The 142502-nt window shown below is 40.4% G+C and overlaps 8 protein-coding genes across 11 annotated transcripts; 4 read left to right on the top strand and 4 right to left on the bottom strand.

Annotated features, from left to right (window-relative positions):
• The first annotated feature begins 1786 nt into the window (after positions 1–1786).
• LOC134643217 (tyrosine-protein phosphatase non-receptor type substrate 1-like) lies at positions 1787–4786 on the top strand. The gene is made up of 5 exons (XM_063495493.1): positions 1787–1895; positions 2835–2959; positions 3136–3197; positions 3635–3967; positions 4065–4786. The coding sequence occupies exons 2-5, from the start codon at positions 2901–2903 to the stop codon at positions 4238–4240; spliced, it is 630 nt and encodes a 209-aa protein (XP_063351563.1). The 5' UTR covers positions 1787–1895; positions 2835–2900; the 3' UTR covers positions 4241–4786.
• A 3773-nt stretch (positions 4787–8559) lies between these two features.
• On the bottom strand, positions 8560–16205 carry LOC134642639 (low affinity immunoglobulin gamma Fc region receptor III-like). Its single transcript, XM_063494513.1, has 6 exons — positions 16167–16205; positions 16061–16096; positions 12299–12562; positions 11974–12219; positions 9287–9571; positions 8560–8684 (listed from the first exon to the last, which is right to left on the bottom strand). Exons 1-6 carry the CDS (start codon positions 16195–16197, stop codon positions 8602–8604), a joined length of 945 nt encoding a protein of 314 aa, XP_063350583.1. The 5' UTR covers positions 16198–16205; the 3' UTR covers positions 8560–8601.
• A 3377-nt stretch (positions 16206–19582) lies between these two features.
• LOC134643852 (junctional adhesion molecule B-like) lies at positions 19583–28710 on the top strand. The gene is made up of 6 exons (XM_065472031.1): positions 19583–19651; positions 20793–20856; positions 23055–23477; positions 23589–25934; positions 26552–26628; positions 27751–28710. Exons 2-4 carry the CDS (start codon positions 20802–20804, stop codon positions 23729–23731), a joined length of 621 nt encoding a protein of 206 aa, XP_065328103.1. The 5' UTR covers positions 19583–19651; positions 20793–20801; the 3' UTR covers positions 23732–25934; positions 26552–26628; positions 27751–28710.
• Positions 28711–49295: 20585 nt separating this feature from the next.
• LOC134643414 (hepatocyte nuclear factor 3-beta-like) lies at positions 49296–52316 on the bottom strand. The gene is made up of 2 exons (XM_063495763.1): positions 52242–52316; positions 49296–50363 (listed from the first exon to the last, which is right to left on the bottom strand). The coding sequence occupies exons 1-2, from the start codon at positions 52314–52316 to the stop codon at positions 49296–49298; spliced, it is 1143 nt and encodes a 380-aa protein (XP_063351833.1).
• Positions 52317–58511: 6195 nt separating this feature from the next.
• On the top strand, positions 58512–60438 carry LOC134643525 (protein CEBPZOS-like). The gene is made up of 4 exons (XM_063495939.1): positions 58512–58653; positions 59274–59391; positions 59481–59525; positions 60149–60438. The coding sequence occupies exons 2-4, from the start codon at positions 59274–59276 to the stop codon at positions 60229–60231; spliced, it is 246 nt and encodes an 81-aa protein (XP_063352009.1). The 5' UTR covers positions 58512–58653; the 3' UTR covers positions 60232–60438.
• A 1939-nt stretch (positions 60439–62377) lies between these two features.
• On the bottom strand, positions 62378–71495 carry cebpz (CCAAT enhancer binding protein zeta). Its single transcript, XM_063496038.1, has 17 exons — positions 71281–71495; positions 69130–70622; positions 68812–69046; positions 68545–68704; positions 68045–68133; positions 67896–67949; positions 67703–67805; positions 67083–67142; positions 66911–66977; positions 66714–66820; positions 66028–66088; positions 65536–65738; positions 65251–65286; positions 64366–64464; positions 64175–64236; positions 63981–64062; positions 62378–63511 (listed from the first exon to the last, which is right to left on the bottom strand). The coding sequence occupies exons 1-17, from the start codon at positions 71473–71475 to the stop codon at positions 63348–63350; spliced, it is 3270 nt and encodes a 1089-aa protein (XP_063352108.1). The 5' UTR covers positions 71476–71495; the 3' UTR covers positions 62378–63347.
• Positions 71496–72729: 1234 nt separating this feature from the next.
• Positions 72730–85292, top strand: ndufaf7 (NADH:ubiquinone oxidoreductase complex assembly factor 7). 2 transcript variants are annotated; one of them, XM_063496286.1, is made up of 10 exons: positions 72730–73094; positions 73387–73547; positions 74773–74853; positions 76129–76239; positions 76339–76552; positions 77263–77321; positions 80339–80452; positions 82367–82510; positions 83958–84131; positions 84593–85292. In XM_063496286.1, exons 1-10 carry the CDS (start codon positions 73016–73018, stop codon positions 84815–84817), a joined length of 1362 nt encoding a protein of 453 aa, XP_063352356.1. In that variant the 5' UTR covers positions 72730–73015; the 3' UTR covers positions 84818–85292. The 2 variants fall into 2 exon arrangements, with proteins under 2 accessions (XP_063352356.1, XP_063352357.1); XM_063496287.1 differs by lacking the exon at positions 77263–77321 and having other exon boundaries at positions 82371–82510.
• A 1620-nt stretch (positions 85293–86912) lies between these two features.
• LOC134642907 (serine/threonine-protein kinase D3-like) lies at positions 86913–140817 on the bottom strand. Of its 3 annotated transcripts, XM_063494992.1 has the most exons (19): positions 140528–140816; positions 136970–137633; positions 108433–108571; positions 106137–106268; positions 103130–103287; positions 100718–100907; positions 100391–100468; positions 99093–99267; positions 98501–98624; positions 97410–97487; positions 94784–95060; positions 90793–90845; positions 90606–90678; positions 90409–90515; positions 89970–90131; positions 89758–89856; positions 89168–89435; positions 88992–89077; positions 86913–88337 (listed from the first exon to the last, which is right to left on the bottom strand). In XM_063494992.1, the coding sequence occupies exons 2-19, from the start codon at positions 137264–137266 to the stop codon at positions 88164–88166; spliced, it is 2670 nt and encodes an 889-aa protein (XP_063351062.1). In that variant the 5' UTR covers positions 137267–137633; positions 140528–140816; the 3' UTR covers positions 86913–88163. The 3 variants fall into 3 exon arrangements, with proteins under 3 accessions (XP_063351062.1, XP_063351059.1, XP_063351060.1); XM_063494989.1 differs by having other exon boundaries at positions 88992–89435; positions 140528–140817; XM_063494990.1 differs by having other exon boundaries at positions 88992–89435; positions 136970–137630; positions 140528–140817.
• Between the last annotated feature and the right edge of the window lie 1685 nt (positions 140818–142502).

The following is a 142502-nucleotide window of genomic DNA, read 5'->3' as shown; positions in this document are numbered from 1 at the left end:
AAACAATTAGCATTGTACAGTCAGAAATATCAAGTTATTCTTAATACTGCAGACTTGCAATGAATAAGTTGTCCTAACAGTCATCTTAAGTAAGCTTTACTTAGTTTTTTTGAGGCAAAGAGTTTCCTTATTTTTTTGAGTTCTAGGAACTAATGAGGTTGTACAGAGTACTCAAAATAAATAAGTTGTCCTAATTTAGTCATTTTTAACTAAGCTTTACTCAATTTTTTTGAGGCAACGAGTTTCCTTAATTTTTTTGAGTTCTGGGAACTAATTAGATTTTACAGTGTATAAAGAATATAAAGACAAGAGTGTAATGCTGCATGCAATCATTAATCATGGGAAATAAAGATCACCAAAGCACAAAAGAATATTATCCTGAGTTGTTTTTATTTCACAGCTGCTCGTTCGAGCTCTGAAGCCTTTGATACATTGGAACATTAAATGTTAGTCAAGGTTCAGGTCTGATTCTGTCCCGTAGCGTCATAAAGTAGACAAAGGAAATCACTGCAGTTTGTCAACAGATCAAAGTGAACTTTTATTTTTTTATTGAGTGATATGTATTGTTGCTGATAATTAGCCTACAGACTGATCTGCTTAGTGGCTGCAGCTCCAATAGAGTAAATGAATGTGAATACATGCAAATTCCATTCATTGCTGGGTGTTGTGTTTCATATATAAAGAGTGAACATCTAGGCTTATATAATACACAGTGTTGTCTGACAGTCCCTCCTTGGGTGTTTGCCATGCATTCTCTGGACACATACAAAAAGCAGCAGAAGTCATCTGATAGTTTATAAACACTGATGGGTTAGATCCGATAAATCACATAGATTAGATATTATATAGGAAATATATCAAAGTTTGCAAAGATTATGAAATGGGGATGTAAATGTTGGATTTTTGGGTTCCTGTATATGTGGAAGGAAATGAGGATTTGCACATATTGCCAAAACAGTCATTGAAATTACAATCATTTAATTTACAGATACCATTAGGCAAAGCTGAACTTAAACCTAAATAATATGGCAGGAGCACTGAGACATCAGTGATACAGGAAAGTATCTATACAACATTCCAAAGCATGTTGATTTTGGGCGGGCAGGAGTGGAAAAGAAGAAATCTCTCGTCTCGGGCTACGACACACAGGTGTTAATATCGCACTCCAGCTGATAGGTAAGCACCCAACTAGACCGTGTGTGCACTGCAGTAAACCTGAATTTGTTCATGTAGTGACTGCTCGCCAGAAAATGATCTCCAGTCTTTAAACTGTTGATCAACAGTTTAAAGACCGAAAGAACATTCCGGTAATAAGCTAGAAACTGCAACACGTGTTCTTATTTATCCAGGTAAAGAAAGAGTTTCCCCAGGGGGCAATTGCAACAAATATAACATCACAGTTTCTAAAAATATTTTAAGTGACTAAAAATGACTTGACTGATTATTTGGATGTAGAACACAGTGTCGGTACAATAATGATGAGTTATAAATATACTCGCAAAACAGGTGATTTCTGCCAACATAAGGGAAGATGTTGGAATTTAAGAAAAAAAGCAAAAAAAAAAAACCCAAACAAAAACAGAGAAACATCGAGAAACACCGCGAACGTTCCAGCAGGTGGGTTGACACCTCTCAGCTGCTTTGCTAATCACCAATCACTGTAGAAAACGTCACCAACACGAACGGTTGAGTACGAGCCAATGACGTACGAGCCCAAAGAGCGCGCGTACTCAACTGACCAATCATCATGCCACAATCTGAAGGGGACGAAGCCAACTCGGTGACTCAACCTGAGCCCGGAGTGTCTTTACTCGGGTTGGAGGTGGTGTGTGTGGCCGGTTTTTCTCCTGTATTTATTGAAGGACTCCGGGATCTTGGATCTGCGCTGAAGAGTAGTAAGTTCTAGCAGCCAGTTGCTTAGTCTGCTAGTTTTAGCTTAAACAGAGCCCGTATGAGAGCAGGAATCCTGCCTTTGGGTAGTATTTTTCTAACACCGGTGACAGCTGACCGTGCCAGCGACACTAAGACGCGTTAGCTCGCCTGACCTGACCGGCTGAAGCGAGCCAAGATGCTAACTTATATTAAGCGGTGTCGATTTCCGCAACTGTACAAAGAAAACGTGCACTCATTATGTGCTGTGTGAATCAAAGAGTACACGCCGCGTATTAATGTGGGGTGACAGTGGCTCTGTCCTCTCTGTGTGACGCAAATCGTAGCCTCGTTTAAAGTCAGACCGTGACAGGTTTGTAACTGACTGCACGGAGCAGTGTTTGTGTTGACGAGCCGGAGAGTTTGTAGCGCAGATCGCTTATCAAAGACTGGCAGTAATCACTGCTAAATCACTACGAGTGGCTTACTGTGACTCACCAGTGTCATTATATTAGGAACCGTGTACAGATGCTGAGCGTTTTCTTGAATGTCATTTTGTGATGTGTTGCCTACTGATTTTGGCATTATGGACATTCACTCGGCATCACAGCAGACTTTACTTGCCAAATCTATCAAATTTAATGAGTTTGGGATGAGCTGGCATAAAGCACAGAGTAATGTGAGCTCCATCATTTAAGCTTCCTACTTCCCTCCCTTCAGTGTTAATGAGTATAACATCTGAGGACAGGTCTGAGTCTTTAATTACAAACCAAACAAGTAGCCAAGAAGAAAGAGTTTAACATTTTACTACTGCAAAAAAAAAAAAGAAAAAAAGAAAAAGGACAAATCAGCTGTTTTAGTCATTTAGAAGACAACATTCTGATTTTTCATTGTTTCGTCTCCTGAAAACGCAGGTATTTGTATTATTTTACATGAAACTTTTTTTTCCCTCTTATTTCCTGCAGTCTGACACTTGTGCCCATGCTCCATTTCCACACCTCAGCTGCCAATAACCACTCAAGAGGAAGAAGATGATTTTCACAGGTGGTTCAATCCTGTCGCCACAAAGATCGTGCAAAAACCTCTCGAAGTAAGTTATTTATTGTGATAGACTTAGTATTAGAGTTGTCATATGCCTGAAAATTTTCCAAAGTGTTTCCAAGTTTTTTTGTGAGAGAATAAACCAGCGTTTCTAGCAAATAACTTTACCCAGGAAACACTTTGTGATTTAAATGAATTATCCCTTTGTCTTTATTGTTTCTTCAGGATGTGTCTTCAAATCTGCTTATGGCTTTTTTTGGCGCTCACTTCGATAGTTGACACTCTGGGTAAGTAGCTGTTGTTTAAAAAGCTTTTAAAGTACTGTTAAATGTTTGGTTACATTAGACTGCTGTAACTGAGAACAAGATCAGTTATTACTGACTTTATTAATAAGTTATAAAGTCATTTCTTCCTCCACCCTCATATTCCTCACACCTCTCTTCTTCTCTCACTCATTCCCTGCTATGGCTGTGCGATATTATATGTATTGATTGATAAAATCAACTTTTACTGCACTGCAAACTTCTTAAATTATGTTTAAAAAGAAGAAAACAACTTAAATATATGAAAAAATATCATACTATTCCCTTAAAATTAAATACTGGCTAGACAGTGAGCTGCCTTGGTGGAGGTTTGCGCTCTTGGAGTACTTCTTGTTTAGTACGTGCACATCTGATGTATATTTTTATTCTTAAACCTCTGTCTTGTTTCCTTTGTCCTTCAGACTACAAAAACATCATATCTCCCCTTGGCCAGCAGGTCATTCTGCCATGTAATGCTCCTGGAAATATGGTAGTCCTCGCCATGCAGTGGTCCAGACGTGGCCTGGAAGAATACGTGCTGAACTATCGTGATGACCAACTTGATCCAGAGGGCCAAGATCCGTCTTATACGGGCCGGGTAAACCTGACCAACACACAGAATGGAAATTTCTCAATGATACTGATGAACATGATGACTGCTGACATTGGAACATACGAGTGTGTAGCCTTCCAGAGAAGACCAGGGATGGACTATGAAATCCTCAGCATCATAAACCTGAATGTCAGTCAGTCAGGTGAGTTTGTGCTCATGTCAAATGATGACACATTAAAAGAGTTTTCACCTCCCTGACTGCTGACAATTCACACCAATGCATTTTTTTTTCTCGACAGATGAAGTCAGCAGTGGCGCAGCTACAGGAAGAAACCATCTCATTGTGTCACTGTCAGTTATTGCAGGGATCATTCTGGTGGCTGGTATTCTCTATATCTATATTAGGTACCAAACAAACATTGGATCCTCACCTTCCCCCCAATATGAAATGACATCAACATCTCAGCATGTCTAAATTAGAAAGACCCTCAAATTTATTCCAAACATCTAAAACTTAAAATGACAGTTAAAAGCTGGAGTCGGGCTTGTAGTAAAAAGCACAGAGAAGTTAATTAGAGTAGAATAATAGAAGCTCGGATCCATTTACCGTTTAACCTACATTAAGCAAATTCAGATTGTGGTTTGGCTCTGAACCACTTCGATTTGTGCCTTTGTCATATGTTTCCTAATGCTGGCTGTATATATATCACGTGATAGATTGGCTGGGATTTTTAAGAGATTTCTATGTACTATTTACCACTAAGAGCGCTGTGGAGCCCATCGAGAATGAAACTTTAACTTTGGTTAAAAAAAAATTACCGAAAGAATTTATATTTCATAACAAAGTCAACAGAGCAAACATTATGGCGCGCAACAAGTTCATGCACCAAATTTGGAACGAGTCCAAATTAAGTTTCTTTCAAAGCTTTACTTCACAATATGAACCTTAACAAGTCATACACTTAATGTGTAAACCTTATGCAAAAGTATTTATTATAATGCACTGAAACTTTTTATTTATTTGGTTTTTAGTATAAAGGCGCTTTTAAAACTCCTAAATGAAAAAAGGTCCTACATTTTCCCGACAGAATTTTGTGTGTTTTACATCCAAGCACAACTTTCCTGAAAAGAGAAACATGTTTTTATTCAAGTTACTTTCTGCCAGTATAATGTTTTCATGTTTGCAGATCCGTTTTGTCTTTAGGTTGTTCTAGCTGCCAAAAAACAACACTGTTGTGGTGCTAAGAGGGAAAAGTCCCGTAAATTGTTTAGTAAAATTTAAATTATGAGGGATTTTTACTGACACCGTCTTGGTGTTTTCAAACTGGACATGACAACGAGGGATGGATCTCTCTGAAAAACTGAGTTTACTTACAGGGTACTCACACGCTTAAGTATTACCCTGCTTCATCTCCCTTATGACTCTCATGGGGATCATGGTTTAGAAAGTGAGCATCATGTTTATCTCATAAGACTAGAAAAAGGTGACTGACAGCATGAACTCGTCTGGGAGATGTTTACAGAGTTCACAAAGTAAATCGCCAGTCGACCCCAAGCCGTTCAAGTATTTAAGCATTACTGTATTTTCACTAAAGCACTGCATTATACTGAATAATAGAAGCCTTTAACTTTGAGTAGCATTCCAGATGTGGTTATGTATTTTGTGATACATACTGTATGGTAGACAATGTGCCCATTAAGCATTAGGGCACTTTATTAGATACTTTATCAAATGTTGAAAGTTGAATGTGAAGGATCATAGTCAGAGGGCTGTGGGACATTGGCTACCAGCTGCTTATCACTAAAGGAAAGAAAGGTGATTCATGCCTTATGTTTTTATCTTCTGTCGTTTTCTGCTTCATGGCCTGATTACAGTGAATTTGCGGGACCATATTGTATGTTTTTTGTGACTCCACAAGAAATGCATTAGGTACATACAGAGTATACATTTTTGTAGCAATAACTGTTCTTTAACTGTTGAAATGGATGTTTTCAGGTACATGATCACATTTTTACCAGGTTAATGAAATGATTTTTTTTTTGTCTTGGTATCTCTAACAAAAAGGTAATGATAAGTGGCCCTATCATTATATTTATAGCGACAGTTTCATGTCTTTCAATGTGCTTTCCATATGTTACACTATTTAACTATGTTTTGTTTTTATTTCCTTGGTCCAAAAAAGTTTGGGGTTAGTATTTCACAAAGGACAAAGCATCCATACCTTTTACTGTGATGACCACTAAAGCCTTGAAACAAACTTTGAATATTTGTTCTTACTTTGTGAGTCTCTATATTGCTATGAACTGTGCTTTTTTTTTTTTTACAAAGGAACATTCCAAGTGCCATCATTTCTTTTGTATGTTCTGCACATGCTCTGTACAATCATGACCCTGAGACCAATAAAGATCTATTTATTCTTTCACTTGAGTGTGCCGCTCGTGTTGACTCTTTATGGTTCACGTAAAGATAATGTAGAGCAGAATTTGCATTTTATTTTTTTATTAGTTTGCATTTTTGTTTCCTCTTTAAATGTTTAGCTTTTGTTAGTTTCAGTGTCTGTTTTTGTTTTTAATTGAGTATAAGAGCACTGTCAAATGGAAGATCTAATTTCAGGATAGGTGTGACGATACACATATATACCAACCTCCTAATGATAAAATGGATCAAGTTGATTTAAAAAATGTTAAGGACATTGTGTATATATTTAGTTTTGCTAGCACACAATTAAAGGTTTGGTTAAAGCTTCATTGTGAAGCTGCTGCCATTCAGATATTTTCCAGATGATATTTCATGGTGAATGAAAAACTAATGAGACTTTTTTAGGTTCATAATTCCATCAGTTCTGACAAGACCTCCAGATGGCTGTATACCCTCAATGTTGTACCTCTACTGACCTCCCCTGTACATATTGACAATAATGCAAACTAAAAGTTTCAAGTTTTGATTTGTGTTACCATTTATTTGAAGTCCAGTTCTTGTGTAGTTTGGCATACCTCAGCCTGTGGCATCTATCGGACAATCTACACCACGCACACAATTATTATGCAAGTTATATTCTTGAGGATTAACTTTAATATGGAACAAAACCTGTGCTCTTACTCAATCCAAAATGTTAATAAACCTGAATGTTTGGCAAAGGAAATGTTAGTCTGGACATCCTCAGGGGGAAGCACATGTGTGCACAATTATTGGGAAATTAAAGTGAATAGCTAAGCTATTTCAAGAGTGCTGAAAAGTCCTTCTGAAAGATTTTTTGCAATTTTTTTTGGTGTTCAAGAGTGATGAACACCTCATATAGAGGAGTTCATCACTCCTGGTCACGCCTTTATTCCGTAAATACATATCATCTGAGAATGCTTAAAACCAACAACTATTACAGTTTATGTAGCTTGGAATTGGAAAATATGCATAGAAATACTGATGAGGTCAAAATACTCACTTGCCTAATAATGGGGCACATAGTGTTTTTCCCCAAGCTCACCGATGATCACGAGCTCGAGGTAGTGACCAAAGGAATGAGATTATTTCTGTTTACTGGCCTGGAAACGCCTCGGTGTTTCCCTGAATAAGCTAGAGGAGGTGGCTCGGGAGACGGAGGTCTGGGCTTCTCTGCTGTTGCTCCCGTGATAGATAATAAAGAACATAGGCAGTTGGCAAGGAAAAAAGATGACCACTTTCTGATGAATTATTGTATTTAAAATGGTCACATTTTTTTTCTTACCTGCTGTAAGGAAGCACAGGAGTGTGCTTTGAACAAGTTTTCTTCATGGCAGGTTCAACTCAGCCAATTTCAGAGTATTTTTTTGTTCATCGAAGGGCAAAAATTCAGTCCCCCAGCCAATTTTGAGCCACAAAAAAGCTAGTTTAATTCAACTGAAAAAAGATGACTTATTGTAATATATAAATTTGTAGCAGTTTGTAACAGAAGAAAAGTGCTTCATACATGTGAAACATTTTTCCCTGCAGCTTAATTTAGCCATTTTTTCATTAGGAAATCAAAACACAGCACAGAAGTTGGAAATGTTCAACAGGAACAGCTGTTTAAATACTCACTGAGCGGCATGACCCTGAACTATGTGACTGGCAGCAACAATAAGAGCTGTTCAGAGTGTCCGCTGACTGAGGAAAGGTGCTTCAGTAGTTCCTTTAGTGCTTCATGGCACTCATGGCATTTCCTGACGTAGTCATGATGTTTCAATCTGTTAAAAAATGTTTTCCTTAAACCTGCATTCTTTTTAAAGGCCACTAGGGGGAGACTGCATTGGCTGCAAAATGACTTTTGCTCCTATAGAAGTCTGTCACCTCTGACACAGGTTCTAAGTCTCTGATCATTTCTTTTATTATGTGTTTTGGTTTTTGTTTAACAGGAAAGAGCAAACGACAGGTGCATGTTCTTCATACACTGATGGAGACAAACGAGGATTTATTTATACCCTGAGCCCAGATGTTCAGGACATGAGGAAAAGGTTCGTGGTGCAGAGAAGAGGGACCAAGCAATCCACCCTTGTTTTCTAAAGTGGAATTCTCACCACAGATGGACAGATATTTCTCAAAAACTGGTGCACCCACCATCAGATATAAAAACACCAGTAAAAGTAATCTTTTATAGTCTCACATAGAGTGTTTTTAAATGTTTGTTTGTCTCATTTCTACAATCACTGAGAGCAGTCTTTGGTAATAAACTGTGCCGGTAGATATGAATATGCAGTCAAAAAACTGCACTTTGTTTACCTCCAACATTATACATGACTTTGTGCTGCCATAAAATATCAGATCTATTTAATTTAATATTTATTACTTTTACATGACAACAATATTTCTCTGTTCTGTGCAGTTTAGAAATGATGCTCGATGGTGACCTCCATGACGTCAAAGTCCTCAGTCAGTTTCTGCTCAGGGTGGGGGTGTGGCGCTGTTGCTATGGAGACAAAGAGTGAGAAAAAAGAAGTGAGAAAAAAACAATCAGAATTTAAGGGGACCTATTTCCACATCTGCATTGTTCTTCTAAGGCCCTTCTAAAGTTGCTTTGCATGATTTACACTTCAAAATAATCAACACAGCTTCACCTGTGCTCAATTTGTCTTACTTACACCTGAGAATTAGATTGATAGATCAGATTGTCTTTGTTCTTACAGTATCTCGGATTTCGAGGCTCTCCCAGCATTCCCAGTGTGTTAGCTAGTTTCAGTGTTTCCATGTATGATCCCATGCTTGTTTCTCAGTTTGTTTTCTTTTTACTATATACTATATACTATATACGGACTGCCTACCTGTGCCAAACTGCTTCCCATTTTTAAATAAAGATTAAGATTTTGGATTTTTTTTTAACAGGTCTTCTCTGTCCTGTGTTTGTGTCCCCTCTTCATTAATTGTTCTAACTTTGGCAGTTTCAGGCCTCTAATAGTCTTTATATATGGCAAAGTCCACCACTGTAGCTACATGCATACAGTTATGACAGAAAATAAACAAAAACACAACAGATCCCCTTTAATAGATTGATCATCTGACAGTGAAAGTTACCTGAGGGTCTTTGTCGATATAAAGACACCATTAGGACAGTTGTGATGACATATGGACAGAACACCACCAGGTGGCAGACCACTCTCAAGACAAGTGGTTGGTGAATGGACACAGCTGGTGGAGCTGAATCAGTAGGCAGAGCTGTGGCAGAAGGAGACGCCATGGCAGTGGATTGGATCGGTGTGGTCATTGGGGTTGAGACAGAAAGCAAAGTTGAGGCAGAAGACAGGGTTGATGTAGAGGGTGGGGATAATGTGGAAGGCGGGGCTGTAGTTGTAGGTTTACCTGTAAAGAGAATGGCACTGTTCAGGTGATTCATGGATGAAATCTTAGATGGTAATCTTAGATGGACGCAACTTTCAGATCTCGTCTGAAAAGTGACGCTAACAGAGAAGACTGTTAGCTAAACCAGATGCTAAACCAGAAAGACTATCATGAGAAGATTTTGTCACTACTCAGTGATGAAAATACTTATGAGCCCCTGAAACGAGACCCAGGAAGTGGCTACAGGAAGAGGGTGATAGACTGTCTGAATCAGTTAGAACAAGACAAGGCTATTGACTGGACCTCATACCACAGGCTATACCCAGGGGAGTCTACACCAAGTCTGTATGGTTTACCGAAAATACATAAACAGGGTGCACCTTTAAGACCGATTGTCTGCATGATCAACTCTGTCACCTATAACATCTCCAAGTTTCTGGCTTCGATCCTCAACCCGCTGGTGGGCAGCTCTGAACACCACATCCAGAACACCCTGGATTTTGTTGAGAAGGTGAGAGATGTCATTATGGAGGCAGATGAAACCATGGTCTCGTACGACGTTACATCTCTCTTCACTTGCATCCCAGTCACAGAAGCGTTGGAGATAGTCCGTAAGAGATTACAGGATGACACCAACCTCAGCAACAGGACCATTCTCAGCATCGACCAAGTGTGTTTGCTTTTGTAACCGTGTCTTCATTCCACCTACTTCAAATACAAGGGTCAGTTCTACAGGCAGAAACATGGGTGTGCCATGGGCTCCCCAGTTCCACCCATCGTGGCCAATTTGTACATGGAAGAAGTGGAAAAGAGGGCTTTGCTATCCTACCCTGGAACACCACCAAGCCATTGGTTCAGATATGTGGATGACACCTGGGTGAAAATCAAATCTCAGAATGTACTACATTTCACGGATCACATTAACTCGGTGGACCGACACATCAAATTCACCAGGGAGGTTATGAAAAGTGGCAGGTTAGCCTTCTTAGACTGTGAGATTTCCATCAGTAATGGGGGACATCTAAAAGCTGACGTGTACCGTAATCCTACGCATACGGATCAGTATCTAAGGTTTGACTCTCATCATCCACTGGAGCACAAATTGGGTGTCATCAGGACGCTACAACACAGAGCGAACACCATCCCCACTGACACAGCGGCCAGGGAGGCAGAAGAACAGCACATCAAGAAGGCCCTGAGTAAATGTGGTTATCCCAGCTGGACTTTTGTCAAAGCTGGAAAGGCACCTAAAGAAAGCTCCAGCCGATCCAGGAGAGAAGGACATCCGCAGCCCAAGCGAAAACCTGTAGTGATCCCATATGTGTCAGGAGTATCGGAACAGTTGAGACACATTTTTTCTAAACACCGGGTCCCTGTGGCTTTTAAACCCCAAAACACGCTGTGCCAAAAACTGGTCCACCCCAAGGATCGGGTCCCCCGACACAAACAGAGTAACATAGTGTACGCTGTTAAGTGCCAGGAGGATTGCCAGGATTTATACATCGGGGAAACCAAACAACCTCTGGCGAAGCGGATGGCACAACACAGAAGAGCTACCTCGTCAGGCCAGGACTCTGCAGTCTATTTACACCTACAGGCCAGTGGACACTCTTTCAATGATGAGGATGTACACATCCTGGACAGGGAAGAACGCTGGTTTGAGCATGGAGTCAAGGAGGCCATTTACGTGAAAAGGGAAAGACCATCTCTGAATCGAGGAGGGGGCCTAAGGGTTCATCTTTCGTCATCTTACAATGCTGTGATTGCAGCCATTCCCCAACTCTCTGTGAATGGTACTCATGGTTATTGATCAGTGGTCTTTGATCAGTGGGTTTTGGTCAGTGGTTGTTGATCAATGGTCATGAGAATTTGCATAATTATGATTAAGGACCTGACCTCCCAGCCCATTGTTCTTTCAGTGGGCTGGTTTCAGTCATTATGCAAATGTACTGTTTATAAGATTTGGGGAAACCTGCAGTCAGCTGAGACTGAAGAAGTCACTTGGATGAGTGACGAAACGTTTCTCCCACAAAACGCTACGTCCAGATGAACAGATTCAACTTTTGGAGGTGCCTTTAATCTGCATTCTTTCCAGTGGCCACCAGGGGGCAACTCCTGTGGTAGGAAAAAAAAACCTTTGGATGGTGTAGAGCGCTATGGGAAACTCAGCTTCCTCACTCTGCGACCTCACTAAGCACCTTCCTGATTACTTTATTGGATAGTTTCAGGTTAAACAGAACACATAAGAAGTCTTTAGCCAATTAAAGTCTTTGGTTGGATCCGACCTGCAGGTTTGAAAACACAGAAGTGGTGATAGCTAAAAAGCTTGAGGTCTCATATGGGACTTAACTGACTAATGGGTGACCTCATGCTATCTATGTCCATCTATGGATGAAATAAATGTTGATCATACTGAAAATTACCTGTGACAGTGATCCAGCTGGGTGGAGACTCCCCATGATGACTGATGTGACATTTGTAGAGGCCTTCATCAGACATGGAAACATCAGGAATGGTCATGTGACCTGTCGAATCAGTCCTGATGATGGAGCCATCTTTATAGAAAACAGCTGGGAGGTTTGAAGGTGTGGACTTTGATTTACAGAACAGCGTGATGCTGTCTCCCTCCATCACAGGAAGCACAGGACTCTGCAGGATCACTGGGCCACCTCAACACAGACACAAACTACAGCATTTCATCCACTGACACACAGCTTCACCAACACTAACTATACACAATGTTCTTACCAGTCACAGTGATGTTGACGGTGTTACTGGTTATTCCTTCTCCGCACTCACACCAGTAAACACCACTGTCCCTTCTGAAGATGTAGGTGATGGTACAAGAAGAACCGACTTGTTTTCCCCACCCATCTCCACACCGACTCCCCTGTCGTTTGGGCGTGTTCCTCCTCACAGTCCATCCAGCAGGGCTGTCCTCAGCCTCACAGCTCAGAGACAAACGGTCACCTTCAAACAACTGAGAGCTGCTTGGGCTCACAGTCAGACGAGCTGTGGGGAAGATATGGATTATGTACATTTACAAAACCCTGAGGCAGCCATCAGATTGTCTCTGAGAATTACAGTGAAACAATTAATGCACACAGAACCATCCGCAAACACCAACATTTAAGTATGGAAGGTGGTTTTTAAGGGCAGTAGTTGTTTGGGATCACTCCCATTTATCCAGGTTTATCTAGGGTATGGTTAAACTCCACCACATTTATTCAGGATTGGATTACATTAGTTTACATTAGGTTAGATTGGAATTTCTTATCTCCCCTGGGAAAAGTCTTGGAATCTCATCATATGAGATAACACACATACAAACGCTCATTCACAATTTCATCTGTTACTACTCAGTCATTTAATTGATAAAAGCACTTAAGATATTTTGTGCCTATTTAACTAATAATTTGGGTAACCTGTAGCTTTTCCTGAGGACATCAGTTTATAATCTTCATTAAGGATACCCCTCAGTCTCTTCAAATATCTCCTGGAGGAAGTATGCCAATTATCTTTGAATTTGAGATCTGAACTTGTCAGAATGATTACCAAAACATGTGTAAAGCTATAATGAATAATAGGTTTGTCATAGAGTAGTGCAGCCCTTAGTTTCACAGTTGAAACCTGAGGACACTGTGGGGCATTTTATAGTCTTTGTGGCTCGGGTGACTGCAGTTAATTGCAGCAGCTTCATAGTGCAGAGTGTTTGTTGCTAAAGGTTAAAAAAAAATCCACACCAAATGGAATGTCAGTGAAGTGGAATCCTTCAGAACGGAGAAATGAAACTGCCAAATGCTGCAGTTCCTTTAATGTTCACCTGAGACTGGCTCCAAAAGTGGGTCAGTCCCATGTTAAAATGTTCAACTTTAAAGCAGAAATAAACACGTTAACAGCCTGCTACAAAAAATGTCTGGGTTTTTTGGGTAGTTTCCCTTGTTCTCATAACTCTGTCTTTTATAAATTCTTTTATTTAACTAATCTGCTTGGATTTTGTTGAGGATTGGCCAGGTGTGGCACGTTAGACTGATAGTTGGATGGTGATATCGGCTGCTATAGATGCCAACGTCTGTACGGCTTTAATCAAAGTTAATCAAAGTCACTCAACTGAACCTCTGAAGCATGATTGAGCTGCTGGCTCTCATTGAAGCATTTAAATTATGTTATCGAGCCTCCTGTGTGGTGCAGAGCATTGTTTTTCAGTTTTAATAACTGAAGTTGTAGTATTTGTATTGGTATATTACTTAGTATTAATTAAAACATAAGTGTCTTTGCAGTGTATCCAGTTTGTGAATGCAGGTTTCTAACCAAGCATGCTAGCATTCATTTACCACTGAATTGTCAAGTCTAAATATGTTCACTTTTTATTTGGAATGGAAAATTTGATACATTTGAGGTTTCAAGAGTCAAGAAACCAATCAGAGACGTCACACTTTCTATACAGTTTGTGGTGATGGTGAGCAGCAGGTTAGGTCAAGATTCAAGGCACAGAGCACACCATACACAGGATGTTTTCTGAGATGAGAGATGCCCAGTTTACTTATCTAAATGCTTCAAAATCAGGAAACAGTGTCTGTCATCAAGCTGAACAGGATGTTGTGGGTAAGTGAGCAACAGCTGTTGCAGAAGGTGCAATCGTGGTCACCTTTCTTTCTGCAGGTCGAAAAAGGTTATGTGAATTCTCTTTTCTGGTGTTTGATGGTTTGTTGTTATGGAGTCAGTCTGCCAGTCCGTTTATGAAGACATTGTTAAGAAGGCTCTGAAATGCTGGAAAAAAATAAAATGAGGCAGAATTTCAGAGCCCTCTTAACTAGAAAATATTCATAGTATAAAAGGTAAAATGTTGCAGAGCTTTAGTTATTTTACTACTGAATGACCCACGTTCACATCTAATGTGGCCTTTTTTTGTCAAGGCTAATCACTGCTGATGAAAGCTGGGTCTCCAACCACAACCCACCGACCAAACAGTAGCTGTAAGGGATTCCCATATGCTTGTTTGCCATTCACCTAGGGACCATTTTTGATCCGAGGACACCACAAGGGTTATGTTTGCAGTCGAAGTCCGAAGCTGACAAGTGTGACTCTTTTGTTCAACATTCACAAGGTTGTGTATTATAAACTCGTATCCCAGGGTCATATCATCAGTGAGGAGCTAACCAAACTGAAATGTGGTGACTGTTATCTTGTGCATGCATTTAAGAGGGTTTCTTGGCCACAGCAAAGCATTCAATGCACACCACTGCCCCCCCAGCAGCTCAGCCTCAAAATGAAATTCAAATGAACGTGGAGACAGTACTTTTATGTGTAAATACAAAACTTCAGTATCAACACCACTGGATTTCACAGGAAACAATCATGAAGGGGCCAATTTTCCATTAGGTATTTTTATTATTACGTTGGACAAAATTGCTGAAGCTTTTTTAAATCCATCCTTTTAGCTGGATATCATCTAATGATTTGAGAAATCTGTCTCTAATTACATCTTTTCTTTGCTCAGCTCAACAACCCTTCATCAGACTCACTACAAAACTGTCGGGGTATTTTGTGGACGTGAGCAAGTTCCATTTTGAGTTTGAGGTTATTTGGACAAAAGGTTCCTCTGTTACCGCTGCTTCCTCCACGACAGCTGCTGCCTGCTGTGTATACATGAAGTGTTATACAAACACACACACAGGCATGTATGTTTGGCTACCTTTGTGAGGACATTTACTCTTATTAATGCTTTGCCAAACCTGTTACCCCTAAAACCAAGTCTTAACCCCTTAAATAGGCCTTTGAAAGGGTGTGAGGAGAAAAAATCCTTCGTCACTTTGAATTCCTAAAATGTAAACTAGTTTGTACAAAGACAACTGGACATGACTGCATTTAGGCTTCTTTGTCTTTGGTTTCCTGTGAATCAGTCACTTCACCATATAGTATGGATGAGCAGTAAACCATGATTTAAAAAAAGACATAATCATGCATGCACATTCAGCGAGCATATATCCTTCTAGCCTTACGCTTTTTAACCATTAATTAATGATTGGTTGTATCTGTGAATTTTAGTTATCAAAACAAGAGTCATACTCACAGAGAGCATATAAACCAAGAGTACCTTGTCAAAGCAAATTTTATGCATTTGATTACATCTTTGTTATGAAGCCTTCATTTTTAAAAAATCCAGATTTAGATGCATATCTATATTTATGTCTCTAGATCACTTTCCACTGAAACTGCCACCAGAAATTAGCTTTTATTTATTTATTTTTATTGTATTAACCTTAATACTTAAACTTTTAGCTTATCTCTGTACCTTTTTCTGTCTCAGCTCAGTTAGTTATGAGCTACATGGAAATAATTCACGGGAAAACTACGGAGGCCTGTGAAATTATGTGTTCTGGTAAGTGAAAGCACATCTTAAAACATTAAGAGGAATGCCACTGTTTGTTTTTTGTACACCATGTTGTATTTAAACATGTAATTGTACAAAGTGTGGTTTCCTGGTAGAATAAAACAAAGTGAACTAACCTTGGTTTGTTGAGCCACACAGCAGGGAGATCAACCCTAAATAGAATAACACTCGGTTTGTTTAAGTTTCACATTAATCTGACGAAAAAATATGTGGTGTACTTACACAGCAGCCACAGGACAGATGTACCCTTCATTCTTTCACTTGGTCATATTTGACTGAGACTTAATAACGACACTTCACTCAGTTTACAGTAAAATGAAACTCGCGTCCCCTCCCTTTGTGGTTTTCTTTTGTCTGAATACAACGAAAGACCCTTTTCCATTCCATAGAAGCAGAGAAATTACGTATTAAGAGATTGGATTGGACCACAACCTTAAGTTAACCATCAGCTCTCTCATGGTTTGTGTGTTTTGCTGTTTTCAGTCACTGATTTATATTTTTCAGTATTGGCCTCTGTTTGGGGTTTTTTGAATGGCAGTCAGTAATAAAGACAAGGTGGGAGATTTGGCTCAGACAATAGTAAAGATCCAAAGCACAGAAAGTATGACAGCTGTAACTGTAAAACAGTGTCTCATGGGCCCCGGCTGGTTAAGGATGTTTTCTGTTTTTGTATTCTCTTCACTTGCTGTTTCTGAAAGTGTTGGGCAGGTCCTATCCAGCCCCACCCTCTGGATGCTCGATGTTACTCATCGAGCATCCAGTATTTAAGGAACAGCTCGAGCAAGTGACAGCTAAATGAAGCTTCATAAAGTCTTTCACCCAATTTGTTTGCAAAAGAGTTTATTCCTCAGGCTTCATGTGCACACAGACCTCCCTAGCCACCTGCTGGTCAAAAACTGCCAAACACACAGACTTATCACTGTTCATTTTAAGTGCAGTCTTACATGTTGTGTTGTTTTTTTGTTTTGTTTTGGGGTTGTTGTTGTTTTGTTTTTTTAACTATGGACGTAAAGTTTGTCAATAAAGATTGACTGATTTATTGATCAGTAAAATTACAGATATTTGATTTTCAGATATCATTAAATAAAGCTGTTGTAAAACGAATCATAAATGATCAGACAAAAAAAAAATAGGGCAGAAGCACTGGGACATCAATGACACAAAAGGTAGTATATACTATATTCAAAAGGAAAGCAAGACAACCAATGGAACACCAACAGAAAATGTTAACAGAGAATAGAACAAAAAGCAGCCAATATCCAAAGAGGATCAAAAGTACTGGCAGCAATATCTAGGGACCTGTAGCCCCTAAAGCACCAACACCTATAGCTATATAATAATGATAATAATAATAATAATAATAATAATAATAATAATAATAATAATAATGTATTTTCAGTAATAGGATCAAATTTGGAGACTGTATTCTAAAGACTCCAGTCGTTTGTTTTTATTGTTGTGCTTTTTGTTAAGGACAATTAAAGACACTAAAATGTCATTTAGTCCATAGTGCTTTTATTATTATTTTATTATGATCATATTAGTTGACATTATCCCAAAAATCAGCTAACATGAGAAAAGTATAACAACACATTGTTGAAAAACATGACACTCAAAATTCCTTTTTTTAATTAGTATTCGTGTGAGCCTTTTAGTGATATCAGCAGTGATGCTGACACATTTGGGGAGAACTGTCTTTTCCTGAATCTGGACACAGACACACACAGCAGGGAAAAGCAGAGAGAGGGGGAGGTAGACGTCTGACCTTTTAACTTGTCAAATGTTTTAAATACTGAGTTTCAGCAAACACTGAAGGTGCAATTATTTCTATTTCATATCACTTTATATCTTTTTTTTATCTCAAAAACAAATGTCTCTTACACTGTATATAATGATGCATTATCTATTAAAGAGATAAATATTGTTCTTTTAATATATTGGCACAACTACATTTGTCTGAAAATGAAAGCTTACTTATATGATATGGGTAAAAAGAAAAATGCCAAGATGTAAAAAATGTAATAAAATAAGTAGAGTAATATATTAAATATTATTTTATTGGGGGAGAAAATCTGGCCTGTCAGTCATAACTGTCTTAATTCATATAGAATATATATCAGAGCAAAAAACAGGCTGACGTTTGCTAAAAGGGTCAAACTGGGCAGAAATGATACAAACACATAAAATCCTTATAAAATATGATGTAACACTATAGACCAGGGGTGAGCAACTCCAAGCCTTGAGGGCCAGTGTCCTGAACTACAAGACATGTTGTGGAGGTAATTTAGCCATTTGAAACGGCTGTGTTGGATCAAGGACACGTCTAAAACCTGCAGGACTGAAAATTCCTGCAGTTGCCCACCCCTGCTATAGACCAACTTACCTCATAATATATAATGCATGATGCAACAAACACAGCAGTATTATTAATCCAAAATACTAACATTTATTTTCATTCTGCTGCTGATACTTACATACTTTAAGTTTCTGAATATATAACTTTTTACTACCTTATATAGTTTTTACTTGAAGAACTTGAGTAGTTTCTCCCACACTGAAAACACTTTAATGATAACATTATTTTAACATTAGCTAAAAAGATTGATTCCTTTTCTTCACACACACTGCTGAGTTTGTCCTGTCTGATCATCACAGGTGGAAGGCCTTTGTCTCATCAGCTCTCCCACAGAAATTATCACAGATGATCTGCAGCAGTGAGTTTCTCAGTCTGTCCTGACTCTGGACACTTGCATTTCTCAAGCATGTAAATCAAATGTGTGATAAGCTGCAGGATTAAAACACAAGTTATTTTATAAATACATGTTATACTTTTATTTTACAATCACAGACAAAGAAAACAAGAGAAGGGAAATGTGCAGCACAGACAGAAAGGTGACAGGCTCAGAGGGCATACACTACTACAAAAAGAGCACAAAGAGTATTTCCTGTTTGTGCAAGTATTTGTGTTATTAGGGGTACTAAATGAAATGAGGGCTAAGTTTAAAGTGGTTAAGTTACTATACTGGCCAAACGCCCCTGTGAATAAATTACCATTCTTTTAACTTAACGAGTGAACTGTCTGCTCGTTTCTCCTTAAAACAAACGTACGTTTGACTTGACACCACCAAACAAAACCTGCTTAGGCAGCACAATAAACAAACTCACATTAACATTAGTGTAATCGATCCTGATGTTTGTATGGGACTGTAAAAGTGATATTCAGTTGAGTGTCATGGTCCTCCTGTCCTCCACGGCTTTCTGTCAAGGTTTAGGCAGCATTCACAACCTGTCTACATTTTTCAGATTAAAGCAAAGGACCTTGTATGACAAGCGGTTCATTACTCGAAGCTTTTCAACACAGTCATCTTTGGTGACATCTGGCAAAAAAATATGAAGAGCAGCTTGAATCTACAACTTGTAATATATTGCTACATTATGACTGTACAGAAGAGGATTGGGGGCACTGGAAAAAAAAAGTGGGCAAGTCTTTTTTTTTTTTTTTCTTTTCCAGAATTGTGAGCTTTTTTCCTCACTGACTTTAATCTCAGCGTTCTGAAAAAAAGAAAAACCATAAGACGCGCCCACTTTTTTTTTCTTTCTAGTGGCACTAATCCTCTTCCGTAGTTAGCCCCTGCGATCGCACATTTCCTTTTGGATGTCCCGGTACCGGTGCTTATTTCAGCTTCAAACGGGCACTTGTAGACAAGGTAATTTGGAAGGCTGGATGATTTTATTCATTTACATACAAGTTGAACGCTACAAAAACAGGTCTGTACCCCAAAACAAGTTTTCAAGTTTAAGGCGTTAGATAAACTTTTAAGTTAACTTTTTCATTACAGTGTGGTCGCTGAATGACGCGGCACTTTTTAGTTTAATGCTACATTTTCACATTTAAACAGCATAAAACACATAAATGGACCCATGGCGGGCATTGTCTGTCCCGCAGAATATTTTTTGCTAATAAGTGTCTGTTCGCCTTTCTTATCGAACTGTCAATTCTGGGTTTTAACCAAACCGCTAGCTAGTACCGCTGTTGTGCCAAAAAGCGATCGCCTGCTAAGAACCGATTTCCAATGTTTCCGTGTGTTTTTCCGTGTGTTTGTAATATCTTTACGTATGTTGGTAAATAGAGTTCGGTGAACAGGGTTTACAAAGAGGTTAAATATAAAATTTTAAAATTACAATTTTTTCAAGTATCTTTATAACTCTGTGTTATTGTACTTACATTATAACCGATCCGGTCCTTTTTGTCCACTTAAAATATGTTTAAAGAACTATTGTAAAATTTGTTGCAATTTCTGCTGTCCTCTTGGCCAGCTTAGTCTTACAAAAGACATTTTTAATGTCAACGGGATTTTTTTAACTGCATAAATAAAGGATATATAAAAGTCACTGCCAAAAACTGATTGCAGCTTCTACCTTGTTAGAGGAATGTTGTTGCGGGCTCAAGATGACTTGATATCATTCATGAGGGATATATTTGACATATGTTTCACATATTATAAACCAACAAGTTATCTTTTTGGCAAATCCGGTAAATCAGTACTTAAGCTTAGTAACTTAATTACTTCTGCTTGCAATACATATTATTATTTTTGTGATATTTACGTTTAAGCACTTGGTAAAATATTGCAAAACCTTCCACGTGTGGAACATTATTTTTTTATAGCTTTATTTGCAACTTTCTGACATGAAAAAGCATGGTGGAATATCTTGCTGAACAAAATATGTAATTTTAACAAACTTATATTTCTCATAGAGAATTATATTTTATACAGTGATGCAAAAAACCAAAAATGCCCATTGGCTGAACAACGGGAGTGTTAATCTTTGTTCTTGTCATTTCAGTTTGTGAAAATGGCTGTTAAGCACAATCTGATAATCCCGATTCTGGTGGTGTCTGTGTTGGCAGGTGAGCATCATGGTGAGTTTGTTCTGTAAATCATTGTAAAACCGCTCACACCCTGTCAGATCTGGACCCAGTTATTTAATAAATACTACAGACACATATCAATGTGTCTCCAGGAGTTTAAATTAGTGCAGGACAGTATTAAAATCCTCTACATTCAATCTTTTAGCCAATCTTCTGATGAATTAACACTCAAATATAGAGGCAATAAGTGTCATCTGGAAAACGGATTGCTTGTTAAATCAGTTTCTGCTTCAGCTCACTCTTTACCAGAACATTCTGCTATATCACAGCTGATGCTGCACCAATCTACCTATCTGTCCCACACTTCACTTTTCCATTATTCTTAATAACATGCGGATATACCCGATGCAGCTCTCACATCCTGCTTGCTGCTAGATATCTCAATTTCCTTCACAGGTATATCTGGACTGACATTGGTAGGTCTCTGATTCATACAATCTCAGCTGGTGAACACATACTCTTTTAACACTAGAACACCAGGACCCCTCCTGCAATAACAACAGTAATGGTAACAGTGTCATTTCTTGAAGCAGTAAAGTTGTTAATTTTCAACCAAAAAAGTAAGATTTGACAGATCAAGTATTTAAGAGTAATTTAATTAAGATTATTTTTGAAGGGTTGTATTATTATTTTAAATAATAACTTAGGTAATGTCAGCACAGATTCTGAAGTTAAAGTACACATTAGAATAAACTAACAGACAGGGTAAAACGGGTAAAGGGTAAAACAAATAACACAAAATCTAAGACATTAGAATTACACATTTGTATTAGTTTCCCTAAAAAAAGACGCTGTGAAGCAGATTGCCTACAATTTAAAATTGACCTCACAGCCGGCTACAAAAATGTAAGAATATTTTAAATCATTATTATGAAATTAGAACGTTCAAAGTTTTTCATCTTTCCCCAGTCACAAAATCTGCTGCCTGTCATCCAACATCAACACTGCTCTGCCTCTGCAACGTCACCTCCTAAACTGTCTTGCTGAGGCCTGAAACATGTTTTGCTGTTCAGTTGTGGATTTGCCCCCTTTATTTTCTCAGATTAGTTCTCCCCACTCTACTCTCTGCTCAGTTCAGCTACATTTCCCCTGCTACTCAGAAAAGCCAAAAACTTTTCTGTTTGCTTCTCCACACGCTTGGTAATGTAATCCCCCGATTTGCTCGGGCTCAAAATCCTATCATCAGCCTGGCAGTACTGTAATTCCCGGACTACAGAGCGCACCTGATTAAAAGCCGCATGCTCTAATTTTAGAAAGAAAATCTATTTTGTACTTGTACAGGCCGCACCGGATTTTAAGCCGTATGCGTTTCAATCGTAATATGAGATATTTACACAGAAATATTACACGTGAGGATTTTTAACGTTTAATTTAATCCATAAGGTAACATATACTTAATGGTAAAATACAAAAATACGCCTGTAACACAGCTACCTTTAAGTATACGTACGTATGGGTAACACACAAATTACGTTGCTTATGGTTTTTTTACGGAACAGTGCACAAACAACATTACAACGTCTCTTAACAACCGGTAAAAATATATACAGTATATATACTACTTATCAATTTTATTGGTCTACTGTTACCAGGCAAAATGTTTTTGGCCGCATGAAAAAAAAAATGCATTAGCTGCACGTCAGTATAAGCCACAGTGTGGGGAAAAAAGTAGCGGCTTATGACCCGAAAACTACGGTAGTTACTAATTTTTTTTATCTACCTATAGTCCCATTTATTTTATTTTTTCAATCATATTTAGCTAGCTTTGGCTCATGCTATAGCAGCCTGCATGTAAAATGTGTGTAAACAATCATGTTGCTGGCCTATCGAGTGTCACACAATAGTGGTTTTAAATTCATTTCTATAGGGTCAAAATGACGTCCTCGCTGGTTCTAGGTAAAAGTGGTCATAATATTTTTTTTTCCCTTTCGATCCTACACACCCCAAAATTCAGTATTTGATGAATGACCCCATTTTAGGAAAAATTGTGCAATATAAGATCATGGGGTTTTAATTTAAAAAGTTACATGATTTTTAAAAAGCCAATGGGTCAAAGTGACCCAGTTGGCATTTCTAGTGTTAAAAGGATATGCTTTTATCTCTCTTTGCTATTTATCAAGTGTGTTTGTTGTACGTTTGGCATTATTCAAAGTATTGAAACCGTTGTCCTTTGAAAGCTGTGACAGGTTCCAGCACAACCAACGACCCTGAAATGGATAAGCTGAAGGTGGGGGATGATTCTGCTCCTTCAGTACAGGAAAATGTCGCAGCTAAACCTGGAGAGACTGTTATTCTCCCTTGCAGAAATCCTAAAAATATTCCAGTCAAGGTTTTAGAGTGGCACAGAGCTAACAGTAGTCAATATGTGCTCAGCTATCGCGATGAACAACTTGATCCAGAGGACCAAGATCCATCTTTTATCAACCGGGTGGATGTGAAGGACAGAAATATGACGCATGGAGATTTGTCTTTGATTATGAAGAATGTAACGACTAATGACACAGGAATATACGAGTGCAGAGCCGTTCAGAGTGGAGCAAGCCGCATGAAGAGAGAAATTCTTGTCGTCAGCATTGTCAACCTGAAAGTCGCTCACTCTGGTGAGTTTATAAAGATAAATAAGATAAATTTTTGTTATAAAGATGTTGCAGATGGCACTTTTCTATAAGATGATGTCTAACAAAAGTCCAATCATACACCTATGTCTGCAGGCCAAAAACCTGGCGAGAGGATCGATGGACTGAAAGTGGCCCTGTATGTTGGAGGAGGGGTGATTATTGCTATTGCAGTTGCAGTAACGGCTGGAATTTGTATCTATAAAAGACATTCTTGTAATTCTCAAGGGGTAATATAGAAAAGTACACAATTTTTTAACAAAGGAAATGAATTCTGCTCTTCAGTCATGACCTATCTGAACCTGGGATGGGAGGAAACGAGGATGGATGTGTTGGACTGAAGACCGAATACTGGCACCGTGTGTCTGTTTGCATTGCTCTCAGCCTTCAAAGAAAGGATGACTTGATAAAAATCTACCAGTGCTGAGGTTACAGGACTCGTTTGTGTGCAGCTTCAAAAGATTAGAATTTCTAACACATAACTAAATTCAAATTTAAGAAACAAAAGTGACAGTGCCCGTTTTTTAACTAATTTTCCCCAGAGGTCTGATGGTCCCTCTCTGAAGCCAGACTATTTACAACAGTTCCCAGAAAACAGAGTAATGAGTTAAACTCAGTTATCCAGATTTATTTGGTGGGAATTGTGCTCACTATCTTGATCTTTAAGAGCACAGGTAACGGACTCCAGTCCTCGAGGGTCGGTGTCCAGAAACTTTTCCATGTGTCCCTGCTGCAGCACAAGAGGCTCAAGAGTTGGCAGTTCGTCTTGTAATCGGAAGGTTGCCGGTTCGAGCCCCAGCTCTGACAGTCTCGATCGTTGTGTCCTTGGGCAAGGCACTTCACCGTTGCCTAATGGTGGTGGTCAGAGGGCCCGGTGGCAACAGTGTCCAGCAGCCTCGCCTCTGTCAGCGCGCCCCAGGGCAGCTGTGGCTACAATGTAGCTTGCCATCACCAGTGTGTGAATGTGTGTGTGAATGGGTGGATGACTGAATGTAGTGTAAAGCGCTTTGGGGTCCATAGGGACTAAGTAAAGCGCTATACATTAGCAAGACTCTATAGAACCTGACTGCATGCTGAGGTGGCATTTCAGCCATTTGATTCATGTTACAGGAGCTCAAGAGTGAACGAACATGGTGCCGTAAATGTAAAAATAAATGCAGTCAAGTCTTGCTAATGACCTACAAAATTTATTCAGGTGTTTTGCAGCAGGGACACATGGAAAAGTTTCAGGACACCGACCCTTGAGGACTGGAGTTTGGCACCCCTGTTTTAGAAGCAGATGGAGGAGACAAGAAGGCACATTCTGAAGTGATGAGAAAAGAAACTGTGGATGAGATGCAGTGACAAAGACAGCAGTGAGTGGTTTCACTTCACTAAGAATAATTTCTTCAACTTCCCTCAACATCCTTTGATAATCAAAATATAATTAAAATGTTGTCACTGTTTCACTTTGTACTGTGCATAATGGCAATTGGTCCCTTTCCCACCTATGTCTTCAACCAATCAGCACACAAGCTTGTTCCTTCTGAGTCGGTTAAATTGTGACGGTGCTCAGCTGAGAGTTATGTAAACAGACACCAAAGCAAGAGCAAAAATCCCAAAAAAGGAAGTAAAATGAAATGTTTTTTGTGACTTTAAAAGCTGACTTTTGAAAGAAAAACTGTCCCTTCCAATAACGCTAATTGATATCAAGTTGAATTACCTGCTTTTCCATGTTGACATCTTTCTTTCCTTCGTGGAGCTTTGTCACTTTTTGCTCTTCTGAAGTTTTTCAAGAAATTGCTTTCTAATGAAGAAAGTCATTAGTGTTTGAACCTTCCATAAGGTACTCTGTGGAATTCAATACGCCAATGGCAGAGTCCTACTAGAGGATATTGCAGACATTTTTACTCTCATTTTTATTTTTATTTTTTTATGAAAATGAAGTTGTTAATTTTGTCATTTTGTTCATTGTCACACATATGGGCAGCAATGGAAAACATTTTACTCAGAAGAGATGGCTGTTGAAAACGGCACGCGCTTTTTATTTTTCTCTTTTTTTTGTAAACCTGGCTGTAATATGACAAACACTAGCAGGAAAAAGTACAAAATCAACAAAAGCAAGAAAAGGATTCATTAAGAGAGATGAAGGCTTTGCTGGCTGATGACACTCCAGAAGAAATTTAGCTGGATTGCAGACAAAAAAATCATCAAGTAGATGTAAAAATGCCACGTCGACTCAACTTCATGGTCATTTTGGAGAAAAGTTTGGAGATGCAACAGGACTACACATGTTTGAAGCTCCTCATCAAAAATTACCTGACGTCCTGAAGTGTGACTGAATGGATCTTGTCCTTGACTACAGACCAGCGTACTCAATCAGTGTGAGGCTAGAAGTGTCACTAGCAGCCTCACAACTGAAGACACCGTCATAAATAGCAGTCTGGAGTGATCTACTGAAAGGTAAATACTGTTTAACTGAAAAGTCACACTGGCACGCTAATCTGAAGACAGTTAAGCAGTTAACATTAGTTTCTCTTAAAGCAGAGGTTTCAAATTTAAACTCCTTAAGAAGAAAACCACCTCAAGACACGTGTGTAGTTCATTGACAGGCTTTAATCTAACAGTTTTCTCTTGTACATGTACAGATCACAAACTGTCAACAAAAAGGTGCTTATTCAGCAAACAGCTTAATCAGTAATGCTTCCTGATTACACAAAGGCAGCCATACAGCCAACCCACAACAGTATGTTTCACAAGCCTGAAAATGAGTCTTTTAGTTCTTGCACAGATTTCCACGCATCTCAAAGTGAAAGCTTCACAGGCCTGAACCATCAATTCAATGACTTAATTCGTTTAGCTGTACCACGCATTCCTCCTGCTGCTAAAACCATCTGGAAAACATACAACTTCAAATAAACTTTGCTATGATGAAAGCTGACTTCACAGCCATATTTTGCTGCAGTTCCATTCATCTTCATTACTTCAGTGATGTTCTTTATATCTCCATCACTCACTGCTGCAGGTAGCCAGGCCAAAACTGTTTCTCAAAGTTTTCTGTTTGTGATTTTGTGTTTTAGATCGTCATATGGAGTTTTGGAATGAGCCATCAATATGGAGCTTCCCTGTCTTTCCCAGCCTTATAGATACATCCAAGGTGAGTGACCTGTTGGCAGCATGCTGCTTAGTTTGTTTGCCTTGAGTTTTTTTTTTTTTTAGGGAACTAGACAACCAGACAGCCAGCCCAGAAACACTACTTACTTGAACAAATTATTACTATTTTATTAATGTACAAGGCCAGTAAATTGTGGTTTCTCAGATTTATGATGTAACCCGTCACTAGTTGGGGCTTTGACAGGAAATTCTGGACAAATGTAAAACCGATGACAGCCGTGCCAACCAGTGAAATTTTGAAGGACTGTGACAGTAACAAATAATAAGAAAATAAGTGGTTGTAAACTCACATTAAGCCACCTGATATCTCACAGGTGTGAAATGTGAGGGGGGGGGAAGAAAACAATCCAACCATACATTTCAGGAATATTTAAAATTAAATTTTACCATTGAAGAAATTCACTACACCTTTTGGACACAGATTACTTTAAGAATAGTATTTAACCTCCTCCGTTACACAGACTGATTATATTTTAATGTTTTCAGTGTTTTTGTACTTTTTTTCCTCTCCTGCTTAAACAGCTAGAAAATTATTCACCAGCAATATTCCTTACATGAGTACATTAACTGTCTCTCCTTGTTAAAGACGTTGATGAAAAATCCTGTCACCAAGGGGTGACTGCTCAGACCGCAACAAATGATTTTTGGTCTTCTAGAAGTCTATGACCTCCGACCTTTGTAAATATTTTCTAATGAGTTCATGAGCTCAGTCATTCGCTTTGTGTTATACTTAATACTAAAAGGAGGATTATCCAGGAAATACCTGCATATATGTTTTATGTGACAAAAAGCACAAAAATAAAGCACCGAAATGTGCGCTGCTTTTCGGTCTGGTTACTACCGTTTATGTCAGAACCGATACCGGTACCCATCCCTAGTAATGATCCTGTGTGATGTTGGAAAATACAGATTTGTTCAGTTTGGTCAGTCCTTAAAAAGCTGAAAGTCACAAACTGTAATCATCTTGGAGCTCTGATGAGGCAGGAATGGATCTCCATGAATCAGGATTTGGCCCAGACACTGATGTCCATCATGCCACATAATTGATAATAATCCATTTTATCATGTTTTGGGGGGGTTTTTTTGTTTGTTTGTTTTCCCACAGGAAAGAGGAAATGAGGGGTGCATGTCCTTCATGCACTGATGGAAATATATACGAGGCTAAGGAGAAACCTGAACATCTCCAAAAGTTGAATCTGTTCATCTGGACGTAGCGTTTTGTGGGAGAAACGTTTCGTCACTCATCCAAGTGACTTCTTCAGTCTCAGCTGACTGCAGGTTTCCCCAAACCTTATAAACAGTACATTTGCATAATGACTGAAACCAGCCCACTGAAGGAACAATGGGCTGTGAGGTCAGTTCCTTAATCATAATTATGCAAATTCCCATGACCATTGATCAACAATCACTGATCAAAGCCCACTGATCAATGGCCATGAGTACCATTCACAGAGATTTGGGGAATGGCTGCAATCACAGCATTGTAGGATGGCAAAAGATGTACCCTTAGGCCCCCTCCTCGATTCAGAGATGGTCTTTCCCTTTTCACGTAAATGGCCTCCTTGACTCCGCGCTCAAACCAGCGTTCCTCCCTGTCCAGGATTTGTACATCCTCATCATTGAAAGAGTGTCCACTGGCCTGTAGGTGTAAATAGACTGCAGAGTCCTGGCCTGACGAGGTAGCTCTTCTGTGTTGTGCCATCCGCTTCGCTAGAGGTTGTTTGGTTTCCCCGATGTATAAATCCTGGCAATCCTCCTGGCACTTAACAGCGTACACTATGTTACTCTGTTTGTGTCGGGGGACCCGATCCTTGGGGTGGACCAGTTTTTGGCGCAGCGTATTTTGGGGTTTAAAAGCCACAGAGACCCGGTGTTTAGAAAAAATGCGTCTCAAAATGCGTCTCAACTGCTCCGATATTATTTGCATAATTATGATTAAGGAACTGACCTCACAGCCCATTGTTCCTTCAGTGGGCTGGTTTCAGTCATTATGCAAATGTACTGTTTATAAGATTGGGGAAACCTGCAGTCAGCTGAGACTGAAGAAGTCACTTGGATGAGTGACGAAACGTTTCTCCCACAAAACGCTACGTCCAGATGAACAGATTCAACTTTTGGAGATTTACTTTCCTGGATGATTGAGAATGCATCAAGACGAAGAAACCTGAACACTTTCACCAGATGTTCAGGACATGAAGAAAGGGTGGCTGCTGCACAGAACCAGGATCGGGCAACCCACGCTTGTTTTCTGAAGAGGATTTCTACCCAAAGTTGGACAGATTTTCTCAAAGAAAATGCTCCTGTGTCTCCACCAATGGATAAAAATATTTTATTTTAAGTCTGTAAAATATTCTGTTTACCATTATAATGATGTGTATGTGTAGTCTTAAATCTTCTTTGATAATAGGCTTTCTAACAAAACTGGCTGATTTTAATGCTGTTAACTGTGTAGTTAAGTGATCATGCTCATTTAATCAAATTAAAACCTACTGATTTACTGATTTTTCATAGTCAAACTAGTATCTAGTTGTAGTAGTATGTTATAAGCAAAATGTATTTTAAGTATCACCATTACTCTTATAATCTCATACAATGTTGTGAATCAATGTTTGTTTCATTTGTACAGTCACTAGCAGCAGTCTTTAAGCAATTAGTTAGCAACTTGCAGTTATCTATAGCAAGAGCTGGCAAGAGATATTATGTAAAAATGCATATTAACAGGGAGAAACAAAAAAAATCTGAGCTGTTAGACTCAACATTTAATATGGCGTCATGCACGCACTCATACATTACTTTTATTTCTGTAGAAATAAATAATAAATTAACCTTAAAAAAATAATTCTTTGTTTACCTCAAACATTCGGGCGATCATACTTTATGATCGCCGAGATTTTGATGAAGTGATAAATGGATAACACTCTGATGTTCTGAACCGAGACTAACAAGGTCCAATCAAGCCCACTAGACTGCTTTTCAAATTCTGAAGACTGCAGAGAATTGATTGTTCTCTATAAATTGTGAACCCATGTGACCACAGACTTACTCGTTTCAGTTTTTCTGTAATTTAACCTTTTTTTCTTGAGACCTCACAGGCTTTTTAAGGCATGCTTATTAAATATAAATCAACAGTATTTAATTATTATGGAATAATTTAATGGCCTGGCTCACTTGAGATCAAACTGAATTGTATATGGTTCATGGACTTGAACATCTCTGGAGTGAAATAGTACCTATGCAAACCACAGCTTATGATACAAATTCAGGTCAGTTTATGTATGTAGTGTACTTTCATGGTAATGAAATGGGGGGGAAAATGTGGGTGAACATCCCGGAACAACAAACTATAGAAGAGAAAAGGCAGACGTTGATGGGATACTGACGTGCTTTATCAGAAAAAGTCCATCTATTTTCCTTCAACGTTTTAAATTCAGGGTTGCTGCAGTGTTGGGGGTGTTGGAGCCTATCCTACGTGTTACAGAGTCCACCCTGGACTTTCACACTTACACCCAGATCACTCAAGCATGTCTGGACTGGAACTGGAAGCTCATACACAGGGAGAACATACAAGCTCCACACAGAAAGACCTCAGCCAACTGGAGGTTCAAGCTCAAGAGCTTGAAAAGATAAAAAAGATGCTAGCAATATCCCGTTAGCACTGCCTGAGTTTTTAATTCAACTAACCACTCTATCACTGGGCTGACCATGGTGGTAGGTCCTAGATTTCAATCTCCCTGCTGGCTGGCGTCTTTCTAGAAACTTATGTTCTCCTTGTGCTTGTATGTACTTCAGCTTCTTCCCACAGTCCAAAGACATGCATAGGTTAGGTTAATTGGCTGTACGTGTGAATGGTTTTCTGTCTACAGACTGATCAGAGTGTACCCTGCCATTTTCCCTATGACTGCAGGGATACGGTGTGTTTTTCTGTTGTGTTTTATTTTTTTGGCTGGGCCACTGTATTACACTGAGGTCTTTAAAACATAATGAGTCCTGATCATGCTGGACTTATGTGTATGTGAGGAGAGGCATATTCATTCACATCCTTTCATCCAAACCAAGAAAACAAATTACCACAGTTAAAATGAGACACACCAATACTGACTCATTTAAACTGACTTTAAGTAGAAATATGTTTTAATTAAAGACATCTGATGTCTTTAATTCCTGATATAATGTAACTGTGTGCAGGAAAATATCAGTATTAGCACACAAGTGTTCGGGTGAAAAAGGAGACATAGGCAGAGTTGTGAATAAATCAAAGTTGTAATTGTAACTACTTAAAAAGGCAGCAAACCTGGTTAAGAAAAAAAGGAGTAAAATAATGAATCAACAAACATCCATAAAACACTAAGGGGTTAGCTACAGTGCTAACCATTGCACAGCCCTACTGTAGCATTTTAGGTGGAAATGAAAACAAAAAACGAAGAGTTTCTTTTTCTTATTTCATTTCTCATTGTATTTGTTCAAAAGTAAATGTTAAGCTTTCTAAACCTTTGATGACTTCACATGCTCCTGATCAAAAGCAAACCATCACCGCTCGTTGACGTGTTCATCAAAATCTTTGACCTCTTGCTTGAATGTCGCTCACAAAAGAACAAATGTTTTCCAGACACGTATAAAACTGTTAATTATACAAAATTGTCTTTTTAATGATCTTTGTGAAGTTATCTTCTCTTAGCGATAGCTTTGATAGTTTGTTTTTCCTGTCTGAAGAACCTAATCTAAACTTTACAGGTGACTCAGGTAAAAAACGTGCCAGTGCTGCTGATGTCAGCCTCCATCTTTCCATCTTTAGTATGTCGGCGCTGCACATATGGTCACGGCAGCTTATTGTGGCGAGCAGAGCCGAGGCTGACGGCTTTACAGAAGCTTTGCGCTCCCTGGCAGGAAATGACTCTCAGGCTTTTGAACATTAAGACTCGATTTGGAAGTCTGACACAGCAGCTGGTCGCCGTAACGAGCCATCTCACCCACGATCACTTCTCAGGGTTTCTGACTTAAAGGGATTTCTCCCCCAGATTCCCATTTGGAAGGCAGACAGCTGCATCGTGCTGCTGAATGCAGAATGAGACGACAGGAAACCTCAGAATGATGACAAGATCTTTTTTTCCTTTCAAATGAAAAAGGATTCATTTTAAAACTGCAAGAGAGGAACTAAAGGGTAGTTGTGGTGTGTTTGGACCACTTTTCTATTCAATTTGAGCATTCAAAGTCCTTTTTTACTGCTAGCCTCATTTACTCATACATGTACTTTTAACTAAACACGCTTGTTATGTTTCATGGATGCACTGATGGATACATCACGGGCAACTTGAGATTCAGTATCTTGCCCAAGGATACTTTGACCTGCAGATTGGAGGAGCTGGGGATCAAATCACCAACCTTCCAATCAGTAGACAACCCAATCTACTTCTTCAGCCACATGTCATCCATTGGAGTCCTCCAAGTTTCCCTGAAGTTCCCCCACCAAGGCCAGTGTCCTGGCATATAATTCCCTAGTGACCTCATTTTGCACTACAACTTCAGATTATCTTCCAATTTCTCTGAAATTTAGCCTGGATGTTCACTGTTTTAAAGGGAAAACCTTAAAATGTTGACAGTCACACCGTCTCCCAGCTGTGGAAACACACCACAGTCATCCCCATGCCCAAAAGAAACAACCCAAAGTCTCTGAATGATCTTCGTCCTGTGGCCCTCACCTCCCTGGTGATGAAGGCCTTCGAGAAGATCATAAAACAGCACATCGTAAGAGCAACTGACCCCCTGATGGGGGATGGGGGTGTGAGCAAAACCAAAGAGATGATGGTGACCTTCTCCTGTAGGCAGAGGGATCTGGCTGCTTCCACCATCAGTCACTACCAACATCCATGGGAAGCCAGTGGAGGTAGTAGAGTACAAATACCTGGGAACCATCTTTGACTACCTCCTGAAATTCTCTGCCAACACAGAGGAGATTCTCAGGAGGTGCCACTAATGGCTATACCTCCTTAGGAAACTCAACTCCTTTGGAGTCAGCACACCCATCATGATGACTTTTTACTATGCCTTCCTGGAAAGCATCATGACCTTCTCCATCACCTGCTGGTTCCACTCGCTCAGCCTTCAGAACAGGAACAGACTGCAGCACACTGCATCAGTGTGCTCTAAAATCATTGGCCTGCCTGTCAGAACTCTGGCACAGGTTTTCAGCCAACAGGCCCTTAGACAGGCAGCCAAAATCATCAACGACCCCTCTCACATTCTTCACCCCGCATTTCAATGGCTGCATTTCCTGCAGGACTGAGAGGAGTTGAGCCACCTTTGTCCCCAAAGCCACTCTGCTTTTTAACTCCAGCTGATAAGACCATTTCCCACACCAGAAACATAAACTAGTCTACACTCTTTTTATACTGCCGACACTTTACTCACTTTTAGTCACTTACAGTTATTTATTCACCTATTCAGTCACTTTAATTTGAAAGCTGTGTAATTTTAAAAACTGTGTATATACTGTATATTCTATGTATTTATTATCTCCCTTTTATTGCCTGTTTATGCCCTGTCCTTATCTTCAATGTCATGCTGCTCTGTTGTATCGTAATTGCCCCTTGGGGATAAATAAAGTCTTTCTAATTCTGAATCTGATTCTGATGTGTCATCTCATTAAAGCTTACAGAGGTTCCTTCATTAAGCTGAAGGAGTATGAATTATGTATGGATAAATTTGTACTATGAGATGCTTAAACAGCGAGCTGGGCTGATTGTAAAGCCTGAAGCTCGTCCACATATGGACCTCTTGTCACACATCATTTTGTATCTCATGATTGGTAGCTAGAGGATGCTCCAACCCCCAACAAGTGCTCCATTTCTGTCTATTCATTCTTTTTGTCACATCCATTCTCTTTATCCAAAGATGTCAAAACACGAAACTGTTTCTGCTCAACAGTTCTTATTAATGTCTAATTTAAAAAAAGCAACTAAAGCAGCATGTCAGGGTAAAAACAAAAACAACTGAACAGAACTTCAGTGGTGATTTCTGCAGAAACACAGCTGTCCACTGGTGCATCTGCACTTTGACCTGAAGATGGTGCCACTGCACTGCTCCTCATTCCACTGCAGCTTTAAAAAAAAAATCCCATTAGCTCACATCTGTTAAATTTATTACATTAATTATATCTATAAGAATGTTACACAGTAGCACCTCTACCAAAAATAAGAAAAGAAATAAAATGAAAAATTTCAAGAAGTGAAAAAAAACATCCTGAGTCTTAAATATTCATAAAAGAAGCTGACAGCATAACAGGAAACTATAATAAAGAGAATAAATAATTAATGCACCTGAATATGTCTCAGTTTAGAAATAGAGAGCAGGAAATTAAAACAAGTATTTCTTTATTTCTGTGTCATCCTGTCCTTTTTAAATTACATGTATATTATATAATATTTAATGTTATTCAAGCAATTTGATGACAATAACCATAAAAACAAGAATTCTTGTAAACGCTACAGAAATATAAGTTAAGACTCCTCTGTCCCCACAATTTAAATAAAACTATAACCAGCTGAGACTCCCTGATGACTGATTTTTAATATGCTCAACAACACCAGCTAAATCTAAGTTATTAATATGTTACGATGCCGGTCTGTAAACACAGAAACAACAACAAAAACTCTTTTTTTCCAGATCTCCATGACGTCTGCTCATGAACTCAGGGTTATTTAGTAAAACCATATGCATGCTGATGTAAAATTCAAGTAAAGAATTAGTTCTACTCCTTAACCACGTGTCTCTGTGTCAGTCTTACTCAACCTGTTTTTACAGGCCTGAGCATAATAAATCAGATAAATCATCGTTTGTGTAGACAGTTTACCTCTAACACACAATCTGACCTTTTGCAGTCAAACTGGCTCTACATAAAAATAAAAGCTGCCTTTACAGCTGCGTCATGTTGAGATTTGTATTACAGAAGCATATTTTACTGCAGTTACATGCCTCTTTATAGTGTACTCTGTTCATGTGAATGTGTGTGTGTGAGAATGCAAACGTGATCATCATTATGACACAGAATATCTTATTTAAAAGCTGAAATCACACATGGACTGCTCATTCTGTCACCTGAGATGCCTTCAGCACCAGCTTACACCTGTCTGTTCAGTATGGCTTTACATGCCGTGCACTGCTTTACAGACCACAGCTTAAACTGAGTTGACCACAATTTATCATCAGACCAACCAAGCTGGATTTGGCCTGCCTTACTTCGGATAAATGGGGTTTGCACCGTCACGAAAACAAATCTCTATCATTTAAATCATTAAACCTTTGGGCAAAGACTTGGTCTAAGATTCAGGGAGCTTTAGACTGGAAGGGTTAGGTGGCAGTGTTTCTCAAACTTTACCCAACATGCTCCACATCACACTATGAACACTGCAATTTCTATCAATCACAACTGAAAGGATCCAAGTTGATATAACAGAAACTCCAAATGTCCCTGAAATGAAATAAAGTGAACGTATCTGAGTCACATTTGAGCTCTGTTAGCTCTGAATGAGTTCCAGCAGCAGCAGATAAACAGACTGTTTGTTGTGGCTCAACGAGCCGCCGCTCATCTGGACATTCACTCCTCTTCCTCTTCTTCGTTTTCTCTCAAATTGAACTTGAACTAACTGCAGGAGAGTTTGATATATTTATTTTGTTTGCTGCATTGCAAAGATAACCAAAACAGGCTGATAATAATAGCCCCTGCTCTCCCACAACCAACCTTATAGTTAGCAAAGCATCATCTGGAGTCTTATACATGTGTAATCTGCTTGAATTATTGACATCTTTTGGGATATTCTGCAGCCACAGCTGGCTTCCTGTCATTTAAAGCCACAGCTGGAAGGAATCTTCCCCCCATGATCCACAGAAGATTTTAAGATTTTCCAGGTTAAATCTGAGAAGATGCAGAACAAGCTTTTTATTTCCGTGATCATCCTGTGAGCTTAAACGCAAAGACGTCATTTTTCTCTTTAGGTTTTGCCTTGAAGAACCCACATGCAAAATCGCCAACAGAGTCCATTTAAAAAACGGTCGTTTTTGGTTTATCTTAGCAAAAGTAGCTCATTTATAGAAACAGTGCAACAGAGTCCGTCAGATTTATCAGCTACACAAAACTTATATTCTTGAATGTCAATCAAATATTATTTTTCCTGTTCTTTAAGGACACAAACAAATGGGTTTCTTTAATATTTAACCCCAGAGGACGCAGCTTTATCCTCTGTGCTCTGGCATTCTTTGTTCAAGGCTTTTCATAGCTTGCTCAGCGTTTGCGGCCTCCTTAACAAAGAGCCACTAATGTGCTGATAGCACAGAGCACCAGATGTGTTTATCACTCCACTGTGTACTTTACTTTGAATGACCTGCTCGTGGGTTTTAAGTGGAGGTCAGGAACAAGGCAGCAGGGAGTTTAGAGCAAGATAGATCTTTGTATGCAAAACGAGCTCTTTATTTGTGGCTGTTGGAAACTTGAGCTCTTTTTTTGTTCCGAGTCCCGTTTAGGGGAAAAAAGTCGACTTTATTAGTTTTGTTCTCCAAATTAAAATGCATTGAAGCATTTTTTGATCTGATAGCTCTGTGTAGATAAATCTACAGCGGTAACCTAAAACTTTGTGGTTCTTGACCTTTAGAGGACTTTCGTCTTCACTGGAAGAACGAGCTGTCTAATGTCAAAGGTTCAATGAACTTAAAGAAAAAGCTGCATAAAATATATAAATGTGTGGTCTCTGTCTGGTCTCTGACAGGCAACCTAGTCTCCACGAAAATACAACGAACCTGCCTGATTCACTTTTTATTTGATATGCAAGACTTAATCTATGTATTTTTCATCAGTCTGATATAAAATAATGATCATCTACTGACTGATAGCCATGTACACAAAGTGAAGGGAGAGTAGTCCCAATTTAGAGGTGGGATGTGTCCACCAATCACACCTGAGATTCATTTCATTTTTACTTCATTTTTACTTCATTTCATTTTTACATTTTTACTTGTTTGTTTTGAAAAACATGATGTTGTAGGGTGAAATGATAGACTGTATTTAAAAGATGGACATAGCCACCGTACCATGCTCCTTTTGGTTAGTGAAGTTAGCATAGCCTCAAACTGAGCACCTTTACAACCATCTTGGTGTTTGAAATAAGACATGATGACTGGCGAGGGGTGGACTGTGACCACACAGATCAGTTTACTCCAGGTAATCCATCTTTCTGGTTTTTGTCATGATCATAATCTACAAAATTAACTTGTATCCAATAAGGCCCAAAAGTAGAGGCCACAGAGCAAAGCAGCAAAGGCCTTTTTTCCTATAGGCTTGTCAACAACTCACCCCCTGCTGTCCAATGCAAAGAATGCAGGTATAAGACATGTTAATATGGATTTTACTATATACCGAAATAAAGTGGTGCTGATTTGAGGTCCTTAACAATATACTTTCTATGTAACCCTGAATTATTAGATAAATTAAAGTAATACAAATAGGCTAAGTATGATTTAAATTGGTGGCTCTGGTGTTAAAATGTGTTTGTGGGAGCAAGAGCTGTGGAGAAAAGATCTGCCAGAAAAATAGTTACTGGTTAGTAGTACAGGTCTTTGTTTGTATGGATTACCTTTGACTCCACCCTGTGTGTAATTTCTTTTACCAAGTTATTAAACTTTTCTTTTAGTGATTTTCTGTAAAATCAGGTTCCTGAAAAAGAGATTTTCAAACTTTAGAAGTTGTGGTTAAATAAAAGCTAGCTAGTAAAAGTTCTGAAATGCTGTGAAACTTAAATCTGGGAGCCTTCGCCACTGATTTGTTGCTCCTCCATGCTCAGACTTCGGTATGATCCTTTGCCAGCTATGTTCAGCTCCTCGTGTACCTGGCGGTCTCTGGAGGAAAAGGCACAGCTAAAATAATCTTTAGACATAATCCTTAAAAACTGTTGACTGTGAGCGAGCAAAGCATTCACATTTTTACTTTGAAATGATTCAAAACTAGAAACAAAGGGCTGAAAACAGAGTTGGACTCTCCCTGCTGCCCAATATTTGTGCACCTTGTGTATCGAGAAAGCTTTAATAATCTCCAATAAAACATTTCAGGGAGCGTTTGGTGATGGGTGGCCCGCCCCTTTGGCTTAAAGCAATTAATTCAGCTTTCTGACATCAAACTCCGGGCTCAGCGTGACAGCTTGGAGCTCAAATAAAAAAATAAAAAAGCCAAGTTCTCCTGGGAACAGAGTAAAGATGGCAGGCTCTTTTCTCCACTGTTTGCTCAGTGGCTCTGAGAGCAATCTTCCCCCCAGCCTGAATGAAATGCGAGGGCACAAACAATGTGCCGGAGTAGAGAAAGGGCCGGCGGGGAATGAACAGTTTGGAGTATTTGCTTAGTGGAGGAGCCGCCACAAAGGCAGAGCCACAGCGTTCCCATGAATCAAGGCGCCGTCTCAGGCGCCTTTTTGTTGCAGCGGGTCTCCGTCGCCAGCTATTAAACAGCACTACATATAACTGGTTTCATGTCACTTAAAGCCTTTTCTCAGTGAAACTGTACCATCAGGTGACCTGCTCTTGCTTACTTTATCAGGCTGGTCGGCATCCAGGCGGTTGGCCGAGCTCTGCGCTGCGCGTGGCACTGCAGTTCAGCTCTAAATATTCGTCTCTCATCGAGTGTTTTCGCACTTCAAAGTTGTGAGAATGAAGATGACGTTTAGACCAATAACTCTGACGTTTAGCCATAGTTGACCGTTGCCCTGCCAATTTCCATCCCCAACCCAAACGCCCAGACTCGGAGCTCTCTGGGTGGCCGTGCTGGAGGTCTGAAAGGCACCCAGATTGACGCTTAAGCTCTTTTTCGCCTTAAGAAAGCGTCATTGTAGATCTCCATGAATGGCAAACTGCTGTTTATCTAAGATGGACCCTTTTTTTCAAAGACGTTCCACCAACGCAAGACCACAAATTCACAGTTCTCATCAGAGCAGGCGACTATTTTCATACTGAGATCAAAGATGAGAAATGGCCCTTTAAAGCAGCACTTGGCAAAACTTTACGGACAGCATCCAGCAGTCTGACCTGAGTGTCTGGCTTCAGGAGAGCTTGGGCAGCTGAAACTACTTCAAGGCCAGTTCATATGTGAACATATCCCCCGAGTTTATTTAAATCTGATCAATAAATCTGATTTCTCCTTCCCCTTTGAGTCATTCTGCAGAGCTGAAACAAACAAAATGTCATAAAGACAAATTAAAAAAAAATCTGATTTCAATTGTTCCTAACATTGGAACCAAGCTTAACAAATCGATGCAAATAAACTACAGTCCATCTCAGCAACTCTGCCATATATACTTCTCAAAGAGGGAAGAATGCCTTCATGAACCTCATGGCTAACATTAAAAAATAATTTTTTATATTTTAGTATATTTCAGTTTTTAAATATACTCTCTTAGCCATCAATAGCTGGTGACTAACTACAGGAGACAGTGGGTGTCTCTTATCCCTGTTATCATCTCGTACTCTGACTGTCATGGGAGGCTTGGTAGTTAAAGCAGATCACCTGAACATTTAAGCCTTTAAAGACTGGCCTACATGTTCACACACCTTCCACCTTCTTCAGACTTTTTTGCTATTGTTTACGACATTTGGATGGTGGCGGGTGGACTCCTAAGTTTGCACCCACAGACACAGATTCCTGCTAATTAGTCCAAAGTAACAGTCTAATAAAACATCAAAGCTGAACCAAAAACTTTTTGATATTCATTACTGCACCACACGCACATTATCTGTCAGATAATTATGTTAAAATGTTCCAATAGGCACTCGAAGAAATATACTCCAGTGTTGATGTCTGTTAATCCAAGCAGCCATGATCCCAAAATTTTTAAGCCTTAACAAAATCCTGTTGGGCTGAAAAAGAAGCTGCCCACGGAGACCCAGAAATATGCTACATTTTGTTTTTGTTTCGTTTTTATAGCAGGCTGTAAACCTGTTTATTTGACATTTTGACACGGGCGTCTGTGGGGAATGACTCGCAAGTCACTGTTGGAGCCAGCGTAAAGTGGACATTGGAGGAACTGCACTACACCCCTGATTCTAGTACTGAACTGAAGTCATTTGCACATTTAGAAACAGATGTTGTCCGAAGTTCTGTAAGGCGGAAACAATAGATGATAATTAAAAATAAAGCATATAAAATAAATAAGCCATGTAAAAAAATATCCAAAAATAAAATAAAGTCTGTTTTAAACTGCAAAGAAGAAAAGTGGGTTTTCTGTTGTTGAAGCATGTGCAGGAAGCATAAATTGGCCTGCAGCTCTCTGTGTTTTCAAGCAGCATTTGGAGCATTTCCTGTAACGTCTTTCACTCTTGTATGTGCTTTGTCCTGGAAGGCCACCGCATACATCGCATCAGATCACAGTCAACATGACAGCTTTGGGCTTTTGACCCCTGAAGCCAACATGAGACCCTGCAGATCCTCGTCGCCTATGTTGAGCCGCTGAGCAAAGCAGAGCAAAGATCACGATTAACCGTCTTAAAAACCTGCTGCCTTTTGTAGACGGACGCAGCTTCGGGTGATCCGGCTGTTGCCGTGCTCTCTGCTGAGGCGAGAGGAACCCGCCGAGCAAATACAGGTGGCTGGAAGTCAGGGACGGTAGACAAAACTGAGATCTGTCTTTTCTTGTTGAAAAGTTTCCTTTGTTTCTTCAAGTCCTTTATTTGACACTTCACTCCTGCACTCCTGGTTTTATTCGCACATTTGGTGTGTGGCACCCATTTAAAGTATGTTTTTCAAAAACTCAGCTTCCACGCTGTGCTCCCTTTTCAAACCTGAAAGCTTGGTCCACCTTTTATATACAGTCTTTTTGCGCTCTCGTTCACTTTTGGTCCGACAAGTAATGTGATATCGCCATCTTAGTGTTGTTCCATCAGAGCAACTAACTGTGATGTGATGTCACAGACTCATGCTCTGCAGCAGGACTTTCTGTTTAGTTTTACACCTTTAGCTTTCGTTGTTTTTCTTTCCATTTACCAGTTAAATCTCTCTCACTTCTGGTCTGCACCACCACTTGTGACAGGTTGTCAGAAGAGTTTGGCTTTTAGACTTTCTGGCAGAAACATTTTCAATCAGAAAAGCTTTCAGAAGTCAGGTGTGCTGAAATAATCAGTACAAGGAGCAGATTATGGTGGATAAATAGCTCCATTTCACATGGAAGACTGAGGTTTGTGTCCTGTGTAAAGCCAGAAGTCAGTGCTTATTATTTCTAGACTTGGTTTGCTTATATAATTATTTTAATATGTAATATTTTCAGTTGCAGTTTGGTTTGATTTTTTATGGATGTTACACAAAAATATTGTAAAGGTTAAAGTCTCAAATGCTTGGTGAAGATTATGCCAAACACAGTACATCTGCTGCATTGCCTATTTTGCCTCAATCCCCACATTTTACCGGTTTTCAAAGTTTCAGACACAGAGATATCAGATTGTGCATTAAGTCACGCATTTTTACTGTTTTTAATTGATATCTAACAACAACTGACACCACACAACCTCACACTGACCGCCAGCAGCACAGCATCATGTCCATCCACCTCACATGCTCAGACACCCTTAATAAACCAAATAAATCTGTCCCTGAACTTTTAGAAGAGACGTGTCTGCTGGTCTTCACCCCGTCTGTAGTGTTTTTCTCCTGAGTGTGTTTTGGAAGCCGGTCGCAGGCCCGATAAAGCTGAGCGCAAATATGAGGAAGATGTGGAGGTTTGCTCAGTGTACACATGCTCAGACAACAGCAGAAGAGGCTCGGCCGAGAAGCAGCGGTCCGAGGAGGCAAAGGAGACAAAGAGATGAAACCAGGCTCTGAATTTGGGCAAATGAACCCAAACTCAGAAACAAAGAAGCAGCACACGAGTCTTTAAATTTCCCTCCAGATCGCCATCAACGCTGAAAACTGTCAGGATGTAGAGGAATGACTTCTGTAGGAGTGCTTAGTAGGACTGTAAAAAGAAGATAAATGGATTTAAAGGGACCAAAAAAAACCAAATATTAAACAATTTTGTTCTGAAACAAGGTGTTCCACTTTAAATGAAGTTAAGGGGTTATTCACAAGAGCTAATCCCTTTAGTGGATTAACAGCCTTAAAGTGCTGCAAACGGACTCCACACACTCTAAGAAATCAGATACTGCATATAAAAGATGCACATAGCCACTGTGACCACTGATTTGTGGATGTTTTGGTCATTACCCTTTTTTTTCTTTTTCCTGAGCCAGAGGGAGAGTGCTAAATACTTAAAAGGTCTGTACCTCACAGAAAGCCATAAATTAAAACAGTACTGTGCAAAAGTGCTGAGCCACCCTTCACATCTTTACATTTTAGAGGGAAAATGGGAAATATGGGCAGTGATTCATTGAAACATTGTGTTTTTCTATCTAGGTATGCTTTTACTGCATCGGCAGTGTGTTTGGGATGGTTGTCATGCTGACAAATTAAACTGTTGCCAATCACATGTTTTCCAGATAGTATTGCACATAACGGCACATTTCTGTGTTCATAATTCCATAAATTTTGACTAGATCTTCCACACTGCCGACTGAAATACAGCTCAAACCGTCGCAGAGCCTCTACTGTGTTAAGACTCTCACTGTTGGACCTCTTTCCTGGCCTTCTCCTTTTCCTGTGGGTACAAAAATATATTTTTTATTCTGTCAAATTGAGTCAGCTTTGAGATTTCTCATTATGTTATCTCAGTTATGTGTCTAAAGATGCATTTTAAATGATTTAATATTCTTTGTTAAGTTTTCTGCTATGTGTTGACACAAGACTGGTTGGTCCAGTGAGTTTGGTGCCTTTACTATGCTTGAATGATTCACAGGTCAGTGTTAAGTGGCTTAACAAGCAAAAAAAAAAAAAAAAGCATTGATCTGAAAGGTACGAGGACTAGAATGAAAATGAGTGAAGAAGCAGCCTGACAGAGAAAATCTTTCACTGACCTTCAGAAAACCTGAAGAACTCCTCCTCCAAACCGCTTTTACAAAATTACAAGAAAGATTGGCTCCTCGGAAACTAAATATAAAGAAATAAGGGCTGGCTCAAGACATTGCTGTTATTTCATTAATTCATGGAGGTAAGGTCTAGCAGATACTGACAGGTGACAGGCAGCTGTCACCTGTCCGTCAATGTGAACACAATCCCTCCCAGCAAATGCCGTCCCACAGATTTGTTTGTCAAAAGCAGAAGCTTAAAATATTTTAAAATAAAGGTCAAATGAGCTAAGTAGTGCAATGCCACTAAACTTTCATATTTTATTCATTAAATATTTGCTATTTTTTGTAAATGAGTGTAATATTTGGTAACAAAAAAGCCCCGGCGTTTATGTCTTGGAGCGTTTGCTCAGGACTGTAGGAATAATTGTGCATACAGAGCTTACGTTAGGACATCCCTTATATGTATGCATGTGTGTGTATGGGTGGTAAACGCTCCTTGTCCAAACACAGCATCGCTGGCTAAGCTCTGACCTCGAGGCGCTCGGCATGCAGCCTTCCCATTATTCCTGGTCAGAAAGAGGTCATTATTATTCATAACGCGCTGATTGCTTTTCTTAAGCAAACAGAGATGCTCAGCAAGGCGGCGAGTCTGATGAAGCCCCTCATCACATCCCATAACACCTCATCACACCTCAGCAGCAGTCTTTGTTTATGAGAAGTGACCATCGTTTTCCCTTTAAATTTCCAGTAACGCTGAATTTCCATGTGGAGCTGCATGTTTTTCCTTTACCTTTTCTGCCATCAGGGAAAAAACAACCTTTGACATCTGCAGATTAAATCTGATCCTGAGCTTTCGATACAACTTTTTATTGAGGAATTATTGTGATTAGCTGTCAAGAAAAGACTTCCAGTCAACAGTTTATTCAGCATCCAGTTGTTTTCTGGGTTGTTATTTGGTGAGTTTGAGAATAAGATTGTGGTTTTGGTTTCAAGAACATCAAAGTGGACATATTCTGCTCATTTGCACCTTTAAAACCTGGACTCTGAATCATGCAAAGCTGCCCCTGTAAAGCTCAAAATAATCCTTTGTATCTTATACTTGGCCTTGGTGCTGCCCCTTAGTTGATCCTGTCTCTTTTAGCTCCTCCCCTTTTGAACTAATTTTGATCTGATTGGCTGCCCCTCACTAGCAGCGCTGTTAAAAATCAGGTGGGCGGGACTTTTGTGCTCACAGTTGTGTATCTGAGCTGATCATAGGCTGATATCGTTCAAGCCAAGAATAGTAAACAGATATTGATTACTGCAGTTATTCATAGATTATTGATTAATTTATGGATTAATAAACAGCATCCCAGTCTGGATGCATGTTTACATGTTTACTGGATTAATTCATCTCCCTCATCCATAGTCTTAATTAAAGAGTTTGTGTTCTTCATGTTATTTTATTGGGGGGGGTATTTTTTATGGCGTAGCTTTGCACACACCTTAAAAATTTTACACCTAAACACTGTTTTTCTCTCCTTTGTGCTTCACTGATGGTGCTTTAAAGATTGATATTAAAGTTTTACGACCAGATACTGAAGCTGAAACTGTGTCACCAGAAATGTAAAGAGCTTTGTCTTAAAAATGAAACTTCACACAGGATCAGCAGGCACCAATCCTGTGTGAAGTTAATAAGCAACCTGCAGTGTCTGTAGACGGCTTTTCTCCTAAACCTTTGCAGACAGCTCATGAAAACCTCGCCGGTGTCGTTTCACTCTTTTCTTCTGACACCTCCACCTTCAGAAACAGCCTGTTGTGTCCCTCTTCCAGCACACAACCTGTGTTTTACAATCAGAGTCAGTATGATTGGCTCAGAGGTGCGGCAAGCTATTTTTTTTAAAGACTAACCTATATTGCTCAGGTCAGCTTTGTTTGATTTCGCAACAACTAAACTCTTACAGCAGGTAGAGGCAGGCACCAGTCACGCCGGCGCACAATTAAACAAACACACTGATTTCCGTGTCAAATATTCAATGCACACGGATGGAGTCTTGACCTTGTTTGAAGCTGTAAGTCATGCAAAATGGCCCGCTTTAGTCTTTGAAGATATTGTTTACTCATGGCTTTGTGCACAGAGTGAAGCTGCAGGATTTTAAACTGTAAATGAACCACATTCATACGGAGCTTTTAAAGAGCTTTCAGTCACAGATTCAATCAGTTCTTTAAAAATACTTGGAGCTGTTTTCAGACTTCTTCTTTTTTTGCCACAGCCCATTTCTAATCATTGCCAATAAGAAAAGGATCCAAATTAAATTTTTTAATAAAATAAAAAAAATGCATTACACAAAAAGCAAAGTTTGTTATATTTCTGTTCATTAATTACATTTATTAGCCCCAGCTTCACTCCACGTTTCCCCTGGATGTCTGCAGTGGCTCGATGCCCACCAGAGAGGCAGCTCTCGGAAACAGATAGCCTACAATTTGAAAAGACTATAGGTGACTACAAAAGGAAGCTTTGGTACAGAAGGACAAGTGGTACAAATGTGCTTTGGGGGTTTTGTCCAAAATGAAAGCGACAACAGTTCTAGTTAATCTATTAGCCAGAAGACTGAGTTCCTCTTGTGTACATTCTTATTTTTGAAGTATTCAGTTGGTAAAATAAACTTCGGAGGACACCGTCATGGGCTCTTTTTCAAAACTATCTATAAAAACAATTGAAAAAACCACTAAAACTGATGAACTGACTCATCCTGATGCTTGTAGTAACTCATAAATGATATAAAGCATACATCACACCCCGCACACCACAGCGTCTTTATTTGGATATGGTGAAGCATCGTTCTGCATATATTTTCATATTAATGAGGGAAAACTGATCTCCTTCCCTTTGCAAGCTAAGTTCAAATTGATATGAGTATAAAGTACACAGAGACAAAATGCTGACATTAAAAAAATAAAAAGGATAATTAATGTGCTGACTGGAAGAAAATTGATTTTTTTTTTTCTAAAAGGAACTCGATAGCTAAAGAAGAAAATGTACACACTCTACAGGGTTGGGTTTGTTTGTTTGTTTGTTTTGTTGTTTGTTTGTGGAGATGATCCATTTACACTGTGGAGCATCTTTCTGCATCAGCTGAAATATTACTGAAGCTCTGTTACTGTCAGCAAACTCGTCCTTTTGTGGCTTTTGGAGTGTTTGGACAGTAAAATCAGACCATCGAGACATTGTAGAATATTTTCCTTATTTTTATAACATTTAATAAACTGATTAAAATGATTGATCAAGAAAATAATCAGCACTTTTTTCTTGTTTAAGTTCTATTTTTTGGCTGGAGTTCTGGAACCTGGCACCTTTAAATTTCATAAACTCGGGTGACTTATTAAACATCAAAACAGCTGCAGCCTGGTTTCCAGTGAGTCTGTACAATATATGTGACCAATGATACCGCAATAATATTCATTTTTAATGGATTTTATTATGTTGTTTGTGCTATGTACAGAAGATAAACAATTAAAAACGAAAAGAAAATGTCAAATAGAAGATGTAGATCTCAGTGGAGATGCAGGGAACACCTAGAAAATTAAAAAAAAAAAAAAAAAGAAGAAGAAGAAGCTGAGTTTTTATAAGCACAACAACAGTAAACAATAACAACAACAACATCTCCAATATGTGAAGGTCTTTTTTTTTCCTTATACAGGATTTTCCCCCAAAAACATCTCAAACCAGGTTTATTATTAGTACATTTTTTTAAGTAAGTAAAAATGATTTATTTTTCTAATCTTGTTAGTTTGCTTACTAATTTTAGGAAGAAGTCACCTGACCTTTTTTGTTGTCAGTCTGCCTCAATTTGCATTACACCCCCAAACCCTAATCCTAAACCTCGGGGTTAGGGTATCGTTTTTTATTAGAGTCAGTTAGATCTTTTTTTCCTTGATTGCCAAAACCTTGTGGAATAATTTTAAACATTAAACACTCTGGTGTGTAATTTAGGGTTAGGATAATTGAGACATCACAGGGTTAAATTCCAGGAGTTTATGCATGAAAACAAATGACTTCATCATCAGGGTGAGCGGGTGTGATGTGCACATTAAAACAGATTATTACCCAAACAAAAGATGCAACATCATCCTGATATTAAACAGAGCTGAACTGGCTCTTTACACTCAGCCTCTCACATCAGGAGCGAAGCAAACATGACAGAGGACCGCAGAGTGAAGCGTGAATATGTGTGTTGGCTCAGCAGGAACAATAGGAAACAAGATTATTTAAAGACAGTAGAGGAGCCTCCCACCATAAGCACACCATACAAACAAGCTGAAAATGTGCAAAGTGATGCATAAAAATTCACCAGAATGCAGAAAATGAAAAACCCTCACTGAATGTCGTCATTCCTACTCTGCCATATGTTTTTCACATCAGTGCTTAACCTGTTGTAGTTTTTTAAATTTCATGTATAAATATGTGAGTTCAATTTATTTAAAGCATTCGGCTTATTTGAGCCAGAACGTCTTTGTGCTGAATAACTGTTTTCTTGACTGTGACCATGTGACCCGTGAAGCCTGTTATCTGCAGTTCAACATCACTTCTGTGTGACATTAATGTGCTTTAGGAGGAGAGCTTGTCACCTTTTCATGGGCTATTGTTCCAGTTGTTATCTGCTTTTATGTTATCTGTGACCCTGCGGGTGATAATCAAGCCATTTAGTGCTAATGCTGCCTCAGAGTTTACTCACAGTCTTTATCTCAGTAACATGTTTTGCACCTTTAAGGATACTGCAGCTCAGCTCACCCTCTGTGGTATTCCTGTTAGGCAGAAGATATTTGTATCCTTTATAATTTAGTATCTTAATATACAAAAACTGACATAAAAAAAGTTGCATTAATTTAATAAACACCCCAAAAGTATTTATTGATTTACTTCTAAAAGCAGACTTTAATAGACTTACTTTTATGCAATGTTATTTTTTAATGTTTCTTTGATCACTTTAACTTTTTAAAAATTATTTATGCATCAGTGTTTAAATCTACTGTACTTTTTTGCATTAAATTAAACATTTTATCTTATTCTGTTTCATTTTTAGGCAAATGTGTAGTTTTTTGTTTGAGTTTAATATTCTGCTTGTGCTTGTCTGTAAAGCGTGTTTAATTATATATAGGTTATTTGGAGATGGGCTGGCATTTGTGCAGATTTTTTTCTAGTATTATTGACTCCTTAATGCTTTATATGCCTCACATCTGAACCTGAAGCTTCCTTAGAGAAACCAAACATAACCTCAGACGCATGTGTTTGTATTGTAGGAAGAAGCCGAAGAACACAGAGAAGAAGAAAAAAGGGAGAACAAAGACCCGAGGAAGATTTGACGGTGTAGAATTGATATTTCACCTAATTTCGCTTTGTATTTGGCCAAACACGGGACATTCCACCTTAAAAAATAAGAAAAAATGAACAAATATGCATATTTTACTGCTTGGGAAAGTTTGTGCATCATTTTAGCCCTCAAAAAGGTGCACATAATCACCTTGAGGTCCAATAATCTAACCGAAAACAATTATTAAAATCATTTCGGTCACACTCCAGTTTTATATCAGTAAATACATAATAATTTTCTTTTACCGTAAAAAAGCACAACAACCTGAAATCTTTCTCTTCTTTAACTCTGGAGCTACAAAAGGACAAAACATTCCGACTCATACTTTTTGGAATTAAAAGAAGCTCCACTGTGAATCTTTACTTTTAATTTTCACACCTGTGCAGCCATGCTGGCATCACCACTCCTGAAACAGCAGCACATTTTAGAAAAAACCTAAGATGTTACACACCCCTGAGGAGTACATTTGTGTATGTTATATCTGTTGGTATGCTGGGATCATCTGTTACAGACTTCTGAGCACAAATGTTTGATGAGCCAACATCTTCAGGAAGACACTCATGTGAAACAAGAATCTCAAGAATCTTTTTTTACCTTTCAAAACGACTTTGTCTGCCAAAGCAGGAACACTGAGATCCTGCTTTGTCTTCCAGAACCTGTAGAACATTTATTTATTCTCAATTTTATGTAAATACTGAGATTTTTAAATAATGTTTTGGACTAATGATGAAGAATTATGCAATTGTTAGTCATAAATGGAAAAGTGTGAAAAACATACATTAAAAAAATATACAACCTCATTGCAGGAAAATATAAATGCATGTGTGCAGGCCTCCACTAGCATTTACAAAGGATCTTCCAGGATGTTGTGAGCTCCTAGTAATCTTCTCCACATAAAATGGTCTTTAAATGTTCCTTAAAGATCCCTCAAAGTGAGAAAGATGGATCCATTGAGTTCTTGAATCTTTATGGAGAGGTTTTCCTAAAGTCATCCTCAGAATAGCTTGAAAGTATCTGACGTTGGGTGGAAGGTTTTTAAAAATTCTGTTTAATAGACAATTGTCAATTGTGTTATTCTGTTGTGCTTAGATATATGTATACACACAAAGAGGTCAAATTTAAGGGAAAACAAACCTTATAAGTAATTTTTTTGCTGCTTGAGTGGGCCCCGTTATCCTGTCCGGTTTAACCTTTGAGAACCTTCAGCTGAATAAAAACGACACAACAAAGATTTCATATGAAGCTTTTTATCAGATGGATGAAAAACAGGGGAATGGCCCTTTATCACATATACATATGTACAGATCAGAGTTTTTGCAGTGAGGAGTCCGGCGTGGCCTCAGGAGGAGTTCATTATGGGCCTGCCGTACACGCCGTGATAGTACCCGCTGTCGCTGTGCGCGGGCTCCAGGCCGGGTTTAGCCGCCATCAGAGCCCCGGACACCGGGCAGCCGTAACCTCCGTACTGCACCACCGGCTCCAGCTTGTGGTGCTGCGGCTCCGACATGAGGTTGTTGATGGAGAATGGGTGGTTGAAGGAGTAGTGGGTGTGGTAGGGATCCGTTTTCAGGTGCGCGGCCTCGTGCAGCAGCAGCGGGTGCGGGTGGTGCGAGAGCAGGTGCTGTGTGTGCGTGAGCGGGGAGGGCACGCGCACTGGGCTTAAGGCTGGCGGTTCTCCCCGATGGGGTTTGAGGTCGGCGCCCTTTCCGTCAGATGACGGAGGTGACGATGAGGAGGAGGAGGAGGAGGGCGGGGAGTCCGAACCTCTGCCCGGCGCACCGGCCTCACAGCCCGGCTCGCTGTCCGCCTTCTTCCCGCACTTAAAGCGCTTCTGCCGCCGCAGGTAGCAGCCGTTCTCGAACATGTTCCCGGAGTCCGGGTGCAGCGTCCAGAACGAGCCCTTCCCCGGCTTGTCAGGCGCGCGCGGCACCTTGATGAAGCAGTCGTTGAAGGAGAGCGAGTGGCGGATGGAGTTCTGCCAGCGCTGCTGGTTCTGCCGGTAGAACGGGAACAGGTCCATGATCCACTGGTAGATCTCGTTGAGCGTCAGCATCTTGCTGCCGGACTGCTGGATCGCCATGGTGATCAGGGAGATGTACGAGTACGGCGGCTTGGCGTGCGTGTAGCTGCGCCGGTAGGCCTTGGACTCCCGTGGTCTGATGGCGCAGGCCTGCCCGTACACCGGGCTCATCACCGGCACGTTCCCGTACGGCGGCGGGCTCATGGGGCTCATGCTGGGCGGCAGCGCGGCGGCCCCGGCGCTCTGCGTCATTCCGGAGGCCACCGAAGAGCCGCTCACCCCGACCGGGTGGCTCACGTAATGCGCGTTCATGTGGCCGGTGCCCGTCATGCCAGGCGTGCCCATGTAGGTGCTCATGGAGTTCATGTTGGCCGCTGGGGGGTAACACTGCGACACAGAGAAAGCCAATTAACATTAATTAATGCACGAGGACACACACACTGAGTTTAATCCCTAAATAATTCAATTTAATTTAAAGTTAACAGCCTGATAATGTCGCATAAACACACAATAGTAAACCCAGCGGATTTATTTCAGCCTGACACAAAGATCAGAGTCAGAAAAGACCAAAACAGGCCAAAAAAGAGCGGAATCAGTGTTACGATCAGTGTTCTATCACTGATCGTAAAGTCTAAAAATAGTGAAATGAGTGAAAAAAGGAGGCTGGAAACTTGAAAAATACACATAAAAACTCCAATAAAGCGTCACAGCAGGCGCAGAGATAAAAATACACCAAAGCTTCTGATTAGTTTCAAATAACTGATCGGAAGTTATTTAAAACAGTCAAAACTGCTCACGAGATTCTGATTATTATAATAAAGACTAAGACTGACTTTCTGTTTGATTTTCCAATCACCCAGTTTAACAGTAGCCATGTTTTTAGGGTTTCTAATACACCTGCATTCCTCTGTCTAATTCATCCATAACTCCTGTTATTAAAGATATTAATTGAGCTGTATTTGCTATAATCCGAGTCCGTCCATATCTTTAAATCTATAAGCACGCACATCCTTGTAAAGGCTGCTTTCACTCCGTGGTTTTCTTGTTCAAGGTGAAGTCCAAACCTTCCACTTTACCTCTCTGTGACGTGTTTATACTTTATTTTTATTTTTTTTTAAATAGACCCGAGCTCACGCGCAGGGTGTGGGGACCACTGGTGATGTTAAATAAATCACTAATGCAACTTTTAGAGGGGACAATTTTATTTGAATAGAACAAAATTATCACGAGAATTACAATTTTAAAAAAGGTTTTTCACTTTAGATGTATAAAAATTTTATTCAGCAAAAACGTCCAAGGAAATTATTTTTCTAACTAAAATAAAATCTTTTTTTGTCTTTTTTTTTTAAAAAAAATACATTTTTAGATAAATATTCCACATTTATTTTTCTTATTTTATTCTCTTGTTAACTGATTTTAACGCTTTTGTTTTATTAACCCAGAAAATTCTTTGTGAATTAAAATCAGTTACACAGAGTTTTAACAGGAAGTCAAGGCGCTTGTTAAAATCTGTCCCTCAAGAATGAAAAGCTTGTATGAAATTTCGTAAATCCTGCAGAAAAATAAAGGTGACGTTTAATCGCGTAAAAACGTACATTTTGTTGCCCGTGTGTGTCCTCGCTGGCAGCTGCAGCCATTTTTCTATTGCTCGGTGTTTGTTTTGCAGTTATGATCGAATTTAAAGCAGGTATCGTTTTTAAGTGTTAGTTACAGTTTAGATTATTTGACACAGCCGAGTATTGAAGGTCAAACAGCCTCCCGATTTTCGCTTTAATTACCTGGATTTCTAAGAACAAACTAGATCCCAGTTTAACAAATTCTACTGCAAATATTTAGTTAGTTTACTTAAAATGAAAAACATGGCTCCTTGTTTTTACTTGAAATCCAGCCGAAGAGTGGCTCCTTTGACAAACTCAACATGCTCTAAAACGACTTTAAAAACTCTTTAATCTCTAATTTTATTAAACTAAACTTTTGCCTACACTCAATAATACTAATAACTGGTTATACTTTTATATGAAACATTCAAACTGTGCGTAACGTCTGGGGTAAATTGTGTAGGCTCGGTACAGCTGAGCCTCTCAGATTCCAGCTCAGATCCTGTAAGTGACCCTCAGTTATCGTTTTTCCATCACTGAGATTTTCCGGCCCGTGATCGGGTTTTATCTGCCTCCTCTGCGGGGAAACCTCTGCCTCTGATCGATATTTAACCAATAAGCCAACGTCCCCACTGACTGATAACACCCACGGGTGAAATTCACGGACCTCGGGCTCTGCGTAGTAGTAGCTGCTGCTCCAGTCCGGATGCTCGTGTCCCTCCATTTTAACGGCGCTCAGCATCGTGCACGCTCCAGCTCCAGATTCATCCAAACAGCTCCACGCAAGGCTGGAAAACAACCACGTGAACCCCACCTGTCCTCAGCTGGCAGCCGGTACCGGGCCGCTGGATCCCGCCTGTCTGTTTATCACCGGAGCTGCTGCCTCTCACCTGCGCGCGCACTGTGGCCGGCGGACGGTTTGTGCGCACTGAGCGTCTGCGACACCTGCTGCTCGCTGCTGCGCAGCCGCTGTCCAATCAGCCGCCTGCATCCCAGGGCCGGGTAATAAACTCCCCGAGGGGGGTGGGTACGTATGCTCAGCTGGGCCCCTGTAGGAGGCTCACAGCAGATTCAGGTTTAATTTTGACTCTCAAAAAATAATTAAAAGTGAAAAGAATTAAAGAAAAATGGCACCAAATCTGCCGCACAGTCCACTAGCAACGAAAATGGACAGAATCAGATCCACAGATTCGTGCTCTGGATTTTTTTAGTTCAAATCAGCAGGATTTTCTATCAACATTTCTACTGATTCATGTCCATTTAAACAGGTGGATTTTCTCCCAAATTAAAGAACAAAAAAAGTCCACATTTGGTAGTTTTAAAGATTTCTCTTATTTTCTGTAACTCATTTCATGCATCAAAATGATCACTATTACACGTTTTTTCTGTTTTACACCTAAGGTGTGTTTTCTTTTGTTTTTCAGTCTCATCTTCAACTTTTGTTTGGTTACATTTTGCCATAAAATTGGTTTGTGTTACGTTCTGTATTTTTATTTTTTATGTAAACATTTAAAACTTCATTTAAAACATTTAAAACGTCTCTTTCAACAGAGTGATAAGCTAGCATAAAGTTAGCAGCATCTAAGCACAGAGTATTAACACTGGTGAAGTATTAAGATATAAGAGTTACATTACAGATGCATATAACAAATCAAAAGGGCAAAAAATGAGAGCAGGGATATCGGGTGCAGGGCAGTAAAGTATGAGGCCATCTCTGGGTATACATGCAGAGGAAAACCAGGGGTCACTGTATTGTATAGGCACTGGATGGAAGCTTTTCTTGTGAAGGTGGTCTGACCAAAAGACATTTTTCTGTCTTTATGATATAAAGGATGTGCTAGTTTGTTTAGTATGTATAATTTCAACCAAGAATCCTCAAGAATTTAGATTTACATACAGTGGTTTTAAATACCAAAACGATGCCAGTTAATATCATAATCCTCATGTTTACAATTCAAGGCCAAGGGACCAGATCAGGCCTCTATTAATCCAGAATCATGAAGCTTGAGGTTCTCACAAAATTTTGGCCCACCTATACGCTTGAGTTAATGAATGCACAGAGTGGAAATACACATTTTTCTTTCATTTTAAGAATAACGCGTGTCTCAAATGTAGTTTATGAAGCTCAAAAAGCTGTAGGAGTGAAAAAACACAAAACATGCTGGTTCCAGAGAGGCTGATCTTTAATGTCTTTATATAACCGTGAAATATGAACCTTTCCCTTTGTGTGAAAGTGTTTAGTTCCCGGCAGAGTGGAGACTGCCCAGGATCTCCTCCTTCCTTTTCAGCTGCAGGGTTCACTGTTTGTGCCCTGACAGTGTGTGTTTACCTGCCGGTGAATCTGAAAGGATAGCCGGCACACACAGCCGAGGTGAAGGAACAAGAGGAGCTGGACCACCATGCTCTCTGCACACAGCCGCTGTTTTATCTTCTGTGGCCATCAAACATGACCACAAATATTTCCCTTCATTTGTTGGTTGCACATGAAGACCGAGAGGGGGTCGAAGTGTTTATCAAAGCTGTGACACAACGAAGGGCTTCCCTCACCTGCACAGGATCACTAAAAGTATTTACAAGTCATAAGTTATGGATTAAACATTGACAGAAGACTTTAAAGAGGCTTCAGATACAACAGAGGAAGACTTAACGAAGAATCAGTGGGCATGAAGGATCTGTGGCCAGGAAGGAGATCTTCCTCACACGTGACGTACCTGTAAAAATTTGCAAATCTTTATTATTAGCTTTAAATCTTTTATTTAAACAGGTAGTCTCATTGAAACTGAAACCTCTTTTTTTTAAAAACATACAAAAATCGAGAGTTACCTTACTAAAAGTCACTTTATACATTATCATAAAATAAGAAAAACACACACAAGATTCTTTACAGGTACGAACCTTTAAAATGTCCCAGTGAAATGAGTTTTTTTTATTTTTCTCTCACTGAAAACTTCACCTCCACATGAACAGAGTCAACGTTTTGGGATTTCCTTACCTGGTAGATTGAGCGTGCACCAAGATATTTTTTTATTTTGCATCCTGAGATAAGATGGGCAAGTATGAGGAGAACATGGAACTGCCAGCTGTCTAGAGATCATCATGGGGAATAAATGATGAAAAATAGCTGTGATTTATTGATTTGTTATAAATATTTTATTTTCATCAGCTAAAAATGATAATGCTCCTTACTTTGCATCCACAGCCTCCAAATTCTTGACACAGGAAACAAACAGAGATGTTGTGTGCTTGATCGGCTCTTCATTACCCACCATACATATAACAATAATCTGAATGTTGTGATTTTTTTAAAATTGGCATCACCTCCTAACCCTGCTATAAATTCAGCGACAAAGCAGATAGAAACAGATTATTCTTTACTTCTTCTGACTACACCCAGCTCCCAAACATTATCCATGAACACTCTGTGTTTATTTGTGTGCATGAGTTCAGTGGGTCTCTGTCCTCCTGCCAGTCTGTGCTCTGTGTTGAAGGACACATCAGCTCCTAAAATGCATCACGAGGGCAGCAAAGAGAGAAGACTCCAGGAGGAGCTATAACTGGGGAAAGTGTGTCCTTTCCAAAAGTGTTTTTACCTTTAAGTATCACTAAATCATAACCACAACTGAGATATACAAACCACGGAGAGAGGAGGAGTCTTTAAACAACTTGTCCTTCATATTCATACATTTCTGCCTTCCAGCATTTGTCTGTGTGTCTGTGATTGCAAAAGTTTTTTTAATCTTCTCACATTGTGCCATGTAGTGAATTTAAATAACAGAAGTCCTATGGAAAAAAAATGTTATGATCACATCTGTATAATGAAAAAATTTCACATCATATTTAACTGACACGACTTTAAAATGAGGCTCCAACATGGAAACGTTTCATTTCTACAGAACAAAGACACTCTGTGGAAGAGAGCCAGAGATTAATAGTAACTAAGGAGGATTCAGGGTGACCTGGTCCAGCCCTAACTATATGCTTTATCAAAAAGGAAAGTTTTAAGCCTAATCTTAAAAGTAGAGACAGTGTCTGTGTCCTGAATCCAAACTGGGAGCTGGTTCCACAGAAGAGGGGCCTGAAAACTGAAGGCTCTCCCTCCCATTCTACTTTTAAATACTCTAGGAACAACAAGTAAGCCTGCAGTGTGAGTGTGAAGTGGTCTAATGGGGTGATATGGTACTATAAGGTCATTAAGATAAAATGGGGGCTGATTATTTAAGACCTTGTATGAGAGGAGCAGGACTTTAAATTAAATTCTGGATTTAACAGGGAGCCAATGAAGGAAAGCCAATACAGGAGAAATCTGCTCTCTCTTTCTAGTTTCTGTCAGTACTCTTGCTGCAGTGTTTTGGATCAACTCAAGGCTTTTCGGGGAGTTTTTAGGACATCCTGATAATAATGAAATACAGTAGTCCAGCCAAGAAGTGATAAATGCATGAACTAGTTTGAAGAGATGCTCAGAAAGGAGTTAAAGAAAGGAATCGAGGATGTGCAGTTGGCAGAGGAGGTGCTGTGGTGATTGTTCTTCCTGTTGTGCTTCATGGGCCATCGTGTTTGCAAGAAATCAACTGTTTGATTAGCCATTCTTTGTAAGTGTGGACATACAATTTATATAAACTGTATGAATCCCACATTATGGAAATTCCCTTGTTACAGCAGCAGAGGAAGAAGCGATAGGAAGAGAAAGTGAATTAGAGATATAATAGAAAAAATGGAAAAATGAACAAGTACTATTACCTGTATAGTATCGTATACACTGTGATTGTTTATATGTATAGAAAGTGCAGTGGAAGTAATAATGTACTATACACGTATTTTTTTAGACTGTATAAATGATGTGTGCTGTACATACAATACACATATCATAGATGGCAGTATTTCAGATGGATGTCAGCAGCTGTAAGGCTGTAATTTTTATTTATTTTATTTATTTTGTTGATCACATAAATTGCCTAAAGGTTTTTATTGTTTTTTTTTAAAACTTTTTGTTTTATTCAAAATTTAAAAAATAAATAAATAAAAACTCACAACTTTATTAACAGCAACCCACTACACATATTTACAGTAAATTGCAGTATTTGCATTGTACATTCAAAAATCACAAATTATTAAGTGTTGCCATGGTTATTTCAGTTGTGTTGCATGCTGAGGATATATTTTGCTGTTTCCGTTGTTTGAATGTTTGTGTGAGATGGTCAGGGTGAGGACATGTATTTATATTTAACAATAACAAGCTGTTTGTGGAGATTAATTAGAAACACTAAAATTAAAGCAAAAATGGTGGTAGATACTGTAATTACTGTAAAATCCTCTGTGGTTATGTGTTTAGCAACATTTGTGCTGTTTCACCAGCTGAAATTTGACTTTTAAAGTATTTTCACAGAATATATTCCACCATCATGCCTGATTATAGATGTGTTATGTGACAAATGTGACTTAAGAATGGACAAAAGGAAACTGTATGTGGAAGAAAGTAGTAAATAATTTTAGAAATTAAACACCTTTGTTGAAGACCTCTGATGCCCTCTGAGTGCAGTGGCTTTTAATGAGTTTCCAGCCCTGCAGAGGACTCTTTTCCAGCTCCTATTTCTGCACCTAATCATGCTGTAAAGTGAGGTTTTGTGACCCAGGTGAGCAAATATTGTCTCTTAGTCTAAACCCGTTTGGCTGCTGCTCTGCTGAGATTCCTGCAGGAATAGCAGCTGTAAAACCGAGGCAGCCTCTGGGAAAACTGGGAATCTAACCTGCAGCTGGTGCTCATTCAGCTAAGTCTATATCAACGAAATGACATTAGATTTTAATTTCCTCAAAAAAAAAAAAAAAAGAAAAAAGAAAAAAACAAAACAGAAATTGCAGGTGTCTTCAGTGGAATCTGCTCATGAAAGTGAATCCTTTCCTTTCGACTGCTTCTCAACTAAAAATTTAAAACAATTATTCAGACTTTCATCAGGTGCATCAGGTGTTTTATTAGACGTACCCCTTGTTTTTATGACAGGAGCTGTCATCTTGTTTTGTTCATCTTGCCACAACGCTGACACCTCCTGGTAACATCCCATAACTACAATGATTAAATCACAATTCAACGTCAGAATTTCAACTGGCCGAAATTCTGTTGTTATGATAATAAAAAGAAAATATATATAGCAAAAACAGTAATAAAAGAAGCTTTTAGAGCAGTAAGAGTTGATTCTATCTTGGGTTTGTTTTTGTTTTTTTATTATCACAGGGAGGGAGAGGGAGGGAGAAAAGGTGACATTATCTAAGACAGTTTTTGTATTTCTAAAAACAAGGCACTCGTGCTTTGTCCTTTTCATCAGTTATTTTTTTATTCATACAATTAACCCCTTAGGTGACCGGACAACCGATAAGATGGGTGAGGCCAACATTCAGCTTTTCTTGTAAGGTCTTTTTTTTCTTTTTTAGTGAGTATATAAAATTTAAAATTTCAGATTATTCATCTTTTCACAGAGAATTCAGCTAAATAGTTTTTATTCAAACTGTGCATTCATTTTTATTTTTTATTTTCTGTGTTGCTTTGCTTTCGATTAATTTTCATTTATGTATTGTGATATCTAGTTTGTCAATAAATAAATAAATACAATAACATAGTCAAGAATAAATTATTATTAATTATTATAGCAAGGAGCTGTTACGTGTTTGTTCTTTACTAGTGATTATATTGATTTGATGAAAAAAATTAATAGAAAATAATTTAATAATTATTTAAAGTCTTAGTTAATTTATCAAATTACTATTTTATTGAATAAAAGATAGAATTATCAAATGTAAAGGAGCCTCTTTTAGCCGTGTTATCACTAAAAGCTGCTGCCTTTATACTTACGGTAGTGTAAACAGCAGTTTTAATGGTTTTATGAGGTAAGGACGCCAAAAAAAAGTCGATATGTCCCTACCGAGCTTCCGTACACCGGAAGCAGTGTGTTAGTAGTTTGCTGTGGTTGTTACAAGGGCAGAAGATTTGTTTCTGCGAGCATTTTACTCTACTAATACAATTTATAGTGCTCTGATTTAGATTTAAAGCAGTTATTCATTTATCTCAAGTACCACAGATCTAATATAAGGTAAGTTCAGACGTAACAAAGGCGTTAAATAAAACGCCTTCAGTTCAAAACGAAGAAATAAGCGACCGTTTGCTAACATATTGATGTTTCCTGAGTGCCCAGCATGTTGTGTCATGCTGTCATTAAACAAACGCGTTAAGGTTGCGATGTTCTTGAGCTCAATCATGTGTCAGCTTCAGGTTGAAAATCCAACTCGGAATTTTATTTTGGAAGAGTGGCAAACTATTTTCAAAATAAAGTTACAGCCTTTTTCTTCTGTCTGAATTTAATATAAAATATTGACGATCTGTTGTTTTTGTTATAGGTTTTAAATGTACAAAATTACATATAATCACAATGAAATAAGGTATTCTCATTCTAATCTGTTCTAATATATGTGCAGACATTATTTTAACTTTCACTGAAAAGCGAGGTCTGCTGTCTGTTATCTGTACTAGAGGGCAGAGCTGAGTACCTCTGTGTAGCAGTGAAATAAAATAAAAATATTCTATCAGGAAAGTTAGATGCAGTGTAATGAATTAATGTGACCTTCATAATGGAGGCAAAATGAAAGAAGTGAACACGCTGTCTATCCCTGTTTTTGTAAATAAAGTTGTTTGTATCTGTTGGTCTCCCCTCAGATGTCTCCTAAACCTCTGGAGCCACTGGCTAAGAAGCTAATGAAGGGCGTGATTGCTCTGGAGCTGCTGGGCGTCCTCGGGGCTTACGGTCTGTTTCACACGATGGACACCAGTCGAGGTATGAAATTATGACGTTAAATGGATCTGAAATAGGTCTGGCTTTATATCGTCCTAAATTTCCTGTTTTATATCCTGCACCACCTGCAGATTTCAGGAACACCATGAACAGGACGTTCCCATCCATCCTAGAAGGTAAGAAGAATCTCCAGGTTCAAACTGGGGCTTAGCAGAAGGCGTTTTTCAACTCTAATATGGACACTGGCTTCTTTCATAATAATAATTACTGTTTATATAGTACAAAGTGTGGTCCAGATTTAAAATCATTACTAAATGAGAAAATCAGAAACACACACACCACAGCCTGCACGACGTATGAAAATAAAAATGTCAGAGCAGAGATAACGTTGAAATGTACATACAACAGATGAAAATGAGGTCATATTTAAATCAATTAAAACCCAAGTTGGTGAAATAAATCAATTCATATGAAAATAAAAATGATTAGTGCAATTTCAGCAGAACAACAAAGTTTTATTGAAGTTCATCTGAAGATACCAACATGGCACCAAATAAAAGACAATATACATTAAATCAAGTAATGTGTTAAAGTATATTAGGTACACATTTACTGCAGAACAACCTGATTTTTTGAGCCATAAATTAAACAACATGTTTATAAACCTTCCTTCTGCTTTATGTGAACATCATATCATAATTTCTGTAAATTAATCAGCTGTACAGCTCTGCTGCCAGTCTCTCAACCCACAAATTTCCAACACAACAAAATTAATTTTGTGACATCCGCTTCCTCCCAGTTTACTACAAGTCCAACGAGTGGGCGGGGATCTACGGCATCCGAGAGAAAGACCAGGAGGCCTGGTCAGCCAAACAGGATTGAAGGTGTCCATCGACGTCATCGTCATTATCGCGTGCAGTGCCTTGGCGTCTGGAGCCTCCCACTTCGGCTGCTTCAGCACTGCACATCAGGAAAAAAGACGTCACTTCCTGTAAAGACTCATCCGATCTCATTCATTTATACAGGAATTGTCTTTCTCTCTGTGGAGAAGTTATTAAATGTGGCTGGTATCCAGCCCAGTCAAGGAAATCCTGCCTTTGTTGTTATTTTTTAAACACACATACTTTGTATATATTTGCTGCTGTATGAAGCAGCCAAACCCAAAAACCTCTTTTTGGGGGTTTTTGTCTCACACTTGGTACCCAAGTACAATCTCAAGTGGGGGTGATGATATGGTAAATGGACTGGTTCTTATGTAGCGCTTTTCTACTCTATATGAGCAGTCAAAGCACTTTATACAACTTATTCATTCACCCAATCACACAACCACTTTTTCTAACTGTCTAACATTCATACACATTCACACTCCGATGGATGCATTGGAGAGCAACATGGGGTTAGTATCTTGCCTAAGGATATTTGGCATGCAGCCTGGGATCGAACCACCAACCTTCCAGTAGCTGACCTGCTCTACCACCTGAGCTATAGCCACCGCCTTCCCCCTGACCTGACATCCTGGTTCCCTCTTGCCAGAGCATTTGTGGACTCACTGGTTGTAGACACCCTGGTCGGGAGTCAAACTGCTCACCTGAACTTCCAAAGGCGAGTGGTGTTACCACTATGCTATCGATCGATCAATCGATATACATATATATGTAGAGGTGTGTGTGTATATGTATTTGTGGACTTTCTTGATGTCCCTGTTACTCCCGCTTTTTCTTTGCTGACCTTTAGCGTTACATTCTTGTACTTCCTCTTACTTTAGTTTGATATAACAGCTGTAAACTAACAATAGCCACAAGAGGTGTTATAGCTGTTGTACAAAATCAGTGTTAGTTTTTCTTTTTGTCTGTTGTTAAATTAATTATATCATTACTGCTGTAAACTAATTTACAGCAATTTGTAAACTAATTTACAACTAATTTAAAATGACTACATTTATTGAGCAAGTGTACCTAATAATCTCCCATCAGTTCAGGTACAAAATACTTTCTAGATTAATCATTCGGTCTATTAAAAAGTTAGAAATTTGTGAAACAGCGACAGAGAAAATCAGAAAAATAGTATTGCTTGATATTAAATTACATTTAAAATAGTTTAAATCTGTTAATTGCTATATTTGATCATTTTATCCATTCATCCATCTTCTTTTGCTTATCCAATTCAGGTTGCGGGCAGGAGCTGGAGCCTATCCCAGTTGATACTTAATAAGTTTTAATAGTTAATACCACACCAACAAAAAACCTGAACCAATTTTAATTTGTAAATGTAAAACAACAAAACCTTGAAACGGTGCAGACCGTTCTAAAAATGCCACATTCTGCTCAGTATGGTCAACTTGATCCGAACGACAGAAACAATCATTAAACCTGTAAACACACTGAACAGGATCATGAAACACTTAAATGTTTGTGTCTCACACAAACACACACACACAGGTTGTATGTGAATTGATTTGTTAGATACAAGGAAATCTGCTGCTTACGTGTCGAACAGGCTCATCCCATGTCAGCTCAGATTTGCCTGAAGGAAAATTCTGACTTCTTAAAAGGAACAAATCATGAGATTTCTCCAAAAATAAAAAATTGCTGATGTCAACCAGCCTCCTGGTAGACACACCTGCGGTCTCAATTTGAAGTTCTTGAGGTTGTGCTTGAATTATCGCACTCACAAACTTCAGCCTTTCACAGCTGAGGATGAAGGTCGGGATGTTTTTACACATCACTCTGAAATCCTTTTTTTGAGGGAGCACTTTAAAATCCCAATATCTAGAAAATTTCTAGAGCAGGGGTGGGCAATTCCAGGCCCCGAGAGCCTGTGTCCTACAGGTTTTAGATCTCACCTTGGGTCAACACACCTGAATCACATGATTAGTTCGTTACCAGGCCTCTGGAGAACTTCAGGACATGTTGAGGAGCTAATTTAGCCATTTAAATCAGCTGTGTTGGTTCAAGGACACATCTAAAACCTGCAGGACACTGGCCCTTGGGGCCTGGAATTGCCCACCCCTGTTCTAGAGCTTCAAATGTGTTAGAGTAAATATGAATGTGGAGCGTCAGCAGTGCAGCTCCAGTTAACGTAAAACGGTGGGCGTTTGAAGTCCCTAAAATATTTCAATGTGTGATCTCCGACAGCAGATTTGGAGACTTGTAGAAACCACAGTAGATTTTATTTAGAGCTTCTCACATACAAGACACGAGATATTCTTGAAAACAAACCAAGAAAACGGCACAGCAGCACACACCCTCTCATTGGCCAGAGAAATTTGAGCCATGAGGCTGGAACTAAAAACAAAGCAATATTTCCCTTCTCTACATAAATATGAGTTATATGAGAGAGAAGAGCGTAACAAATTTTGGATCTAATAAATTTACTTGGACTTTGTATATTGCGTCATACCTGGAAATATCACAGTGAACTTTTCCCCCAACATTTAAGCTTTAACAAGTGAAACGATTCACTTTTAGACTGTTTTTAAGACAATTCTGTGTAAACAACATTGTGTGAGAAGCAAAATGTTTCTACAGGCTGTAGCCATCTAAATATTTCAGCAACTTCAAGCATCCTTCATTCCTTCAGAGTCCATTTTCATAGAGGCACAGGACCAGATATTTACCCTAAAACACAAATGTTCCCTCAAAAACATCATGAAACAGCCCTGCTTTCATCCCGTGAAGTATTCATTTATGCATTTTAAAACCAAAGTTTCTTTTAAACTTGATGGACTGAGATGGAATGATCCAGATGAGATTTGCAGCAAAATGTTCAGCACAACAAAGTCTTTCATTTTACAAAAAAATAAAACAAGCTAAACGTGGCTCCTCTTCATCAGCCCCCAGATTGAATCTGTAATCACCGTTTTATGTCCGCCTCCTCCCGGTTTACGATCAGACCGCTGAGTGTCCGGGAATCTACAGCGTCCGGGAGACAGACGAGGAAGGCGTGGTCACCGAAGGTGTCCCTCAGCTTTAGGCCAACATCTTCAGCATCCTCGTCATCTACTTCCTCTTCTTCTTGCTCCCAAACGTCCCGCTTCCCGTCCTGGCTCGGCCGAACCCCATCTTCTTCTTGTTGAACGTGGTCTTCTTCCTGCGCAGCGTCTTGGCGTCACGGCCGTGGATCCAGTCGTCGCGCTGAGCTTCCCACTTCAGCTGCTTCAGACCTGCACACAGGAAGTGTTAGAAAAGACTACACATTTGGTTTATCTGTGCAGCGCAGCTGAATGGGACTGACAGGACTTTCTCTGTGTGGAGAAGTTATGAAACGTGAGACGAGAGACACCTGCCTTCGTCTCGTCTGTTTGTTTTTAACCCTGTTATAACCTGAAACAGCCTCAGCATCCTTCAGCCCTCACATGGCAGTCTGAATGTAATCATTCTTAGTTTCAAGGTCCATTAAATGACATTACTGTAATAATGGAGATGGCTGTTGGGTCAATATAAGGAATAAAACTCTAACTTACTAATGAACATTTCATGTGCTGTAATTATAATAGAAACCATAACGATGACCTAGAGGTCATATTTTTAAAAGGCATCCCAGCACAAAATCCTATCCTCAGCCTTCATGTGGCCACTGGGCTTGTTCCTGCAGTAGTATGAGCTGTTCAAGGTGAAGCTCTGTGATCTCACCTGCTTTGTCTCTATTGGCCATGGCGTTCAGCCCGATGTTGTCAAACTTGGAGCCGGCATTCTCGTCCAGCAGGCAGCCAAACTGACAAAAAAAAAAAAGAATAACAATAATGATGTTATAAGACCTTTGAAATATTTATGATTCCATAATCCTGTTGTGCTTGTTTCCACGAACTCTCTGAAGTCAAACTGACCTCTTCAGCAGAAGCAAACATGGCTGCATCTTTCTTTTCCTTCTTCTTCTTCTGTTTGGAACCTGAAACATTGAACAGTGATCAATAAAATAACCTCCGGAGTCGCTGACTGAGTTTTCTATACGCAGCCAAAACAAACTGACACATTAAATTATGTTAATAATTCTTTGAGCTACAGATCCAGCATTAACCTAAAGATCCGGAGAAGTCGAGGTCCTCGGAGGATTTTCTCTTTCCCTTCTTGGTCTGTGGGGTGATGTCTGGAGTTTCCATCTCATCATCTTCTGAATCTATACAGTGGAAAAAGTTTTTCCCATTTTCAATATTACACTTGAAAAGAATTATTTTCTCTCATATCTTCTGTTCCAGTGATGGATGTTCGTATTCAACACGGCCCAAGTTCAAATAAGGAGCTTGGCACGTGCACAGCTAGTCCTTTCAGCTTCAGACTGCTCTAAACACTCAGTTTCACACTGATTTTCCTCCTCTTGGATCTTTATGATGTCACAAAGAGCAAATATTCTGAATATGGCCATCACAGGAATAAAAGCCTCACCGACAAGTCTTCTGTGAGGGGCAGCCAATGGAGAGGAGCTAAAACTGCTCATTTCAGACAGAGCATGGACTCAGTATAAGATAGGGAAGGATTATTCTGAAATGTGAATCATGCAAAGCTGCTCTACAAGAGTCCAAGAATGAAAATAAGGAGCTGAAAATGAGCAGAATAATTCCACATTAGCAGAAGGATAAATTCCAGCCATCTTTCATAATTTAGCATAGAACCCCAAATTTTGCATTCATTTATTAAATGTTTTTAAATTAATTGTAAGTATTATATTTTTAATTAGGTGCTGCTTTAACAGATGAGTTGACTGAATTTATTAATCTGTATTTTTATAATGATTAAACTTCACTGGCTCCAGAACCTTAAATGTAAATGTTTAGTGGTTTTCTTTGAATTATGGGGTGCTCGTCTAAAATAGGCTTACAGATTATTGGCTCAGATATCCCATGATGCACTGTGTTCCCTCTTCAGTATGTAAAAAACAGTGGTTAGGATTTCTAAAGGTACTGACCACCAAATGCAGCATCTTCATCCTCCAGCTCAGGAACTGAAAGAAGAGGAGAAGGATCAGGTTTCTGTAAGATCACAGGTTGATTCTGTCCTTTAACTCATAACAGCGTGGATATATGAACATCAATATAATCTGAAGTCAAATAATGACAAAAAAAAGACATTTATACAGGCAGAAAAAAATAAAGGCATTGGTGTATTAATTTAAAAACAGAGAATATTGAACTGAAACTCAAAACAAAGCTGGATTAAAATAAGTTTTTGTACTTTGTCATATTTTTTTTACCTTCATCATCATCATCATCACCCTCTTCGTCTCCGTCAGGGTCCATGAACATCCCTCCTTCTTCCTCCAGTTCGTCTCCGAAGTCTTCCTCGTCCATGCTGCCCAGAGACACCTCCTCATCGTCCAGGTCGTCCATGTCCGAGTTGTCCACGTCCGACTCCGAGTCATCTCCTGATTTCTTATCTGTTTTACTCTTTACATTACTGACAGAAAAACAAAAAAGTCATGAGGAAGAGGAGGGTTAAGTCAGTGTGTAAAAGTCTTTAAAGTCTTTATTTGTTTTAGCCAATCAGATTATTCTGTTTTTAGACTAAATAAATACCAACATAATGCTCTTCCTAGTATTTCCTGTATTTGCCCATGTGTAGCTACAGTAATACAGAAATAAATAAAACAATAATACTGTAAACAGAAGGAAAATAAATTTAAGAATGACAAAGTAAATCAATAAATGAATGGAAATAAAACCCAAGAGTAAACCTGAAAACTCACCCTGCAAAGTCCAGATTATCACTGCCGAGGTCGGTGAAGTACGAGTCGCCTTCAAAGGTGTCTGCCAAAAAACAAACAAACAGTTACTCAGCCAGAGAACTTTAAGTTATACTACAAGCAAAGGAGGAAGAACAGGAGGAGCACAGCCAGAGATACAGAAGGGCCTCCGGTGGGCTCCTCGTCCTTTAGCGGGAACCCTGTCACAGCCCAGAGCCGAGCATTCCCCCGAGAACACCAGAACCGGCAGGTCGACCACTAACGGCCGGGTCTCTTCACGGATGAGAGCAGGTTGACATTGAGCACACGTGCCAAATGTTTAACTGTTGAAGGGTAGCAGGAAACAGCACCTCAGACTGGCCAGGAGTTCACCGATTCCCTGATCTGAGGGAAGATCCTCCCATCATCAGGATCACGCCCAGGTGTTATCAGGCACGTGTGGGCCAAACTCACAGTGAGCCAAACTACGACTCAGACTGGATCAGCCTGTGATTTTAATTTTTACCTTTTATTTGAAATATAAAAGATTTTAAATGCAGTTCTGTTTACTTCGAAATTTCAGTGTTTTATGTAATCTGTGTTTATAAATTTAACTGTACAAGTGTCTCGACTGAAGCCATTAACCAAGGATCTGTGATGTTTTCATGAGGAGATACTGAGTATTAAATTAGAGATGATGGTTTATTTACCAAGAAGTTTCTCAAACTCATCATCGTCCACATCCTCCAGGCTCTCGTCGTCATCGTCGCCTCGTGGCTGGCGTTGCTGCTTCTCCTGCTGACGTTTCTTGAAGAAGCTGACGAATGAAACAAAGAAACAAAGTTCATTAAACATAATACAGTCGAAAAACAGTGGAAATATGTCAGGTGACTTTACTGAGACGCACCGATGGAAGAAGATCTCATCAACAGGAACCTGACTTTCTTCTTTGGACAGAAACTCTGCGCTGTTCACTGACACACACAAATAATTTAAAGGCACCACACTTCATCTGACATCACAGAGCAGGTGAAGGAAAAACAAAAAACATAGAAAGTGTGAAATTTGTTTAAAGTTACCTGGTAGCAAGCTGACAGGTAATCTGTGTTTGGGCTTCATCACAGCGGCGTCGGTGTTTTCTAAAGAATAAAAAAATATTAAAAAACTGAAAGTTTACACTTAAAATTATTAATATTAGTTCATTAAAACCATCAATAAACTGTCACAATGTATGAAGACAGCATGATTAAATCTGTTTTGAGCCGAGACAGCAATGAAACCACAGACTAATAATAACGACTGTTCAGGATGTTTTTTATCGTTTTCTATCTTTCTGAGTCTGAATTTTTTATTTTTCTGTTGTTTTCAGCTTGTAAAGACTTTTATTTAGATTGTCTTTACTGTCCACTGTCTCTTGTTTCTCTGCAGGTTGCAGCTGTTTTGCAGCTTTGTGCATTTTTTGTATTTTATTTCATCTCTTTTTTAATTTTTTTGTTCCTCTTTTAAGTCAGTTTGTTTTAATCATCCTTTCTTTTCTGAATCTCTTTAAACTATTTCACAAATGTGAACATTTGACACCAGTTTTCGTCATTTTCCCATCTACATGTGATCATTTTGTATCCATCTGTGTTTATGTTGCATCATTTTTGATCATTTTTACAAAATGCATCCGATAGAATTCGGTGCTTGTTTGTCTTACGTTCTGCTTTGAGCTGTTTGGGGTTTCTGAAGACGAATCGATCGAGGAAGCGGATGAGGGTGAAGTCCTGCAGAGGGTCCCCAGAGTACTGGATGAAGTCTCCCTGTGGAAATAAAATCCTATCAAACATTAACAGCAAGAATCATGACGACTACAGAGCTCCTGAGTGTGTGGAAAGGGGCGGGGCTTTTACCTGCAGAATGGTTTTTGCAAACAGCGACACTGACGGATGGAAGTGCAGAGCGAGCTGGAGAGAACATTAGATATTAGGTTATACACAGCAGCTTGTGAACACAAGCTCTGGTTGAGAACTTTGTGTTTAATGGGACAGATTTTTTTTACCTTCTGCAGCTCCCATAAAGTCGAGCGATCTGCGCCGCAGAATAACGGGTTTCTGTGCAGCGGGTCGTAGGTCTGAACACTCTTCATTCCTGAAAGAAAACAGGACGGAGAAACAAACATGATGAAGCTCGTCTTCTTATTTACTATCATGCTTTATTTTAATCAGCCAGGTGCAACAAACACACATAACTATGTTGCATATTTAAATTACAGCCGGTAAGCTGGAATAGAGATTACAACATGATCTAAAAGTTTTTCCTGATTCAGGCAAATAAAAAAAAAATCTGTCATTAGTTTCATGAAGCTAAAACAAAACAACTAGCTATTAAACAATAGTCTCCCAAGAAGACAATGGGTGGAAATGGTGGAAAGTAAAAGGGGCACTGGCGGTTATATTAGATTAAACCCATCCTTCAACAACAGTTTTCAAACAAAGAAGGTTGACAGAAAGATAATTACGATTTTATGAACATCAGCACTAATCTTTGTGTTTCACAGACCTTCCAGGTTCTGGTGATGTACCCATGATGCTGCAGGTTTGACTTCCTCTGCCTCTGTGTTTGTTTGTTCCTCTAGTTTGTCAGCATCCACGAATCGCTCCTCTTCATCATCATCCTCCTCATCTGCAGCAAGGTCTTTGAACGCCTCCTCTTCCTCATCCTGAATGAAGCCATAATTCAAAAGTTTAAAGCAGTTCATCTTTGAGAGCATTTTTGTCCAAAAGGAAAATCTAAAGCATCAGTTTTCCACTCTCTGAGATTTCTTACCCCCTCCTCCTCCTGCAGCAGTATCTTCAGGCCCGGTTTGGCCCTCATGACCTCCGACACCAAGAAGAGCGCCCCACAGGCGAAGCTGGCACTCTGCTCGGCGCTGATCTGGAGCAGCCGTTTGACAAAGGCTTTGACCCGCCTCAGCGCCACGTCAGCCTTCATGGATTTGTACAGCAGGTTCAGGAACATGTTCGGGCGGGAGGACGACGTCAGCCCGGGGTCCAGCAGCTTCCTGCAACACAGGTGGAGAAAGTAAACACCTGAATGTTGTCTGTTTAGAGCCCACAAACAAGCTGCCAGGCAAGGTTTTCTTACCTGTACAGAGCCACATAGTACCGGTCCGAGATGCTCTGCTGGGAGTCCATCACCTGGAACAGCAGCATGAGCGCCTGCACGGCCGTGTTGAACTTCACCAGATGAACCACTTTGAAGAGTGTGTCCATCTGCTCTCTCACTTTGTCGTCCCCGGCGCTGGTGTAGGGATACGCCCTGTTCACGCCCGCCAACAGCGCACTCAGCATCTTCGACTCAATGTCCTTCTTTTTGACGCAGGCACGGAAGAAGGAGAAGTAGATGGTGATGAGCTTGGCGGCGAGCCCGTCCTCGTCGTGGCTCAGGATCACCTGGCTGAGGAAGCACACGGCATAGTACTGCGCCTTCGGGCTGATGTTGGGTCGGAACAGGAGCCGCTCCACCTCGCAGCACACCACCCCCTTCATGTTGGGGTGTTTATGCAGCAGCGTCTCCATCAGGTACGATGCCTTCGCCGCCGTCTTGTACTCGGGATCTCCAAGCTTGTTTACCACTTGGGTGAGCAGCGCCTTCTCCTGTTCCGGACGGCTGCACAGCAGCTCATGGGCAGTGGCTAACGCCTTTGCCTTGGTGGCAGGCACTGTGTCGTGAGCCACCGAGTCCAGCGCCACCACAAACTCAGCCACGTGGTGCTTCAGCTGGTGCTCAAAGTACCAGAGGATGAGGCGGCGGTCGCGGGCGTCGCGGTTGCCGCTGGCCTTCTCCTCAAGCTGGTCGAACGGGTGCTGGGCAAAGGTGCGGAGCTTCCTGTCCTCGGGCAGCAGGTTGGACAGCAGCAGCTCTCGCAGGGTGTCCATCGCCATCAGACCCATCCGCCGACTGCCCTTCTTCTTCACCATGGTGACTAGGCTCTCCACGTGCTCCAGCATGTGCACCGGAGCGTCCTGAATCAGAACCGTCATGGCTGCCATTCTGTCCGCCAGCACGCCGGAGGAGACGACTGTCTTCATCCAGGCCGAGTTGGCGCCTTTCTGCAAGCTCTTCTTGGTCTTGTAGAGGTTCACCTCAGCCTCGAACAGCTGCTGAGCGAGCGTCTTGTACTGCGAGACCAGAGCAGCATCCTGTGGCGCCGACGAGCCCTCTTCTGTGTAATCCAGCTCGAACCACTTACCACCAGGTTTGATCAGCAGCACCTGCCGCGGTTGGAACTCAAACACGGTCGGGCTCTGCTTCGCCTTTTTTGCCGCCGATACCGGCGCCTCTTTTGTCTTCTTCTGCTTCTGATCGACGACATTGGGCTGAGTGTCAGGTGCCGTCTCCTCTGGTTTCTCCACTTTGACCTTTTTAGCTTTCTTCTCGCCAGCAGCCGTGGCAGCGGTGGCAGCTTCGCCCTCAGGCTTGTCCGGAATGGTTTGCTGTGTCGCGTATGCCCGGATGCCCAGCTTGGTGATGAATGACTCCAGCTCGCCCTCCTCCAGGTCATCTATCGCTCCTTTCATGCCGCCATCAACGAGCTCGTTGGAGTCTTCGAGGCCGGCGAGGAGGACATAGTCGGCCTAAAGACGTAGAGAAGAACCACAAAGAAAAGATTAAAAATATGTGACAAAGAATTCTGATTAACATTTGTGTATAAATTGTATTTAAATGTTTACTTTATTTGATACGTTTTTATTTATTTATGTAAATAATATCATGGAAGCATGGATCCATCCTGAGTGTATAACAACTGTTCAGCCAGCGGTCTAATGGTGTGGGGATATTTACTTGGCACACTTTGTGTCCTTTAGTACCAACTGAGCATTGTTAAAACACCACAGTCTTCCTGGTTACTTGAACATGACACTGAGTTCATTGTACTCAAATGGCCTCCAAAAGCATCAGAGCTCAATACAGGAGAGCACCAACAGGAGATCTGCATCATGGATGAGCAGCAGCTGTCTGATACGATCACGTCATTAAGGACCAAAATCTCCTAGGAATGTTTCGAGCGCCTTGTTGAATCTATGCCACGAAGAATTAAGGCAGCTCTGAAAGCAAAAGGGGGCCCAACCCAGTAACAGCAAAGTGTACCTAATAAACTGTCCGGTGACTGTGCTTTTACGTCACATAAACTTTCGTGTCAGTTCACAAAACTATGAAAACAAACCGACCTCCACAAGTTAAAACGCTCTCTGACTCTGTGAGTGTTGGCCCTGTTTCACCAGGTAAATTCACCTTAGTTCCTCCGAGCCGTAAAACCTCCTCCAGACTGAGCTCCTCTTCCTCTCTCTCCTGCTCTTTCGTATTCTTCTCTTCACCTTCATCCTCCTTTCCGCCGCTGTTTTCCGCCTCCGGCTCGTTTTCTCCGGCCTCAAATGTCACTTTTTTCGTCGCCTTGGACTTTTTACGTTGCTTGTTTTTCGCTGCCATGCTGTTTGCAGCGTGAGGAAAACTGACCCGGATGTTGAATGAAACGTTTCCGGTGCACGGTTGCCAGATCTCATAGTGGGGTGCTTTCAGAATTAAACTCAGAATCCTTTTATTGTCATTAAACATCAAATGAGAACCAGCTCCCTGGTAGTAGAATTTAGAATAAATACAAATTTATAAAAATCTTAAAATCTAATTATACAAATGTACAAGGTCATTATGAGTTAGCCAATATTTTTCACATTTGTGAACAATAAGCAGCCCGAATTGACTATTGGGAGGTTGTAATTGACGTAATGTAGTTTTTACACTGGTAACCATCAATTAGTCACATTGTTACAGAAGAAACCTTTAAAATGTGACAATTCTCAGGCAAGGTCTGGTCTCCCAGAGAAGCATCCCTTCTAAGTGAGTTTACGGACCTTTATTTGAAATGAACCTCAGATAAAAGATATAAAACAGACAGCATAGGTTTTTATTTTTATATTTTTGTAGTCATATATGACTGAGGTGTGATGTCGATACTTGGTACAAATTAACAGAAGATTTTTGGCGGCATTTCCGGCCAATCTGGCAACACGCACGCTTTACTTTTTTTTTTTTTAGATTGATTCGTTACATAAAAACAAATAACTCTAAATGAGATATTTTACACAAATAACTACGGTAAATTATATTGATGAGCACGCTAAAAAAATATTAAATCAAATATTAAAAACGAGTTTACATTTTTTTATCCCCTACGTAACCGTCTGTCCTCCAATCACAGCGTTTGTTGTCCGTCTGAAGCGTCAAGGTGCTGTTTTAAAACACGATGTCAAAGGAAATGAAGAAAGATCTTTCAAAATAAAATGTCAATGACTATTAATGGGAAAGCTACTTTCCACAATGGACTTAAAAAATGTAACGGGACACTGAAGGACAGGTGTTGGCTTAATGTGCTCTGGAATAAATAGAGACAAATTCACAGAGACTGAAGATTAAGAAAGAAGAAAAATGTATCGCTGTGGTTTTCATGTCGTGTAGAATGTATCAAGTTTATAGGCATGAAACATAATTCAGATACATTAGAAAAATGTAGGCCTATTTATACTATTACTGTATCATTTTTTATTGTTTTTTTGCTGCTTTGGGTTTTTGTACAATAATTTATATTTATTGTATATCTTTAATCACTCTCGTTGAGATTCATTTTCTTTAAGTTTTATTTTGACGCTTAACCGGATGGTACCTCTATTACTGCGACGAGCTTAGCGTTAGCATGTGTAGCTTTAACGCTTTTGCACGGGGACGGTGCAGCTTTTGACCTGCTGTAACTTACAGACGGATATCAATAAACGCATTCAGACGTTTTCATCTTGTGTACCAGGAGATGAAACGTCACCTCCGACGGCAGGTTTCTGTTGTTTTTGTATCATTAATGGCCTCGTAGTTGAAGCTAACCGGCTAGCCGCTGTGCTGTCAAAGAGCAGAGAGTCCCTCCATGTGGTTAAAGTAAAATCCAGTAATGAGGCGGTTCTGTTCTTTCCTGTGAAGCAGAATGAGGGCTCTTCTCTGTGTTAAAGCACAGCAGCTGCTCAGCAGAGGTTTTATCCACCCTGTCAGGCCGTCAGCAGCAGGTGAGAGGTCAATTCAGATAATAAATTCAATTAATCGTTTATTAGTGTAGATAAACATGGGGACGGTATGAGATAGAGGCAGGTGATCTGCCGTGGCGACCCCTGAAGGGGATCTAAAGTATCTTTATGAAGTAAAACATGTCATTAAATGAAACAGGAAAATAAAGTAGAATAAAAATGGCTTACTGAATTTGATTTTATGTTTTGGGGTCAAATACTCCTTCCTCCCCCCCTTCAGAAAAATAATAAAAGCTTTTTTTTAATGTATGAATTGAATGTTTTTGTGTGACAGTGCGATGGCGAGCAGCCCCTTCCAAACTCTTCTGCAGCTCTCCACCTGATGGAAACAACAAACCACCCTCCATGCTGCGCCACCTGACCTCCAAAATAAAAGCCACGGGGCCAATCCCTGTGGCAGAGTACATGAGGGAGGTGCTCACCAACCCTGTGAAGGTACAGAATGATTAACTCCACCTTAAGCGTGTGCCAGAGTACCACCTGCAGGTCGTGGATCAGAATTCAAAAGCAAAGCTTTTATTCACTTTTGAATCCTCTGACTTTACTATAACAAATTTAAATAACCCTTATTTGTCTCTTTCTGGCCCTTAGTTCAGTCTCTCAGGTCATCCTCTGTCTGTAACAAACTTAAAGTCTTTTTTCTGACTGGGTGCCTATATAAACAGAAGGTCTGCTCAGCAGGTGGGCGTGGCTTCTAAGCCTGAGATGACTATATTAGGGATATCCTATTCCCATATTATGAAGATCCAGGAGTAGAAAAAGCTGTATGAAACTGGGTGTTCAGAACTTCTGGCTCACAGTGATCACTTACACATACACTTAACTTTGGTGATGTTTAACATGAACTTCCACTATTAGAACAGGGGATATATGACAGAGAATAAGGAAAAGCAGAACGGGTCTTCTGTAATTAATTCAATCCAAGATTACCAAATACATTTTAGTAATTAAAGACCTGTCCTACATCTGGAATGTGTCAAATTATGAACACCCAGACCTCACAGTGACTCCTGTGGTCTGAACTCTCTGGGGCTTTGTGGTAACCACCAATCCGATGATAGTGTTAGCACATAAAAGCAGCAGCTGGTTGTGTTAGAGTGGCATCTTCCACATGATACTAACTCTGATATTCACACAAGGCAGGGGAAGCTGCCAGGTCAGGTCAGGGGTTGTTTATATTCCATTGAAGGGGTTTAAGGCATCACTAATGATGCCAAGAGCCTCTGTGAATGAGGGGAAGATATTCATGTGTTTCTATTTTCTCGATTGTATCGATTGAACATCCACTTCTTTAACCGCAAGTATATAAGAGAAAATACTGGAAAACAGGAGCGGTCCAAAGACTACAAGGATGTCATCTATAATCTGTGCTTTTATTTTGGTATTTCCTCTCTAATGGAAAAACTCTTTTGTGCACAATTAGACATTAAGAGTCATTTTAACATTTTCTCACATTTTATAGTCCAAACAACTGATTGATTTGATAATAGTATTATCATCAGTTTATACTAGCAGGTAAATGCCAGCTTTTCTTTTTTATTGTCATTATTATTTGAAATAATCAGCTCATAAAAAAGAAGTCGTTGTTTTTACATTTTAGGTTTTATGTTTTCCTGTTTTTATTGAGTATCCTTTCCTTGTTTGTTTTTCCCCCTCTCAGGGTTATTATGTGAGGAACAACATGCTGGGACCTGAAGGAGATTTCATCACTTCACCAGAAATCAGCCAGATCTTTGGAGAGGTGAGGCTGGAAAAACACCTCAAACTTTCAGTTTCATTTCACGTAATGTTTCCACTCGGCCGGCCTCTGATATACACTGTTCACATCAGGTAAACGTGTCTTTGATCGGCCTTCATCGGTCATTTTAGTGTTAGCGGTAGACACATACTTCATCAATAATAAATATGCTCCAAAATATTTTTGATTAAAAATTAAAATAGCCTCCTACAAAATTATTATTAATTTGTTTTTAGTTGTTGTGAGTGCTGTGTGCTGGTCCTGTGTCATAGATATCATGATATGATGCTTTTATATCATGTAAAGATTTATAGCGGTATTTGCAAGTATGGTATAAAAAGGCACAGCCCTGTTCTCATGGCACGTGGGATCAGCGTCTAGGTCAAATGCTAATCGATGACGATAAATTCCTGCTTCATTGGTGCTCCGACCGTCTCAGAGCTGGTCACAGTTTGTAGGCTTCTGCTTGTCCTCTTGCTTTTTGAGGAATGAACAAAATTAAAAACGTACTTAAAAACCGAGATCTTCCAGCGATCCAGGAGTCACACGGAAAAGGTGATGACTCAGAGGCTCAAAGAGTTTGGAACTGAGATTGTGGCTTCAAACACCTATGGTCGGTCAATGCATTTTCTTAGCACAGAGGCAGGATGTGAATACAGACTTTCAGTATGAATGCACATGATGACTATGAATGTATAATAAAATACATACATACTTTAAAAAAAAAAAAATTGGCTCCTACCGAAAAGATAAATCACAGGCAGTGTGGTTTTAAAGAAGTTTTTCTTTGTGAAAACCCTGGAATATGATAAGTATGATGTGAATATGATATGATCAGGACAAGAAGACAGATGAGTAAGATAAACACATTACAGGGAGGGCTTTTGTTTTTTTCATGCTGCTTGAAATCAGTGTTCATGTGCAGTAAAAAAAGATCACAAAAAAGTTCCTTTTGCATAAAGTTCAGATGTTTAATGTCACAGATCTCACAGACCTGGTGATCCAGGTATGAAGCTCTCTGCACCGTGTTGTGTCTGTATCGTGCTGTTGCACTGTTTTTTTGCCATTTTCACGCACTTGCACTTTATGCAGTCCTGTCTTTACTGTTATGTGTAGCACCATGGTCTTGGAGGAATGCTGTCTCGTTTCACTGTGTACTATACTGCTACACATGGTGGAAATGACTTGACTTTCCTTGAAAGCAGCACGTTTAGATTCAGTAAGATAAGAAAACTTTGTGCTTCTCCTGCTGGTTCAAACATGTTTGGCCTCCTCCAGCTGATCGGAGTGTGGATCATCAGTGAGTGGATGGGAGCTGGTCAACCCAAACAGCTGCAGCTGGTTGAGCTCGGACCCGGAAAAGGATCGCTGGCGAGTGACGTCCTCAGAGTACGTCAGCCAGGCTTAATGCTTTTCTATAAAAGACTAAAGATTTCACCCCAAAGTGGAAACATCTGTGTCATCAAGTTGCAATTTTTCTCTCTTTAGGTGTTCAGTCAGTTGCAGTCGGTGCTGGGCGGGGCCTCTGTGTCGCTGCACCTGGTCGAGGTGAGTCCGGCTCTGAGTCTGCTTCAGGCTCAGAATCTGACGGGAAACCGCAGCCAGGAGGCCGATGCAGAGGATGATCCAGTTTACTGCCGCGGAGAAACTGAAGCAGGGCTACCGGTGTCGTGGTACCGCCGGTTAGACGATGTCCCGACAGGTACACTGGAGCGGAAAGCAGGCTGTGGTCATACTGGTTTATATGGAACATCTCCATGCCACAAAATTAGAGAACCTGGAGATGTTAGCAGGGTTTTTCCTGGTTAAAGTGAGCACATAAGCACCATTAGTCCATCTATAGTTTAGGAGTTTGTGTTAAAATGACAAATACCTGAAACTGGTTACCAAAGTCATTGTTTCTTTTATGAGTGTTTTGGCCATCGACATTTTATGTTTTGAAGCCAGATTTGACAAGTGAGGTACACTGCACACTCATCAAATCATACCCTACTTTAACATCCACTCTAAATTAGACTGTTAATCACATATTAAACCTCATGTTTTATTCAGTAAGACTTTACTAACACCTAGTCCATAAGCACATTAGGAAAGCCTCTACTTGTACATCAAATGAAAAGTTGGGTCATTACCTCAGAAATATCTTTACAATAAGAAGCCATTCTGCTACCGGAGGAGTTGCCCTCGGTGAAATTGACAATAGAAAAAAAATGCAGGTTTGAGGAAGTGTTCCCTGTTTTTATATACAGTTTGTGGTTTTGACGGTGAGTATTTTCAGTGCTGAATTGATCTGATGACATCAGGCTTTAGGCTGATATATTCTTTTTTACTCTTTACCATTTGAGTTCTTTATGTGTTAGCTTTTAATCTCTATTAAAATGTTTTTTCATTGAGTTTTTCCTCATCTTCCAGGATTTAGTGTCTTTGTTGCTCATGAGTTCTTTGACGCCCTGCCAATTCACAAATTCCAGGTGAGATTTAAAAACACAGTGTGTGCAATATTTATGTAGCAATAAAGCTTTTTCTTTACTATCATATTAGTCCTTAAAGTCCGCTCTGTATACTGTATACTGTATACCAGGGGTCGGCAACCCTAGGCACGCGTGCCACCGTTGGCACGCGAAGGGTTAACTGATGGCACGCACGACCATAGCTGGACTGGCCATCGGGCATTTGCTCGGTGGCCCGATGATTTTTTTTTTTTTTTTTTTTTTGTAACGGTATAAACAATGAAAGGTGGTGGATTGGCCAGATGCTGGCCGGTGTGTAAAATAACTCAGTTGTATGGTGGTGGCTATGGCGGAGCTTCCACAGATTCAGTAAAATTAACAAGTGGTGGAGGCCAGCAGGTGGATGAGGGAGAGGGGAGGCAGGAGGAGCAGAAACCCGAGGCGGTGAACTGAACTTCAGGTAAGAAGTTATGACCTGCAGTCTATCTGGGTCAGATATAAACCAAGTTTGGGTGGAGTTTATTTTCGTTGTGCTGACTTTTTACAGTCAGTTACAATAATTCGTACTGCGTGCTAGCTAGCATGACGGAGTTTCTATACAGCTGGGTGGGTGCTATGATGTTACTGATGGTGAACTTTATTTTATCCATAAGGTTAGTTAGTGGAGTTGCCAACCGTCCCGTACAAACGGAATCGTCCCGCATTCAGAGAAATTATTACACGTTTTGTGTTGAGCTGAGAAGAGACGCAGTTTGTCCCGGACTTCAGCTAGAATGAAAAGAAAGCTGGATTTATTCTGTCGTTACGCTGCACAGCTGCCTCTTCTTCTCTCATTCTCTCCCCCTCCCTCTCCTGTTTCTACTTCAATCATGAAACTGATCAATGATCAGCTGATCGGCTTTTCTCTCGTGTTTGTTTATCGCCCACTTTGCGCCAGAAAGAGGAAACCAGCGGATGTCGCGTTAAACAACAGCAGCACGTTTAAGCTTGATCAGCTGTTGTTAGAATTTATTTAATATTAATTTCTAGTATCAGCTGATGTTTGCTGGAGCCACAGCTGTAAAAGCTGCTGGTCATGATATCGGTTTGGTTATCTGGTGAGAGGAAACATGAAGATGAAACCAGGAGATGTCCTTACTGAATCATCAGAGCTGAACAGGTGATGGAGAAACAGGTTTACCTTTTAGGTGACATGAATGAGTTAAAGTTATGAACTGTTTCTGAGAGACAAATAACACCAGGATCCTTTTCTATGTAGCTGACAGCTGGTAACTGTGCAGGGGCGGGTCTAGCAAAGTTTTGCCAGGGGGCCAGGTAGGGCATTAACAGGGAGAGGGGCGCACAAAGAAATAGTTTCTTATTCTGATTTAAAATGTCTGGCTGTTATTAAATAATTATCTGAAGCTTGCAACCAAAGTTTTTATCTGACGTAAAATGAATAGAAATCATACCAACAAGACAGTGTACATCACTGTCACAACAGCGTTTGTTTTCATTCAAAGGCTTTATGGCTTTAATATCTGGTGGGCTGGTCTCTAGTCAAAATGCCTGGGCCGATTTTTTTGTCCCAGTCCAGCCCTGGGCACGACACGCAGTGAATTAATCTGAGAAGGTGCATCAAAAAATAAATGGCCGTGCCAGCGGTGCACATCGCAAATCAGCTCGCATAGACACATTAGTCGTGCCTCTTCTTAATGATGGTATCTTAGCTAACAACCCCAACTACCAGATTCAACTTGTAATTGGCTAAAAATAACTTAGCCTACTGGTGAGAGGGATGTTGTCAGCTTTCCACATTCCGACACTTCAAAAGCTTCAGGAGCTGTCCGCTCATCACAGCATCAGCACCACGGAAATACACGGATACATCCGTAGACTCGAGACACAATGCATCTTTGGGATGTATGGACCAATGTTTTATTTTCTGATCAAACCAGAAATCTTTAATGAGCAGCTAATTTGTCTCGCATTAACTGGCATTAACTGGCTGAGTTAATGCCAGTTAATGCGACATCGAAGCAGCTGGAATCCATAGCTGTGCGTGTTCATGGAGCTTGCATTTTCACCTGCTGAACATCACTACCTGACAAGTTTAACTGTCTTCAGAACATTGCAGAGGCCTTATTGACAGTATTTGGCTCTACATATCTGTGTGAGCAGATTTTCTCTCACATGAGTGTCCTCAGGTAGCCGTCTGAATGCTGGACACTCGTAGACCTGTGTCTCTGAGTGGGAGACCAGAGATCACATTAACATTTGTATCTCTGTATTAACAAACATGCCATATTGGCTTAGTTTATTTTTCTTATCATTGTTGTGAGGAGACCACAAATAGCATTTGTATTTTCTGTTGTACAGTTCATTTGCTGTTATGGAGTTCTTGTTATGGATGAAAAGTGCTTTTTTTTTGTTTCAATATAGCTGATAACTATTCGCTGATAGCTGCCAACATCTGCAAACAAATATAATTCTATAAAGTGTGTAACTGTTCATATAGAGCGTTATTAAATTTATTGCTAATGCAATCATATGGCACACTGACTTCTGAGGAAATTTTAAATGGCACTCGCCATCAGAAAGGTTGCCTACCCCTGCTTTATACATTGCATTTGACTACACTGTCATGATTGGTCCTACCACCAGATGGCACCAAATCAAAACACAAGAAGTCCATAACAATGCCAAGCATTTAACGGCTGTGTTTGGTGAAGGATAGGGTGTTTATATGGTAGGTTATTTGTGTAATTTAGCAGTGACTGTTCTTTGATTAATTTTTCCATATCTGAGTTTTAGCAAAGTGAAAATTTGTGAATCTATGTGTTAACAAGAAAAACGTAGTGAAGTTATTATGCTCTGCTTTAAGTTTAAATGAAACCATATGAAAAACAGAGTTTTCATGTCTTGTGCAAAGGTTTATGAGTGGCTGTTCCTCTGATGTTTGCTGTTCACACCTGCAGCGCCCTCATAATAAGAACGCCTTTCAGCTGTTTTGTCCACAGAGGCCCATCTAAACATGTCCGTTTCTCTGTTTGGGGCAGAGGACGGAGAAAGGCTGGAGGGAGGTGTTGGTGGACATCGACCCAGAGAAGCCGGACACGCTGAGGTTTGTCGTGGCGCCGGCTCCGACCCTGGCCTCGACATCGCTCGTGCAGGTCAGTAAATGTAGAGCTTCTGTGTCCAGGAAAGCAAAGCGCACATTTATTAACATCTGCTTTTTACAGTTTCCAAATAAAATCTACACTCCTTTATAGTTACCACATCACAGTTTATTAAGGCCTCTCTGGTTCTTGAAACCAGATAAAGTGGCTCATTGTTTGAATTTTAAAGGCTCAGATGACCTCAAAGAGAAATGAATCCCGCCTTTTATTAAGACCCGCTTCTGCCTCTGCTGCCGAGGAAGACGATGACAGTAATAATGATGATGATGTCAGACCTTTGGCAGGATGTTCAAAGTGTCTGAGCTGAGCTGGAGAGGCCAAATCAAGCAGGCTGTGGATGTATAGATGGCATAAATGTGGGCAATAAAAAACCAGATGAGGGCTGTAAAACAAACCTCAGAGAGTCTGTGTGAAGAGTCAATTTCCACAACGTTTAAAAGACTGAAGGACATCAGTCTTTAAAGTGGGTGAAAAAACAAAACTGCTTTTGTAAGTTCAGATAAACCTCCAAGGATATACAAGTCTGGATGTTTGGATTAAAGGGGAATTGTTTTTCCTCTGCACTGTGGAAAATATAAACACTTAAGTAGATGTAGTTTTGGAACAGTTTGAAGTCGTGTGCCAGCTGTTGAGGTGATGAGATTTCTGCCCAGTGGTCTGAATGTCAAAGTGAAGAAATTTCAGAAAGTGCAGGTAAACTGCAGGAGTAATCGTGATTCTCTTAAGGGAGTATTACTGCTGGAAATGTTCTACAGGACTAGAACTACCCTCCTGAAGGTTCCATTGGTGCTTTTGATGGATGCAGCTGTCCCGGGTAGGAAGATGTCGAGGACCTTTAGTTGTAAAGCTCTTTTCTTCACTGTGTTAACCAGGTGTGGGGAACTCCAGGCCTCAAGGACCAGTGTCCTGCAGATTTTAGATCTCACCCTGGGTCAACACACCTGAATCAAATGATTAGTTCATTACCAGGCCTCTGGAGAACTTCAAGACATGTTGAGGAGGTAATTTAGCCATTTGAATCAGCTGGGACACATCTAAAACCTGCAGGACACCGGCCGTTGAGGCCTGGAGTTCCCCCACCCGTGGTGTAAATGGTGGTGAAGGTCCTGGTAGTCGTGATGCTCCACGTGGAGGTTGCATAAAATGTGACATATGAAGATCACTAATCTTTGTGCCAGGACCTCACTTTGCCAACTTTGGCAGGAACATTCAAAGAACACTAATGTTGCTTCGATGAGTTTAAAGTAACCAGACATTTTGTTTGTCTGGGTCAGGAGGTGTAGCGGGTTCGTCAGTCTTTATTTCCTCATTATGGGGCGCTCACCCACGCCTGAATGCCGGCTGGTTTGATTGCAACCTGGGAACGATGTCTTGGTTTACCTTCACAATAGGTGCACATCCGGTGGGTGGCAAGGGGCTTGGTTCAGCCTTCATGGTGTCATAGCTATGATTATGAATACAAACTGATGAAGCTCGTCTGTCGCCTGTCGCAGATACAGCCCCCTTAAGATGGTTTGAGGGATCTGCAAGGCAACAAAAGGAAGAAAAAAATAACTGTTACGGCTCATTAACTGTCTATAAAAGATGGGTGTGGCCATCGTAATCTCACTGATTTTTGAAACTCTGTTTCAGCCAATATTATTTCTGCGTCTGTAGTGAAGAGTCACCTTTTAAATGATCCTTTTCCTACCTTAAATGATGGATAACTGTACCTGAGGGTTGTTTATGAGGTATCATGGGAAATGTAGGAAGACAAAATGAGAGATTAAGTTTAGCTTTTTTATAAACAGGAGACGAACTGCTGAATTGAACTCTCTTCACTTGTTCCGATCAAGTTTATCACACTGCATTTGTTTATGGACTGTTTGAAAAAGTGTGTGTGTGTGTGTGTGTGTGTGTGTGTGTCAGGCAGACGAAAAGCGGGATCATGTGGAAGTGTCTGCAGAGGGCGGGGTCATTGTGCAGCAGCTGGCCCGGCGCATCATAGAGGACGGCGGTGCGGCGCTGATCATCGACTATGGTCACAATGGAACCAAGACGGACACATTCAGAGTACGACACACACATCAAGCCCGCCTGCTAAAGCTTCCTGTGTAACATGTGTTCAGTCAGCCAGATAATAACGTCCAAGTCTGCATATTGTAAAAAAAATCCTCAGTTACTGCGATGGATTGTGCCAGTGTGAAATGGAACTGTGGGGCACATGTGGGCATCGTACAGTGGGGCCTGTGTGGGGCACGTAGGGCAGCCCTTACCTAGGGTGTGGGCGTACGGTGGGTACGCTGCGGGTCCCACTGTGGGCCCCTCTCTGCTTAATGTGGGCAGCCCACAGTGCAGATGTGCCCTACATGTGCAGCTACTGAGTCCCACAGTGGGCAGGGTGGGTCTGCCCACAGTGACCCCACCTGGGCCTCAAGGAGGGATTTTTGGGATGTCATTCACACTAGTTATAGAATTACTGATACCTGCGAATACAACAGAATGATGAGACTTATTTTTCTTTCATGTTTGGTAGTTTTTATCCAACTACTAACAACAAGAGGGATTGGCCATAGACTGTACACAAAAGATGGAGGTTACCACCATTTCTAGCTATGTTAGCACGCTTTATCATAAACTGTACAGCAGACACAAATACCTGCTAATTAGTGCTAATTAACATACTAATATCATCCAAGAATTTCTTGTTTCAACACTGCTTCTAACTGCAGTTTTTGTGCACTTGCATGTTTTAACCTCAGAAGCTGCTGCTAGGCTGCAACCAGAGATTTTTGTTAATAAACTGAATGCTTTAGTGTTTAAACTGAATTAGTAAGTATGAGTATGCAGTTAATCAACTAATAAACAATTTCAGGAATAAAGCTTTAGAGCAGCTCAACGGACCTGCTTATTTTACACAACAGTAGTAAAAACAGGTTGACTTTTATGCAGTCTCTAATACTTCCATCAGTGTTTTAAGACCTTATGCACACATTTTGATAGGAACAATTCAGAGTTTGATGTATTTTGAATCTTTAATTGTCGTTTTTATTGATCACATACAGTGCACTCTGTGTGTCCTCCAGCTGTCGTGCTTTGTAATTCTTTTGTCTTCGTGAGGACCAGTTTGAGGTTTAGACCTTCATGTGAGCATGTTTTGTTCAGCTCTAGTGGAAGGAAGCAGCTGTAGGAAGCAGAAAGGCTCCTGTGCGTCAGGCAGGGGGAAACCAGGGTCAACCGGCCCGTCGCTCCTCTTTCTCAATTCTTCTTCTGAGGTTGCCAAGATTTCACAGCATTTTTTTTTTACTGGGTTAGAATTTTTTAGATGGTTAGAAATTGGTTTAGTTTTAAACCTTTTCTTTTCTGTACTTCTTAAACATCCCCTCATGTAGTTTGAAGGAAAAACCAGTGTAAGAAACCCCTACTTAGCTCAAATTTGCTACTGCCACTGTGTAAATAAGGTTTTGCATTGAACCCATCATAGGTTTGCTCATCATTTTGCTCCTTTGCTGTTGGTCAGGGTTTTAAAGGTCACCAGCTCCATGACGTCCTTGCCTCCCCTGGCTCTGCCGACCTCACCGCCGACGTGGATTTCAACTATCTGCGGAGGATGGCGGGAGGAGGCGTGGCCTGTCTGGGCCCTGTCACTCAGAGGACATTCCTGAAGAACATGGGTATCGACACCAGGATGCAAGTGAGTCTTCATCACTGACAGATGCCAATAAAAACAATCAGCATGATTTCTTTTAGTGTCATTTCCTCATTTGGTGGAAATCCAACACCAAAGCGTGTGACTCACTGCTCCGTTTTCTTTGTTTCAGGTTAAAATTTTAATACACAGGCCTTTTAGGGTGCATTCCCACCAGGTTTATGCAAAAATTCATTCACGAGTTTAAAAATATTACAACTTATGCAGAAAATTCTGCAGAGATATTGTCACCATTTCTGGGCAGGTGGAGCTGTTCAGTGAAACTTGCGTTGTGACAGAACTAAAACAAACGAGCACAAAGAAAAGTAAAACATCATATGATTGTAAGACGATCCAAAAACATTTTAGTGTTTCTGAGTGACACGCTGTGGCCCACAGTTAGAAAACCAGGATATCAGACACACACAGTATTCCCCGAGGATTTAACCCCCGGTTGTTCTCCGCAGGTTTTGCTGAGGAACTGCAGCGACCCGTCCACCAGGAAGCAGCTTATCAGCAGCTACAACATGCTGACCAACCCCGCCAAGATGGGCGAGCGCTTCCATTTCTTCAGCCTGCTGCACCCCAGTCGCCTTGCCAAACCCCAGAAACCAGAGGGGCTGAAGCTCGAGAAGAAGAAGAGCCCGGCACCGCTGCCTGTGGCCGGATTCACAGAGCTCAAGTTCGCCTGAAAGAGACGACTTTGAAATTTTGGCTGCTGAGTCAGAAGTGAGTGTAAACAACTATGCTGTCCCAAACTTCTTGAACTGACTGTACCACAAAGCAAACAAAGAGATTTACAGAGCTGAACACAAGCAGACAGCTGCTTCATCACTTCCTTTAAGCCTGTGTGAAATCCAAAATGGGTGAGTCATTAATTAGATTCACTCCTGTAGAGTCATTATGAAGGAGGAAACTATCCAAAAAGGCCAAAACTGTTCTTTTGTAGCTGTAAATATGTTTGTTTCTGCTGTAGAGTTGAACTTTTTAATATGGAAGTCTATGGGGACTTTTGGAGACGGCCTCAAGTGGACATTAGAGGAACTGCAGAACTTGCACTTTAACTTAGAGTGTGAGAGTTTGGACATTACGAGATGTCTGTTGGTTTAAAAGATCATGTTCTGATGTGTTTTAACAAATATTTAAGGAAAACACATTTTGTAGTTTTATGACCTATAAATAAAAATTTCAAAACATTAAAACATTCGTGGACTGTTCTTGTCAGATTTGTCAGATTATGGACACCAGACACTGAATGACTGGATTAAACTGTGCAGCACTTCGGGTCATAGGTCATCTCACGTAGGAGGATCTCGTTCCATCGGTCAGCCGGCTGCCATCCTGCACATCTTGAAGCAGTTAGCTGAGCTCACTGTTGTGCAGCAGCCATTCACAACGAGCCCATCGCTCCTCCGGTAGAAATTAAAAGATTCGGTTACATGTGGTGGCAGTGGCGGTGGGGTCGCTGCTGCCAAAACAAGCAGCCGCCCTCCAGATGAGCGGCGATCGGGTTCAGGACTGGTAATTAAATGATCATTTCCAAACATCCTGCTGCAGATTGCTATCAGCTTTTCCTCTGATTCATGGTGTCCCTCACTGAAGGGTCTGACTAGTACATTTGGAAGGGATTGCATGATTTCATTAAACCTGTTTTGAGCGAAGACGTTTGAAACGTTTATCACCTTGAATCTGCCACCGGCATCCAAAATTTTAGAAACACTTGTGCTTTTTAAATCCTTGAGATTGGAGCTAATTCACAATAGATAGATCAGACTTTGTGTGTAGCTTAAACAGTCCACCCCAAATTCAAATTCATGCTACATCCAACCAAAATATGCATGTACACGTTGCCCAATTTTAAGGGGAACTTGTTCAGAAAAGACCTGCCTTCGATTCAGTGCAGTGGTTATTTAGAATTATTAAAATAGTAATTGAAAATTGAAAAAAAAAAAAAAAAGCAGCAGCAGTAATGTATTGACCCAAAACTGATCCGTTCCTCAAGAAATCCACAAACCTCACTGCGAGCAGTTTATAAAAGATCTACACTGAAGATCTACAACCTTCATTAATATTTGTTCCACAGAGCATATTATTTAACTGAAACAAGTTAAAAATAAATGAATAAAATAAAGATTTGTGTTAGTCTTCATTAATTTGGTCAGATTTGGTATGGACACAGTCGAATCTCAAAATTTGACAAAATCCCCCCCACATGAACTTCACGTGTTCTCTCCATGTTTGCGTGGGTTCTCTCCAGGTACTTGGGCTTCCTCCCACAGTCCAAAGACACGCAGTTAGTTGGGTTAGGTCACTTGGTGATTCTAAGTCGGTGTGAATGGCGGTCAGTCCCTCTGTGTGTTAGTCCTGTGACCTGTCCAGAGTGTACCCTGCCTCTCACCCAACGGTTGCTGGGATAGACTCCAGCCCTGAACTGGATGAACTAATAATTATTTTGCATATTTAAATCTCTGGCTCTCTAATTACTGCTTATTTATAATTATGGTCAATTAAACTCACACTACAATTTTTCAAAATAACAACAAGCCCAAATAATCTGATTTTTTAAAAACATTTTGCCCACATAATTTGTGGTGAGAGTGCACTTCCTATGACTGATAAATGAAGGCAAAGTTTTTGTGTTGAGACTGCTCAAAGCAAATGCCTGAAAAACTCTATGGAGTAAGTCAAGACCTGCGAAAACGTCCGCCTGTTTTTTCCACAGTGCTGGAGCCTCATCTAGAAGACGACTGGCACAGGAACAACAATGACGAGTCACCCGAATTTTGCCGTTCATCTTTAATATTTTCATCCACATGACGAAACATTTCTTGCAAAAATATAAAACGTGAAATAAATTCTCAGGCTGGAGTCAGATCGGGATTGACGAACACGTTAGAGTTCAGAAAGACAAAGGAGACAATAGCAGCTCGATTCTTCTCAGCTCTTCCAGAGTTTCTGAAAAATACTCACGTTTGTTCCTCTGCAAAAGTTTCTGCCATAGAGCCACATTATTACAGGTCGGAGACGGTGATGTATATACCCACTTAACTTTAATATAACGTCTGCATCAGTCACCAGCTAAAATAAATCTGTTAGCAAAAGAGTTTCTTTAAATAGAAAAACTAACCAACTCTACTAATAATTAATGGTACATAAAAAAATATTTCTTATTTGAGTCCAGGAAGTGTTCATTAAATAAACTTCATACTTAAGAACCATTGTTAGACGCAGTGCCAGCCTCAAGTGGCCATTAGAGGAACTGCAGGTCTTGGAACGTGGCATTGATATTGTTTTGATGCTTTAAAGACCAAATCTGTTCTCAAAACTAGTCAGATAAAAGTAATTTAATCTGCAATGAATAAACGTTTTGTGGACTATTTGGCCAACATTCATTTTCTAATTTTAAGATTGTAATTGCAGCCTCGAGGGAGCGCTAACATAGCTTCAAACTTTTGCAGATGATCAAACCGAGACTTACTGACAGTGAAATTCTCATGAAAAAAAAAGTTTCACAATAGTGCAAAGACATCCCAACAAGAATAAAAACTACAGTCGGAAGAGAGCGCTTGTTTCTTGTGAGTTCCAGTTAGTCACAAAAGACGACATTAACATCTACACAGCTTTTTAGAACTAAAATGTAATGACCACCTGCTAAAACTGAGCTGATCTCAGCTGAAAAAGTGAGTTGAGTCTCTGGTTTGGTTTTGGATTAGCCCTTCTAAGGCTCTGCTGGCAGTGCTGACGTATGTTGAAGCCCCAAGTTGAATTCTGGGAGAAAAAACACGATGCTTCCGTGTTTCGGCTCTTAGCGTCCGTTTGTTTATGGCTTTGTAGAAACGAAAAAGATAAAATATTTGAAAATTTTTAATTCTCTGGACCTGAATTATCGCTGCAGTGAGCTGCCTGATCAGCGTGTCCTCGTGGGTCATCACACGCCATCAAGGGGGAAAGCCTGTGGCCTACACAGGGACGCTTCTGTCAACAGTTTCCCGGGTTTGAGGCTAACCCTCTTAAGAGAAGTCAACATGGTCGAGGCCTCTAGGGGTCCTCCTCCATGTCATCCAGGTTGGGCGACATGATGAAGTGTTTGGGGTAGTGCAAGCCTCTCTCGTCAGCGTATTCCTCCCATCGGGCGTCGTCGCTTTCGTGAGTGATGTATCGCTCACCTCGCCGTGTCTCGAACTCCCTGAGGTCCAGCCAGGTCTGGTAGTCCTGGACGATAACGACAACATTAAACACTTTTTTTATGCTCAGCTTTCACTCCATCTTAGACTGCTACAGGAGCTTTGCATGATTCATTGCTCAAAATAATCCTTATTTATGTTAGACTGGACCAGTTCATCCTCCATTTGAAACAAGCCATTATAGCTCCTCCCCTATTAAGCCAACTTTCTTCTGATTGGTTGCCCCTTGGCTGTGTTACATGGCCATAATAGGGAAATCTGCTAAGAAGCATGTCTATAAGCCTGAGAAAATCTATTGTTGTATATTTGATATAGAGGTCAACTGTCCCTTTAAATCAGTAATTTAAGGTATGATTTGATCATTCAAAAACAGAGTTAAAATAATAACTTTATGTCCTGCATCACAGACTGTACACAAAAGATGGACACAGCTTCCAAGTCTAAAACATAAATATGAAGCCAACGTGAATCTGCATTCATTCTAATGGCCAGCAGGGGGCGACTCCTGTGGTTACACAAAGACTAGTGAATGAGAAACCAGGCTTCGCCCGTCTTGCTCTATGACCTCATTACATTTTTTCCTAAAGGGGGGAATAAATGTTTTACTTTCATTAAATCTTTATTTACTTTAATAACGCTCGTGCGATACTGCAGACTCTTCTAAAGAAAGCAGTTTGGTTACCTGCAGCCAGGGGTGGCTCAGCGACTTGTCCACGCTGTAGCGCTTCCTCATCTTCACCTGCAGCAGGTTATTAATCAGGTCTTTGGCTGTCGGAGAAGAATAGTCAAGCGGCGTTAAAACACACAAATTGTTACAAATGTGAACATGAATGAACCCAAGTCCAGATGTTCCCTTACCCTCTTCTGAGATCTCCTTCCAGGGGTTGGCTGGGTACATGAAGGCGGCATTCTGGATCTGGTCATTGATGTCCTCGTCCTCATTGAAGGGAAACGTCCCGCTCAGACTGACGTAGACGATGACGCCGACCGACCACATGTCCAGAGATCGGTTGTAGCCTTTGCTGCGGAGCACCTCGGGCGCCAAGTAGGCCGGAGTGCCGACCACTGAGCGGCGGAATGACTTCTCCCCGATGATACGAGCGAAACCAAAGTCGCAGAGCTTCACCTGGTTGAGAGGGGGAAAAAATGCGGCATTAATCCACTGGCTCTCCTGTGAGTTCCTCGTCCTTCTAATTTATAATTAAACAGAAGGTAGCTGTGGCGGCGGCTATCGTTCTGCTCTGGACCCTTGGTGAGATCAGTACTATGAAAACTTCTGGTTCTTGTGGTCTGCAGTGCACTGGTGTGGAGTACTATCAGACCGAAAGACAAGGCTCCCTGGAAAGCAGCTGAATGACATCAAGGACCAGCACAATAGCAACCAAGTTGCAACCAATTGCAGCACCTGGGTGAGCTGCCTCAGTGTGGGAAAGTGCATTTGTACTAACCTGAGGAAACGGCTCTGCAGAGGCCAGCAGGACGTTCTCAGGCTTCAGATCACAGTGGACGATGTTCTTGAAGTGAAGATGCCTCAGGGCTACCAGGATCTGCAGACCCAACAGTCACAAACTGAATGACTCTTATCAGACATCCACATAAACCCTGCCTAAGCAAACAGACAGAAAAGTGTCTCCTTCCGCCTGAGCTTCCACATTCTCACCTGTGTAACCAGGAACTTGGTGAGCCGTTCGGGTAGCCGGCTCTTCTCGCTGGATAAAATCATCTCCAGCATGTCGCCGTGAAGCTTCTCCATGACCACAAACACCTGCTCGGGCGTCTCAAACATGCACTCCAGGTTAACAATCCCCGGATGGTGGAGGTTCTGTCACACATAGGAGACAATCTGTGAAAACCAGATTCCAACTGGAGCAATCTAATGAAGTAATTAACAGTTTTGTAAAGATGTTATCCATTTTTTAAAACTATAAAAAGGATTCCTCAAACATGATGCTCGATTACATCTTCAGCCTCATTCTAAATATTGTTTGATCACTGCGTTCATCGTGGGAAGCCGAGATTGTGACAGAGATTAAAATTTGATTGATTGTACAGCTCTAACTTAATCTCACATTAAATTAATAAAGCTCGCCACGTCTCACCTGAAGTATGGCCACCTCGTTCCTCAGCTGGCTCTCCTGCTTAGTAGGAAACCGCATTTTGTCGATGATTTTGATCGCCACGTCTCTGCCGGTCTTTCTGTGTTTGCCTGCAGAAGATGAGAAAGGAGATCACTTTGATTGTTTGTAATTGCCTGTAATGCATATAAAATATGTCTCATTTTAACACGACCTCTCACCTCCATAAACAATCCCAAACTGTCCCGAGCCGAGGACCTCGTCAGCAAAGATCTGATACACTGAGCTGATATCCTGAACAGGACAGATTAGAGCACTTCAGACTGTGAGAACATCCCTAACTGTGTTATAAGAAGGGACAAATCTGAAATAAAGAGAAAAGAAATCTGCTTGTGTGTGATGGCTTACCACATTTTCTTGTATCTGGGAGTTGGACACTGATATGCTGATTGACAGTTCCTCTGAGAAGACACAAAATAAAATACATATTTATATTTAAAAAAAAGTGAAATATGCAGGTATTTAAACCCCTTCACTTACAGCAAACATGTTTTTTTTGCCCAACCTCCAAATCATTAAAATCCAATTTCCAACATTTCCTTGTTTATCAAAGACAGAGGTGACGGGAGATTTCCAGCTGGGACCAAACATGCGGATTTCTTTGTACACCGCACAATGAAAAAAGCCCTGATGACGTTTCCAGCTGCGACAACGATCTCCAAATCGTTTTCCAGATCTCACAAGAATAAAAGCCTCTGTTTCCTGTCTCCTCCTTTCATGTGATGGGAGCATTAATTCAGGCTGACACTGAAAGCCGACGGCGCGTTCTGTGCAAAGAAAACTGATGAGCTGACATCGATTTCGGATCGCTGCCCGGGATTTGATCGGGTCACCCCTCTGCGATCAATACCTGCAGTCTGATGTAGATAGGCAGCCTGTTGATATTTAGGTCACCATGCAGAGCTGATGTAGGTTTATCGAGCAGTGGGAAGCACACATCTGCAAAGAGTGCTGAGGAATTTTGACCCAGGGATGCAATTCTTTCACTAGAGGCCTGAGAGTTTGACCATCCGAAACATTCCTAGGACTGCACTCCTGCACACCTTGTGACATTTCCTCCAGTGACGTATCAGATCAAACATACAAAGTGCAAATGCTTGTTTCTGTTCCTCTACATCAGACATTGAACTGGTGCTAAGAAAAAAAACCCCATCATTTTGTCTTTAGATTTAGAGACTCACCCGAGAATAAACTAATAGCATGTATTATAATATTATAATAGCAAATATATTAAAGTTATTGCACAAAAACAGCTGATTCTGAGGGGGTCAGGTTGCTGTGTTTCCATGAAATGAGCCAAATGAAAGCGATCCAGGAGCAATTTGTTGGCAATCTGCATTTTCCAGGAAGATGGAGCGTCATGTCACAAGGCAAAAGTGAGAACATCAAGTTAACATTTTGGATCCATGGCGTGGAAATTGCCAAGAGCTTAATCCGATCAAGAATCTATAATCAATATTTAAAAAACCAAAACAAAAAACAGGTAGATAACCAAGAGCCCCTACACTGCGATCACCTTTGACCGCAGGGATGGATCAGATTTGAAAAAAGGGTTATTTCTGTAAATATTGACTCTTTTAAATTGACGAAATGCTTCTTCCTGTCTAAATCTGTGTGATTCCTGCTGTTCCCTAACAAAGACAAGCCCCGCCACTGCAAGTTTATGTCGCGTAATCATTCGTCAGGATAGAATAACATTTCATAACAATACAATAACAACAATAAAATGGTTGGACCACTGGAAAAAAAAAAAAAAAAAAAAAAAAAAGGATAACATCACATGAAGTCTTTTAATGCTTCAATAATCTTCACAGAACACCACACGACCTGTAAACGCAGCACCAGTGTTTGCATGCCTGCTGATCACTTCCATTTATATAACTTTATTGACACTAATGCATCTGCATCAGAGCAGTGTCATTTCTTTCCTTTTTCTCTTTTGGGTGGGGGTGGATTTCCCTCGGTTATACATGACTATAAAGGTCCAGTGGCGGTCTGTGTGTCTATGAGGTAATAAAAAAAAAGTGGTGTTACATCACCGGTGCATTAACTTATTGATGCCATGATTTCAAAAACAAAACATCCATTTTCAGGAGGAAATTGAAGCTCCGCATTACTTACTCAACAAGTGGAAAACGCCACTGCTGACTGCGTCCCCTGAAGCGCCGCACTTTTATAACACACCAACTGTGCTCAATAACAGCTAATGCTCTTTTACTTTAATTCCACGAGGTGCATTTAGGTGCTCTAATTTAAAGGATGAAACTTAAGACTCTTATTTTCAGACAAAGAGACAGTTTAACCTGAGATGGATCGGAGCTGAGATGAAGCAGAAAATCCTCTGAAATCCCTTCAATCATGTTAAAATGCCAGCAGACGGCGTGTGTCTGTGCGTGTGTGTGTTTGTGTGTGTTGTGTAACGGTGGCCTCCTAAAACAATATTTGGAAGCTTTTCGCAGGCAAACAAACAAACGCACGTCCATTAAAACATAAAAAGTCTAATCTGATTTCAGAAGCGACTCCATTACTGTATCAAAGGGCAAAGATGGGCATTAATATAGTGTGCATGAACCTCACTGGGTGTGCCTCCATTATCAAACATCTGCCTTTTATTACATAAAGATAAAATTTAGAAAGATATTCCATCTTTCTAAAAATATACAGACTGAATATAAAATAGAAAGACTGTGTATACACATCGAGACTGAAGTGCACCAGCTCAGTGATGCAACAGCAGAAAGGTCGTCAGAGGTAGAACAAACCATAACAACGCTTTTCAAATTACTACTACTACATGTACAACAAAAGTAGATGCAATCCATCAGTGGAAATATCCACAGGTTTAAAAATATGTCTATAAGTATACATACAATGGGGGAAATAATTTATCTCCTGCTGAATTTGTAAGTTTGTTCATTTACAAACAAATGAACAGTTTCTGATTTTTACAATAGTTTCATTTAAACAGAGAGAAACAGAGTATCAACCAAAAATCCAGAAAGAACACATTACATAAAAGTTAAATTGATTCGTGTCATTGAGTGAGGTATGTATTTGATCCCCTGTAACCCAGCTAGAGTTCCTGCTCCCACAGACTGGCTGTGAGCCAAATGGGCACGCAGATTAGAGTTAGTTAATCAATTACAGATACTCCTGATCTCTCCTTGTTGTGTATAAAGCACACCTCGCTAAAGAACCGGTTTCAAACATTCCAGCCTCTCCACCACTACGGACAAGAGCAACGAGATGTCAAAGAACAAGACTGGAACAGACTACAAGACGAGCAACACAAAGCTCAGTGAGAAGGTGATAAATGGGAAATGAAAGAAATCTAAAATGACCATCAGTCACCCTCGTTCTTTAGCTCCAAACAAGAGCTTGCCTGATGAGAAAGCTGGCGGATGAGCCCAAAACTACACAGGAGAAGCTTGTTAATGACCCGAAGGCACCAAGAAGACCATCAGTAACACATTCCCGCAGTCAAGCATGGAGGTAGAACCATTACGCTTTGGGACTGTTTCTGACTGTACGGAACGACTTTATCACATTGGGGAGCCAATGGACCATTACAACTTGGAAGAGAACTGATGGTGCTTCCTCATTTCCAATCATTTAATTTAGCTGGAATGAACAAGCCAATATGAGTGTCATCTTATTGGGTTCACATTTTTGATTGGTTGTCATTCCTCAAGAGGTTGGGTCTTATGTAACATGAATAAATGCTGGACTAATTCCTCAAATATTCTGTTTTTTTCTTTTTACACGCTTTTGAACCATAGAGAGAGTAAAAGAAAGACTGGTGTAGCCACCATGATCTTGGTTTGCAAAACCTCGGACTAAACAATGTCACAGTCGCCATCTTGGTGTTTTGAATTGTGTCTGATAAGCCACTGGTTAAATCTCAATTTTTGACCTTAAAAATGACAATACTTCACAAAATTAATTCGTAGTTTGTTTTTTTCAATATGACCTGCAGCTAGCATAACATATCTACTGAAGTCATAGTTAAAAAAAAAATGAGAATGTTCCATTACAGCAAGACCCAGCGCCCCCTGCTGGCCGTTAGAAAAAAAATGCAGGTTTATGACGCTTCTTTATTTATTTAGGTTTTCAGCCATTCAGTTCATGGTAGTATTGAGAGCTTGAAAAGAAGATGACTGGACTTCTTTGGGGGGGGGGGGGGTTTGTTTGTTTTGGCTATTAACTTCTACATTGGCTTTTCAGACACAGCGGTCACATTTGTATTTTTTTACACAAAACTGAATTTCCTGCTGAAGGTACAGAAGGAACAGGCAAAACCAAGAACAGGACCAAAGACTAAAGAGGGTCCGTTACTCACTGTGATCCTTCCCCTGGCCTGGCCCCGTGCCGACGCTAGCCTTGGGCGTGACGGGCATCAGCGCCTGCCGGATGGCTTTCTCCCAACTCTGCCCTACATCCCGTCCCACGCCAGATGCTGTCAAAGCTGGGTTGTGGTAGAGGCCACCGTTGTCCTCCCCGACGTAGTACACCATGCTGCCTGTGATGATCTCAAAGCAGTGTGGGTTGCTACCCTGAGGCAGTCTGCCAAAGTCTTGCGCCGGCTCCACCTGCAGGATCTCAGACAGGGGGATCTCCTATGGAATAAAAAAGAAAGTTTAAATCCTGGGTCTTGTGGATGAAGTAATCTAAAAAGGTCCCTTTAGCCTGAACTTGAATTTCGGCACTTATAGAACATATCTTCTCTGATTTTTGTATTTTTTTTAAGAGTCAGAATCATCCATGAGGTCTTGAAATTATCCAGAGGGCTCCATCCTAGCACCTCTCCTCTCCTTGCTAAAACTAAGACACTCTTTGAATGTCAGTGTTTAAAACTTCTCTTCCTTCCTTTTCTGGCAGAGTGCAGAAACCCTGCACCCCTCCACAAACCCTTAACCATGCCAGATCAAACATTTCAAAAAGAGCGATTGGCTCAGTGGTGTCTCCGCGCTCCTCGGACTCATTTGAACATTTTGCCAAGTTCACCCCGAGCCACGCCCTCCCATCACCATCTTTTCATCCTCTGATTAAAAGGCAGGACGTGCCTTAGAAGCTTCGGGCACTTGGCAGTGTGGCAGTGAGCCAAAGAGGTGGCAGGGAAGCGACCCGACATCTCCAAAAACCACCACAGATCCCCCACCCCCCAACCACCCCACCTCCCTGGCCTTGTGCTTCATACCTCCTCCCTGGCTTTCTCTTCAAAGGAGGATTTCTGCTGCGCTTTGTGCTAAAGGTCAACAGGTCGGCGGCAGGCGCGAGATAAAAGGACGTGAGGTATGAGAGAGGGAAGTGATGGAGCTGCAGCTGAATTCAGTGATCACAGTTTTCAAGGAAATTATTTAGTCCAACTTGGAAGTTCAAAATTGGATTAAAAAAATAAATAAAAGCCACAGGTCTGCACTGTCATTAAAAACACATCGGTGAGCACACTGCTGCTCTGGCTGCTCATTACACAGCTGAAGTTTACAGGCACTCGTCATGGGCATAAATGTCGTGGTAATTTGGGTCTTTTAGTGACTTCTTTGAACTGTTGCTTTTCCAGTTAAATGATTGTGCAGCATGCATCTTTAATGACTTTAAAAAACAAGAATTATGAGCTTGAATTTATTTTGGATTTTTTCTCATTCACACATGGTCAAAAGTCTACATACGGGCTCAGATATAAACATCACACCCAATATTTAGCAAGTTGACCAGAGTTGGTAGCCACCAACAAGCTTCTGGTTCAATATGAATATTTGACACCTTTTATTGGCAGAATTGGTAGAGTTCATTCAAACTGGTTGGTTTCCTGGCATGGACATGACTTTAAAGCATAGCCCACAAATCTTTAATGGGGTTGAGGTCGAGGATTTGCGAAGTCCATTCCAGAAGCTTAAATTTAGTGTCTATCTGTAGATTTGAAGTATTTTTTGTTTATTATTTCATCTACTTTGGCCCAGAACATGATGTTACCTCCGCCATGTAGGTTTGAAAACCTCACCTTTACTTCTGAAACACCTCTTATCACTGTGGCTCTTTATCTCGTATAAATCATAAAGTTTTTCTTCAGCAGTTATTTGGCGTGTCCATGTGGGCAGCTGGAAATTTTAGTCAAGCTTGACGGTGCTGATTTTGGAGAGGGGGCTTCTTTCTTGGTCAGCAACCACACTCAGTCTAGTGATGTAAAACTCACTTCACTGTGGACAGTGATGCTGGTGTTCCACCAGTTTCCAGTTCATGGCAGGCTTCAACCTTGGTGGTTCCTGGGTTGTCCATCATCCGAGGGTGACAGTTTGGGTTTGTCTTCCAGACCTCAGCAAAGTGGTGACATATCCAAACAACAATTTTTTGAACGATGATCTTGAATCTTGGATGACCTTTTTAGATCTTCACTGAGTTCTTTGGACTTCTCCATGATTTTGACTATAGGTCAGTCCAATGAGTGGTGTCAAACAAATCCTTTTATGCTGGCAAAGAGGAACTACCAGTTAAAGTCAATTGTGATCACCAACAGTTAACAGGCCTTAGCAACGTGAACTTAAGACATTGTAGAAACGTCAGCACCACTTCTTAAAAATATTTGAGTGAGTGAATATATATATTTGTCCTTGGATTAAAGAAAGTCTAAAATCAATTCAAACGTATGCACCCAGTTCTTGTTCCAATCACAGTGCGCCTGGCAATTCAATGTCAGTGTTGGTACAACAGATATTTTTAGTGTTTCTTTGCCACCTTTCTTTAAATATATTAAGTTACATTATCAACACAGAGCTTTCAACCAATGATAGACAACCTGCTCTTGGAACAATTACAGTGGACAAGTAGACAGTGATGTGTGTTAATGTCTTATGAGGTTCATGCTGTGTTACGGTATGAACCCGACTCCCTCCAGCTCTTCTCTTCACGTCGTTGCTTTGTTTGGCCGAGCAGCTGAAACTAGATCCGGGGCTCACCGGGTCTCCTACCTTGTAATACTTGGCTCCACTTTCATTCTGAAACAGAGTCAGACTCTTGCTGTCCAGCCTCCAGTAATGTCTCTTCCTCTGCAAAGACAAAACACGTCATTAGGGAGAATGCTTTGAATCTGAGTCCAGAGAGAAAATAAAAATCTTTAAATTTCTTTTAGTTTCCAGTAATCAAAGACTTTCCTCTGAGGTTTTGAGTGATGGATATGAATGGAAGTATCTGAAGTACATGAAACCTTTTCAAACAGTACTATATATAGGACAGAGTCTTTTTATTGGCCAATAATTTAATTCCCTGGATGACAATAGATGTGTTCTCATGATGCACTTAACTGGTAGTCATGCTCTACACATGCTCTACATTTGCATGTAGAGCATGTTTCCAATTTGTGTGGATATATTAAACCAATAACCAAAGCTCAGTGATTAAAATGGATTTAATAATTTCTGCACTGACTTGATGAAGCACCTCGAACTTTCAGACTGCAGTGCTAAAGCTGACGTAGGTTATCAGTGCCCCGTGTTTGTTCATCTCCAAAAACTACCAAGCTGAAATTTTTGAAATTTGGCAGTGAGGTGGAACAAATAAAAAAGGAAGAACGTTTGAAATTTTGGTGCAGATTAACATCACTTTTATTACATTGTCTAAATACGACGCTGGGATTAGTGACGGCTTTGCCTTTCTCCCAGTGGTCGTCCAGTTTACACACCTCATTTAACTCCTACAGCGAAGCACATTATTGAAAAACGCTATTCACATTAGCCAATTAGTGCTTACAGTGTAATGTACAACATTTTATATTTGCATTGTGTTTCATATATCTTGTGTGTGAATATTGCCTATAAATGTTTTAGCTTTTAGTGTTTGTGTCTGTTTTTTGGAATTTTTTTGCTGCTCCTAAGAGCTTTTAGCCGAAGCCAAAGGATTAGACTGGATTGATATTTTTACTTAATTAAAAAATTATTTCAGATATTTCCTGCTTTTGTTGTTGTTCCTGCAAACAGACCAGCTGTGTTTATGTCAGGCACCCAAAGGCCTAAAAAAACTCAAAAGACACCTTAGTCTGTCTGTGTTTTGTGCTTCATCTCACCAGGTTGTCACGGTTGGTGTAGTGCACCAACCAGCCTTCTTTAACCACTGTGGAGCTTTTTCTCTTGGTGTGTTTGATGGACTGGACCACACGCATCAGAGGGATGTTGCTGCTGGTCGACGGGCTGCGTGAAACCAAATAAAAACATGCAAAGAAGCATTTTAAGGAAAAAAAGCCCACACAAAAATACGATACTAATGAGAATGTCAAAGATTCAAATAAAAAAATTAAATGTATGCAAGTCTTTGGAGGAGTTCCTTCTTTTCTGTTCTTTAAAGCCAGCTCTATGCTCTCTTAACATTAAACAGACTCGTTTGTTGTAGATTTCGGTTACAAACCACATGAGGGTGAGCCATGCTCGTGGTTTATTGCTGACGGGGATAAAAACATGCCATCCAACACTGGACGCCACTTTGAAATTGTACCGTATATCCGAGAGAAATTGAACCTGTTCACATCACACATATCATGATCTCTCTACTTATGACAAAGCATCCAATACTGAGGCTCAATAGATTTTCTCATGAGGATAAATTAAGATTTTTATAATGCTATTTTAAAGCCCGTCACCAGTTCCATTCGTCTGCTTCACCTGATTGTTCTGACCGTCTCGTCATCCTTCTCGCAGTCTGTGCAGGGACCCTCGAAGAAGATCTTGTCTTCGGTGGACTGCTCGTCCTGCTCGTCCATGCTGTGACCTCCATCGCTGTTCACATCGCAGTCCACCTCCATCGTCGCCTCTGAGTCCACACCGGGACTGGCTGGCTCTGAAGAAACAGGAAAAACAGGAGAGTCTGGGAACAGGTCTTAAAACTTCCAGCCCAAGATTTCACTGAGCTGCAGTTCCTCTAATGGCCAGCAGGGGTTGGGTGTATAATGCCAAAGACTTGAAATGAAAACACTTCCCAATCCAATTTAAAAAATAAAATGGTGTTATGGGGTGACGGGCCTACAAGGGACCAAAAGGAGATTAAAAATACTCTGACGTGATCAGTATAAAGTCTGAGCTCTGCAAACGTGAGATTTCTGTCTCCTTTATTTCTTATATAGACTCTTCACTCATTTCATTGTCTCGTAGAGCAGGTCACCCACGGGAAAATCATTGTTAGGGTAATCAGGGAGCGAAATGAAGTCATTTTTTTCTTTTCTATCAAAATAAACTTAATGTTAAGAGTTTGGTAGCATCAGTGCTGCAAAATTAGAAATTTTCTGACATCACTTTGAACTCCGAGAACCTCAGTTGAGGGTTTTTTAAAAATATTTTCTGCCTTGAGCGCAAGAAATTCTGTATTGCAAGCTGCTCTTTAGTGCTCAGGGGGAATGAGCAAATAAAGTTTTGTGTTTTCTAATTTTATTTATGTAATCTTTTATTATTTTCTTTTGAGTTCTTTTCAGTGTTAGTCAGTCATTTTAATTATTATTTAAATTGCTGTCTTTTATTGTTGTATGGAGGGCATATGTTCCAATGAATAATAAAAAAGGAAATCAGATATGGTGTTACAGACAAACAGTAGCCAGGGTGGGAACCCATTTAACTGTCCATTTAACGGTTTTGTTTTAGCCTCTGGGCACAACTGTGACTGTTTTATGGAATCTGGTATAGCCAACTTCCTGTTCCCTGCGCTGGTCAGAAGAACCTAATCGCATAAACTGTCATGAGATGGCAGCTGACGGCTTTGAGATTGCATTTCCTGCTTGATCTTCTCTACCTGTATGAAACCAAAGTGTCCTCAGCGGTCAATAAAAATCCAACAACAGGAAGAAACTAAAAAGAGTCCAAGAGCAAATCTCCCGTCCTTTGCCTACAGCATCAGAATCTGTCTGCAGATATTAAATTTTGCCCATCAAAGGTTTCAGATGATTAAAGCGGTAAAAGTGAAACCGACTCACCTCCGTTAAAGTCGACCTCGCCCAGGCAGTCTCGAGGTACTTTGGCTGCACATCTCTTATGGCAGTTAAATTTACAGTCTAAAAAACAAACATACAAAAAACATATTAAACATTTTAAACTTCTTGAATAACCATGTGACGAAGAGTAACCGATGGTTCCTACAGAGTACTGCAGAGTCTCTCCACACACTTCACAGGGCGATTAAGAAGAAAGTGAAGGAAGGTTAGGACTTCACAGCAGATTGAATATCTTTGGAGTTTGGACTGTTGGTTTCTCTATTTTCTAAGTCTTTCCTGTGTATGTGTGTTTTTGCGTGTGTGTGTCACCTTTGCATTGCAGGCCCTGGCGGAAGAGGCCCTTCAGCAGGCGTTTGCAGAACTGGCAGATGGTGGGACGGGTGTAGGTGTGGACGGAGAAAGTGTGGGGGACTTTCACCCGACCCAGGACCATCTTCTCCATCCAGATGGGCCGGCCGCTCAGCAGGGAGTTGCGCTTCATGGCGCCCAGAAGAGGGCGCTGCAGAGGGGTGGAGAACAGAAACAAAAATGCGAAGAAGAAATAGGATTTATTTTTCTGTTTATGCTCAGATTTCCAAACAGAGAGCAAACTGACCGATAACACTTCAGTAACTCATTTTAGTTTGTATTTAAATTTGTTCTTCATGTAAAAACAAATCATTAAAAGACATCACGCTTAGACGCTGGTGGAAGAAAGTGCTTAATAATTCCTACCCTTATCTACAGTATCTTTCTGTAGGGCACTGCCATCCTGGAATAGACGACTTCCACCAGGACAGAAATGTTTTTCATTTTCATAAAATCAAAAAGTGATCATTGAGAACAGCTTTAGCTTGAGTTTCAGTGACCTTTCATCTCCCAGCAGGGCTTCCAGATCCTCTGACTGATGAGGTCAAGAGTTCAGATTTTATCTCAGTTCTTCTGCCTCTGGCAAAACTTCAGTTTATAGTATTTTGTATGGATACAGAACCAAGACAGCCATCTGTGAATTCAACTTTCAAATATAAACAACAAATGATGCCGTCTTCTTTTTTCTCTCCATTTTTATGCAAGTTATTTTATTAATTACCACAAACATCCTGAAAGAGGCAATCAGCTGAATCTGGAAACAGGCGAGCCTGTTATGTTGTTGCGCTCATGCATGCACAGCTTCACGTGGGTGCTGGCAGACTTATCTACTGATTATCACAGTAAAGGTGCTCTGTGTTCATAATGTGAACAAGAAGCACAAATCTGTGCTGAGGTGACTCACTCTCCTAGCATCATTTACATTTAAGGGAAAAGTATTAAATTTAGTTTTCTTTGTTCTTTTTAAATGCACTTTATGAGGTTTGCAGTTTGCCCTCCTGAAACTCCTTCTAACACGCAATCTGCTGGAGCAACTCGCCCAGCTTGCGGGTCAACAGCATGTTCTTGTTAGTCTGAAAAACTTTAACTCTTTATAGCAATCTACTGACCTCGAAGGAGAGGTCAGAGGTCAAATATATGTGAGAATCATAGTTTCTGAGCTATGAGGATTTTTGTAAACCATTATGTTGGCCGGAAGCTTTTGGTGGATGTAAGCCAAATTTTAAGTTTTATCAGAATTCATTTAAAACTTTTCAAGCTATCGTGTTCACAGACAGAATAACACACAAGCACACAAACGCTTCTAAAAACATGAATTAGTGTAGAGTTTGTTCTGCGTTCCGCTGTATGTGTCTGGATTGAGCTGCTAATGAGTCAGAGTTAGGAAACTTTAAAGGAAACAAGTCCAACATAAGGCTAACACGGTGACACACAACTAGACACTCTCACGCCCACATCTAAAGCCAACTAACACTCAATTAACCTAACGAGCGAGCGTTTGGACTGTGGCGGGATCACCCAGCTGATCTTTAGGTGAAAGTTTCCCTCGTTTTTGGTATTTGATTGATGGTTTTTTTTTTTTTAGTTCTAACTAAAAGGAAATGAAGGGAGTAGTGAGAGCTTAAGAGGTTGATCTGAAACATCAAATTTAGAGATTTGCTCACTCATCGTGAAAGCAGCGCACAGACAAACTCTTTTCCATCCACGAGAACAAGAACAATGACTGTCCTTGTACAGCATGCAGCTTGCAGGGCACTGTCCTGGCAGGAGCAGGAAGCATGTGACACAATGGGCCTGAATTAGTACAGAACAGTTGGATAATCCACCTTGTCACTTCACTGATTCGCCACATGTGCGTGGACCTCTAGACCTCCTAACAAAGTCCAAATTATCTGAAATGTCCATGAAGAAAGCAAGACTTCTTTAGGATCTGCTGCCCGAGCGTGATCACACATCGGGTCTCTTAAAGGAACAGTTTCTTTCTGGGATCTGTAAAATCTAGCTTGGCTGCTTGTTAATCAATCAGACTAACTGATTGCACAACATGCTGCTCGGGTCCACTCAGGTCAGATACGTATGTGGGTCTGACTGTGCTCGGGTCCCCCTCTGATCTGTGTGCTTGCTCAGCCTGTGAGAATCTGACTGTGACTCTCTCTGCTTGTTGGCTTGAACCGGATGGAAAAATCAAGTGGTTTGCCTCGAGCCATCAGACAGAAAGTGCATGTGTGTGTATGTGTGTGTGTACTGGGGCTGGGGCTGCACAACTGCAAGGGAAGTCTGTGCATACATTTTAACTCTTTCAAAAACAAAACAAAAAACCAACTAAAATGAATACGACTACAGAGTGATTTCATGTGAGCGCAGCAGACCCACCTCCTCCTGCAGTGCCGGGCTGAAGTCAGTGGAAGGTGGACGAGCGACAGACAAGGTGGCGCCTGGCAGGGAGACGTTTGACAGTCGCCTCTTCCTCACGCCGCTGCAGTTGTTGGGGATCTTGAACGCACACCGCTTGTGGTAGTTCTGTCCACATCCTGCACAGGAGAGGAATCATCGTTAAGATTCACAGTTCAACTGAAGTTCTGATCCCGAAGTTAATAAAGGAACCGAGTCCGACCCATGGCCTTTAGGAGACACCCCCGGTACCTCCAGCTCTTCCAGGATGAGACCAAGGCCCTCCCCTGGAGGCATCCTAGTCTCACCCTCTCTCTAAGCCAGAGCCCCAACAACAATCGAGAAAGATCATATCTATCATTCATATCTATGATTTCATTCTTTTGGTTTCACAACCACAGATGAGGGTAGAAACGCAGATAAACCTGTAAATCAGCAGCTTTGCTTCCATGTTCAGCTGCTTTGAATCTCTGGCTCTCTTCCACAACATGTTTTTTATCCTGTCTTCCTTCTTTCTCTCCCCAACCAGTCGCAGCGGATGGCCGCCCCTCCCTGAGCCTGGTCCTGCTGGAGGTTGCTTCCTGTTAAAAGGGAGTTTTTCCTTCCCACTGTTGCCAAACTGCTTGCTCATAGGGAGTCGTATGATTGTTGGGTTTTTCTCTGTATGTATTATTGTAGGGTCTTCCTTACAATATAAAGCGCTTTGAGGCGACTGTTGTTGTGATTTGGCGCTGTATAAATAAAATTAAATTGAAAATTGAATTGAATATAAATGTCTGGTCTTGTGCTGCAGGAGGGTCATTTTGAGCCTTTTGTGGCTAAAATGTGCTGAGACTAAACCTCAGGAATGCAGATTCTTGATAAAACACGGCAGGGCCAAAGCAGAGCATGAACCTTTTATTTTTCTTACCAAGGAAATTTTAACCCTTCAGACAGGCCCCGGCTTTTAAGTCCTTTCTGTCCATTTTCTATGCAAAACCAGGTTACTCAACATCATTGGCTTATATGAAATATGGATACGGTTCAGTGAAGAAAATTTCATCCCTCAAATTAACCAGAGTAGGGTCATGCGACGACAGCACAGAGTACCAAGTTTATAGCACGTCTGGTCAACAAGCTGTATTCAATTTGATGCCTGCTCACAACTGGAGCACAGACTTCATGAACAATCTGTCTGTACGAGTAAGGCCAAAGTAAGCCCCATTATTTATCAGATAAATGCATTAAAATGTGTCAAAGTATTAATTTACTCTTCTAAAGGTTCATTTATGCCCAACAATCTTCTCATAGCCAAATTATCTGTTTAAAAACACAGAATTTATTGAGTCCAGGATGTGGTTCAGAAAGCTGTTTACAACATCAGAAGCTTAAATGTGCAGGAAAAAAAAGCTAAAATTTTCTTCCATCAAGGTTGTTTTTCTATTTTTTTTCCTGTTGCTTCAGGTTTGGGAACTTTTCATTTTTAACCATTTCAAACGTACAAGCGGAAGCCAAACATCAGCTGCTCGGGTGTCTCTCTGCTCGGCATCACAACAGAGCGCTGAGATCAAAACATTAAAGACGAGGCTGTCTGAAAAATGACTGCAGGAAGTCGACGAGCCGCTGCAGCTTTAAAATCAGATCTAAAAACCAGTGTGTGAATATCTGAGTGTGTGTATGTGTGTGTGCCTCTTTTTTTCTTTTTTTTTCCTCGAGGTGATGATTTGGTCAGCGCGGACGTGGTGGAAACCCGAGAAGCCACCACGTGTTACCTCAGGGAAAATAAAACTTTATGAGACGTGTTAAAGCAAACATGACATCACTGTGAACTCTGATGGAGGTTTAAACAGTCGAGTTTTATAGGTTTGAAGGTCCAGTTATCGGTCACTCAGAGGGAATAGCACGCAGCCTGCCGGACCTCTATTACATCCCTGCTGAATCACTGACATCACTTCCCATCATAATGTTTAAATAGTGAGGAGCCTATTTTAATGCACACACATCCTGAAAATGATTTCTGATGACTAAATCTGAGACTTTATGCTCATGATCGTTAGACTGCTCTTAGCAGGCCAAGCGAGATATTCCAGATGCTCTTTTTCCTCTTTAAAATTTTCCAGTTCCTCCTGGGAGAATAACCCAAGGTGTTCCCATCATCTCTCCAGTGAGTCCTGGATCTGTAACTCTGGGTCTTCCTATACACCTACAAGGTAGGTGTGCAGGAAGCCCCAGATCACCCGAGCTGGCTTTTTGGCACAAATATATTTGTTTGTGGTCATTTTTGGGGCAATTTTTTGTGTGAATTCATCTCCAAAAAACTCATCTCTGGCTCTACTAGAGCAGCTTTGCATGTTTCATAGTTCAAAATAATCCTGTTTATTTTATAGGGAGCCTTGGTGCAGTCCCTGTTTTGTTTTATTCAGCTCCTCCGTCTGTAAGGCCACCTGTCTCTTCCTTCCATTAGAAAATGTTTTGTGGGACTAAATGTTCCGACCACCCTTCCTTGAAAAGCGTTTCTGGGAATAAAAGTTCCTGGCACGGAGAGCTCTATCAGACCCTTCGCACATCCTCCATCTCGAGTATGAGCTCTTGCCTTCCGGCGGGAGACAGCGAGCCTAAAATGCAGACTGAACTCTTTTAAAAATTTATTTTTGCCCACATCCATTAAGCATTTAAATAACAGCTTTTTTTATGTTTATTGGTTCTTTGTGAAGACAGTTTCTGCCACAGCATTTGAATCTTTGTCCCCTTAGAAAAAATGGTCAAAGTACATCACAGCATATCAGAGGAAAGGTTCTGAGAGTTAGAGCTGTGGGACTAACCCTCTTCCTTGAAAAGAGATTCCTGGGACTAAATGCTCCCGGAATAAAAATACCTGGGATGTAAAGTTCCTTGGACAAAACTTCTAGCCACTGTGTTAGAAAAACAGTTCCTCGGACTAAAATTTCTGGGTTCTCTGAGCGGAAACGGACATGTCAGCAGCCTAGAAGCTTCCTGAGCGCTTCCTCACCTTCACATTTGAGTCCCTGTCTGACGAGCCCCCACAGCATCTCCCCGCAGTCATCGCAGAAGGCCGGTGCCTTGTAGGAGTGAACGTACAGAGTGTGAGGTCGGATCTGGAAGTCCTCCTCTGTGGCGAGAGCTGAAACAGAAACACACACGCAGTCAGACTATGACTGTCTATGTGGGAAGCTTTCCACCCGCGCCAGGAGATGGTCCTCCAACACGATGATGCTCGGGCTCTGAGCGTGAGCGTATCAGAATTACAATCTGACAAATGATTTTATCGCTAGAAATGGTCACACATACACTAAACGTCAATGTTTTGTAACCCCAGAAAGACTTGCCAAAGTAGAAAGCCTCACGTGGAATAGTTGTACCCTGAAGTATTAGCTGAAGTTACACAGGATTTAAAATATGCAAGTAAAGAGAAGAGAAAAGTGTTTAAATGAGGACGAACTTTTCACATGTCACTCTTCAAGCTAACACACAAAAACATCTTGTTATTGGATGTGTTCTTTGCATTTTCAACCTTTAATTATTGCATTTTTTGAAAATGTTTCATCTACTTTAAATGTAATGTGTATGTACTACATATATACACAACCACACAGACCATTTTGTGCTGCTTGTGTGTATAAAAGCTGGAAAACAACTCAACCGAGCAGCAAGAATCACACTAGAGCCGGTTTCATCTTGATCGCTTGGCGCTCTGGTAGCAGCTTGAATGGTAACAGTGAAATAAACCAGCTGAGCTCTGCAGGGTTTTGCAGCAGTAGCAGCGAGAGGTGCACGAGGAGGAGGAGGAAGTGGTCGTGGGTTTGCACCCTGTGCGGTTGTGATATGTTTTCACCCTCCTGTGTAATTTAAACCTGGCGCGGCTCTGCGTCTGGGTGTTCGGCTGTAAAGGTGTCAGTTTTAGTTTTCACAGCCCAACCTGTTGACACAATTCAGGAAGTGACAATCCTATGCACAATATTATGTTTAGAGCAAACGGGGGTGACCCAGGGAGGCGGCGCTGGCGGAGAGGAAACGAGATCTGTGCCAGCCTCATTTTACCCGGAGGATACGAAACTGATGCAAAAATACATAATAAAGATACAATTTAAATGTTTAAAACTTACCTTTGACTTCAGTGTGAAACCAAATACATGGTTAGGCAAATTTGAAGATTCATTTAATAACGGACCGTGTTTTTCATTAAGATATATTTTTAAAAAATTATTTTATTCTTACTGCTGATTTTAAAGTTAATCTATTTATTATTAGCTGGAATCATTTTTGATTCTTTTTCATACCTTAAATGGTCCTGAGCTCCCAAATATTAAACCATGATTTATAGAAAGTCCAAAAAAAGAAATCCCACAAAAAACAACATGCAGTTGTAGGTGTGTCTTCTGTTTTTGCAGCATGCTTTCTTTCTTTACTAATGCTTATTTCATTAATGTCTGTGCATCTTTCTAAGCTGTAGCAGGCTGAGATCTCAGGGACATCATCTACTTGTCTGAAAATTAAGAACTTAAAAACTGGGAAAGACTCAGCAGCTACCAGAGGAGGATATACAATGATTATTGACAAAAATGTAAAAGAATGTTATTTATACAGGACATGCTCAAGCATGAAATTCAGAAGAGAAAAAAGAGAAACCTAAGGTACACTCAAGAGAACAAGACAAGAATCTTCTGTACAAGATTCAGTCTAAATAGAAACACTAATAAAAGCACTAATGGGACAATAAAAGCTGGACTCTCTCTCAGTCTGTTTCTAAACACTCCAAGAAGAAAAATGACACCATTTCAGAACTGAAAACAGGAGAAGAAGAAGTTGAAACAGGAAACAAAGCAGTCACGCATGTTTTCGGCATTTTGTTCAAATGCTGCAGCGATCTTGCTCTGTGCCATCTCAGCATCTCCATCCTTGTGCATTGATGCATCGTGTAGACACTGCTACATGTGTCAGGTTACAGAAATCAGGAGGTGTACGACGAGTCGAAACGCCACCACAAATGCACCATGGGCCTGCAGCTGTGACGACATTTAGCATAAACTCCCTGCAAGGCCGCAAACTGGCTGGCACGGGGTGATGAGTTACACCAGATCAGCTACATTTAAAATTAAACTCTGACGGGGCAGGATTGGTGTGATGGGTTGTGGATGGGTATGGCTGGAGTATTTCTGGCTATGTATGCACACTTGATTTCCTCACTATTTGGAGTTCTGCATGTTTGATAAATGTTTTTAATTCGAACATTATATCCACCAGCTGATGGAAAAAAAGAAAACTGACTAAAATTATTAATTCCTTACCAGAGAGCACCACCTCAATCAGGTCGCCCTCCTGGATCTCCTCAGCGGAGGTCAGACGCTGCAGGATGTTGTCCGAGCTCAGGTCGTGACGGAAGAGCAGGATCTTGTCGTACATCCCAAAAAATCCACATTCAGGAAACTGAGGAGGGAAAAGGGGAGGTGTTATTGCTCACGTCCGAGCTGCAAAAGGTTAATGAAAGAAACGGCACAGACACACGGGTAGTGTTAAACGTGCTGCAGTGTTTTAGGGACTCTAGGTGACTGCATTTGTGCTCAGAGAGAAAACTGATCATTCCAAAACACCGGGCTACAGTTTGAAAGAACAATTATCCAGAGAATTAAACACAGAAAAACAGAAAGCGCTACATTCATGCAAAACTCATAAAAATCAGTCAGGCACAGTCGTAGCCTTATGGTGGTTTTACATGTTCACCTGACTCCTGTGGTGTGGTGGTTGAGTTACAGACCACATGCCCCCCCAGGTTCCCCTGCTGATCGCTACAACATACAGCCGAATACAGGCTGTATATAAAAGACGGACACATCCACTGTGACATTACCCATTAGTTTGAACAGCAGTTTTGAAGCCTCAATTTTGGTTTTATGTATGCTGGATATGCCATTTTTAATTTTTCACTTGCATGAGGTGAGCACAGTTACTCAATAGGGTGGAGTGCTGATTGATTAGTTAACAAATAATTTTAGCATTTCACCCACTGGTGCTTTTTTTAAGAATCAGTCTGAGGATTTCAGGTATCACCAACTTAGCTTTTGAAACCAGGCATCGTGAATAAGAGTGGCTCTAACAGTGACACTGAAGGACATTACAGTTTACACTGTAGTGACACTAAAGCTTTACTGTCCCTTTAGAAACCAAGTGCCAAAACTGAGAAGGTAAACGTTTTATTCAAGAAGACTTAAAATTAGTGACCGAGACCATGCAGCCATCAGGAAAGTGGTCACTTCATTTTTGATCTCAGTAAAAAGTAAGGTCATTTTGCCCTCACAAGTCTTTTTAAACCAGAGCAGGCGCCCCCTGTTGGCCGATAAATATTGCTAGATTAGCTTAATGGCTTCACTTTACACAGAGCCTTTAGGGCAGCTTTAAGTGGTAACTCGTTTCCAACTAGGAACTAGCTAGCTTTCAAAATAAAGCAATCTAACATATTACACCACTGCCGCCTGCTGCGGCTTTTATCCTGCGGTAGGTTTTTAAAATTATAGCCCGAGGGGAAAACCCATCAAATATGACTGAAGAGGAGGACTCATTCATCATAATCTGTGCGATGAAAGAGATAAATGGATTGTGACTCTTACACATAAACACATATAATAAAGCACTTTTTACACTCAGGCAGGCCACTTCCTGTCTCGTTTGTGGGATTTTGTTCAGAAATTCCTGACTCAGTGTTTAGAACCGTTAGCAGCAACTGGTCTTTCAAAATAAGACCGATTTAAAAAATAAATAAATAAATAATTCAAAATGAGCCTCTTAATATACTTGGGTAATGTGTATGTGTGGGGATACACTGATAGTCGTTAGTGTCTTTATATTTTGTGCCATTCTGAGCACAAGCATGCAAAACAGGAGATCGACAGTGAATAAAGCACCTAAGAAGGTTTTGTTTAAAAGAGAATGAACTTTAAAACTGGTGCAGGAAACCCAGATAATCAGTAAATATGATTTTAGTCCTTGAATATAAATTTAAAGTGTATTAGGAAGAAGAACACCAACATTTATGTCTTTTATTTGAATTGCAAAGTTTCTGTGCTCATTTCTTTTTACAGCCGCGCTGAACTATCTGTAAAAGAGCTGCACCAGCCTGCTGACCTTTGACCCCTTTCAGTGAACTATCATCAGTTTATTCTCACTGCAACAATTTTTCCACTTAGATGGAAGTTTTTTTTGTTAAAATCATGACCTCATCGCCTGTTGTGGTCCGGCTCCTTCCAAAGTCAAAGATTACCTAACCTTTCTGTATGAGGAACAGATGACGAGTGATGAAACAAATTCACAGAAACGCCACACTGGGAAACTACCAGAAGCCCACAGCAGCTGAAATAGGTAGAATTAAATCAAGAATTAGATTTCCTGCTGAAGAGCATGAAGGTTCCTCAGCAGCTACAGCTCCTTTTTCTCTTTTAACAGGAAGTTTACAAATGTTGTGGCGACAGGTCCACGTTTGGGTCACTGTCCATGTCTAATGCAAGGCCGCTTCTCTGTTTAGTTCCCAGACCAAAAAACCCCCCAGAGAAAATCTAATGTTTGAGTCGGTGCTGCTTTGCTTGAGGCACAATGCCTCTGCAGGGGGGAAACAGGCCAATAATCTTTCGTAAAACTTTCTCTCAATACTTGTTATTTGGCATTTAGTCAATATAAGGAAAATGGACTAAATGTATTGCATATTTACATTAATATGCATTTGATCACCATCATAATTAAAGAACATTTGAAAATACATAAAAATACAGTCTGAAAGTTTAAAGTACAATAGCTCAGGCTTCAAGCTGCCCTGAATGCTAGGTTTCAGACGTTCTTTTGTACTTGGCTCTGGATGTCAGTGAGACCGGATCTCCTAAAGGTGGAATTTATGGTTCAGCAGGGAAAACACGTTCGCAGTCTGCTGGCAGTCTGGGGATGACCTGTTTACCTGCAAAGAGCTCCGCAGTCAGTGGAGAAATTAGTTTCATGCTTCTCTTACGCCTGGTGACCGTTATTCAGGCCCCCTTGTCAACCAATCAGCATCAGGCAGACACATACATCATCTGCTTCCAGCAATGCACAGTCTGGACTTTTGAGAACTGTGTGGGTTATAACTTCTCTCTGCTTGTTGGATAAATGGTAACATGCATGCAAACAGACATTTGTGGGACCATGAACTCCTTTCTGATTGGTCATCTTAGGTACAGAAGTCCCACCCACCTGCTGTAAAGGCCTTCTGTTTATGAAGGGTAGCTAATCAGAATAAAACTGGCTGAAAGGGGCTCATTTCAGACCTATATTAGATAAATAGGGATTATTCTGAAGCGTGAATCATGCAAAGCTACCCTAGTAGAGTCCAAGAATGAAAATTAGGAGCTGGAACTAGAAACATACTGGTGATAGTTTGGCCTGTTCCTCCACTTATCATTCAGATGGTGCCTAAAACAAGCGATGAATAAATAAATAAAAATCCTGGTTTTAGCAGTAAACTTAACCACTTCATCTGGCTATTCTTAAAGCCCTGCATTTTAACATTAGTGAGACAGGTCTGTCATTCCAAAGCAGTATTTTTTAAGTTGACAAGCATCATCAGTGTGATGGAGTGTATTTAAATCTATACCTTGGTTGTCTCCTTACCTTGACCACGTGCATTTTATAGAAAGTGAAAGCAAGAGTAAAAACAGAGAACAGAGCAGAAAAAATAAAAGTCCAAGTGAGACACAAACACAAGGACTCGCAGGACCAGCTTGTGCTTGTGTGTTAGTCCTACACAGAGCTACAGTTAGGGCCAGCAATATTTGGACAGAGACAGCGCTTTTTTTTTTTTCTAATTTTGGTTATGTACATTACTTCAATTAATTTAAAAGGAAACAACTCTGTCTGAAGTGCAGACTTTCAGCTTTGATTCAGTGGGATGAAGGAAGAGATTCAAATACATAAAAATGTGAGAAACTAAAGCTTTTTTTTTTGGTCCAAAACTCTTCATTTCAGGGGCTCAAAGTAACTGGACACCGTAACTAACTGAAAATAAAATGTTAATTTCTAATATGTGGTTGAAATCCCTCTGCTGGCAATGACAGCCTGAAGTCTTGAACCCATGGACACCACAATAGCTGGCTGTGGTGATGAGGTTTGTCTCTTTACTGTGGAAATGATTCTGCGATCATCCACCACTGCTGTCATTGGTGGGCGTCCAGGTCTATTTGTGTTTCTGAGTTCATTAGTGCTTTCTTTCTTTCTCGGGATGCACTAAACTAGGAGTGGTTTTTTTCTGTTTTCGCATATTAAGGATGGCTTGTTTCACCTGCATGGAGAGTTCCTTTTTCCTTTGACTGCATGTTGTCTGTTCACAGCAACATCTTCCAAATGCAAGCATCTCACCTCAGATCAGCTCCAGACCTTTTATCTGCTTACGTGATAATGACATAACGAAGGAATTGCCCACACCTGCCCATTAAATAGCCTTTGAGTAAACTGTCCAATTAGCTTTGGTCCATTTAAAAAGAGGGTGGCACATGTAAAGGAGCTGAAACTACTAAACCCTTCATCCCATATACAGTCCTGATCAAAAGTTTAAGACCACCTGAAAAATGGCAAAAAAAAAAAAAATCATATTTTGCATGGTTGGATCTTAACAAGGTTCCAAGTAGAGCTTCAACATGCAACAAGAAGAATGGGAGTGAGACAAAACATTTTTTGAGCATGCAATTTATTGAAAACAACACTTAAACTGAAACAGGCTGTTTTACAGCTGATCAGAAGTTTAGGAACACACCTCCAAAAAACCCATAAACCCTTCAAAGCAGAAATCAAAGTTCCAACCATGAACTCAGTAATGAGTAGCTCCACCGTTTTTTTTTTGGTTTTTTTTTAATCACTTCAAAAATTCGTTGCGGCATGCTTGATGCAAGCGTTTCAAAGAAGCGAGTGGGAACATTTCTCCAAGTTGTGAAGGCTGTCTGGAACTGTTGTCCATTTTTTTTTTTAACTTCCCTTGCCATCCATCCCCAAAGGTTCTCAGTTGGATTTAGATCAGGGGAACACACATTATGGTCCAAAAGAGTGATGTTATTCTCCTGGAGAAAGTCCCTTCTCCTGCAGTCATTGTGTACTGTAGCGTTGTCCTGTTGAAAAACCCAATCGTTACCACAAAGACGAGGGCCCTAAGTCATGAGGGATGCTCTCTGCAACATCTGGACATAGCCAGTGGCCGTATGACGTCCCTGCACCTCCTGAAGCTCCATTGGTCCACTGAAGGAAAAAGCACCCCAGACCATTATGGCGCCCCCTCCGCTGTGGCGCATAGAAAACATCTCAGATGGGATCTGCTTGTCATGCCAGTAACGTTGGAAACTGTCAGGACCATCCAGGTTAAACTTTTTCTCATCAGAAAAAAAAAAAAACCTTTCACACCTTTCAATGTCCCATGTTTGGAGCTCTCTTGCAAAGTCCAAAGACATTTTTTGTTTTTGAAGCCCTTCAGTCTCTTATGCCGTCTGATAGTTATGAGGCTGCAGTCGGCACCACTAACGGCCTTAATTTGGGTTGAGGATTGTCCAGTGTCTTGACGGACAACCAATTGGATCCTCCAGCTCAGTGCTGGTAAAAAATTTGGGGGTTTTCTTGACTTTTTTGTTCCATAACCCTCGGGATCATTTAAGAAATTCCAAATGACTGTCTTACCGAATCCCACCTCAGCAGCGATGGCACGCTGCGAGAGACCCTGCTTATGTAGTTCAACAACCCGACCACGTTCAAAAAGGAAACTTTTTTTGCCTTTGCCATCAGAACATCATGACAGTGTGACCACCTGAGAGAAAATGAAAATTTTTTGCATAGATTTTGCCTTTTAAGGGCAAGTGGTCCTAAACTTTTGATCAGCTGTAAAACACCCTGTTTCAGTTAAAGTGTTGTTTTCAATAAATAGCATGCTCAAAAAATGTTTTGTCTCACTCCCATTTCTTGTTGCATGTTGAAGCTCTACTTGGACCTTGTTCTGACCATGCAAGATATGAGGGGTTTTTTTTGCCATTTTTCAATTGATCTAAAACTTTTGATCAGAACTGTATATGGACCTAGCTGTACTTCTTGTAGAAGGATTTCTACAAGAAAAACAGGAGGATTTCTTTGGCCAGATTTATTTTTTTTAAATTGGGAAATCACCACCAGACAGATCACTCAGCTTGATGGAGTACTAAGATTTGAAGTTTAAATAAGTGCATACTGGCTTAATAAAGACACGCCTATACATTTGTATGAAATCAATAGAAGTTACAAAGAAACACCAATACATGTAAAAATGGAACTTCTCACTACCTCTCACGACTTTCTCCGTTTCCTTTTTGTTATTTTCTGCACAATTCCTGAGAAATAATGACATTAACTTCTCTGCGACACGACATCTATAAGTAAAGACTTCATTTAAAGGAAACATGGCAGTGGTTTTGCAGGTTTTAGTTCCTTAACCATACAGCGTATATACCTCACTGCTGGCCACTTTGATACATGAGGTTTTCCTGCTTTTGAGAGCACAAACTCTACTTAATGGCACCCAGACACTTGAGACTTCACTCACAGCTGGTCCTGCAATAAGTAAAGATGTATATGGTGTTTCTCCTAATTGCCTGTATAGTGTATTTAAAACACTGTAACATGGTTTGTAAAACAAGCAGCAGTGGTTTATGATTTATTGATAACCTAAAACATTTTTAAAACTAACTAATCGGCTCCATCCTTTGATGGTGTTTTTAATTTTCCTTTTTATTTATATCATAATTCAGGCGGGTAAATAAAAGTCCATCTCAAATCTTCTAAGTAACTTGATTAGTGAGGAAATAAGGAGCTAATTCGAAGAGTTTGTGCTCTTGCAGCTTTGTGAAGGGTGTGTGTGTTTTTGTGATAAAGTGTGTGTGCAGTGGATTTGGAGTTCAGCAGCTTCTGCAGCCTGCAGACGGAGCAGGTGGAGCAGCTTCCTGCTGAGCTGAGCAGGATGTTAGCAGCGTGCAGAAAGCATGCAGTGTGGATCCTGCAGGCCGCTGTGACGGCAGGAAACAACCCAACAGGTGACGAGGCACAAGCTGCGTGGATCACGTTAGATGTAACACACACACACACACACACACACACACACACACACACACACACACACACACACACACACACACACACACACACACACACACACACACACACACACACACACACACAAAGTGCATCATGAATTATGGCTGAGGTCTCGTCACTAATACCCTGCAGTCATTAGGCGTGCGGCTACACACTGCCTCTCAAAAAAAGAGAGACGCTGACAGTCAGAAACACGGGAACGGGACGGTCTGATCAGGGACACGATAAACAAAAAAAAAAAAAAGCTGTAGAAACTATTTGGTGTCTGAGTTCTCACAGGAGATGAAACTCAGCTCACGTTGGCCTACTTGTGATGGGCCCATCCTCTGAAAACATTGCAACTCTAAACCTTTTGTGGCTCTTTGTACTTGCTGTCAAAAAATTTCAATTAAAAACTGTTTTTAAACTTGTCTGTTGGAGTCAGGGGCAGTTTATGCCACGATTCAGTTGCTGCAACCACCGAGGCCCTAACTTTGGACAACCAGGGGCACCTCATCCTCAGCAATCCCGTGTAAGCACTTAAAGTTAAAAGGGCAGAGAGGTAAGGAGGCTGAAACCCAAGCAATGACTTAAAAGCAAGCAATAAAATATTAAAAGCAGTTTTAACACTGACAGGATTCTAGTATGAGTGATGTGTGGTCATGCTTTTATGTGCTGGTGGAGAGCTGCAGGGTTTTGGACCATCGAAGGCGATATTTTTTTTCTTCAATGGTCAACCACTCAACTCTGATTAAAGGAAAAAAAACAAGACAAAATAATTTCATTAACTCTGTTATTGATCAGTTATTACTTTCTAAAGTTGAAGCTAAGTAGGTTTGGATTGTGTTATAAGAGCTCTGCTTTGGCTCGTTGTCCAATAGGATGAAATAAAATTGTGTCTAGAGGGCATGGAGGACGATGCTGCAGTCACTCAGCTGGCCTAATGTTGTTTCTTTAATCAGCAGAACAGGTTTCAGTTGCACGTTTATTCTTTAAACATGACAAAACATGCATTAGAATAGACAAAGTGCTCCTCTCTACATCAATATTGATTTAATACATAAAACCAATGAAAAAAAGAACATTTCTGCACATTTATGGCTTTATATGTTTAGTTGTTTTATTGTCATGCAGAAGCACTCCTCCTGCATGATTCACGGTTTTAAATAATCCGTGGTTATCTCACACCGGACAAGTTCATCAACTTAGCTGAAGCAAGCGTAGCCACTATCATGGAAGGTACCAAGCTTTTATTTTGAAATTGCACATCAATGAGGAGTGAGCTGTAGCTCTCACCGTGACAAAAAAGTGTGTCGATTAAATCCATTAAAAACTGAGCAAATATATATGCTAAATTTACAGTTTAGATATAGAAAGCAGAGAAAATCTTTACTATTATAAAAACAATAAGTGAAAAGGTCGTGAACTTCTACTGGGCATGTGTCAGCTGTTCCTCCGTGTCTGCAGTGCTGTTCCTTATTGATTTTGCCACCTGAATACAAGAATATTTGGCCAGATGTTGAATGAGATAGCAGCCCGTGGGCCAGTCTATAAAGGTGGACTCTGACACTATAGAGCATCATCAGCTTGTATTCAAATTGATGACTGCTAACCTAACTATGACAATGGACGCCCCGGGCTGCATGTAAATTTTACCACGGACGTGCACTTCCTGTCCAGCATGTTTTTAAAAAAGACAATTCACAATATAACATGATCAGATACCATCAGCAACATGTCATGCACACTCCCAGCTTTGAAATAATCTCACATCTTCCTCTCCCGTCCTGCCTAAGAATGACGTTTTCACACATTAACGTTTTATTTTCTCCCTGGAAAATACACCAACTCTACTTTTACCTCACAGGCATTAATCATACGTCATATGAAACCATGTTTAATAAGAACTTACTGGAACAGGAGATAGAGGCCCCTTTAATCAAAACGAATGAAGCATTTCAACTTTTTATTTTAATTTTAAAAAAGCTTTCAGAAAATCATCTGGACCAAAGAAACCTCTGAAAGCAGGGCTAAAGCAGGAAGCAGACTGGGTGAGGTCTGAACCAGAAGTGAAAACACTTCAGATCAGCTGCCGTGACGATGCATTTGGTCTCCATCCAATCGTGTTGGATATGGAGCCGTCAGCTGACGTTTGCTCTGAGGTGAGCAGAGAAGCGCACTGAGAGGACCGTTAATGCACCAGAGTGTGAGTTTAATACACACTGATCCTCTCTTTATGGCTAATCCTCCATTAACCGGGTTTACACACACACACACACACACACACACACACACACACACACACACAGTAATTTTCCCTAACTCTTCTCTGATGCTATCACCAAACTCCACAGTCTGATTTTGGTCATTAAGGGTCTCAGAGGTCAAAACCTGCAGGCTCTAAGCTTTAACCTTTGACCTCCAGACAGCACGGTGGAGCCAAAACTCCTGATTTATTAAAGACTATGACACATATGACATAAACCACACGCACAATTTCAAAAGGTGCCTCTAGTCCCATGTGTGCTTTAAGTACAGCAGGTGAAAAAAAAAAAGTTTAATTTTAGCAGGTGTCTAGTACAATATTATTCTGCTTACATTAGCATTAGCGATATCTCCCTGTTAACAGCTTGTTTCCTGCACGTTGGGGTGTTTTAAATGCCAATGGTACTTCTCATGTAGATTGTTTTGTGAGGTTGTGTTTGCACAGTGGCCAACTTTGACGCCGGGTTGGTGCTGTGATGACAAAAGTTGAAGAAAAACTGAAACTTCTGGCTCCCACAGATTTCCCTTACATGCATCTGCTGTTAATAACACCAATATCCAACAGGGAATAAGAGATAAATCCTAGAAGTTGCTAAGTTACTGTGTTACAGCAACCAACACATGACAAGCAACTTAAAAAGCAACTAAGGGAACAAAAAAACCCTCAAATTTCTTCTTTCAGCTGCTCCCTTTATGAGTTGCCACAGCAGACCATCTGCCTCCATTCCACCCTTTCCCAGCATCCTCTTCTGTCACTTCAACCCTCTGCTAGTCCTTCACTACATCCATGAATCTTCTTTTTGGTCTCCCTTCTGCCTACAACCTCCATCTTTAACATCCTTCGTCTCTCCTCTGCACATATCCAAACCTCTCACTCTGAGCTGTCCCCTCTGATTCACTCATCCCTAATCTTGTCCATCCTGGTCACACTTCAGCTTCACCTCCTGTTTTTCCTCCTGAGCCTTTCTGAAAGATTACATTAAAGACCCTCCTTTATATTGAGAGAAAATAAAGGTTTGCCGTGCCAAAAGCCTTGAAGCAAATACAAAAGCTAAAAGAGAAATGTTTCTGCACAAGATATATCTGAACATTACCTAAAAAGAAGACTGTGTTTGAAACCAAAGCATAGAAGGATGACACGCACCTGCACTACGAGCACTTCACTGTGATTGGTTGCTTGTTATAAATGAAGAAACAGAACCTTTAAAAATAATCCTGGTCAATAAAACAGCTGCTTAAGATCATGTTTATGTATCCAATTACATCTCAGTGCTTGAAGAGAGAGGGCTGTGTGTAGAAAAGGCTGTAACTTGATGATGGCCTAAACAGTGTTTTTGTTTAACCCGTTGCTGCTGTCGTCATCTACAGGCAGAAAACTAAATATTGTGTCACCGCCCAGAAACTTCTGGACCAAACAGAAAAAAAAAAGTCACAGCAACTGCTGTTTGTGTCACACCTAGCAGAAGGAGGTGAAAACATTTGGGCCGGCAGCGACGTGAAGAGCACAAACAGATAAAACCGCTGCTGTCTTCCGCTGCTCCAATAAAACTCTCGATCGCGCTTGCCGTGTGCGTGCAATTAGCCTGGAGGGACGGCGGTAAAATGTGCTGATGGGAAACGTGAAGGCAAACAGCTGCGAGTGTTTTCCCCGGCATCCGCTCGTCTCTGTCACCTCGCACAGGAAACAACAGGATGCAGCGCAGAGAGGGCCAAGGTTGTCAGAGCGAGTGAGAGCGAGTGGGAGTTTCATTCATCCACTTGTTAAAAATCAGTGCTCAATGCAAAATATGAAAACAAAACTCACCAAATCGTGGCTGTGCATTAATAAAACAGTGCTTATGTTACCTGAGTGAGGACTGAATCAGTTTAAATGGTATGAAATTGGCTCATGGACAACACTCTGTTCCCTGCGCTCTTTCTGAGACCTTTGAACTCTTTATTATTTGTTTTTTATCCAAAGAGGAGCTCAGGTCAAACTTTCTGCTGCTCGCTTTGAATATCCGGAGGTCACTGCAGGAGACCAAACTGCAATCTTCATAAATTAATCATTAATTCCTTTAATTTAACACCCTCCTGCAGCAGCTGTTTAAGGCCACCTGATTCCCCTGTCTTCCAGTCTAATAACCTCACATAAAAGCTTTGCAGCACCGCGACTGGCACAGCTGGCATGAAATTCATCAGCACATATTACTTTATCCATTTATCTGCTGCTAATAAAGGACAATAACTGCTGATTGAGCTCATCTTTCAGAAGTCTACATCAATGTTGACTGATGGTTAGAGCCACTGATTGGCTGGAAAGATTAAAAATGTAAGATTTTACCGATTACTTTTAAAATCACTGCTTATACTGCTTACTCGTATTCTCACACTCAGATTGCTTTCCCTACAAAGAAACATGTCACAGGGCTTATCTTACATTTGTGTAGTATTATTAAGTTTTTATTTAACCAGGAAAATAGAGTCGTGATTAATAAAGTCCTCTGTTAGTGCCCTGGCCCATAAATTAATTCATTTTCATTGTGGTTTGCAACTCATTGTTTCCTGTTGCAAATGCAGTCAAATCTAAAATCCTGCTCTTTCCTTATTTAATACTTTTGCAAAGCCAATCACTGAGCCCGATTAGCCCCCCTGGTGGGCTACACTTCTGCCCCAACTAATGCTAAAGTGAGCAGCAGTGCTGAGAGATGCATGTTTGAGGTCAATGATTGAGAGGTGAATGTTTGCTTTTGGAGTTTGAACCCTTTAACCCCTCACATCGATCTCACACTTGGGATTTTCCTACCTGTCTTATGTAATTAGTATCTGATGGGAGCAGAGCAGATCTTCACACAGACTCTGAGTCAGGTAAGACTCCCCTCACAGATGTACACCATGTTGAACTCAAAGTTTCCAGAGAGCTGAACTAAATCTGATAATCTGATCCTGGCTGCCAACGATGCACCGATCCAACTTCACCACCTCTGCAATAATACTGCCGTCAATCCTGATCCAATACCAGTGTTAAACTAACAAGCTGCGGGGTGGCGGTCAGCACTGTCAGCTCACAGCAAGAAGGTTCCTGATCTTCCAGCCCCATCCTATTGTTTAATTAACAGTAAAGAAAATGGAGGGATTGATGGGTTCGTCGCTGTGAGGAAGGAACTGGGAAGAACTGTTTTATTGTGAGAAACCAGCTGAATCCGCTCAGGGTGTGCTCACATCAGGCACGGCTGCCTCGTACTGTGCCTGACGATAACTTATAATCCAGTCTGAGTCTCTCTGCTCTCTTTTGCACTCACTTTCTGTTTGACGCACAGACAGGTGCTTTTCAAATGCATGCTTGCAAAACACAGGTTTCGTGATTTTGCATTTTGCACATTAATTGAGGAAGAAGTGGCACACTGTCCTCTCACATATTTACTAATTAGTGATTTCTGCAGAGCCAGCCATCTGTCGAAGAAGTGTAGGACAGCGATCGCACTAATGATTGCTTGAAGAGGTAAGCCAGGCTATGTTTGGCCTAACCGGGGAGGCATGCACATTGGTCAAACCAAGCGATCTTTGACGGCCTATCGCAGTCGGGCATGGCACCAACCACTTGCTGTAACTACGCCTAAGTTCCCTAACTTTGTATAAATTTACTGGATTTACAAATTTACTAGGGCGCTATTTACTAGTTTAAAATGATAGATAAAAAAAGTCCAAGGCAAGAACCATAAACAAACTGGTTTGTAAAGCCGGCTCCTGTGGCTCTCATTCAAGTTTTCTATTTAAATCTTAGCGCTGCAATGTAAACGATTGACAGCGATAAAATTCCACAGTCGTTTTCCAAAGATGCCTAAAGTCAGACCACAACACATCCACTTGCTATCCTGCAGTTTAGAGGACAATGACTACAGCGCAGTCACTGGAGACTAACTTTAAAGCACTTTTGTGTGTGTCAGATTCATTACAACATGAGGAATATGCACACACACACACACACACACACACACACACACACACACACTACAAAAACATCCTCCCTCCTCAGATACCCCCGCGTGTGTTAAACTGACCTCAGCGCTTCCTTTGCATTCATTCAGGAGCAACATGACCACAGTTAAAAGAAAAAAAACAAGGTTTCGACACCAACTCAAAGCCGCCCAGCGCTGAGATTTCACAAACGAGCTTACGCCTTTCAGAGCTGCGACTTTTTACTGATAAAAGTTCACAACTGCAGCAGAAACTCCAGATTTTACAATCTCTTAAAGATAAATGGAAACAGCCAATAGTGTGACCAGATCTGAAAAGAAACGGCAAAATCAAAAACACATCTGCTGAAAAACCACAGAGAAAGAACACAAAACGCTCCCCGAACTCCAGCTAAAGGCAAAAAGACCAGCAGATTCTGCTCTGCGTCTCATTTCAGATCTGAATTATGGAATATGAAGTTGATCACAGAAGATTTTAATGGTTTGTGACCAAAACATCATCAGATAAACCACAGAAGACCAAAGGGTCATGGTGAAAATTTGTCTGTGTTTGCACACTGCCTTTGCAATACTTTTCGTATTGAAGTCTTCCTTTTATACCATGAGAAACAGGAATGTTTGATGAATAATAACCCTCTGTGGGTGAATAATACAGCAGGAGACCGAAAATGTTCAAAGTAACATCCCCCACTGTAATCTTCAGCTCACGAATCTGCTGTAAAAATGTACCTGAGGTGTTACAGCTACTCCACAACAGTAGCCATTATATTAGTTACATGATACTAGGATCGCCTTAATTCTCCGTGGCAGAGATTCAGGGTGCTGGAAACATTCCTTTAGAGATTTTGGGTTCAAATTTGCTGGCCGCACATCCCTGATGTGAATCTCCAGTTCCATCACATCTCAAAGGTGCTCTGTTCGACTGAGATCTGCTGACTGTGGAGGCCGTTTGAGTACAGAGAAGTCATTGTCATGTTAGGGAAATGAGTTTGAGACGGTTTGAGCTTTGTGACATGATGTGTTATCAGAACATGGGCGTGCTGCGGTCATACAAGGATGGATGTGGTCAGCAGCAATACTCAGGTAGGCTGTGGGGTTTACACGATTCTCATTTGGTCCCAAAATATCCAAAGTGTGCCAAAGCAGGAGTGGAACATGGTGTGGTCTTCTGATGCTATAGCCATCTGCTCCAGAGTCTGAAACGTTCTTCTTCTGCAGACCTTGATTGTAATGAGTGGTACTTTGAGTTATTGTTGCCTTCTATGACCTTAAACAGGGAATTTTCTCTTTTTAATATCACTCTCTGTAAACCCAGAGTTGATTATTTGGGAAAGTCCCAGCAGATCTACGGTTTCTGAAATCTCAGACCAGCCCGTCTGATACCAACAACCATTCAAAGTCACTTAAACCACCTCAAGCACCCAGCTCATTAATTAAATAAACTAATATACTGCATTTTATTCTTTAGTAGCTAATCAAAGCCAGTCTGGGTACATTCTGAACATTAACAGTATCATTTTTAGCAGTTTTCTGATACACACAGTCTAACATCTCTCGCATGACTCGCCCTCTGTACTTGAGGCACAAGTACAATACGTTTAATATTACAACATTTTTTTTAACTTCTTCTTTCACTGTGGTTTTTCAGTCATCACTTTTAATGGCCAGGACTTTAATTAAGGAAGCGGCAAGTTTCCCCACTTACGGTGACCTCAGAGATCACGCTGTCAAGCACAGGAAGACATCTGCCTACCAGCGAGCCCACTAACACAGACACCGTTCCAGTACTTCTCACACTAACTTTGGTCATTTGACATTAAAAACTGGACATAAAGCCCCCTTTTTGAGAGCAGCAGACACAGACAAGGTGATCCTTACACATGATGTCATCTCACCTGACAAATTGGATGTAAATGAGCTGCAGATATCCCGATTAGATTCGACATGGTTGCACAGAGCTAAGTAAACATTAAATGCAAACCAATTTCCTTTTTCTGACCACACGACATCGCCCAGACGGAAACAAACCCACTTCCTGGCTCTTATCACAGTGGCAGGTACAATGGAAGCAGGTGAATGAGGTCAGTATCCAGGTCACTCATGTGCTGACATTTAGCAGTTGAATACCAGCGTCGTAATTAGACGCTATTACTGCTGATCATCTGCCATTTTAACAAACTTGCAGGCAGGTGTGTTCACTGCACTTCCTGCAAGACTCAATTCAAGAGAAAAATTACCCAACTTCTTTTATTTCAATTGCAGGCAAAAGCCTGTCATGTATAAAAAACTTCCTGCTGGACACGGAAAAGCTTCTGACAGGTAAATGAGCTCATGCAGAGAGCTGAGAATACATTAACAGATCTGACTACACATTTACAGGCAAAACAATTCTCCTCACACATTTATTACAGATTTTACTACTGTCCTCCAGTGTAAATGCTTCTTTCAACACTTTGCAAACATATGTTTTAATATAAAATGATGTTGAAACCCTTGTGCAGACATTTCGTCTAGCACATCTGGATCAGGGAATGAGACTGGAACATGTGCCGTTTTTCTCACAGACATTCGTCGTTTTCCTCGGGCCAGCGTACAGCTCACCTCGCCAAACTGTAGTCAGAGAGAAGGGTCTTACTTGACTCAGTCCATGCAAAGTGGTGGCAGCTCTGCTCTTATCTATACTAATTACATAAAACAGGTAGGAAAATGCCAAGTGTGAGATCGATGTGAGGGGTTAAAGGTGACGCTCAATCTCCAAAAGCAAACATTCACCTCTCAATCATCGACCTCAAACATTCCTCCTCTCACTCAGTACTATTACTTAGTTTAGCAGTAACTGGAGCAGAAGTGCAGCTCACCAGAGGGGCTAACTGGGCCCAGCGATTGGCCAGGAAAGCACGCAAAACGTGTATACTGCATGTTGTCACAGGAAGCAATGAGTCGCAAATCATACAAATGAGTCAATTAAATTTTTGAAGTTCTCTTCCTTGTTAAATAAAAATGTAATAATACCACATAAATGTAAGATAAGCCCAGTGATACGTTTCTTTGTACTGACGTTCACCTTCAAAGTAAAAGCTGCACCTTTTGCAGCAGCTAAGGTGAACGCTCTCCATTTCCTGTTTGCACTTTGTCCAAGTTTCACTGCTGCTTGCAGAAGAGTTGGCAAAACAAGCCGGCGTCTTCCAATCAAACCAGCGTTGATCAAGATGATCTGCTGTAAGCCAAAACACTCATAAGGACATTTTTAGTGCAGTGCTCTCTGCGCTACTGGAACCCCTAACCAATTGTTTGGGGAACACACACTTTTACATAGATAAAGGTAGTTGCTAGGCCAAAACCTTCAAAATAAGAGTATGCCCGTTGCAATGATGGGGGGAAAAACAAAAAGCGAATACAAAAAAAAAAAAAAAAAAAAAAAAAAAATTATATATATATATATATATATATATATATATATATATATATATATATATATATATATATATATATATATATATATATATATATATATATATATATATATATATATATATATATATATATATATATGACCATAATTTGCGTCTATGTACATGGTCTGTATTTACTGATGCAGGCGTGCATTTCAATTAATAAACAAATGTAGGAAGCATTTAGGTTTTTCGCGTTGATCACACTTTGAAACAAGTATCCCAGCTTAATTTTAAGAAATCTGTCATTAATGGATTTGAATAAATTACAGCACTTAAAGTTTAATGTTAGCTGGTTAATATCTGGCTCTTCACTTACTGTATCTAAGCCAATCTGGCCCTCTGAGGAAAAAAAAAAAAAAAAAATTCTGCCCAATGCAACTCTAAACTGTCCCATCATAAACAATGGCCACTTATCCAGGTCCGGGTCTCCCCGTTCACCTCCTCAAGCTCTTCCAGGGGAAACCAAGGCTTTCCCAAGCCAGCCGAGGGACGCCAACTCTCTAACATGTCCTGTGGCTGCCCTGGGAACTCTTCTCAGTAGACACGTAGAAGCCACCTAAGAGCCATTCTGGTCAAATGGCCGAACGACCTAAACTGGCACTTTCGATATTGAGGAGCAGCAGCTCCACCCTAGTCCCCTTGTGTGTGCCTCAACCTTTGGAGGAGGCCCATTTCCACTGCTCATATTCTGGATCTCATGCTTTCGGTCGCCTCGTGGTCATAACTGAGCACAGGATTTTAGATCAACCAGTAATCGATTAACCACAGTGCAGAAACGGTTATAACTGACTAAAGAACCCAAAATTAAATGACAATCAACAAACAACATTCTTATTAACATTCTTTCTTTCATTAGCTCTGAAACTCAAACCTTTCATTACATCTACAAACAAACTATAAAACAAAAACTATAAGATTGTATACTAAATATAACTATATATTAAATAATTCAATTAATATCAAAAACACGAGGCCTAAAGTCATATTAAGAAAACTGAGTGTGGGGGTTTAGGGCTCACACAAAATACTCGACAGTTCGGAGAAGTTAAAGCATCCCAGGACACAAAATCTAAAGAGACACTCAACAGGATAAATAAAAGATTTTATAACAAACTTTTAGTTTCAGACAGCAGCTGTGTGATAATTGGGATCAGAGTTCAAGCTGGAAACTTTGTGCTTTTCAAGGGATTTTCTTGACTAATGAGACGACAAATGGAGCTCGAAAAGCTAAGCTGGGATTTTCAAAAGTTAAAAAAAAAAAAAAAAAAAAAAAAAAAAAAAGCGTTGCTGTTAATGTGTTTTAATTCAACATCTTACATAAAAGGAAGTAAGTGACAGGATTAAACCTCCTCACATCCACATTTAAAACGTTAAAACTGAACACTTTACTCCTTTAATAGCATTTTTAATCACTAACATTTATAAAATAAATAAATAAATACAATTTTAATATTTTCATTTAATTCAAGTCGAACTATTCATTCCTGGCTTCAGTTTTTTTTGTACTCTAATATAGTGGCTTTGCTTTATTCTCTATTCAAAATAATCCTTATTTTATTTAATTTATATGCTAAGCCTTGGTCCACATTGGCTGCATTTAAACTTCTTATTAAGTTATCTGTACCTTGCTTATTTCTAAGAATTTATAAAATCCTGGAAAAACCTGGAAATGAAACATAAAGGCTTATTTGAAGAGTGTATCAACAGAGAAAGAGCCCAGGCGAAAGTCATTAATGAGCTTCTCACGGGCTCAAACAATGGACCCGTTTCTCTGCAGTTTATTACTGAGACTGGAAAACATTACTGGGATAAAAGGAACTACATTGTGTGAGTCATACTAAACACTGTTGAGTTTGGTTTAGTTCAAAAGAAGTGTGACCACTGATCACCTGTAGTGAGGTCATTGCACAGGCTTCCTGTAAAATTGAGAAGTCAAACTTGTAATTCTTGGTTTTGTGACCTTGCGTGGTCTCAGACGTGCTCGTACGCTGCGACCCTGCTCAGGTCATCTGAATCAGGCCTTCTGGTTACTCGCTGCTCTCCACCAAGACTGGTGAACACACATTTACCATATATGCTCCATGCTGCCTGGCATCATAATCAAGGTTGGCACGTTCCAAACTTTAAACCACATTAAAATAGTTTTTTTTTCTTATTTTATAAATTTTAAGCCAGTTTTCATTTTTTTACAGTTGATTTCATTTTACATTTAATCAATCTTTAATTGATTTAACTTCTGTATTTTTTTAAACCACCCTAGTGTAGCCTTATGACTGCTGTTTATAATTATATTATTTTCTGGATTATGTAGTAACCCGTTTACACTATCTGTATTAACTGCATATGGAGAATGATTGATTTTGATTATGTAAATAATTTATGTACATAAGCCATCTATTCTTATGCACTTGAAACACACCTGGAACTATGGCGTTCCACAGGGTTCTGTAGTGGGGCCCATACTTTTCTTTTTTACCTCATTTAAAAAAAAAAAAAAAAACAACAACAACAAAAAAAAAAAAAAACCTTGGAAATTTAAATTTGTCTGACCCTGTAGAATCATGTGATCCCCTAAAAAACACAAAAACAAAAAAAAATAAAACAGTTTTGGGTGAAGACATTTATCTTGTTGCTGTAGGATATTAGCCTGAGCTCGATCTTTGGCTGCTCTCCTCATCTAATATCTATCAAAAAGGTTTTTAATATGAAAATGGATGTGTGTGTCCGTAGAGCCTCTACAGAGAGCCAAAACTGCCAAAATCCAAACCAAATGAAAAGACAAATAAATCATTTCATTGTGTTGTTTTCTTTTCAGACGTTCCCTTTAGGGGTCGCCAACATCTGCCTCCTATATCCTCCTCTGGTACAGCAACCCTCTGTATTTCCTCCTTCACTACATCAGAATCAGAATACTTTATTAATCCCTAAGAAAATTATGTAATTTATGAATCTCCACTTATCTGTTCCTCTTTTCCTCTTGCCTCGCACCTCAATCTTCATCATCCTTTGTCCAATATATCCCACCTCCATACCATCTCACCCTTTCCTCTTTAGCTTTGTCTCCAAGCTGTCCCGCTGATGCACTCATTTCTAATCCAGTTCCTCCTTAAATGCATTGCTTATGGGTTTGCTTGTTAGTTTATTTACCCTGTAATAGCCACCTCATCTGTATACTGAATCGGAAGAGAACAGGGATTTTTTTTTTTTTTTTTTTAAAGATGTAATGTATGTAGATAAATTAAAACAAATGAAAACAAATGATGTAAACAAAAAACAGGGAGGAAAAAATATGAACAAAACAAATGAGAAGAATAAATGATAAAGTCAATATAAAGAGAAATTAATTGATAAATATTAAATCATAAAGTGATGTTAGATTATTTTTGTGCACTTAACTGCATTAAGTTTTAACTGACATCGAGTCATTTATTGATTTAGGCGATTTAAATCCTTTGTGCATTTTAACATCCATGTCGATGGAAATGAAGCATATGTGCAGATGCACTCAGCCCCGCAATGAGATTAATGAGATTCATATAAAAACAGAACCAGACACACGTGAAGCTCTATAAATCTGACACAAAGACAGCAGCCGGGTCATTTCAGAGACACATTACATCCACTTACATTCATTTCCTGGAGATACCCTAACCATAACCCACAAGCACTACTTCCCTAACCCAAATCCTTACTCAACGCTCAGATCATCTGAGGATTGTGGAAACAGGCACAAAGAAAATAAGGTACCTTATAGGGTGATGTCATTTACCTATGACACAGGTATTATCTATTTATTCTTTAAATTATTATTATTTTTTTAATTTATTCTTTCACCTTTATACTAGTCTTGAACTTCTGGTGATAATTGTGTATTTTAAGGGGAAAAAGTAGACTTCTTTTTTTTAAATAAAAAGGCAGCTAAGAAATTATTTCATATTATTCATTTCCACACTTCATGCCCACCCACTGCTTTATGTACCTGCACCTTCAGCCAACTATGAATCAGGTTTAAACCCACAACCTTCTTGCTTTGAGGCGAGAGTGCAGACCTCTGGACCTACATGTAGCTGATTTATTACACAGATATAGGACGGAACCTGTCACAGTGCTTTAAATGGCTTTTATTTCACTTTAAAAACAGTAAAACCTTGAAATATAAGAGTAAAGTCAATATTTTACCCCATTTCTTTTTCGGCAAACGCAGACCATCTGCACAGTTTGTACTGGAGACTTTTGGATTCTACATTTTGAAGACCCATAATTAGCATTTTGGGAACCACCATGTTGGTTTTTATAGCCAGAAGTGACCACATCTGGACCAGAGGGTGCAGTGCTAAGTTATCAGCCAATATTCATTTGCAACAAACAGTCTGCTGACATACAAGAATTTTACTCATTAAAACTTAAGCACAGTTTTAACCATATTAAAAGTCAGATAATTCTAGTAAAAATGCTCTAACAAGAACCAAACACACAAACAAACATAGCAGAGGCGTCAAAAGGTGAAGCCATGCAGACAGCTAGCAGTTACAACTGGTGATACGGTGGCTAGTCTACTAGCCCTTTTCCACTTGTACCTATTAAACTTAACAGGATGTGACTCAGTTTTGGTTGTTTTCCGTTAGAATAGAGTAGCACATAATAAGCGTGGGGTCGTTATAGCAACACAGCCGAAAGTCCAGTGATGTCATTTGTTTGCGACACGAGCACCACAACAAGGGAGGATGTTCGTTGAGGCGATGGTATACCTGCTGCTCGATCAGTGGCTTTTTGTTTGTCTGACTCGGGGACAGCTGTGTTAGTTTGTGTGGAGCCATTTCCTTTGTTTCTGGATTTCAAAAGTGGTGCTTTTAATTTTCGTGAATCATCGAGTGACGCCACTGACTAGCCAATCGATGGCATGCAATCAGATTTTTCAGTGTCCACAGATTTCTTGGAACCCCAGCCAAGTAGGTACTTTAAAAAAAAAAAAAAAAGTGGAAAACTAGTGGAAAACCCTGAAAACTGAGTCGAGTCAAGTCGAGCCGAACTGAGCGGTTACTAGTGAAAAAAAGCTAAAGGCATGTCCTAAGTCCTGCATATGAGTAATTTTAAAGAAATATACATCCTCAAGAACTTTGTTATTATTTGTAGCTGTAAATGAGGACTGACTCACTACTGGAGTGGACATTAGACGAACTGCAGTTTTGGCATGTATTAGTTTCATTTTTTAAAACTTTTGGAGGTTGCTGCTAGCAAAATGAACATTAATTTGTGGATTTTCCATAAAAATGATTCTCTTCATGCATTTTTAGTCAATCACCATTTGCCTTTGGTGTAAACAACATGTATATTCTGTGTTTGGGGTGGCATATGAGCTGCACACCTGAAGATTTACAACGACTACGAGAGTTACAAGCATTTAAAAGCACCATAACACTGACTCCCTCGCTCACATACCTGCGCTACTAACATTCACGTCTCCACCTGAAGCACCACCTGGCCTTGGCAGCCATGGAAACCAGCAGAGTAGAGTACACAGCAAAGAGAGACACTGCTTTAAAGGATAACCTTTATTAAAAGCAAGCACAGTTTTGTAATGCTGGCTATTGTTGCTGAGGAAGAAATTTAACACCTGAACCACTGGTCACTGTCAAATAAGCTAACATGACTTTTTCAGGTTTTCTAACATTCAAATGCAAGATTTAGATGTGATCACAACAACCTGAGATTAAAAAAAAAGAGCTCATAATCCAGGTTAGTGAAGTTCAAATTGTAACTGTGTGTAAATATCACATTATCCAAAACCCTACTGCATCTTTTGAAATAATACAGACAGTGTTATTTTTATTCACCCCACTGAAACTGCTCGTTTTAAAAGTTTTAAGCTTCATAAATTGCTCTAGGATTGTTGAGTGATGAAGGGCTGTTAGTGCTGGGATTAAGTACATTAATAGGGTGCTTTCCAGTGCAGGAACTGGTGGGCAGGTTTGAAAATGCCCCTATAGGGCCAGATGCAGGGTCTTTTCAGGTTAGAAGAAAAACACCTAATCAGGGGGAGGCTGTTCAGAGCAGCCCTTAAAATGCTAGCAGAACTTGGTGGGGATGAGGTAAACAGAGACAGCAACAGGCTTCAACAGCGTAAAACTGTGAAAACATACAAACGCAACCACTAACAATGCCACAAATTATCTAGCCATCTACTATCAGTTCCCTTCATGTTTGTACTTCTCACAGACCCGTCAAGACACTCAAAATTATTAGCCATATAATTATCTACAATTTAATAGAGTTTGCAAAACGCTTTGACAGTTATGCAACAGAAGGACATTCAAAGGGAAGATTTACATAGAGCTAAACAGAGTTGCACAAAATTTAAAAGGAAAAAAACTATTCAGGAGATTTGAAGATTTGAGGCAGGCAGTAAGCAAGACAACTAAAAGATACCCAGACAATAAGAAGACATCACCCAAAAGCGAGTCAATAAAAATGTGTTTAAAAGGGGAGGTTTAAAGGAGTTTCCTCATTCCTGATCCATATAAATGCTTGCAACTTTCACAGTGGTCACAAATAATGAAGAAAATAGAGATCAAGTATTTTCTGTGCATTTTGTGTAAAAGGCCAATTTGTCTTTAAAGGAAAATTCCTCTAATTACTGTTAACAGTAATGCTAACGGCAAACAGTATGCTCCAGACTTGGGAGCAGACAGCAGGACCCCACATGAGGTCTAAGGTGAGCGATTGCTCGAATGAGGCCGATATTTCTACTCTGTAGCTCCATACCCAGATGTACTTTAAAAGATATCAGTAAAGAGTAGAAAAACAGTGCAAAAACTGTTGCTTTTTGCACCAGCTGGAGGCGAGAGTGACTTTTCCTTCACACCACAGAGGAGGCAGTTACAATGAGTCAAGCCCTGAGAGATAAATGTATAGATGACTTTCCCCAGGTATGACTGTGAAAGCATTGGTGTTATTCTCAAGATTATTCAAATGTAGAGGAAGCAGGTCTGGATTTTTTTTTAATTAATTAATGTTGTTGGTTCAAAGCTGAGAGCTCAACCAAATCAAACTCCTGAGTTTTTGACACAAAAGTTCTGATTGTAACAGGTTACTGTGACTTTGAGGTACTAAGTTTGAAACAGAGGCTGGGTTTTTAGGATCACCAAGTCTCAAGGAAAACTCCATCTGTGTAGAAAATCAGTAGAAAATAAAAGAGGACCTAAAATCGAACCTTGCAGAACACTACAGGTAAACTTACTTATGGCGACTGAAAAAGGTTCTTTCTAAAAGATCTTAAATTCAGTTAATTAAAAGCAAAACAAGAGATGAACTGGTTAACCCTTCAGTACCTCTGTGCCCGGCCTGCTTGTTCCTTATTGCACTCATAGTAAAGGAGACTCTTTGCAATTCTGAAAAAGTGACAGATTATAAGACTGAAAGTCACAATACAAGTCTCCTACAACTCCACACATGCTGCTGCTGCTCCTTTGCTTGCTGCTGATGCAACACATCGACTAAAAATGCTGCAAGACCAAAACCAGGAGGCTGCAAAGCTCCGTAAAGTTTTGAAAGCTGCAGGCAAAAAATTCTCTGCGATCTTATCGCTGCTTATCGCCTGCTCAGTGATGATTAAAAATACTGCGGTTTCAGTGTTTCACAATCCAGGACGGGACTGTGTGTGTGTATGGTGAGGGTGGCATGGGATGAGGGTGTAGCAAGGCGACCTGCAGAGGAGGGGAACTTCCCTATACTTTGCCACGACTCCTCTGGCCTCCTACACACGCACGCGGCAGTGGCAGGACTACAGTAAATCAGAGCAGATGCAGCCACCCGCCCACAGACGGAGCTCTCAGCTTCTTGATGTGGATGCAAAAGGAGGAAAAAAAGTTGAGAAATTCCAGCGATCGAGTCATTTTCGGCACAAACCAAACGAGACCAGTTTCCACCTCTTCGCCTCTTTAAGCGTTCCTGCTGGAACATCTACTTTGGGTTTTCAATCAGCCAAAGAAAGAAATGACACTATAAATTATACTGTAGTTTTAGCAAATAAAACATTTTGGTAGTTGCAATATTTTCTTAATTTATTATTATTAATTATTATCATCATCATCCTGGAGCCAGGAGTGGGCAAGCAGGTCAGTCTCTACATGCATTTCTATGATTTTTTTTCCCTTTCTTTTTTTAAATGCAGATGTACAGCGATTCCCAGGTGGCAGAGAAGGGGGGAAGATTCTGCAAGAGTTGGAAAAATCCTCTGCAGTCACTTTATTTCCCCGTTTTCACTTCTTCTTTTCCTGTTGCACATGTCACAATTTCTTTTTCTCAGTTGTGACACCTAGACCTCATGTTTTGTTTGCAGTTTATCGGCTGATATCTGTCTACATATGCTCACTGATTGCAGCAGGCCAGTAAATCCAGCTTTGCCCTTGAATTCTGTGCAAATGTCTGCACCAAAAAAATTACATGAATATTTACTACATTAGCAGACTTTAAACAGGTGTGATTCTTAGCAAGGGGATGAAAAAAAATTTCTTTTATGTGTGGGGGAAACCACAGAAAACTAACGCTGTAGGTGTGATGATACATATTGGCAGATACTGGAAACAAGCTATCAAATGTGGCTTTATCTGAAAACTTCAGAAGGAGTAGCGATGGTATAAATACACATGTCTGCGTGTTTGAAAATCACTGTAGTAGGCTGTAAAGCTGTCAACAAATATTCCGTAAATTGCACAACAGAATATTTGCCCCCACCTTAACAAGTGAACTTCAGTGGACAGGTTTGAGTGTAGTTCTAAGTTTTTCCCCTGTTATTTTTAGACACATTTGAAAATCATGTTGCCAGCAGGCGTTTTGCTTTAATGTTGAAGCTTGTGCCCATCTTTGATTCTAATCTCACCTTCAAGAAACAAAGTCATGCTACGACCACCTTAAGAATACCGCGAGGATCCGTTCAACACTCAGGTTTAGTGTGTTCCTTTTGTTTAGATTATTGTAATGACTTTCCAAAGAGTATCAGTCATAAAGCATTAAAGTGCAAACACTATTACAAAAACTGAGAAACGTAAACATATTACACCAGTTTTAATGACTCTACACTGGCTCCTCAGAACTTCTGTAATTTTTTTTAAGATTTTACTTTACTTTTAAAGCCCTTCATGGTCTGGTCCCAGAACAGACTGGCAGAGGGAACAGTCAGGTGGAGGTAGGAAGAAGATCTAAGACTGCAAGAAAAGGTGGGTACATGAAGAAGGTCCGACAGAGATGGTGAGGTTGAATGTCCGTAGGAGAAATCTGTTTAATTGGGAGCCAGTGAAGCTGTTGCAGAACAGGAATGATGTGGCGAGTCGAGGTGGGTTCTAGCCATAACGTGGGCAGCTGAGTTCTGGACCAGCTCAGGCTTATAAAGGATACGAGAATGGAAGGATAGACTACCATCAAGGATGACACCCAGACACTTAAACTGTTAAAGAATTTTTTCCTTATATTTTTTTCTTGATTTATTATTTTATTCTGTTATGCTATACAAATAAAACTTGATTATTTTCAATTTTTATTAAAAGAAAGCATCTTAAAAATCTCAATGCTTAGACCTGACAGTGAGAAATGAAGAGATTTTAAAGAAATTTTGCACCCGTGTGGAGCTTTTTAAACAAATATTCAAACATGAATTTAGTTTTGTCGGCTAAACTGTGAGCATGCATGAGAGTCGAAGCCTCCATCACTTCATTTTCATGTTAAAAATTGGAAATCAACTTCCTCACAACAGCCGTGTCTTCATATCACAGAAGTGGTGAGACCTGGACGTACGCACGTATCAGTGTTTTTTGTGCACATTTTTTGGCATTTAGGCCAAATAATGTGCACAAAAACCCCCCAAAAAACCCAAAACACTCTTTCGGTTGTCATTATGCGCAATAACAATAGATACAGTCTATCAGCTGGCTGTTTTATCACTTTCTTTCACTTTGACCACCCTGCTGCTCCTCCAACCCCAAACACACGACTGTAAAAAAGGAAGTGCAGCCGCTGACACAGCAATGCCAACTAGGAAGTGACATTCCCTGTGAAAAAGACTTTTCCTCTGCTGAGGGTGTGAGCTCAGCCAGTGACAAGCTGCAAACAAACACTGCCTAACAGACTGGATGTGCTCGCACAACCCAACCAGCGCTGGAAACGCGTCTGCAGAAAGAAGTTAAAAATGAGAGCATCACTAGGTTTTAATCTCCAACCCATCATGCCTTGCAAACTTGCTGCAAACTGTGTGTGTTCATTTGGGTATGTGTGTCTGTGAGTGCGTGTTGTAGCTTGCTGGGAAATGAGTGATGTAAACGCAGGTGGTACGTTCAGCAGTGGTAAAAACCAGAAAACCAGTAGATGGTGAGAGATAAGGTGAGGCTCAGAGCGGAAGCTAGAAGCTTGCGAAGAAGCTCTGACACAAAGTTGAATGCTTCCCCGAGTGCGTCTAACAGTGTCGGCCTGCCCACTTTGCTTATATTTGGCGACACATTTCAGCAATTTTTTCAGTTTTATTTTTAGACGTGCCTGACAGAATGATGGACTCTGATATTTGTATATCACCGTCTGCAAGCACGCAAGGACCCACTTAAGGGTTTTTTTTGCATCAGACCATTAACATCGGGCTTCGTGCACAAGTCCACACACCTAAAAATTATTTGTGTCCACATAGGATTAACTTCTTGCCTGTGGGGGTTTGCAACAGTCTCTAAACAAGCACAATTCCCGCCTGGTTTGCAAACTACCTTATAAATATCTCACCCTGGTACTTCGGTTCTCATTTGTTTTGATGGTCCTTCATATTATTAAGCCGCTTCTTTAGACAGGCTTTAATCGACTGTCTTGGAATGTACCTACTCACAGTAACACTTAGTGTGTTTGGGAAATCCCCTGTGAGCTGGACGGCCATTCTAACAAGAAACAGGTAAGGAGCAGTTCATGTGCCTCCGAGCTCAGTGACGACTACAAAGATGATGGAGCTGCAGATCATGCAGAGATTGACAGAGTCACTGGAGAGGCAGCGGACTAATCGTTATTAACTCATCACTGCAGAGGAGAACATTTAACACTCCTTCCTCCACAAGTGCAATCAAATGCGGCCAAAGTTCAGATTTGTTGAAGTGCAGAATGTGACAGGCTCGACACACGACAATTAGAAAAGAGGAATCCAGCAGGGCAGCAAAGGCAAAAAAAAAAAAAAAAAAAAAAGGAGGAGAAGTTGATGCTGTGAATTAGAAAGACTGAATGACACGTTGTGGGTTTTCCACCTGTAGGCTGACCAAAGGAGGAAAACACTTTCTTCAGAACAGTTTTCCATTCACGTAGACGTGCCGGGGTTGTGTTTTCTCAGTCGCTGGGATTGTTGTTGGTCAGCACAGATTATAATTGTTACGACTTCCTCCAAATAGCACTCTCTCCTTAAAGCTCTTAAGGTAATCAGGAAAAGAGGTACAGCAAACAGACCGGCATCCTGCTGGTTTGGAAACTCTCCCTTCTCTGGCTTCCTCAGCAGCGAGCGGGTTCTGCACCGGGGTGGAAAGCCGCATCGGCATGCTTGAGCCTTACTTTGATCCAAGGAATCGAATCATGCATATTTATGTGCACATACACACCCCGAATTTTAAAAAAATATTTTTTAGGACTGTTTATTAGACAACTAACAGGGTGGGTTTAGACAGTCACCAAAGAGCCTTGGCTCATAATCAAACCTGTGTCGCTGCGTTCAGCCCTGCAGCCTATGGTGAACTGCTCAACTTGTGTGCCAAACCGGTGTCTGAACTCCGACCTTTGACCAATAAGTTTATATGAAAGGTAAAAAGAAAGTTGTGTGGCACTGAGCCTCTGAAGGTGGAGTGAGGAGGACAAAGGGATGCTAAGGTGCTGAGCCTCATTTCTATACAACTAAATGGGTGGATGTGGGATGTGAACTTTTTTGAATCCTGAAGGTGAGACGTGCCAGTTAAATTCTCCAAACTTCTGCTTTAAGGTTGTGGATTAAAAAAAAAAAAGAGGAAAAAAAAAAAAGGAAAGTGTACAGAAAAAAACCCCTTTGGTTTTACCTTCTGATCCACGATGGAGCAGACGAGCTCCCTGACGGAGGACAGCGACACATCTCCAGGGTCGAGGGTGACCGCCTCCCTCGTGAGTCCGATCTGAAGCAGGAAGGAGATGCCGTGGAACGAGCCCCGCGAGTTCGTGGGGCTGGGCGCCGACTGGCTGCCGTTGGAAAGCCGGCTGCAGATGGTGGCCGGCGGGCTGGGGGAAGGTGATGGGGTGGGCGGGGCCGGGTGATGGGGTAGGGCATGGAACGACCTTGGAGAAGCTGGCAGGGGCGGCGGGCTGTTATCGGTAGACATTGTCTGCTATCTGTGACGTGGTGGTTGGAGAACGACCTCGAAGGTGAACATCCAAAATTGAAAAAAGAAGAAAAACGGTCAGCAGAGCATCGTGCGTCCAATCATTTGTCCCAATTTTTCAGCACTGAAATCCTGCGAATAAAGCTTCCTCTCACTGCAGAGCATCTCCGAGGCCAACCAGAAGAAAAATAGACTGAAGTAAAAGCCTGAGCTCTCGGGTAGATCACCTTTAAAGAGTTTTATAACGTGGTTAAATCCTCAATAAATCCTCTGACCTGCTGGATGAGACTGCTGATCGGGAGCAAGAAAACAACGATGAAATGCTGCAGATCTTCCCCGTCTCTGCTGCTTTCACTCAAAACATCTGCTAGAAATAAAGACAGAGGAAAGATGAATCAGTCAGGAAAAAATAAAATATCTCAAACTTTAAAATCTGTAAGAAACTTGCACATAAATAGACGTCAACTTTGGTGGCACTGAAATCCTTACTGGAGAAGCTAAATAAAAATGTTTATACTCACGAGGTTAAAGCGCAATCAGTAACTTGATGATGTAATGATTAACTGAGCTATTCCATCTTAAAATGTTTGTGTAATGCCACAGAGGTGGCACACTTTTACATCTTTACCTATGCTAAAGGTCACAGTGCACACTGGGATACGTCACAACAATATACCCTCGAAAGCTGGGTCCTTTCATGTGGTGCCATCAGAACAACTGCAGAACAGTTCTTAATATCAATATCAAAATATGAATGTCTAAATATTGTGGAATCTTATGTTAACATATTGAGCTTAAATCCATGTGAAAATAAAAAATAAATGACCATAAATGCGCAAGTAGAAAATTGTGCAGGTGTGTTATGCACAGCTAATTTTCAATAAGTCATTAGTTAAATGAAAATGTAAATGATTTTAATTGTTTATGTCAAGGTTAAAGACAAATTTGTAAAACTTGCAGCCGTCACAAAAGCCTGTTCTGTTGTACCTTTAAATTTTTTCGTAAACATGTTTGTTATTAAAGATGCAGGCAGTGACGACTGGTCCCTCAGCATGAAGGCCACTTGACTGTAAAGAAAAGATGGAAGAAGAGAAGCCTCCTTACTGAGAATTTGGGCATGAAAAGCGAGCCTAGTGATGCGTGAGTTTACAGGTCATTGGCCAATGAGCACATCCTGGATAATCCTCCTTCTTGACTCTAATAACGATCGTAATTTACAAAATGAACTTCAGCAATTTTATTAAATATGACCTGAAATTAGTGGCTGAGCCCAAAAACTCATCAAGAAAGTGTTTACTGAGGTCACAGATAAACAAAGCACAGGTCCCATTTCGATGTTTTAAAGCCTGGAATCTTCTTGGGTGTTGCATAAACATGTCACTTCCTGTGTCCATGATGCTGCATTATACAACACCCACAAAGGACACATCATACTGCTGCACATGATTTTTTTTTTTTAAAAACACACGGCGCAAACATAACGTACGCTGAATGTTGTACGACGGATCACATGATGCTGATTTACTGTTGCCAGTAGGTGGCACTGTGACTGTGACTCATTACTGTAATGCAGGCGTCCTGCAGCTGGATCAATAACTGAGTTGTCAAGCATGTGAAGTTTGAGACAGACTAGAAGATATATACTCAGTTTAACACAGAACTTCAAAACTTTGAAGAAATGTGTTTCGATTAGACTGGCCAAAGATCACGCTGATGCATCTCTGGGTTGAGTTTGTGATACACCTTGAAATTTCAAAAACCTCACTGAAATTAGCTCTTTAATTCAAAATGGTGGACTTCTTGTTGGGTATAAGGCATGGCTCGAAGAGGATTTTCCATACAGCTTGAGACGCGTGTATTAAATGCCATACATGTATGCAAAGCAAAACAGCCGGGCAACTGCATTGAAATTTTGCAGGGGGCACTATGGGACCATTTTGCACCTCTCATATTTAAAACCCATAAAATACAAAGGTTTTATCCACTTCTGACATGTGTGCAAACTTTTTGGTGAAGATTTGAGCATATTTAGCCCCTAAAATAAAATATTGTGTTGATTCGTTTGCAGAAATAATAAAAATAAGCAGCACAACTCCAACAGAGGCTTCATATTTTCAGTGCTCAGGTGCTAGCGAGCCGCTTTAAGGAGTATAAACCTGAAGGGAGAGATACTCTTCATCTTATTTTATCTCATTTTAATAATATTATTAATATAAAAATTTTCCATTTTTTTTGTACTGCATGCTTAAGGACTTCTTTTTTCCCCCAAATATATGGCTCTCTGTTATGTCTCTACAAGCAACAAACCTCACTGAGGCCTGTTGCTGCCCCTCTGTAGGTTTCCAGAAGCTGTTCAATCAAAAAAAAGTTGCTTTAAAGAGAAGACTGGCCTTAAAGAGACAGGAGCATATAAAGATTATTTTGAACCCTTAATCATGTACATGTATTCTAATAAAGCTCCAATATTAAAAAGCAGAGTTGGACATGAGCACTGCAATCACTGCATAATATGAATGAAACAGACTAAACAGCAGATGAGCATTACCGGACGCCTTTGGTGTCTGACAGCTTCCACATGCGCCATCGAGTTGACTTCAAAAAGTTGACTTCATCATCTCGACACTTTCTGACTTCTGAAGCAGAGTTCATTTATAGAATTTTATTGCATAATAACGTCTGAAACAGGTGCTAAAGTCAGAAACTGTGGCTGCCGGCAAGCTGGCAAACCATAAAAGGGACCCATACTGCTCATCTGCTGTTTGCCATCTATCTCAGACATTGTTACGTAGAAACCTTCTATAAATAAATTCTGCACTTCGAACAGTTAAACTGCAGGAACATCAGAGTCAGATTATCGCATTATTTACAGACAGTTTTCATTTGAAGCCAAAACTAAAGTCCTGGTTTGAATAAGTTAAGCGGTGCAATATTGACTTTTGACATGAAAGATATTGTTTTTGTTATGTTTAACTTGAAATAAAAATCTCATATTAAACTGTCGCTTCATGATTGTGTAAAATGTCTGATTTTAACTTAAAACATTTATTAAAGTCGACTTCTAGCTCGTGCACATGCAACACGTTCTCTTTTGATCTCTCTGTAAACTGTAGTTGGGCACATCTGGATTTTCGCTCACTATGAGATGATAAAATAACTCTGAATTAACTGAACCTGCACCAACACTGAACTTTGCCAACAGGTTGTTTGCTTTTCACAGCATTCACACGGATGAAAAACACAAGTTAAAGGTATCATAAGTACCTCGGAGAGCCCGGTGGTTTCTCCGCTTCCATCGCAGCACAAGCGAGCAGAAAATGTGCGTCCCATCCAGCGGCAGCTCGGACCGCAAAAAGGCCGAGGTAAGGAACACAGACCCGGTGAGTCCTCCACAGCAGGTCCCGATGGGACTGAAAGCGACAGTTAAAAGCAGCCAGAAGGACCTTTGGACTTTTGTTTTTGACTCTTTCCTCTCTAAACTCTCCCGGGAAGTCGCAGTCCGACCGAGCAGCTCCAGCTTCATGCGGATCTGATGATTATCAGCTGCGAAACACGCAGAGGCAAAAAAAAAAAAAATGCAGCTCTCACCGGCAGGAGGAGGTCCCACTCTGAGGGAAATTCAGGGACCGGACAGCTGGAGACTCTGCAGCCCCGCTCTTTATGATGGAGGCTCCATAATCAGGCCCTGTCGGAGATTTCAGACAGTCATGGCTTCGGTTGCAGCACAAAGATTAAAAGTGAAGATTCATGAGAAGTAAGCAAAGACTGAACAGCTGAAGCAACAGAAAAGGCTAAAACTCTTTTTCAAACCACTTTGAACTTTAAGCATTGTCTTTTGTCTGTCTGTTTGTGCGGGTATTTTATATATTACATAGTTTTATGTGAAACACACAGATGTAAATAAGCTGCTTTGCTTCAGTCCGGCACATTAATGTTTTTTATTTTGATATTAATGTCTATTAACGTAAACAGTAAAACAAATATCTAACAGCAATTACCGGATTTCAGCACAAACTTTGGAAAAGATGCTGCTTTACAAACATTTCTACTTTTTACATTTGAGAAATTTAGTTAATAAATAATATTAACATAACAGAGATAAATCACTTATGATTTTCTTTTAAATGCAGGGTACTTGAGACAATAAGTCACATTTTGGTACCTTTCAAAGTAAAATAGCATTTATCTAAAAAGAAAAACAACTCATTTAAAATTTAATTCAATTTAGTTTTATCGCAATAAGTGCGCCAAATCACAATAACAGTCACCTCAAGGTGCTTTATATCATACAGTAAAGACCCTACAATAATGGAGACAAACCCTACCAATCAAATGACAATCTTTATTGGGCTAATTTCATAATGTCTATATTTGAGAAATGTCACTGTGTCATAAATTAACTTTTTATATATTTAAAAAATAGACAGTATTCACATCATGTGCTAAGAGACAGCGATTTTAGTTTTGTGCCCCATACACCACACTGTTACAGGAGTCCTGTTCTACTAAAGGGATGCCTTGATCACGACTGGAACACCTGACCTTCCACTTTGCCACATGGTGCTGTCACTGCAGATGTAACATTAAAACTAGGGCAGCATACAAGAACATATATTGCAAGTCCCATGTCCTGCTAAAAGACACCTCTGAGGGTGGTTAACAGCTCCACACAGACAAGCAGGTGATGACTAACCAACCAGTCCAGTGTAGAGATAACTGCAGCAATCCCAGCTGACAGTAAACCGAGAAGGTACCGGAGGTTTAAGACCAGCTGGACCAGATGTGGAAAGTAAAGACTCAAGTGGTTTTACTGTGACAGGAGCATTAGGAGATGTAACCCCCAGACTGAAAGAGTGGCTCCATCAGATTTATCAGAGGTCTCCGTCCTCTGGTCCTATGACCAGATAAGAGTCTGAACCCTCACGCTGCCAGACCTCTGGGAGACAGAGAGGTAAATTTTATTTATAAGCCTTCCAAAGACCACCTCAAAAAAGTCTTTATCTAAAAAGTATATACAGTTTGTATATATAAAGAATATATATAAATATATAAAGAACCCAGAAACGCTTCTAAGCGTCTAGTATTTCCTCTACTAGAACACAGAGTGACTCATCTTCATAGACAATCTCAGAGGCAGCTTCAGTGCTTTCTGTTGAATTTCAACAGGTGGCTCTGTGGCGCCATCCGCTGTCGAAAACAACGCATTAAACGACGTGTCTCGTAAAACTTCTCCAAAAAC

This window comes from Pelmatolapia mariae, linkage group LG15 (genome assembly GCF_036321145.2).
Source record: "Pelmatolapia mariae isolate MD_Pm_ZW linkage group LG15, Pm_UMD_F_2, whole genome shotgun sequence".
NCBI lineage: Eukaryota > Metazoa > Chordata > Actinopteri > Cichliformes > Cichlidae > Pelmatolapia > Pelmatolapia mariae.
This window is presented reverse-complemented; position numbering and strand designations above follow the sequence as displayed.

Excerpts from the sequence above, each read along its gene's own strand:
- LOC134643217 (XM_063495493.1), top strand. The coding sequence starts at position 2,901 with ATGATTTTCACAGGTGGTTCAATCCTGTCGCCACAAAGATCGTGCAAA. Across the intron at positions 2,960-3,135 it reads TCGTGCAAAAACCTCTCGAA|GATGTGTCTTCAAATCTGCT; the intron begins GTAAGTTATTTA and ends TTGTTTCTTCAG. Across the intron at positions 3,198-3,634 it reads TTCGATAGTTGACACTCTGG|ACTACAAAAACATCATATCT; the intron begins GTAAGTAGCTGT and ends TTTGTCCTTCAG.
- LOC134642639 (XM_063494513.1), bottom strand. The coding sequence starts at position 16,197 with ATGAAGGGTACATCTGTCCTGTGGCTGCTGT. Across the intron at positions 9,572-11,973 it reads CAGCTGGATCACTGTCACAG|GTAAACCTACAACTACAGCC; the intron begins GTAATTTTCAGT and ends TTCTCTTTACAG. Across the intron at positions 8,685-9,286 it reads ATATCGACAAAGACCCTCAG|CAACAGCGCCACACCCCCAC; the intron begins GTAACTTTCACT and ends TTGTCTCCATAG.
- LOC134643852 (XM_065472031.1), top strand. The coding sequence starts at position 20,802 with ATGGCTGTTAAGCACAATCTGATAATCCCGATTCTGGTGGTGTCTGTG. Across the intron at positions 20,857-23,054 it reads GGTGGTGTCTGTGTTGGCAG|CTGTGACAGGTTCCAGCACA; the intron begins GTGAGCATCATG and ends GTCCTTTGAAAG. Across the intron at positions 23,478-23,588 it reads CCTGAAAGTCGCTCACTCTG|GCCAAAAACCTGGCGAGAGG; the intron begins GTGAGTTTATAA and ends CTATGTCTGCAG.
- LOC134643414 (XM_063495763.1), bottom strand. The coding sequence starts at position 52,316 with ATGCTGAGCGCCGTTAAAATGGAGGGACACGAGCATCCGGACTGGAGC. Across the intron at positions 50,364-52,241 it reads ACTACTACGCAGAGCCCGAG|TGTTACCCCCCAGCGGCCAA; the intron begins GTCCGTGAATTT and ends TCTGTGTCGCAG.
- LOC134643525 (XM_063495939.1), top strand. The coding sequence starts at position 59,274 with ATGTCTCCTAAACCTCTGGAGCCACTGGCTAAGAAGCTAATGAAGGGC. Across the intron at positions 59,392-59,480 it reads CACGATGGACACCAGTCGAG|ATTTCAGGAACACCATGAAC; the intron begins GTATGAAATTAT and ends CACCACCTGCAG. Across the intron at positions 59,526-60,148 it reads GTTCCCATCCATCCTAGAAG|TTTACTACAAGTCCAACGAG; the intron begins GTAAGAAGAATC and ends GCTTCCTCCCAG.
- cebpz (XM_063496038.1), bottom strand. The coding sequence starts at position 71,475 with ATGGCAGCGAAAAACAAGCAACGTAAAAAGTCCAAGGCGACGAAAAAA. Across the intron at positions 66,821-66,910 it reads GATGAGATCTTCTTCCATCG|CTTCTTCAAGAAACGTCAGC; the intron begins GTGCGTCTCAGT and ends TTCATTCGTCAG. Across the intron at positions 66,089-66,713 it reads TGAGTTTGAGAAACTTCTTG|ACACCTTTGAAGGCGACTCG; the intron begins GTAAATAAACCA and ends GTTTTTTGGCAG.
- ndufaf7 (XM_063496286.1), top strand. The coding sequence starts at position 73,016 with ATGAGGGCTCTTCTCTGTGTTAAAGCACAGCAGCTGCTCAGCAGAGGT. Across the intron at positions 76,553-77,262 it reads GTTAGACGATGTCCCGACAG|GATTTAGTGTCTTTGTTGCT; the intron begins GTACACTGGAGC and ends CTCATCTTCCAG. Across the intron at positions 80,453-82,366 it reads CCTCGACATCGCTCGTGCAG|GCAGACGAAAAGCGGGATCA; the intron begins GTCAGTAAATGT and ends TGTGTGTGTCAG.
- LOC134642907 (XM_063494989.1), bottom strand. The coding sequence starts at position 137,266 with ATGTCTACCGATAACAGCCCGCCGCCCCTGCCAGCTTCTCCAAGGTCG. Across the intron at positions 106,269-108,432 it reads GATTGAGGTGGTGCTCTCTG|CTCTCGCCACAGAGGAGGAC; the intron begins GTAAGGAATTAA and ends TTTCTGTTTCAG. Across the intron at positions 103,288-106,136 it reads ACAGGGACTCAAATGTGAAG|GATGTGGACAGAACTACCAC; the intron begins GTGAGGAAGCGC and ends TCTCCTGTGCAG.